A 141,526-nucleotide genomic window follows, 5' to 3' on the forward strand; every position below is an offset into this window, starting at 1 on the left:
AGAATGATGATTCATTCCTACTTAGGCTTAGGAAGACAGTGAAGACTTCAGAGGCCGTTTGAGCCTTGCTAGAAAAAGGGACCCAGGTATGGCTCACAATAAATAACAAAGGGCTTCTCTAGTTCAGTCCTGGTGTAATAGAATCCGTTTGCGTTTCTGAATCACGCGAGGGTTTATGTAATGATGTAAGCAGAAGAAAATCCTAGTACTAACTGAGCAGACATCCAAACAGCCAGCAAACCTTTACCAAACACCCATATCTGCCCATAGTAGGCCAGGTACTGGTCATGGAGAGATGGACCCAATATAATTTCTCATTCTCAAGTAACTTACATGTAAACAAAGAATTTTAGTAAAATAGTCCAGTAACTACAGATTTGGAGCAGAGCATGTCACAGAGAAAAGCTGGACTAGGGGCTATGGAGTTCAGTAGCTTTTTGAAAGAAGCTCACTATACATGAGCTCGTTATATACAGGTGCTCCCCAGACAGACACAGGGGAAAGAGCCTTCCAGGCCAAGGAGAAGGAGTAGCAGGAGCTAAAACAAGGAGCCTTTAAGGAGCTAGCTGAGTTCAGGCCTGTCCCAGACCTACACACATCCTTGAATATGCTGTGTCCCTGAATGAATGCATGGATAGATGAATCAGTGAAGTACTTAATGGAAAAGAGCATGGGCTTTGGAGTCAAACTGTATTATATGAGGTATCTAGAGTAGTCAAATTCATACAGAAAGTGCAATGGCAATTTCCAGAGGCTATGGGGGAGCGGGCCATGGGAAGTTGTTTAATGAGTATCAAAAAATTCTGGAAATTGGTTTCACACAATGTGAATATACTTAACACCACTGAATTATATCCTTAAAAACGATTCTAATGGTAAATTTTACGTTATGTATTTTACCACAGTTGAATTTTTTAAATAAATAAACTATAAAGTCCCCAAGTCCTTTACATCAGGAAAGTGCTCTTCTTGGGACACCTGAGTGGCTCTGTAGGTTAAGCAGCAGCCTTCAGCTCAGGTCATGATCCCAGGGTCCTGGAATCGAGTTCCACCTGGGGGTCCTAGCTCCCGAGGAGCCTGCTTCTCCCTCTGCCTGTCGTTCCCCAGTGTGTACTCACACTCACTCTCTCTCTCTCTCTCCCTGACTAATAAATAAATAAAATCTTTAAAACACCCCCTCCCAAAAGTAAAGGGTTCTTCTGTCTATATTATCCCACGGATGATAAGGGCCAGAATAACTTGTCAAATTTGAAACCTCCTCTGTTTTGTGAAACAGACATTGAGAGTTTCCTTTCTAGTCATCTGCTTTAAAAAGGGAGAGGTTTCTGACTCCTTCCCAAATCTTTTTTAGGAAATGACTGTCCAAGGTGAGGTCCAATCAAGTCCATTACCTCCTGGGTCTGCTGCTGGACCTGTGTTCTCTCCTGGCCGTATGTGGGGTTGGTCCTAGGAACCAGACTGGATCTTGAGAGGCTGGGCAAGGTGAGTTGTCAGTCAGGCTTTGGGCTTAGGAAGCAAGCGGGCTCAGAAATAAGGTTCTGGAAGGTGCGGGCGGGGTAGGGGGGATGGGCGGCCCCCGGGAGGGTGTTTTGGGGGGTGGTTGTCAAAGGGAGGCTGTAATCCCGGACGCTGTTGCCCGGAGACAGTGTGGGACGCGGTTACCTGGAGACGGCGCTCCGCCCTGCTCCCAGGCCAGCGTCCGAAGCGCAGGGAGAAAGGGGTAAGAGCGCACCCAGCACCGCCAAAGCCATGGCCGGACGCCAAAAAGAGAAAGTGCTCCTAGATGAGGTCCATCAGAACCAGATCCTGCGGGAATTATACCTCAAAGAGCTTCGAACCCAGAAACTCTACACACAGTACCACGTGAATCCCCTCCGCAAAGGTGAGGGGTGCCCCGGGGCGGAGGTAGAGGACTGGGTGAGCTTTCCTAGGAAGGAGGGGCCGTGGGGGTGCGGGGCGGGGGTGTGGGGTGGGGATGCGGGGCTGAGCACAGTAGAAGACGCCTTCTCTGACCTCGCCCCCCTCCCTAGATTTCAGGAGGGGGGAGAATAGGGGAGGGTTTCGCTCCACATCCCACCAAATACTTTAATGTATTAAAATGCACACACATCGGGGCGCCTGGGTGGCTCAGTGGCTTAAAGCCTCTGCCTTCCGCTCAGGTCATAATCCCAGAGTCCTGGGATCGAGCCCCGCATCGGGCTCTCTGCGTGGCAGGGAGCCTTCTTCCTCCTCTCTCTCTGCCTGCCTTCTCTGCCTACTTGTGATCTCTGTCTGTCAAATAAATAAATAATCTTAAAGAAAAAATGCATACACACCATGATTAAATAGTATTTTCGTGGTCAAAAGTTTGAAAGACTTTTTGAAATTTTGCTTTCTAAATAATTGCATCCTGTAGGGTTTTACGGTCTGTTTTGTTGTTGTGTTTTGGTTTGTCGTTAATAAGCTAGTTGTGTTTGTGTTGTAAATAAGCTAGTTTGTTTTTCCAGGCTTTTCATATTGTCTTAAATGTTGGGAAACTTCCGGGAGGAGGGTGGTGGTGCTGGGCTCAGGGCCCACAGTGCCCCTTGATAAACCAGCCCTGCCCCCACTCCTCACCTGGCACATTCCTTGAGCAGTGCCCCTGAATGCCCCTGGGTCTCAGATGGAAACCCAGACCCACGCCCCCAACTACCACCCAGCTCTTCCCCTGGACAGGCCGTGGGTCCCTTAAACTCACCAGTTGTAAAACTGGGGGCATCCTGCCCATGTCCCCCACCTGCTGCTACTCCAGAGTATCTTGTTTGAGGAGAAGGTACTGCAATCGTTTTCTGTCCCAGGCTGAAGCCTGGAAGTCATCCTCAGTCTCTCCCTCACTGCACACATCGAAGTGGTCGCAGTCCTGGCTATTCCTTAACATTTCTCTCACCTGACTGACCCTTCCAGTGTTCTGACCTCAGTGAAAGACTGTGGTGTTCGTGGAGACCTCTCCACCTCCCCTCACTTGCTTCCCCCCCTAATTAGGGCCTGAGTCCACCCCTCTCTCCAGCCTCCCCGCCAAGCCTCAGCGGGACCCTTCTCACTTCTGTCTGCAGTGGTGGGATGGGCTCTTAACTACCCTCTTCCTCCAAACTCACTGTCCCCCACACCACTTCCGGCTGGAGCTATGCTAAAAATGAGTTCGATCCCATCGGTCCCTCTTTAAGACCCACAGGGGCCCCCAGCTTCTGAACCAAGGTTTAAACCGGTCAGTGCGTAAGACCCCTGTGGATCCGGCTCTGCTGCCCACCCAGCCTCCTCAGGACTCCTCTCCCCAGCCACATGCTGCTCCTTTAATAAATATTTTAGTGCCATTCTGCACCAAGCACATGCTCCCTTCTCTCCCACCACGTCTCAATAAATGGATTTCCTAAATACATCACACCTTTCCCCATCTTGTTACCTTCGTAATCATTGTTTCTTCTTCCAGAACTTCTCTCCCAAATTCTGGGCCCAATTAACTGTAGTCCACTGCAGTTCAGCTATGCAGAGAAAATGTAAGGTCATTTTCTAGATAAAACTTGTATATATTTAAGTTCTAGAACATGATGTTTTGATATACATATACAGTGAAATGATTACACAGTCAAGCTAAGTAGCATACCCGTCTCACAGAGTTACCCTGTGTGTTGGGCTTGGGGGGAGAGCACAGAAAATGTAATGTCTTCATTTTGCACAGAACTCACCTGGTTTTCCCCTGGAGCTCCCAGCCAATTTCAGGAAAACAAATCAGCAGTCCAATTCTGTTTAAACTTGGTGCATTTCCACAATTTAAATTACCTCTTCGGGTAACGTTCAGTCTTTCTAGGTCTCCGAGCTCATGTCCCTTGGGTACACGATTAGTGCGATCCATTGGAATAAAGTGAGGAAATACTAGAATTAATACTCATATGTCTGCTAGAATTTGTATTTATGTTTACTTTTAGATATAAAGAAAGAAATTATACTGCTCATAGTACATAGAGACATATAAATACACATGTATTAGGTGTGCGCTCAGAATTTTTTTACTGGTAGGAGTCTGGGGTAAAAAATAATTTTGGAGACCACTGGTTCCTTCTGGCTTCTGCTCATTTCCTACTACCCTCAACTTAGCTCATGCCACAGAATTACTCTGGTCTTCTTGATGTTTCTCAAACTCACCAAGCTCACTCTTGGATTCCCTCACTTTATCCGGAGCTCTGCTCACATGGCACATTTCCTTAGAGACCTGTCACCACCACCTGACCATCCACACTCTACCCATGTAATGGGCTTTACTGTTCTACAGCTCACTTATTTTGCCCAGGTATTTATTTGTTTATTGTCTGTCACAGCAAATAAGAAGCTCAGGAAGTACAGAAACCGCCTCCATTCACAGCCCTGTCTCCTGGGCATCGGTAATTATGAGTTGAATGGATGTCTGTGGATTCTGCACCTCTGCTGTCACACAGCCTCCAGGAGATATATCACCATGGGTCTAACCTTGTTTGGCTACCTGGTGTGTCTGCATCCCTGTAGACCAGCACTGTTTGAGAGAATATTCAGCAACGATGAAACGTTTCATAGCTGTGCTGCCCCGAATGGGAGCCATTAGCCCCATGTGGCAACGGAGCCCTTGAAATGTAGCTAGTGTGCCTGCGGAATGGATTTCTAAGTGTATTTAATTTTAACCATTGAAATGCAAGCAGCCACATGTGACTGGTGGCCACTGTCCTGGACAGTGCCACTCTGGACTGTGAAGTCCCTGAGAGCCTCATTCCCTAGCGCCCAGCACAATACCTGACATGTGGCAGACACTCGGAAAAATGCTCAGCAGGTGTCTGGCTCGGGTGAGTCGTCAAGAGGGCGGGATGTTCATGTTGTAACGTGAACCTGTGATGCTGTTTTTCTCTAGTTCACACAATCACCAGAAAGCCCATGTCTCGGCATGATAACCTGGAGGAACCTGCAGATGGTAAGTCCTGGGCTTTGTGAACACCACCGATAGAGCCCAGATAGGCAGCTGGCTGGAGAGAACTTTCAGGGTAGTGTTAACTTGGGGCAACATTTTGATCATCTGAACACTGGACTCCCACTCATGAAGCTCACAGGAGACCAATATATTCAACCATATGGCCAGTTCATTGACTGTCAGGCCAAGAAAAATGCTCCTAATCGTCTTAGCAATGCATTTATATATTCATTCATCAAACATTTCATTGTGACAAGCAGAGGTTCTGAAGTCATTTTAATGGAGTTCAAATCCTGGTTCAGCCACTCATTAACTGTGTGGCTTTGGGCAAGTTTTTTGCCCTCCCTGAGCCTATCTCTCACGTTGTTGTGAGGATTCAGCAGAATAAGCCAAGTACTGAGAGCATAGAACAGTATAGTACATGGTGATCAAGAAATGCTATTACTTTCATTATTACCATGTGACAGTCACTCTGATGGGGCAGGGGGTGGGGAGGTGGAGACCTCACACCACAGTGAAGGAGACGGATGAGTAAATAGAGAATAAAATTGGGATGGCAACAACGGAGAAAACAGGTGCCCTAGACAGGTCGTGGAGTTCTGAGAAGTCGTCTTGGAGGAGGTGGTAACAGGCTGAGGTGGAGTAGGTCAGGTAGAGAAGACCAGAAGGACGCTCTGAGTTATATGGAAAGGCGCAGAAATGAGAGAGAGCAGCACAGCCCGAGGAGGCGGGTAGCTGGGCATGGCTGTGGTCTCCAAGTGGGCGGGACCACGCTCAGGAATGATAGGAGAGGTATTTGATGGAAAGCCCAATCTTTCCTGGCAAGCTCGCCTCCCTCCCCATTTAGAGTAGAATTTGATGGAGCGAAGAGGTAAAGTTTCTCTAGGAGGACAGGGTAAGACGGTGGGGTGGGCAGGAGGAGGGAGGATCTCAGAGCATAGCGGAGATAGCCAAGCGGATAGACTCCTAGAGCTTGTCAGAGGAAGTGGGACGTTATCTGTGGTGAAGAGACCAGCCCAGCTAGAGGAAAGGAGAGGAGCTGGGGCTGGGCAGTGGCAGAGAGAGTAACAGGCAGCGAGGGACCTGAAAGTGAGCCAGGAGTGTACTGCGAACTATTTATATCACAGATAAGCTCAGCCCGGGGCCAGGTCTTCATGCTCAGTCGTCTTGCTAAGGTAGATATTGGCCTCCCCATTTTCCAGATGAGCAGAGTGAGGACCAGAGAAGTTAAACCACCCGTCAGGTTGGTAGCGGAAGGGCCAGGACTGTCTGACTACAAAGCACAGGTTCTTCCCATGTCAAACTGCCTCTCAAATTGAGACTTGATAGGGTGGAAATTGGAAATGAAATCTTTGTAAGCCCGCAAACTGTGGAGTTAGAGATCAGCGTGGGGTTGGCAGTCATTCCTATAGCCGTACGGAGGATTTGGCCGGTTTACAGCCCTCCTCCTCACTCTGCCATAGCCACATTGGCCCAGCTTTCTTGTGCCTCAGGGCCTTTGTTCTTGCTGCCTGTACTGTGCTTTTCCTCTGCCTCTGTCTCAGGGCTGGCTCCTGCTTGGCATCCAGACCCTGGTCTCCACCTCTGCATGCCCCTTAGCTTCCTCCTGCCTCACAGCTGGCATCACCCTCAGATTTGTTTGTCCCCTTGGGCATTGTGTACCCTGTCGCCCCACCAAGACCACACACTTCAGGAGAGCAGGGACCATGTTCATCACACTCTGCTCTGCCTCTGGGGTCCAGAAGAGTGCCTGGTACAAGTTTGTGCTCAAGAAATATTTGTAGAAAGATGAGCCTTGCAAGGCCTTGGCAGGGCCCCCAAGTCTGGGCACTGTGTCTCTAGGGAAGCCTGTGGCTTGAGTAAAGGGCACAGGAACTCTCGGCCCCAAAGCCTGCCTCCTCCATAACTCATGCCTACTTTCCCAGCCAGGTTTCTAAATCTCATCCACCACGCTGCCCTTGGGCCAAGGAAGAAATACACAGAGACACAGACCGAAAGCCAAGAAATCGGATGGGACTCAGAGCCCTTGGTAAGTGTGGCTCCTTTACCTAGGAAGCAAGAGGCAAGAGAGGCCATTGGTTAAGAGAATAATAGATGAGGCCAGACTGCCTGGGTCTGAACTCTGGCTGCCACTTACTAGCTGTGTGACCTTGGGTAAGTCACAAAGCTCTTCCATGACTCCATGTCCTCAGTGTAATATGGAGATAGCAGAGATATTACAGAATGCGCTAGTTAATTTGTAAGGTGCTTAGAGCAGTGCCCGACACATAGCAGACACCATCTAGGTGTGGACCAGACAAAGCTTTCTGGTGACTGCCTGGGTCTGCTCTGCCAGTGACTAGCAGGGTGGTCGGGCACATCCCATGACCTCACAGAGTTCCATCCCTTTATCTGTAAAATGGGAACGCTGGTAACATGCCCCTTGTTGGATCGGAAAGGCCTGGGAGCTGCCAAGAGCCTGGGAAATGTGATCATCAGCGTGTTGTCTTCCTGCAATGAGATAGGGCTTCGGTAGGAGGACAGTTTGAACTTCCTGCCACATTTGTCTTTTAACTTGCCCACGTCTTTGATCACATAGACTGTCTTAATTTTTAAGTTAAATGCACCAGCCTTTTCCGTCACTGTTTCTGGGATTTGTGCCTTGTTTAGGAAAGCCTTCAATATTCAGAGTAGCCGGGTGACTAGCTTTCCTTTCAGATTTTTCCCCAAGTTGTTGTGTTCTTTTTAACACTTGGCTTTTAGTCCATCTCTGTATTTGGTGCCTGATGTGAAGCTGGAGACGCTCTTCCTCAGCTTCGGCAGAACGTCCTGCGGTCCCTCAAAGGCACCAGGATCTCGTACACCCCGTCTCCTTAGCGGATGCCTCCCGCAGCCTGCCTCCTGACCCCAAACCTATACTCCTCCCGGAGGTCCTCCTCGTCCTTCAGGACTGCTAAGGAGTCACCTCTTTATAAAGCCCCAGTAAGGGATGTGCACCCGGCGCTCCCCACCAGGCAGATTTGGGCACCTTCCCCTCCTGCTCCTGGGGCACCACGTGCCTCCAGCTTCCGCACCAGTCAGCTCAATTCTGTGTATCAGTGTAACATGGTGGCTCTAGAGCCAGACAGCGGAGTTCAAATCCCAGCTCCACTTTCTAGCTGTGGGACCTGAACCTCTCAACTCCCAGTTACCTACCTTAAAATGGGAATAATAATACTGGTCCTTGAAGGTGTATTGTGGGGATTAACAGAGACACTGTGTCTAAACTGCTTAGGGCAATGCCTGGTTGTCCTCCTCTACTGAGCGTGCACCCTTCCCAAGACCGCCACATCCTGTGGTTCTTACCTTTCTACTCTGGGGCCTCGCCTTCTCTCCCATTTATACAGCTCCAGTCTGGGGTGTGTGGGTCTGCCACAGGGCTGCTGCAGGGAAATTGGAATAAATAGCTCGGGAAGAAGGAGGGAAGGGAGGAAGGAAGGATGGAAGGAAAGAAGGAAGGAAGGAGGGAAAGAAGGTGAGAGAGGGAGGAAGGAGGGAAGGAAGGGGAGAAAAGGAGGAAGGAAGGGAGGGAGGAAGGGAGGGAAAGATTGATTGAGTAAAAAGCTTCTCCTTTACAACAGCTCCTCTTCAGATGTGGGACTCACCCTGAAGAGAGGACACTGGGAGACAGGAATTGGGTCCAGCAGGAGCACCCCACCTTCCCAGGGGGACTGTCCCAAAAGAGCAGTGCTCAAACAGACAGAGGAGGAGGATGGGTGGGGGACTGACTTAAGAGTGAATTGGGGGGGTGCTGGAGGATTGTGAAGGGAAAGAGAAATTATCTGAGTTAGATATTAAACCAACTTTAAAAATTACTACAAAACACAAATAATTTAATTCGCTGTTCTTCATTTTCTTAAAGAGGAAAGGCTGGCCCCCTTTCAGAGGGGGTACAGAGTGGGCATGTGGGAATGCATCTTTGACCCGCATGTCTCAGGGCAGGGCAGTGGGGGTGCCCTGGCCAGCCCTGCCCCGCTCCAGCCCTCCCAGGCCTGGCCAGTAAGTGACTGTGTGTGCCAGCCACCAGCCATCGCTGTGAGTTGTGTTGCGTCTACAAACACGCCACGCCTGTTCATCACAAACATAGGGACTGTGCTGTTGGATGGCGCTGGTGTCAGAGTAAGAAAGTACAGGCCCCAAAAGTTAGATACAGGTGTTGCGCAACCATAAAAAGGAATTAAGCCAGAGATTCAGAGTGATATGACTGGGGGCCGAAGAGGCTTGATCAGCCCGAATTTAACTTAGGGCTCCCTGCCCCCTAGCAGAACCTCACCCTGGACAAACAGACAACCCCAGTCCCAATACTGGGACACTGGAAAAGCCACACTCAAACACCTCTCAGCTTCTGCTCTCTTAGTGACATTTGATGGAAATGTATCCTTTAATTGCCTGAGTTCATCTTAGAGCTTCTATCAGATTTATGTGTCTGAGTGCTCACTCTTAGTCCTCTGTGTAACCACATCAACAACATCCATTCTTTCAGTGACAAATGTATCCTGAACCTCTAGTGTGTGCTGGACACTGTTCTAGGTGTTGGGGATAAGCAGTGACTGAAACAGGTACAGCAGCCACCCTCCTGGGGCTCACGTTCCAGAGGACCAAGAGTCCAGAGGTGTGGCCTCCAACGAAGGTGTGGGAAGGGTAGTGCAGCAACTCGGCCTAGGTTATAACAGTTTTGATGTAAATACTGTCATTTCCATTCCCAAACAAGGTTGCGCCAGGAGACCTGGAGGCCACACACTGGAGCCCAGGTCCTCGCAACGACAAACCCCAGTGGTCCCTTCCCCACAGAGGCTTCCTTTTGATGCCTGCGTTCTCTTATCTAGGTCAACCCGGAACGTGATGACCGCAGGCTGAACCACTTCAGGGTCTACAACGATATCACGCTGTACAAAGCTAAAATGTGGAGCTTGGGAGAAGATGATCGCCACAAGTAGTCTTCCAGTGGTGACGGCGGCCCTGTCTTCCATACCGAACGTGTGTGCAGCTCGGATGAATAAAGATTACTTTCAAGCCTCGGTCTGGCTTTTCCCGAGTCTCACATTTCTCCTTTCTGCCCACGTCCACTGCTTCAAATCCTTGATCTTATAAACCAGTGGCAGAATTCCAGGTTAAGATGCACACAATATTCCCTCTGCCTCCTCAGACCCCAGTAAAGGACAATGAAGAGACAAAAATGTATGAATGCGAGACAGGGAGAGGAACATTAGCATCCAAGAAGACTGAAGACATATTTCAGAGATGGAAAGCTGACGGAAGAAGGTGAGGAAACCACACATAGGACACACTGAATGGAACACCTCGGAGCACAGAGCCCTGGAGAGAGGTGCAGGACTTGGAGAGAAGGAGGTGTGAAGCACGGAACCAAAAATGGACATTGGAAGAGCATCTCCCCACACACCAGCCAGGCATGGAGCATCTCCCACACTGGAGGCCTACTCTTGGAGAAATGGGGAAAGCCCAGGGCTCAGGGACAGTGCATGAAACACAGGGTAGGAGTGAGGTGTGAGGCTACAAACAATGAAAATCTGTGAAAGGAAGCTTGACCCCGGTAGGCCACACATATATTGCATTTTTACCTTGGGATTGAAGCTGAAAGGTTCTTCTCTGGAGAAACGAAATGACTCTAAAGAAATCCACCCCCCCCCCTTGTACTACCATTTGAAGGTCCTGAGGAGAAAGAGGCAGAGAACTCCAGGCTGCTGAGCTCACGGAGATGAGGGGAGGGGCACCCCAGAGCGCACACAAGCCCCATGCCCGCCCCCACTTTGTAGCTCCATGTAGCTCTCGCCTTTGGCTGTTCTGAGTTATGCCTGAAAGGGTGAAGCTATAGATCGCTGAGATCACACCTGACAACATCGAATGGAAGTCTGCAAATCTGAGTGGACTTGCCTTGGGAGACCTTTTGATAAAATATGGTGAGGACTAATCATTAATGACTACTTGGGCATCTAGAAATGTGCCCTTTTGCTATGAGGGACCTGTGCTATCATAGATCTATGATAGACCTGTCCCTGTTTCCTGACACAAAGCTCTAAATCCCATGTCATTTCCTGAGAGGAGATAGATAACCTTTTATTCTAATGAGGCAACCCTTAGCAGCCTCTACATAGCTTCAGAATGGGGGCCCACTCACCAGAAAGACCAAACCTTGGTTAGAAACTTGGAATTTTAGCCCCACTCCATCTCTAGGGAGGGAAAAGGGACAGAAGATGGACCATCACCAATGGCTGGTGACTTAATCAATCATGCCTACATAGTGAAACTGCCATGAAAAGCCCTAAACTCAGGGTTGGAGAGCTTCAAGGCTGGTGAACACATCAAGGGCTGGGTGGGAAGGTGTCCTGCCCAAAAAGGGCATGGAAATGCTGAGCACCCTCCCTACCTCCATACCTTTAGAACATTTTGTTAAAATTTATTAAGATCCCCTTGTCTGATTTTGGCAAGCAGCTCATTTTTCTGGTCCTGCACTACTGTGCAAAGCGAGGACAGCCTGTGTATACAGTAATAGCTTCCTCTCTCTCTCTTTTCTTATGTTGAGGAAGTGAATGTGCTGTATTTCAACGAACAGACCTGCAGGAGCAGGGACGGCTTTCAGAGCCAACAACTCAGTGATGAGAAAGAACCAGGGATCTGATCTACTTTATAATTTACACAGGATCAGAGTTAGACTCACATCTCTGCCTATCAACTGTCTGCCTTTTATACTCTCCTCAAAATACAATCTCCAAGATGAAGAAGGGATTTTTAAAAGTTCATCAAAGTACTAAAAACTCCACAAAACAGATAATCATGTCAAAAAATGGGCAGAAGACATGAACAGACACTTCTCCAATGAAGACATACAAATGGCTAACAGACAAATGAAAAAATGTTCATCATCACTAGCCATCAGGGAGATTCAAATCAAAACCACATTGAGATACCACCCTACACAAGTTAGAATGGCCAAAATTAACAAGACAGTAAATAATGTGTGTTGGAGAGGATGTGGAGAAAGAGGAACCCTCTTACACTGTTGGTGGGAATGCAAGTTGGTACAGCCACTTTGGAAAACAGTGTGGAGATTCCTAAGAAATTAAAAATAGAGCTTCCCTATGACCCTTGCACTACTGGGTATTTACCCCAAAGGTACAGATGTAGTGAAAAGGAGGGCCACCTGTATCCCAATGTTCATAGCAGCAATGGCCACAGTCGCCAAACTGTGGAAAGAACCAAGATGCCCTTCAACGGATGAATAGATGAGGAAGATGTGGTCCACATATACTATGGAGTATTATGCCTCCATCAGAAAGGATGAATACCCAACTTTTCTATCAACATGGACGGGACTGGAAAAGATTCTGTTGAGTGAAACAAGTCAAGCAGAGAGAATCAACTATCATATGGTTTTCCTTATTTGTGGAGCATAAGGAATAACACGGAGGACATGGGGAGATGGAGAGGAGGAGTTGGGGGAAATCAGAGGGGAAGATGAACCATGAGAGACTGTGGACTCTGAAAAACAATCCCAGGGTTTTGGAGGGGCAGGGGATGGGAGGTTGGGTGAGCCTGGTGGAGGGTATTATGGAGGGCACAGATTACATGGAGCACTGGGTGTGGTGCCTAACAATGAATTCTGGAACACTGAAAAGAAATTAAAAAAAAAAAACAAACAAAAAACTCCTGTTACATGCAAAGAAAACAGTAAAACTAGTTACTTGGTGGACTAGAATTTAGAACATTAAACACATTGAGAATCAAGTGTTTTGTTTATAAAAAACAAAACAAAACAAAACAAGTGTTTGCCTGTTTTAACATGTACAGAACACGGAGCAAGCTTCCTCTCCATGCTTTGGTAAACGGTCTTCCTCCTAAGTTTGGAGTTGGTTCCACCACGTCATCAGCCTCAATGCCTGGGACTGTAATGGAACACAATGGGAGGCTGATACGGCCTGCACCCCAGTGATACTTTGCAGGCTGACATGGTAGAGGTGACATGATGACTTCTATGAAGTATATCTCTGAAGTTAAGGACAGTGATTCTATTTGTTATCCAAGAAAAAAAAAAGGAAGAAAGGTAGGTACACAGTTTTCAATTCTTTCTTTAAAAGTACCAGCAGTAATGACTTACTTTTGGCCTTACCAGTATTAACTGTTAACATGTGTTCTCCTTTCTTAAAACTCTCAGTATGTTCCACACATAATCCAAAGTCTTGAACCAATTCTGAATTCTTTTTCAATTATTTGATTTATAATTCAATTACTTGAATTACTATGCACTACCCCAGCCACTAATAGTGTAGATTATCAAAAACAGGTCAGGATAAAACATTTTGGTCTTCTGAAAACATGACCTGTTTGCTCAGAATGTTGTTAACTGAAATGTGTTTATGAACACTAAGTTCATTCTTTTTGTACCAGAAAGAATCATATGGAACCAGAAATGTCCTTTTTTATATACCAAAGATGCTACAAAAAAGGAAACAATGTGAAAATACATTATTTTTTCTGCTTAAAAATATATAGTTCTCAGGTATTTCCCGCTGCCTTAATGTATGCTTTCTAAACTGGAATGGAGAAAGGGAAGACAGGTAAACAAACTTTCTACTCTCTCAACACAGAGTAAAACCCAACATGCAATGTGGCTTTCCTACCCATGTCCGACCTATGTCTCACCTCCAGCCAGCATCTGAGTACCTCTCAAGTATGTACCACGAAGGCTCAGACATTATGGAAAGCCCCCCAGCAAAATAATTCCAAGCAGGTATAAACTCTTACCATACGGCAGACAATGTTCTAAGCATTTTACATATACTAACTCACTTAAAGTTGACAGAAACTATATTTGGTAGATATTCTTTTCATGTCTATACAGAAATGACATAGCACAGAGAAATTAACATGCCCAGGGTCAAACAGCAGGTAAGCAGTAGAAACAGGTGTTAAACCCAGCAGTCCATGCTCTTGACTTCCATACAGCTCGACATGAAAAGGGGGGATCATAATGAACAGGGAGGGGCTGGGGGAAACCCAAGGAAACAGAATGAAAGGAACAGAGGAAAACTCTTAAAAAACCAAAATCAAAATTCACATTCTGAGGTAAGAAAATAAAGAACTGGGGGACAAAATGGAAAATGAAAGCTAAAATAAATATTCACTAAATGATTAGAAAAAAAAAAAAACCAAAGAAATCTTTTCTCTAAAGTGGAACTAAAATACAAACTTAGAAGATCATCAGAAGGGGTTCAAAATATGACCAATAGAAACTCCAGAATTGGGATGCCTGGGTGGCTCAGTCAGTTAAGCGGCTGCCTTCGGCTCAGGTCATGATCCCAGCATCCTGGGATTGAGTCCCACATCGGGCTCCTTGCTCCGTAGGGAACCTGCTTCTCCCTCTGCCTCTGCCTGCCACTCTGCCTGCCTGTACTCTATCTCTCTGACAAACAAATAAATAAAATCTTAAAAAAAAAAAAAAGGAAAGAAAAGAAACTCCAGAATTAGAACAAAGAAAATGGGGAGAGGCTATCAAATAAAATTTGCCAGAACTGAAGATCTAGCATCCTTCCAAATATCCTCACCAAAGAATAAAAACAGGTCCATGCCAAGACATGTCCTCATGGAATTTCAGATCACAGGAGAAGAAAAGATTCCAGAGAGAAGAGAAGAAATGGCAGCAACTTCTCAGTGGGGAGAGGAGGCAGTATGCAACAATCTCAGGGCAACTCCCACCAACCAAACTTAAGGCAACTGCAGAAAGGTAGGAGTCCCCAAGTTCTCTTTCCTAGGAAGATACTAAAAGACGGTACATAGAAAAAGAAGGCATAAGCTAAGATGGGGATGGGATCCAGGAAACAGACCAATCTAAATGGCCTAGAAGAGACAGGGTGAGAGCTATATGACAGACCTAGGTTGGAGCAGGAAATTATAAAGTGGATAAAATGACATGTGTCTAGGGAAAAATAAGGATCTACAAGGAAAATTAGGCACACAGAAAAAATACAAAGTAATAATTAACTCAAGGAAAACCCAAAAGCTGTACCACAAAAGAAATTTTATCCTAGTACATCTGGCTGACAATGAAGGTATTTAAACAGTCACAATGATATAACCACTGACTCCTGATTTATCTAAAATCATGATACAGTTAATTAGAAGGATGAGGAAGGTGTAAGTTAAATCTTCATCTATCATAAAGGAAAGGCAATTTGGACTCAAAGCCTAAATTATCAATAAATAGCAATCTTAATATATAAAAGTAACTTTTTCACCTTTTATTCCTGAGTTTTTAACCAAGATTCTATGTTTCTTTGAAAATCTTTTAGTTTATTGAAAGAACTTTTTACAAAAAGATCCCAACAGAAGAAATCCAACTGTCTGGTGAAATCCCAAGTCTGCAACCCCTTTCTTCTAGTTCTTCGAGTACGAAGATGCTGTTTAGTGTGTTCTGCTCTTCATTTTCTCTCTTGTCCGTTTTCCAGGCCTCTTCTACGGAAAAAGAAATACCACAGGTGATCACACAGCAACTTGGCCTTCTGCCCTAAGAAAGGGAAGGGCGCAGGTAGGTGTGGGATGGGACCCATGGCTCACTTACATTTGATCCTTTCTTCCCAGGTCTCTTGAGGCCCTTGCCATGAGCCGTCTTGGCACGGAAGCTGGATACATCATCATAGCTCTCGCGCGTGTTCCACTTGGAACCTTTCTTCTTTCCACCAAAACCAAACTTCTGGTTTTTATACCGCCGCTTAGCGTTGGGCCTGGAAAAAAAGCAGGCTTACCGGTCACCCATGGCACTATAAATCCTGATGATTCCCATGGCCACCAATACCCTTAGTTTCCAGTCTATAAGCAAAAGCTCTTAGATGTTACTGTTACCCAGAATCTCATCCCTGGCCCTACATCCTTAACTCTAAAACCTCCCGAGGCAAGCCCATCTACTTATGGTTTTTAACTACTAGAGCACGAAAACAAAACAAGAACCAAGAAAGGATCCATATGTATCTTGTGGCTCAACATTTATTTCTGGAAAGCTTCTATTTTAACTAACTCTTGCTAGATCATTCTCAGATGTTTCTACTCCTTTCAAGGATAGTATATACAGTTAACATTCAAATGTAATATATTTTAAAACCGGTCATCCCGTAGGAAGCTCAAATTCAGCATATCCAAGATCACATGCCATCTCCCTTCCTAGACTGGTTTCACCTCCTGTATATGAACACTGACTCAAGGTTGGTGGTCCTCCCACTATTCCAGCCTCCCAGGCTAGAAACCTGGGCGCCAGCCTTGATTCTTCCCTCTTTCACTCTCTACGCCCAACACAATTACGGAGTGCTGCTAATTTAACTTCTTGAATATTTCAACCCGTTTTCTCTTCTCTGCCTGTTACCACCTTCAGCTCATTATCATTGCTCTCTGGACTCTGTAGTAGCCCCCTAGTCAGTTTCCCTGCCTCCCTCAAGTCCATCCTTTACACAAGTACCACTACAGTTTTTCAAACACATGACTATGACCCGTTCATTATTTTGAGTAAAGCCATCAATGTCTCCCTCACTGCCTACTGGATAAAACCCAAGCTTCGGAACAAGGCAAACATTGCGTCTGTGACTCAGCCCAGGTGCCCCTCCAGCTACATCTCACCTCTCCGAGACTGCCCCACACTGCACTCCCCGCAGTACCAAATGCTTGCAATTCCTTATACACAAACCTGCTGCTCTCATCTCTATGCTTCTGCTCATTTGCTTTCTTCATTCTTGAAGCTGAAACCTGTGTCTCTCCTATTCTGGTTAATTCTTCTTGCTTATCTTTCAGACTAGGCTCAGGTGGGACCCTCCTCCAGAGAGCCATCCTCACACCCTGATCTCCAGACCAGGTCAGCTATTTCTAAAATGTGCTTCTGCACTATGTCTTAAATGCCTTTATCATGGTATTAATATATTCTACAGAAATTATCATTTCCCCCAGGCCTGGTGTCCAGGGATGCATAAAGGTAAACTAAGAAGAAAATAATAATATCCGCCATTAGCCCTTTTAAATCTGCATAGTGCTATGAGGGCATACTATTTTCTCATTTTCACAGATGAGGCAACTAATATTTAGGAAGGTCAAGTAACTTGCTCAAAGCTACCCAAAATGGCAAACTCTAGACCCGAACCCTAGGTCTACACTCCAAACCATCGTACCGTGAGATGTGGAATCAACTTTTACTGAGTATTCACTTAAAATGTGCCAAGTCCTTAGATCACCCTATGTCAGGGTTTTGTTGTTGTTGTTGTGTAGTTAGTTATTTTTTAAAGTAAGCTCTATGTCCACCGTGGGACTTAAACTCATGACCCCAAGATCAAGAGTCAAATGCTCTACTGACTGAGCCACCCAAGCGCCCCCTAAGTCACCCTACTTTAACCTTCCAAGACTGATAGGGCTAAAAGGACCCATCCCAAAGGCCTATGAGCCTTGGCCATAGACAGCACTGTGGTCTCTCAGCTCTGAGGCCACTCCTGGGGAGTTCCCCACTGTGCTCACACACTGCGTGCCCAGTACCCACCACAAAGCCAAAGCAAAACCCCTCATACCCCTTCTTCATCTGCTGGCCTTTTGCTCCTTCCTTCGTTCTCCGTGCAACAGGCTTCTGATCCCCCTCAAGGAAATCCAGTTTATCAGAAAAGCCTAGGGGTGAACAGGTACTTTGATCAGCACCAACACATTTTATTTTTTTGAAGATTTTATTTATTTAAATAAATAAGAGAGAGAGAACAAGCATACCACGGGGAGTGGCAAAGGGAGAGAGAGAAGCAGACTCCCCGCTGAGCAGGGAGCCCAATGCAGGGCTCGATCCAAGGACCCCGGGATCATGACCTAAGCACAGACACTAAGCCGACTGAACCACCCAGGCACCCCAGCACCAAAACATTTTAAGAAAAGCTGAAGCTTCCAAAGAAGGTTGTTACTTGCTAAATCAATTTTAAGAGGCACATTCTGCTCCCCATGCCGTCCCAAACTTTAGGTCCAACGGTTCGAAATCAATCAAGGCTTTACAGCAACAGGTGTTAAAATTAGCAGCTGTCCCCACTCTCCTATATCCTTAGACGGGAGGTATACTGACCTTTCTGATATTTCTTAATGGCATTCATCATATGTGTTTTCTCTCGCTGCCTCTTCTGAAGAACCTCTGTTTGCACCTGGGACATGAACACAGGGATGTCACACCCACTCCAGACCATCATCCCCATGAGTGTCTCCATCGTCTGGGTAACAATGCTGTGCTACCATCACCACTGAAATTTTACTGTGTGCCAGAACTATGTTAAGGCTCTAAGTATATTCTTAGTTTATCTCCTCAACTACCCTGTGAAGTAGAAATTCCTATCACCCCCCCGAAAATGAAGCACAGAGAGTCACTTGTGTGAGTCACACAGTGAGAAAGTGCACAGCTGAATTCACACCCCAGAGTCTGCACTCTTAGCCCATTTCACAATCCTACCGGCAGAACTAGGTCTAGTTTTACATCTAGATCTAGGCCTACATCCAATTCTCAGATTAAGTATCTAGCCCCTTAGTTAGTTAGTAAGCAAGAAAGTATCAACAGAAACAATCTCGCAAAAAAAAAACAAAAAGAAAACTAGCCGTAAGGACAAAAGCAGATGATTCCACTTGAAAGCAGGGTTTCTCAATATCAATTCTACTGACCGCTTGGACAGGATCACTCTTTATTGGGTGGTGGATGGCCTGTCCTGGGCACTGTAGGACACCTAGCAGCTTCCCTGCCGTCTACCCACTAGATGCAAGCAGCACCCTCCCCATCGAGACATGACACCAAAGATGTCTCCAGGCATTGCTGAATGTTCCCTGGTAAGGCAAAATTATCCCCAGTTGAGAACCACTGCCATGACATTTCTTCGAATTACAAATGATGAGTTAATAGGCCCAAGTAAAAGTTGTCTTTGCCTTTGATCAGTTGGGTTCTGTTACTGCCAACTACCCAGGTCTTTGAGTTGACCTCAGCCGTCAACCACCAGATCGATCCAATACATGCACAGCTGCTCTTCTTCTGCAGAGAATAGGATGCTGATCTACTCTTACTCCGTGGAGGACCCGTCAATGAAGTGACTCCAATATGGACAACAGCTCAGCACCCCAGACCATGAACGTTTATGTCCAAAATGTTGACAAAGTCTGAACACTCGCGCTGATCCTCCCCACACTCACTTCTTCCTACAACCCTGACTTTAACTCCTGTCATCTTCTTTCCTAAATGGCCATGAAATAAAGGCAAAAAACCAAGAAGGGTTTCCCTAGATTTTACAGTAGAACTCAGACATCCATTGGTCAAGCACACAAGAGCCATTTTTCCCCTCAGTTGGATGACAATCAATAATATGGTTCTTTGAAAGGCTTTTCAGTCATCCAGACCAGTGATTCTCCAAAGCTGGATGCATTTCAGAATCACATGAGAAGTTTTGGGGGGAAGGGAAGACAATACACACAGATTCCCAGACATTCTGAAGCCTAGAAATCTGTTTTGAAAGATTTCCCCTGGTGATTGTGCTGTGAGGTCAGGTTTGGACCCCACTGGTCTGGACCCACCCCTTCACTGCACAGACGTGCCAATGAAGCCCAGCAAAATGAATTATTTCCCAGCAGTGACCATGCCCCGCCACCACCACCCCCCCAACCACCCCTCCCTTGAGACCCTGGTGTCAAGGAAAGATGGTGTTTATATCCAAGCACAGATGGCCTCTTTGAGGAGAGATAATCAACACAAGACGGAACACACACACGGCACGGAACCAGATCTGACCCCGGCACCCCAGCCTGATGGATACTCGGCCTCATTCTAAGCCCGCATACTCTCCTTCTCACCTTCTTCCCGTATTTCCTAAGCGCCCGCAGTTGCTTCGCCTTTTCAGACTTCTCCATGGCCGCCTGTTTAGCCTGCAGCTTCTGTCGAATCTAAAACACAAAATGTTGTCAGCTTACGTTATTTGAGTCTGGCCTGACCACCATTTAGGGTGCACTGGAGCGGGACCAGATCTTCCCAGTTCTGCAAACTAGGGCTCAAAGGAAACTTGGACAAGAGGCCCAAAGGCTGAGCACTTTGTCCAAGATACCGAAAGCATCAGTGGTAGGACCTGCAAGGGACCGTCCCAATCTCAGTGTGCTGTTTGTTCTGTTACGCAAAGCTGCCGGCTTGCACTCTTGCCAGGAGAAACAAACTTCTCCCCAACCCTACTGTCTGCAGACTCGTGAAACCAGCATGCAGCCTCAGTTCCCTTCTCCAATATACGAGATACACGTTAAAAACTCAAACCAGTATCCCGTACCCAGCCTCTTCCATCAGATCAGCCATTTTAGTCAAAGGGTAAGCACTTGTCAGGATAAGTGTACAGAGATGTGTCTGAGCTCATCTCTAGATGAGCTTCCCCAAGTACCACTGAGACAAGAGTTCCCTAAAATCCAGAGACCCAACTATTGGAAGAGATCTTGGATTAAATTCTGGCAATTCTCTTCCTCCCAAAGTTAAATGAGGCCCAAGTTCTATCTAACTGGAAATTATATTACATCTGATATTAATTAATCCCTCATCTTAGAGAACACTGAGGCCCAGAGAAAAAGGAACTGTTTACAAGTTATAGTCCCAGCCCTTGACAATGGCAGAACAAGAAGTGTGTTCATTCTACACACCATGCCATGACCATACCAGCTAGGAAATGCAAAAGGCCATCTTTATCTCTGATACCACAGTTCTTATAGTACTTCTCCTCCCCTTAAATGTTTAAATTAGGGGAAAAAATCATCCTTATATTTTTCTAATTGGTGGTGACTGGCATGAGCCTGAAGTAGACAGTTACAGTAATTGTCCTCTGACAACCACTTCCCTATTATTGGGCTTAGTCTTTTTAAATGTAGTAGGAGGGGCACCTGGGTGGCTCAGTTGGTTGAACGTCTGCCTTCAGCTCAGGTCATGATGCCAGGGTTCTGGGATTGAGCCCTGCACCTGGCTCCCTGCTCCACAGGGAGTCTGCTTCTCCCCTCTGCCTTTCCACCTGGCTTGTGCTCTCTCTCCCTCGCTCACTCTGTCTTCCAAATAAATAAATAAATAAAATCTTAAAAAATTAAAAAATAAATAAATAAATGTTGTAGGAGATGAGGTGCCTGGGTGGCTCAGTCAATTAACCGTCAGCCTCCAGCTCAAGTCATGATCCCTGAGTCCTGGGATTGAGCCCCACTGAACACCCTGCTCAGTGGGGAGCCTGCTTCTCCCTCTCCTTCTGCCTGCCGCTCCCCCTGCTTGTGCTCACTCTCTCTCCCTCCCTGTCAAATAAATAAATAAAATCTTGAAAAAAAAAAAAAGTTACAAGAGATAAGTCAGCTAACCACACTTAAGTATAAAGTCTTCGCTTTCCAGAGGAAACCTTTGTTTCTTACCTTCTGCATCTGTTGATCAGACTTGGCCATCTCTGCAAAATAGTCAGTGGGCCTCTTCGTAGGGACTTTGAGCTGATGGAGGCGGGGTAATACCGCCAACACTGCAGCCTGGGCCTGCCGGTAGCTGAGGATGGAGGACAGTGTGATATGGGACAAACTGGGCAATAAGCTAAGAGAGAGAGACCTTCTATTCCTTCTCACTTGCCTATCTGACAAGGATAACCTCAGAGTTATCCATGATCAGAAAAATTCTCAACATCTGACTTCCACCAGCAAGAACACACACAAAATGCAATAAAACCTCTTTTACTTGGTATCTAGGAGAAATTTAGCCATGCACTTTTTAAAGAGGAAGGGGAATTCTGCTAAAAAAAAAAATTCATTTAAAAGAGTGACCGCACTTGGGGCACCTGGGTGGCTCAGTGGGTTAAAGCCTCTGCCTTCAGCTCAGGTCATGACCTCAGGGTCCTGGGACTGAGCCCTGCATCGGGCACTTTGCTCAGCGGGGAGCTTGCTTCTCCCTCTCTCTCTGCCTGCCTCTCTGCCTACTTGTGATTTCTTCTCTGTCAAATAAATAAATAGAATTAAAAAAAAAAGAGAGAGAGAGAGAGAGTGACCGCACTAAAAGTACCCATTAAGGGGTGCCTGGGTGGCTCAGTGGGTTAAGCCTTTGCCTTCAGCTCAGGTCATGGTCTCAGGGTCCTAGGATGGAGCCCCGCATCCGGCTCTCTGCTCCACAGGGAGCCTGCTTTCCCCCCCTCTCTGCCTACTTGTGATCTCTCTCTCTCTCTGTCAAATAAATAAATAAATAAAAATTAAAAAAAAAAGAAACAATGTGGTTTAAAAAAAATAAAAGTACCCATCAACTTACAAACTAATATCAATTATGAATTCTTATGTAGTCACTGGAAAAAGTTCACATAAGAACCTTACAGAAGCAAGTTTTTGTTAAAATAACTGAAAGTAGTAACTCTAAAGTAACTCTAAAACTAAATACATTGAAATAAATTTAAAAATAAACTGGACTTTGGAGTATAACTGATGGACCAAGCAGGCTCTTGTCTCAACCACGCACAATCTCCTTAGCTCTTTTGAATATAAAGAAGCCCTCTTTCTTACTCTCAGGCTTATGACAACTTCCGAGGAGTACAGGTACACTACTTTCCCCCCCACCCCCCTCCCTCTAGCACAGGGACCCATAACTCCCACACCTGAAAACAAACATACAAGCTCATCTCCCGCTGGAAGTCATCTTCTGGATCAACAGCTTTCTGATCCTTATTCTGAGGTGTTGGCTGAGGTCCACTGACTTCCGGCACGGGACCCAGGGTCACATCAAGCCTTTCAACCCACTCCAGATCCCGCTTGAATTCAGCCAAACACTGCTTCAGGCCACTCTAGGAAATCCAGACACAGAGCCAGCATCAAGGATACAGGCCAACGGACAAAGCCCTAACCCCCAACAACCGGGTCGGGAATTGACCCTCCTGGCACTGCGCAGGCTGAGTCTTCTCTGGGACAAGAACTCCGCCTGAGAAGCACAACAGTGTCTTGTGAGCATCCAGTGTCCCAGGAACCCGGCCAGGCGCCCGAGCTCACCACGTCGTTCACAGCCTTCTTCGGCCCCTCTAGCACGACATTGAGGCCTGGCTTCAGGAGTCCCCGGGAAAACGCATCCTGCAACTGCAGAACACGGTGGGCAGTCAGCACCGGGGGAGTGAGGACCTTCTCCCGCGCCCAGCCCCGCGAGCCCGGCTGACACCTACCTCTCGGTCTGTGACCAGAGAATCATCAGAATCCGAGTCCGAACCTGACAGCGGGGGAGTGTCCATGTCCCAGCGAGTGCGCGCGTCCACGCTACTCTAACTCGCCGGACGGCCCGAGGCCCGCTCGGCCGGCAAGTGGCGCCTCTAGCCGCGACTGCCTGCGCCCAGCCCGTGCTCTCACACCGCGGCCCACGTGGACCAGAGCGCACCGGCAACCACTGTTCTCCGCAGCGGCTGATCTTTTCGACAGGGACTTCCGCTTCCGGCTGCAGAATCACACTTCCGGCTTGCCGTTGCTATAGGAACCACCCCAGCGTCTGAGAGAGACAGGATTGCTTGGGACCCGTAGGAGTTCTACCGCTGGATACACGAGTAGTCTGGTGATCCGGAGCGAAAGAGGGAAAGGTGGGACCGCGTAGCTGGGGGTCGTGTGGAGAAGCAGGCGGCCAGGAGGAGCGAAGGAGAGGGAGAAAAAGAAGCCCCGGGCAAAAGGGCGTGAGGAGTGCGCTGGAGGGGCTGGGGGAGCGGAGGAGGGCTCCGGGGCGGGGTTGGGGGCGGGGTTGGGGCGGGGCCTTGGCGGGGCGGGGCCAGGGGCCGGACGGAGGGGCGGGGCGGGTCTCCGCCCTTACCAGCGCGCGGGATGTTCTGCAGAACTTTGTGGGGTACCATGTCGACCGTGGTGGCTCAGTCGCTGCATGTTTTTGGTCTTCGATCCCACGTGGCCAACAATATCTTCTTCTTCGATGAGCAGATCATTATATTTCCTTCAGGAAATCACTGTGTGAAATACAATGTGGACCAGAAGTGGCAAAAATTCATTCCAGGTAAAAACCCTTTCCATCCTGACACACACATTAACCGTAGGTGCCAGATATGACCCCATAAACCCAACGAGAGTACTGAAAGGAAGGGTTTTCGGCCAACTTAAATATACGTGTTCCATCATATGAATCGAATGTCTCAAATATGTTTATCCATTCTAGTGTGGATGGACACTTGGGAAGCAATAGTTTTTTGCTATTACAAAGCGTGCCACTGTAAAGTTTCTTCTTTTGTGCATGCTCCTCCGTTTGTGCAGATTATGCAGGGCAAGCAGCCAGGACTAAAATTACTGGGTAATGCGCTAGTACCAATTCACACTTCCACCAGGGGGCATGAGAGTTGCCATTCCTTCCTGGCCTCCAACCTTTGGTATTGTCCAACTTCCTAATTCTTTGCTAAGCTAGTGGTTGAGAAAGAGTATCTTGTTGTAGTTTTAGTGTGCATTTCTCTGCTACTAATGAGGATGAATCTCTTGTCACATGTTTATGGGCCATTCCTTTTAGTCTTGTGTGAATGTCCTGTTCAACTCTTTTACCCATCTCTCTCTCTCTCTCTCTCTCTCTCTCTCTCTTTTTGGTAATTTTCTTATTAATTTATGGGCACATTTTATATACTCTATAGAATTTCTCCCACTTTGGGGCTTGTGTTTTCTCCTTTTGTATGGTATCTTGATGAACAGAAATCCTTAGTTTTTTTCTTTTTTTTTAATTTTTAAATTTTTTAAATAATTTCCTTTTTTTAAGATTTTATTTGTTTATTTGACAGAGATCACAAGTAGGCAGAGAGGCAGGCAGAGAGAGAGAGAGAGAGGGAAGCAGGCTCCCTGCTGAGCAGAGAACCGGATGTGGGACTCTATCCCAGGACCCTGAGGTCATGACCTGAGCCGAAGGCAGAGGCTTAACCCACTGAGCCACCAGGCACCCCAAAATTTTTAAATTTTTTGATTAACATATAATGTATTATTTGCCCCAGGGTTACAGGTCTGTGAATCACCAGGTTTACACTTCACAGCACTCACCATAGCGTATACCTTCCCCAATGTCCATCACCCAGCCACCCTCTCCCTAACCCCTCCCCCGCGGCAACCCTCAGTTTGTTTTGTGAGATTAAGAGTCTCTTATGGTTTGTCTCCCTCCCAATCCCATCTTGTTTCATTTATTCCTTTCCTACTTCCCAAACCCCCCACGTTGCCTCTCAGCTTCCTCATATCAGGGAGATCATATGATAATTGTCTTTCTCTGATTGACTTAAGACATCCTTAGTTTTAATGAAGTAAAATTTATCAGCCTTTTTCTTGTGACTTGTTCAAGAATTCTTCCCTACCTCAAGATTATTAATATATCCTCCTATATCGTCTCTCTTATACTTTATACTTTTTCCTTTCACCTTTTAGGCTCTGAGTTAGGAGGGTGCTTAGTGTGTTAGGGGAATAGCAAGGAGGCCAGTGTGGCTGGAATGGAGTCAATGGAGGAGTAGGGAGGGGGAGGCCAGTTGGAGAAGTACTAGGGCTTTGTAGGTTAAAGGCTCTTACTCTGATAAAGTAGGAAGCCATGGGGGCCTTCTGAGCAGAGTAACAGGATCTAACTTATGTCTCAATAGACTCTGTGGCTACTGTATAGAGAACAGATTTAAGGAAGGGCAAGGAAGGAAGCAGGAGACCAGGTAAGAGGAGACACTGGCTTGGAGTGGGGTGGTGGCAGGCAGTTGGGACAGTGATAGAAAAGACTGAAGAAAGATCAGGTTTTGTGGAGAATAGGGGGAGGTTATTTCTTGACATGGTAAGATTGAGATGCCCACTAGTGAGGCAATGCAGATATTAAGTGAGAAGTTTGATTTGGGGTCTGGATACAAGGAAGAGAGGTTCAGGCTGGTGATAGAAATTTGAAGGTCATCCACACAGAGATGAAATATAAAATCATTCAAATGTCAGAGATCCTCTTAAGGGTGAAGGTATTTATAAAACAGTAGAGTACCCTCTGGGACACTCCTACATTTGGTGCTGGGGAACCGAGGAAGAGCCAGCTGAAGAGTCTTTGAAGGAGTAAGCAAATAGATTGGAGGAGATCCATGCAAGAGGTGAAAATATTTCAAGGAGGAGTCTGTCGTCGACTGGGTTAAAACAGCGCAAAAGCATTTTACAAGCTCTGCAATCAGCCAACATGTATCAAGAACCCATTTGGTGTCAGGCACTGGTGATTGGATGGGTGGGTGGAGGGGTGGGTGGATGGATGGGTGGGTGGATGGATGAGCAAGAAAGCCACGGCCCCTACCCTCTAGGGGCTCTCACTGTTGTTGTGCAGACAGGTATGTGTTCCAAGGAGCAGGACTTGGAAATGAGCAGGACAAATGCTATGCCAGGGATGGCCCTGGCGTGAGAGCACAAAAGGAAGGAGGGAGAAATTTTCCTTTGCCTCCTCCAGGCAGTCTCATATATGCTTTTACAGTTTCAGCTTCTCACATGACTCTTACCCCAAATCTGCATTTTCAGCCCCAGCCCGTCCCTGAGCTGTAGAATCGTACACAGCTCTTGGCTAGACCTCCTTCCCTAAATGTCCTGCCATGTGTAGCTCCCACGCAGTATATCCAGAACTGAATTTATCCTTTCTTTTTTGCTCCCTCTCTTCCCTTAAGACCCTCCTTTGCCAGATTGTCAAATACATGATAAAGCTATGATTACAAAAATAATGTAGTGCTGGTATAAATATCCCAGAAACCCAGTGTATATATTTATATATGTAAATGAATTTGATTTATCATTAAGGTGGCATTAGGAATCTATGCTGCGGGTGCCTGAGTGACTCAGTCAGTTAAGCATCTGGCTTCGGCTCAGGTCATGATCCCGGCATCCTGGGTTGGAGCCCTGCCTTGGGCTCCCTGCTCAGTGGGGAGCCTGCTTCTTCTTCTCCCTCTGCCAGCCGCTCTGCCCACTTATGCTCTCTCTTTCTCTTTCTCTTCCTCTCTCTCTCTCTCCCCCTCTCTGTCAAATTTATAACATCTTTTAAAAAACTATTTTAAAAAAAGAATCTTTGCTGGGACAACTAGTGAGGTATTTGGAAAATGGGAATCAACTTAAATCCCTCACTTCATGCCTTTAACCATCCTGAACCCAAGATGAATTAAAGACTTTAGGGTTAAAAAAAAAAAGAAATCAGAAAAAAACTAGAACCAAATAAACATGAATAAAAACAAAATTCTTGGGGCGCCTGGGTGGCTCAGTCGGTTAAGCGTCTGCCTTTGGCTCAGGTCATGATCCCAGGGTCCTGGGATGGAGTCCTGCATCGGGCTTCCTGCTCAGCGAGAAGCCTGCTTCTCCCTCTCCCTCTGCCTGCCACTCTGCCTACTTGTGCTCTCTCTCTCTCTCTCTCTCTCTGTCAAATAAATAAATAAATAAAATCTTAAACACACACACACACACACACACACACACACAATCCTTGGACGGGATGTTTTCAGCAAAAAACAGTAGATGTCATCTTCACCATGACCCCTAACTGCCCCCTACCTGTGTTCCTTCCCAGCTGTCTCCCCTACTTCCCGTCACCAGATGTCAGTCATTGCTCGTTTCTCACCTTCCCGGGCCTCACCCAGGCAACGACTGGGTCTGACTTAGCATTTCTCTCATCACCTGTCCCAACCTTCATATCGCTTGTCACTACCATTCCCTTTTTTAAATAATCTGCCCCCTTCCCCGGCTCCCCTTCCTCCAAGACTGTCTCTCACACAGTTGCCAGAGGGATCTTTCTATGACACACATCTGACCCTTCCAAAAATTCCTCTGTGGCATTTCATTTGCCTCCGTGGTGAAGTTCAAACTCTCATACAAGGCTGCCAGTGACCTAAAACCTGGCTTCTTTGCTGAGGCTCAGTGACTCTCTGCAGCCCTTCCAGAGAGGTCCTACTAATGGACTTGCCGCAGCTCGTTGTAAAGCACAACAGAGGGGGCCCAGGGCATCAGGGTTAGCGCCTGTCCCCTGCCTCACTCACCCTCCCTGCCCTGGGCTTGAATCCCCGCCAGCTTCTCCACACAGCGCGGGAGGCACAGAGGCTTGGGCTGCTAATACTTTTAGACACTCAAGAAAATGAATATAATAATAATAAATCCAATCTGCATTACATTCTTCTTTATACCAATGTGATCATAAAATGCAATTTTAACCATTTTATTTTTTAAACCATTTTACTAATTGTTACCATTAATGGAAGAAGGGATCCATGAACATCATAACACAGGCCATTTCATCTCCCAGATAAAGTATTTGGCACTTCACCTTTGCCTCAGCCTCTGCTTTCTAGACCACAACTTCTATTCTTGTGCCTGGTACCTCCTGGTTGCAAGGTGACTGCTCTATCTCCAGATGGCACCGACATGTTCCAGGAAAATTAGGGGTAGAATGCATCCATCTCTGGTTTTTGAGAATGCACAAGCTTTGCTATAAAGCCTGTCCAGCAGATTTCTGTGACTGTCTCATGGTCAGAACATCACATAGATGACCTAACTGCGAGAGAGCCTGGGGACCCCAGTATTTGGCCTCTCTGCCTCAAAAGTAGAGGAATATTGAGTGCTGGTGGCTCTGAGCATCAAGGCCCACCCTATTCCACCCCTCCAGACCCACCTTTGGTTTCCCCTGGCTCACGTGTGACTCTCCAACCACACCCCACTGTTCTTAGTTCTCTACCATCTGTACCCTTTCTCACATCCACACCTTAGCTTTTCCTGCCACCTGCCCCACCTGGTCCTCCTGGCATCCTTCCATAACTTCTTCTACCTCAGCCTCAGTCAGGTACCCATCCTCGTCATTTTCCTAATACCCCATAGTGGTACCAAGGAGCTACAGGGATTGACAGGTACTCTTTCTGTGCCTTTCTCCCATGTTGCAAACCTGCCACCACTGTGCTTGGTTCATATCAAGTCATGGTGAAAGCACCATGTGCCCTCATTATCCGCCTTTACCTCTGTTCACAGGCTCAGACAAGAGTCAGGGCATGCTGGCCTTGTCCATCAGTCCCAATCGGCGATATCTTGCTATCTCCGAGACTGTGCAAGAAAAACCCATCATCACCATTTATGAACTGTCATCCATCCCTTGTCGGAAGCGCAAAATCCTTAACAATTTTGACTTCCCCGTTCAGAGGTTTATTAGCATGGCTTTTTCTCCAGACTCCAAATACCTGTTGACTCAGACATCACCTCCAGAGTCAAACCTTGTCTATTGGCTGTGGGAAAAACAGAAAGTAATGGCTATGATTAGAACTGACTCTCAGAACAATGCTGCCTACCAGGTACTTTCCCGCATAACAAGTAACATGCAAGTTATGAAAAATAGTGTAAGCTTGATGGAATGCTTTCTGTGTGCCGGCAACAGTGCTGATTTCATTTGCATTTCTAAATTTAGTCTCTCAAAAACCACACGTGGTCTGTATGATTATTATCGTCCTCTTATACATGAGAGGACTGAGGCTCCTAGAGGTTAAGCCTCTCACCTAAGATCACACAGGTAGTAGGGTGGTGGGGGCTGGAGTCCCTGTCCGCAGTGCCTGTCTTCTTTCCTGTGGCCCAGAACTGCTTTCCCAGATTGGGCCCCGAGATGGATTGAGAACTCACTTTGTCTTGCTGGTCCTGGCCTCTTCCGGCAGTGGGAAGATTTTAAGAATGTAATGCGAAGTGGTACACCTTGAGGAACCTGTCCATGAAATTGCAATTATGTGGGGAGTGGAACTTGCCATTATGGTTTGAGGGTAAAGCAAAGAGGATCCTTGCAAAGGCTGATTGATTGCTTAAGCAAGGGGTCCCAAGGAGGTTTTATCTTGGTGCTGTCACCCCAGGCTAGGATCTGGTACTCAGCTTTACAATTCAAGAACTCAGATCTGCTCCTGTTCAGAGATAGGAGCCAGTCAGTGTCTCAGGAATGGACTGCATTATTCTCATGAGAGGCTGATGGCAACCCCAGCATGTGACAACGAGGATGCTCCCATCATTTACCTGGTGCAGTTCCTCCCTAGCAACAGAGAACTCAGGAGGTGAAATGAGTAATCAGAGGTTACTTGGTGACCACAGAATCAGACCAAAGGCAAGAGAGCTGGAAGATTATTTCGTCTAGGTCTTGGTGAGGTCGGGCCCAGCCTCTCTAAACAGAGTAGAGTACATCCTCTAGAATGTAGATTCTAGATCCGCTAGATTCAGTGAACATTTATGGGACGCCCGCTATGAACCCAGCACTGGGAATACAGGGTTGAATAAATTACAGCCCATCAGTTGTAGTAGGGATGCAGGTTGACTGCTATTACAATACATCCCATTTGGTGGGAGACTGCGTAGCTATCACTGACATGGTCCCTTTCCCCCTGGGCAGGGCACGTAAACCCACCAGAGCCCCCCTTTTCCAGCTGAGGCTTTGTTCCATTTTGTCAAGACCTGCTTATCTCCTTTTTGGCCTTGGTAAATGATCTCTGTAGGTTTCCTAGTTTAAGATGCTGGGCTCTACAAATATGATGAAACTGTGCTCTTGTCAAATACGGTATCAAAACTTACCATGATTTCGTGATGTTTAAAGGCTACTCTGGGCTACCGGGAATAAATATTCGTGAAATGAGAGGTAATTCCATCAAAGTAAGTTTGATCCTTTCCCATTTTACAGGTAAGCTTCAATCCCCAGGATAACACTCAGGTTTGTGTCACTGGAAATGGGATGTTTAAGCTCCTCCGTTTTGCTGAGGGAACCCTGAAGCAAACCAATTTTCAGAGGGGAGAGTCCCAAAACTATCTAGCCCACGCCTGGGTGTCTGAGGACAAGATCATCGTTGGCACCGATACAGGCAAGCTCTTCCTCTTTGAATCTGGAGATCAACGCTGGGAGACAAGTATAATGGTCAAGGAGCTCTCCAGTGAAACCAAGAACCTGGGGAAGATCCAGGAATCCGAGAGGTAATGGTGCCCCTCTGGGCTGGTGCTCCTGTGAAAATATGCTCGTCGTCCTAATAGCCTTACACCAAAAATAGCTTTCTTTTAAAGTTACTCAGAACCCCCTCCCACCTTAAAATCAACTCTTTTCATCTTCCCTCTGCCTTTCTCGTGTTCATCTGTATTCACGCACAAATTTAACAGTTACGACCACAGCCTAGATACAATTCTTTTTATTTTTATACCTACTCTCATTTTATAACCATTTCAGCATGATTAGTCTTCAAAACCACAGATTTTCAAACGGACATTTTCTAGTGGCTACCTAATTTTCTGATTCAACTCAGTGACTGGCCACTGAGCCCCTGTAGTATGCAATACATTGCTCTGTGCTAGGGACACGGGTGCTCAAGGACCTCACAATTTGAAATGAGCCAGCAGACCCACAAAGAATTACAGGGAAGTTGTTGGTAAATCTGACAAAAGCATATGGGGTAAAGTGGGGCTCAGGTCAAGTTTACCTTTACTACAGCCAATAATAGTCATATCTCAAACATATTAGGATGTGCCATTGCATGTACTAGACACTGTGTTAAGCACTTTGTGACTTTGTGTATTCTCATTTGAGTCTTACCCTACGTGGTGCATACTATTATCATGCCCATTTTACAAAGGACAATGAGGCTCAAACAGAGCCTCAGAGATAATACATAAACCCCAAGATCATAATACTGTCTGCCCGGCTCTGGAGACTGAGCCCTCCAGCACATGACATATGATAAAGTCTTCTCCTTGTGTAATTTTCAGTCCACCATCCCCTCACATAGGACCTCTCCTTTTTCTGTCGTGATTTTATTAAGAGCTTCCTAATAAGTCCCCCTGCCCTCCAGTTTGCCGTGTTCCTAATCCTGCTGTGGTCTGGTGCTCTAAGAATAAAGCCCAGACTCCTGAACCTGGTCCACGTGTCTCCCTGCTGCTCTGACCCATCTTTACACCTAGAGCATGCACTCCTGCCTCTATCTACCACGCATGTCTCATGCACTCTTGCTTCTGGCCTTGGTCATGTGTAGTTACCCCTACCCCCGTCCCCCAGACACATTCACACAGTGACATACTCCTGTCCATTCCTCAGATCAGCTGGGAGTTCTCAGTCTCTGCTCATCTCAGGTTTCGTGTATCTCTTCTGTAAATGACCTCAGAAAATCCTTGCTACTTGCCGACTGGCTGCTCCCATCCCACGCAGCTGTTCCCTAATGGTCCTTGGGCGTTGTCCCCTAGACTCTACGCTTCTGAGGGCAGGAACTATGCCATCTTACTTACCATTGTTTCACAGAGTTGTTAACACAGTATAATTCCAATAAATATTTGTTATGTGGAAGGAAGGAGGGAGAGAAGAACGGGAGGGAGAGAAGGAGGAAGGAAATAGGGAGGGAGGGAGAAAATGGATCCCTGGATTCAATTCTCAGCCCTCCCACTTATTAGTTGTGTATCCTAGAAAACTCCCTGAGCCACTTTTTCCTAAAAAGGAGGACAATAATGGATGGAACAACTGTAGTAATAATAGTGACCACACAGGCTGGGTAAGACTAGCAAATAAATGGGTGACCTTCCAGTCTTTGGAGTTTGTGTAGCAGTCCAAGGCCAAAGGGTAGCATTTAGGTTATGGGACTCACAATGGGTGATTTCTCCCACACCCAAAGACAGCCCTTCCTTCTCATCCCGAGCTGAACTCGCCTTGTTGGAATCGTCTCTGTAAACCTTATATGCTATTTTCTTTTTCTAGCCTGATTGAATTTCCAACCATCAGCTCACCGGTCCCTTCCTACGAACAGGTCACGTTGGCCAGGAGCCTCAACCAGCTGACCATGCCCCAGGTGTTCGCCATTGCAGCCTATTCAAAGGGATTTGCTTGTTCTGCTGGTCCAGGCAGAGTTTTACTGTTTGAGAAGATGGAGGAGAAGGATTTTTACCGGGAGAGTAGGGAAATCCGGGTAAGGAGGGGAGGAAGAGCAGAACTGGGGTTCTCTTGGCACCTATTCTCCTTGAGTAGAGCGTTGACAGGGATTTTGCCGGGAGGAAAGGGCTATAGTGCTGAGTGGAAATGGGGACTTGAGCCATTAGTCCCTGTTGGTAATTTTAGGATGGGGGGCACAGAGTGGGGTTTAAAATTGGGAGGATCTGGATTTGAATTCTGGAAGAGAACTTTGGCAAGTTATGTTTTCTCTTTGAAGCTTAGTGTTCCAATAAAAATCGTATTATGATAGATACTGATATTTAACGTCTGGCACACAGGAAGCGTTCAGTAAATGTTTGTGGAATAAGTGATACAAACCGCTATCGAGAGAGATCGTCTGTGCTTGGGGAAGATCCAGGAAGGCTCTGGGTGTCTGGTGGGAATCTCTGGGGAGGGGTCCTCGAGGAAGGATAACAAGTGACGGGAGGGAACAGGTTAGGAATTGCAGGTGGAAGGAACAGGTGAGTCAGAGGCATCATGGACAGCGAGCAGGTGGCATATCTGGGAGATGCTCTGCTTCCCATGGAGAGGAACTGAAATCACTCGAAAGGAAAAGATGGGAGCTGAGGCTGGTGAAAGATCTCAAATGCCAGCCGAAGGAGTGTGTATGATTCAGCAGAAGCATTACACTTAAGAAAACCAATCCGTCCGTGGTGTGTAGTGAGGGGCGGGGGCACTTGGAGGCACTGGATGTGCTGTGGCTACAGACACAATGAAGGAGCCAGCCTTGACTCTGACCTTATTGGCGGAGTGACTTGAGACGAGCTGTTGACTCCAGCAAAACCTCTGTTTCTTCCCTGAGAAAGTAGCCCATCCCTGGTGGTTACCAAAAGGAGGAAGCAACACCTGTGTAAATGATGTGACCAGTGCTTGGTGCTCCTTAGATGATACCCATTACCACTGTCATGCCTCAGAATCCTTGAAGAGGCTGTGTTAGTCCAGCCAAGCAGTAGTGAGGTCTAGTCACAGCAGTGAATAGAAGAGTGGGAGGGAGAAGAGCCTTTGTGCAGGTTAAGTGTGTAGAACTTTCCCTGAGTGGATGTGGACAGCCAGAGATAAGGAGCTCCCACAGATGAAGCCTCGGCTTGGAGACTAGATGCCTAGGAAAAGTTGCCAGTGGTAGGAAAATGGGGGATATGAGTTAGATGAGTGGGAACCAAGGGGAATTCCTAGGAGTCTGAGTTACCTACTTTCAAAGCAATTCATGCTTTTGTTTGCTTGTTCTATTCACGAATGTATATTGAGGGTTACCACGAGCCAGGCTCTGTGCTCAGGGCTGGGGGCAGGAAGGAAGCAAGCACTCTAAGAGCCTGTCCAGAGAGCACAGTCACCAGGCAAACAGATATGAACTGATTGTCACATGGGGATCAACACCGTGAAGCAAATAAAGCCAGGAAAGGATTTATTATACTCCCCAAGAGTAGCTTGGGGAGGCCTTGCTGAGGAAGTTAACATTTTACCGGACCCCAGAATAAAGTAACTCATTGGTTGGCAATGTGGGTAGGACTTTGGGAATGAGATCAGTATGTACACACAGATGCACACGCGCACGCATGCACACACACACAACACATGGAGTGCTTAGGTTGTGTCTGGCACAGAGCTGATGCTTTATGTGCACTATTTTAAGAATTTATCATCGTGATTAATTTCACTACTGTTGCTTTCATTAAAACCCTCATATTGGGTAAAATCACTGACAGATAAAATATAGAGATGGAGAAAAAGAGGACTGAGGACAAAACTTAGTATTTCCTAATTTGGAGTCTGAGACCGAAGAAGAACCCAGCAGAGGACCCTGAGAAGTGGTGGCCATTCACTCACTCATCTAACAGATGGCTGCTGCGTACCTGCTATGGCCCAGGCTCCAGGCTTGATGCCCGAGCTGGATGTGTCAGTCATGGCTGCTTCCCCCAAGGACCTCACTGTCTCTGGAGGAGAACAGCAAGGCAGCACACACTCTTTCCCTGAGCACTGCTGTGCACTAGGTACTATGCCAGGCACTGGGACACAGACAAAGTCCTCAGTCTGTGGGTTCCCATTCGGCTTTACACAGTGTCATAAATGTGACAGCAGAGGACGGCTCCCTGGTGAGCACACTGAGGGGATGTTAGGGCCCACCCAGCCCAGGACAGGACAGGCTGTTTCTCCCTCCCAGAGCCCTCAGTGTCCTGGCAGAACAGGGGGCATTGACTATGGGAAGAAGGAATAGAGGGGATACAAGAACTCCAGACAGAGGGAGGGAAGCAGGAGAACCTGGTGTCCTGGCCCCTGGGGAGGCAGGTGCTGCCATCACTGCAGCAGGATCTAGAAAAGTCAAGAAGATGAGGACTGAGCAGGAGCCTCTGGCTCTGGTGAGAAGGAAATTTCTACGGTTGATGAGGACACTCAATAAATGATACAGTAGAAGGAAGGGAGAACTGAGTGGGAGGTAAGGATGTGGAGACAGTATGTGCAAGCCAACCTTTCAAGAAGTTTGTTAGCAGACAAAAAGCAATGGCAGGGGAAAAGGAAATCTAATGTTACAATGTCAACTTGGCAACTCCCGGCCCTCTCAGGGACTGCTGGCTGGGCTGCTGTGTGACCCCTTGTCCTTTCTCTGCCCTGTCACCTGCCCCACATGGAAGAAGGGCCGTCACCTTCCCCTCTGCTGCCCTGAGATGCACAAAGTGTGCTTGATGAGGTGACATCCACACTGGGCTTCCGACAGATGGGCAAGGGTGGGATTTAAACAAACACTTGTTTTCAGAGGCGATCTCAAACTGAGATGTAGAGAGATCATTTTCATACGTGCTGCTGTCCCGTAGTCAGCCAGTCATCACATAAGGGTGAATACAAACCCCACAGAAACCAAAGTGACTGAAGCCCTCCCTTTCCACATCTGAGGAGGGTCCTGGGAAGCATCCTGGTCTGGGAGTCTGGGAGCTAAAAGTCTCTGAGAGAACACTGGAAGTCCAGGGGCACACTGATTGATGATATGGGAACATTCCTAACAGTTGTCTTGCATCTTGGGCAGATTCCTGTAGACCCACAGAGCAATGAGCCAAGTCAGTCTGACAAGCAGGACATCCTCTGCCTGTGCTTCAGTCCCTCAGAGGAAACCCTGGTTGCCAGCACCAGCAAGAACCAACTCTATAGCATCACCATGTCCCTGACAGAGATCAGCAAGGTGAGTCTTCCCCAGCAACGCTTCCCTCCAGCCCAAGGACTGGTGACCATGTGGGCAGCTTTTAATCCAGATTTGCTGAGCCTGGCTCATTCAGCCTCTTCATAAGAGCAAAAGAAACTCTAATCTTAAGATTTCGTTGTAGACATACTCCACTCTCAGTGGGATTGTGATTGCTTGCAGCCTTCTTGGAGGACACATTGGAGTTGTCTGTCAGGTTTAAATTGTACATTTCCTTTAACCCTGTGGATGCACTTAGGAGAATTCAATGTACTCCTATAGCTGCTCATGGACACAAAGATGTACATATATAAAGAAGTTTATTTTTCCTTTTTTGGCTTTAAATAACAAAGAAAGCTAGCATAAAGACACTGCAGACACTGCAGAACAAAAAAATACTGTTAAAGAGAATCACTCTGAACTACCAAAAGGTTCACTTCACTGAGAAGATAATTTTAAAACTGTATGCACCTGATAGCATGCACTCAAAATACATAAAGCAAAATTTGACAGAACAACAAGGAAAATAGACCATCTACAATCAGAGTAGGAGATTTTAACCTATCTTTCTCAGCAGTGGTGTTTTTTCTTAAATAATAGTTTTATTGAGTATTTATTGGTATTTATTCACATAGTATACAAGTCACATATTTAAAGTGTACAATTCAGTGGTCTTGAGTGTATTTACAGTCATGCAGCCATTACCAGAGTCAATTTTAGAGCATTGTCATTGCTTCTGGTTCTTTTTTGCTTGTCCCTGTGGATTTGAAGTACCATCTGAAGTCACTTCCTTAGCCCAGTGCAGATTTGCTCCCGCCTACCTTCTTTTTGTTGTTATTGGCAAATATATTTCCATGCACCCAACAAAGCATAATATATGTATTTTTTTATATAGTGGCTTTTCCACTGAAGTTAAAGAAGAGTGGAGAGGAAATATGTGTTTATATTATCTTTTATAATGACATGCTACCTTTACTGGTGTTGTATTTTTTGATGGATTCAAACTACTCTCTGGAGTCACTTGTTTTCAACGTGAAGAATCTCCTTTAGTGTTTCCTATAAGGCAAGTCTACAAGCAGTAAACTCTTTTCGTGCTTGTTGGGGATGTTTTTATTTCCCTTTCATTTTTAAGACAGAGCTTTGCCCGATATAGAATTCTTGATAGACAATTTTTCCTTTGAGTACTTTGAATGTGTTATTCTACTCCCTTTTGGCTTCTATTATTTTTGCTGGGAAATCTGCTGTTATCTTGTTGGAATTCCCTTGTAACTGAGCAATCATTTTGATCTTGGTTTTTTCAAGGTTTGTTGTTTTTTTTTTTTTTTTTTTTGTCTTCAGTTTTTGATATTTTTACTATCACATGTCTGTGGATCTCTTCGTGTTTATCTTTCTTGGAATTCATTCAGCTTCCTGGATGTGTACATTAATATTTTTCAATAAGCTTGGGAAGTTTTCAGCCATTATTTATTCAAATATTTTTCTGCTCCTTTCTCTTTCTCCTCCTCTCTGGTATTCCCATTGTACGTATGTTGGTGTGTTTAATGGTGTTCCACATTGACCTGCAGTTCAGTTCATTATTCTTCATTCTTTTTTCTGTTTTTCAGATTGTGTAATCTTTATTGATCTGTCTTTAACTTCACTAGTTCTTTCTTCTGCTAGTTCAGATCTCTTTTGAGTCCCTCTAGTAGATTTTTTACTCCGGTTAATTTTATTTTTCACCCCCAGAATTTTTTTCTTTCTTTTCTTTCTTTTTTTTTTTTTTTTTTTTTTTTTTTTTTTGAGAGAGAGAGAGAGCATATACACAAGCAGGGGTGGGGTGTGGGCAAAGGGAGAGGGAGAGAATCTCAAGGAGGCTCCATGCCCAATGTGGAACCTGATGTAGGGCTCAATCTCACAACCCTGAGATCATAACCTAAACTGAAATCGAGAGTCAAAAGCTTAACTGACCTGAGCCACCAAGGCACCCCCATGAATTTCTATTTTTTTATTAGTTTTATTTTATTTTATTTTTTAATTAACATATAATGTATTATTTGCCCCAGGGGTACAGGTCTGTGAATTGTCAGGCTTACACACTTCACAGCACTCACCATAGCACATACCCTCCCCAATGTCCATAACCCAACCACCCTCTCCATACCCCTCCTCCCCCCAGAAACCCTCAGTTTGTTTTGTGAGATTAGGAGTCTTTTATGGTTTGTTTTCCTCCTGATCCCATCTTGTTTCATTTTTTCCTTCCCTACCCCCCAAACCCCCCACTTTGCTTCTTAAATTCCTCATATCAGGGAGATCATGTGACAATTGTCTTTCTCTGATTGACTTATTTCGCTCAGCATAATACCCTCTAGTTCCATCCACATTGTTGCAAATGGCAAGATTTCATTTCTTTTGATGGCTGCATAGTATTCCATTGTGTATATATACCACATCTTCTTTATCCATTCATCTGTTGATGGACATCTAGGTTCTTTCCATAGTTTGGCTATTGTGGACATTGCTGCTATAAACAATGAATTTCTATTTTTTAAATAATTTTTATCCCTTTTTGATATTCCCTATTTGATGTGACATTGTTATCAAAAGTTTCTTTACTTCTTTAATTATGGTTTTCTTTAGTTCTCTGAACAGATCTATAATGGCCACTGTGAAATCTTCGTACTTTGAATCCAATACCTGGTCACTCTCACAAGCAATTTCTGGTGCCTATGTGTACAAAAATGCAAATTAAAACAAGTCTGAGATCTTTCTTTCTTTTTTTTTCAATGACACTTTTCCTTGCTTTAATATTTTTTTATCTTTTTCTGCTTTTGAAATGAACTTTCAATTACAAAATATCAAACTACACTCAAAAATGCCAGCTATTGGCGTAGTAAGGAGAGGCTCACAGCTAAGGACAGATAGCAGTGGCAGGTGGCAGGAGGTGGGAAGTGATTGAAGCAGTGGTTACAAATGTTCACAGGAAGCTAAAACTATCCTGTACCCTAAAGTTAGCACAAGCTTGAGTCTCCACTGCCTTGGTGGGTAGCCTCAGAGTGTTTGGGTTCAGATTCTACATGGCAATACAGTTCCTTCCAGTTAAGAGTCCTTGGCTTGCACCAGTCACAGGGTGGCCAGATGGCACTAGACCAATCTAGTCTATTGATTTTTCAGAATGTTGTCATTGATGTACCAAGAGACTTCAGGAGCTCTACGCTTCAGTGACAGCAAGTAACTTGGGTTTCCTGGCTAGATACATAGCTCAAGCAAAATCCAAATGCCATCAATGAGCTTCAGGGATTAGTACAGCATGTTCTGCCCTTCCACAATCCTCTTGGCAGTAGTATAAACGTTGTTGTTTTGAATTTGCTGAAAAGTGTTGACATTTAAATAACATTCCTTAATCTAAAACTGAGCTTTGTTTTCATTGGGAACATCCTTCCTTGTTGCAAAGAAGACCTGGCACTTCATTTGCCATCTTCTACAGAAAGCACATTGAGTGGGATGAGGCAGCTGAAGTAGCGTCATGGTGATGTACTACCCCTCTGATTCCCCAGACAGCAAAGTGACAAGTGGAAGGGCCAACTTTTTCAGTAGCATATTCTAGTCATCAGAGTCCTTGGGTAATAACTCTAGAAACTTTATTAGCTGAAAGCACCAATACTGAGTTGGCAGGAGATAGCCAGGGAGTTATGTGCTCACAGATGCTCTAAACTCCTGTCATCGTTAGGGCTGTTATTAGATAGTCCAAGATGAAAATCTGGCCCTATTCACTGCACTCATTTGGGGATGTCAGCAGCTTATTGACGTTCTGTGGATTCAGATCGAGCAGGTTGCTGTTTTCAGATAATGCTACCACCACTGGATTTGAATCTGCTATGAGATCCCACAGAGAATCCAGAAATACCTGATCTTCCACCATCTGAGCATTGATATCATGGACTTTTGCCACACAAAATTGCTGCTGCTATTTTCCAACATAGGGATCATCCTTCAAGCACATACAAAGGGGCTCACAGAGATCTTGTGTAATCTTGTCCACCCAGATGCACCCTATGATCCTGACTGCCAAGGTCATAATTAGAGGATAGGGATCTTCACAGTCCTACACAAAGCTGTTGACAGCCATGATGGCCATGTCTGGCTGACTCTTGGAGTAGTTCATCAAATAGAGATACACAAGCTTCTTTAATTCCAGACTGGTTTGCATACAGTTCACTACATATGGAAAGAGAGAGCTGACATCCTCCCCCACAGTCATGGCAACAATCACTTTCTTCACAGCCTCCCTCTCTTTTCTTTTTTTTCCTTATTGAGTTCAGCCTGCAATTCAAAGATTTCTCCTTTTTCATTGATTGTGAAATGCTTGGAGTCAGTTATGGTTTGGGATTTTTTTTAATTTAAATTTTTAAATTTAAGTTCAGTTAACATAGAGTGTATTATTAGTTCAGAGGTAAAGGTCAGTGATTCTTCAGTCTTAGATAATATCCAGTGCTCATTACATCACATGCCCTCCTTAATGCCCATCACCTCAACTCCCTCCCCTCCAGCAACCCTCAGTTTGTTTCCTGTGATTAAGTCTCTTGTGGTTTGTCTCCCTCTCTGATTTCATCTTGTTTTATTTTTCCTCCCCTTCCCCTATGATCCTCTGTTTTTTTTTCTTAAATTCTGCATATGAGTGAGATCGTATGGTAATCGTCTTTCTCTGATTGACTTATTTCACCTAGCATGGTTTAGGATCTTTAATGCGAGCCAGAGGCAAGGGCAGGGGTGGCCACAGCAGCCAGAGAGCATGGCCCGAGTGGTGGGGTAATGGTTTCCTGCACGTCACAACTGAGAGGTTTCTTTATAAGAATTATTTTTAATATATTACCAAAAATTAGAAAGTCAGATCTCACCAGAGACTTCTGAGAACAAGGGAGAAGGGGGATCCTAATGTGATGGTGATGGGGATGTAAACTGGCACAGGTATTCCAGAGAGCAATCTGGTAGTTCTTGGTCAAATAGAGAATGCATACATCTTGTTACCCAGTGGTCTGGCCCTAGATGCATACCGGGAGCTACATCATGCTGGTCTGCTAAAGAACATGCCCAAAGACCTTCACCTTGATGTTCGTAGGAATGGAGAGTTGAAGACAACCCAGATGTCCATTCCTAGGAGTGATAGAAAAGTGAAGTAGCTGGATTCATTCTACAGAATACCAAACCTAAGTTAGAAGTGATGATTATACACATGACAACACAGATGGTTGAGAGAAAAAGGTAAAACTACAGAATGCAATCTGAAGCACATGCCATTTATAGAAATATCCAAGGACAGAAATGAAACACATCGATTGGTGCCTTTGAGAGGGAGGAATAAGAGCAAAAATTAAAGAACAGAGAAATGAAATAAACATAAAATAAAGAATGACCATACATGAATTGATTATGATGGTCTACAGCTCTGCCCCTGGGATATAAAATAAAGAGAATCAAGATACCAAATCAAGGAAATAGGAAGCCAGGTCATCAGATGAGCTTTGGGAATGGGGGAAGAGGAAGAGCATTTGAAGGGCCTAGAAAGAGAATAAATACCATGAAATTGGTATCTCTTATAGATTCAGGAAGTGAACTTACTGAGAAACCTGGCAGAGTTACTGGGTCCGTTGGAGGGTTGCGGTCTTGAATTCTAAGTGAAACCAGTAAGCCTGCTTGCCTGATTCTCCATCATTGTACAGCTTCTCGGGCAAAGGTGGAGAAAAAAAAAACCCACACAAAAGAAAGAACTACTGCTGTTCTTAAGATAAGAGAGACTTAAGTGTGTTTAAAAGCTGGTAGGAATGTACCAGTAGAGACAGGGAGGTTGAAGATATTGGAGAAAACAGGGGTAAGACATGGAAAAGAATGATAATAATTATGCCAGCTCGTTGACCCCAGCACAGCACCTTTTCCTCCAAGGTGGTAGGGAAGGCCGAGTGGAGAGAGGTAAGCTGATAAGTGGGAAAGGGCCAGGATTTGACGGAACCCCCATCCCAGCCTTTGTCTTGCTTTCGAATGGCCTAAAATAGGTGCACCTGATTGAACTCCCCAGCCATCACTCCTCCTTCAGGTGTCCCAGTGATAAAGCTCCCGGTTACAGAACACGTGGGGCCTACACAGCCGGTGTAATAGAATACATTTTCATGTCAAATATTCACCCAGCTCCCACTGCTGCCCGTGGCAGAACAGCACCATTTCTCTGGAGAGGAATTTGGCGGTACCTATCAAGGTCTTTAGAATTTCGAATGACATTTTCCCCCCAATATTCTATTTCTAGAAAAGTATCCGTTGTGTCAGTCCCACCTGCTGATAGTGATGCTATTGGCTAGGAATGCCTGAGGCACTTGATCAGGCCCATAGTACTCCTAGCAAACTCCCAGATGTTTCTTCCACCAGGGACAGAGATGTGGCTGGACCAGACCTTTTGTTTCTCACTAAGATTGCAGGAGGCACTTCAGCAAAAACCCTCAGGGAACTTTGGGGAACATGATTTATTACTCACAGGCTCTGGAGGGTACAGAGCACACATGAGGGCCACACGGTGAGGTCATGGAGAGAGAGAAAAAGAGAGAGACGGAACTTTGCCTATATGAGGCAGTAAGGGTGGGATGTCTAGGATTATAAGTGTTCACTCTTTATGGGCTAATTTAAGGCTTAAGGGCAGGATTGAGAGCACAGGAAGGGAGAAGTGGGATCAATCGAGCAGTCAGTGTCTAAGTTATCCAGGGCATTCTGAAAAAGGGACCTCCGTGGGTAGGGGCGCTCTACTTCCTTACCTGGTGGTTTTGCCAGCAACTGGCAATAAGTCTATTCAAGGTGGAGGTATTTGGAAATGGAAGCCTACATATTCAAAAACTTAGTCTTGGACACTCACACTGCAGGATCTAAGGAGGTAATCACAGAGGTACACAGACATACATGCAAGCATGTTTAGTCTAGTTACTCCTAAATAACAACAACAAAAAAAAATGGAATCCACTGAAGTGTTCCGACAGTAGAGGAATGGTATATCTATATTAAATTCTGGCATAGCTATAGAATAAAATATTGTATCGCCATTAAGATAATGTTTTAAAATAAGATGCATGATACCAAAGTGGTCTTCCTACAGCCTGATTCCTGGGCAGCCAGGCTAACTGATGTTCCTGGTAGTACTGAGAGGTGACCTGTACAGCCAGCCTCTCGCTCACTCTGCCAGATCTCACTCTGTGATTTCTCCAGGGGGAGCCCGCTCACTTTGAGTATCTGATGTACCCCTTGCACTCGGCATCCATCACTGGTCTAGCCACGTGCATCCGCAAACCCCTCATTGCCACCTGTTCTCTGGATCGATCCGTTCGCATCTGGAATTACGAATCAAAGTAAGGATGAAAGGCATTGCTATTGTAGTGTGCAAGATTTCAGTTGTTAAATTTGTTCATGTGAATTGTTTTAATTAGAAAATTTTAAAATGTAATTACTTAGAAGCTTTCAGTTGGAAAAGAATTTTTTTAAAGATTTTATTCATTTATTTGAGTGAGAGAGCACATGCAGGGAGGAGGGGCAGAGGAGGAGGGAGAAGCAGGCTCCACACCGAGCAGGGAGGCTGACACAGGGCTTGATCCCCGGACCCTGGGATCATGATCTGAGCCGAAAGCAGCTGCTTGACTGAACCACATGGGCACCCTGGAAAAGATTTTTTTTTTTTTTAGCAAGTCAGGCAACGTACCTGCTTCCCTTCTGTTTTTGTTTGTGCTTGACCTAGAAGATTGCTTTGTGTTCATTAAGTACTTACCACATACCAGACACCATGCTGGACACTAGGGACATAAAGATAGCACACCAGTATCTCACCTTCTTGTATAACTTCCTATGTTCTTCCAGTTTTCCTATCCCCTCACTCCCATTTGATGTACTTTTCGCCACATAGAGCTCTCAGGATCACTCATTCCATCTCTTTCTCCTTATCTCCCCGTCACCCTTAACTCCCTAGTAAATTTACCCTCCTGACATAGAATCTCCAACTTAGTTTGGCCCCACACTGGAATATCTTGGGTCTTTGTGTATAGCCACTGGGCTGCTGGGAAGAAACTGTGTGATCCCTCTGATCTGAGGACTCTAAATGGAGCTGTGCCCTCAGCATCACTAGACAGCTCATTGATCACGTCCCCTAATTTCCATACTCATTGCTGGGGACACTCCCCAAAGAACCAAAATCTAGAAAAAAGAGGAACCAATCATTTTAAGCAACAAAGTATCTCAAATGTTATGATAAAAGTATTTGGCAGATACAGTGGAGGGCTCAAGGTCATTAGCGGGCTGGACTTCTAATTCAGTAGTTGGTCTTTCTCACAGCACACTGGAGCTATTTAAGGAATACCAAGAAGAGGCATATACAATCAGCCTTCACCCATCTGGACACTTCATTGTAGTAGGGTTTGCTGACAAACTACGCCTTATGAATCTACTCATTGATGATATACGTTCCTTCAAAGAATATTCTGTCAGAGGATGCAGAGAGGTAAGATGCTGGAGATAATGGTCCAGTTTTGTAGAAAACTGGGGTTGAAATATCAAGAACTCTTGTTCTTCAAGTATCAACAGATACGTGAAGTGAGCGGATTCCCCCTGGAGAAACACGCTCTTGTGAGGTGAGACCAAAGCCTGTCTTAAAGAACTTCAGTGACTTTAAAAGAAGAAAAAGGAAGAAATCTAGTTCTTCTCTCACCACACTTCTTGAACGTATGGGTTCCATCTCATTTTTCTCATGCTCATCAAGATATTTCATGGAACCCCAAACCTCGTGAGATCCCAGGTGTGATTAATCCTCTCTGTGATTGCAGAGGAACAAAAAACATCAAAAAGCAAAGTTATACCAGACTCAGAGTCCCAACTGGAAAGGTGAGGTTGGAGACTGAGCGGGGCCAGGGAATATGCACGTTAACAGGGAGAGGCAGGAAGCAGCCCATCGCACTTCCCCCTGAGATGACTGCAGAAACCAGATAGTGACTGAGGGAATTGCTTCCCCACTCTGAAACTTCTAGAGACGGATTGGGTGCTGTGCGCTATGATCCAAGCAGCTTCACGGTCAGTGCACAGGGCAGTGGCCGCAATCTTGGCCAGTATGGCTATGGCAATAGCGAAGATGTCAGCCCGTCCTCAGTCCTAGCTGTGCCTTCCACCAATTCCCACTTCCACAAATGTTTTAGCCAGAGCTCTTCAGGAAAAGGAGCTCTTAGCTGTAACCTCCGGACTGCTCATTTCTTTCTTTCATTCTTGATGTCTTGCTTTATCTCTTCGCAGTGTTCCTTTAGCAATGGGGGTCACCTGTTCGCTGCAGTCAATGGAAATGTGATTCACATTTTTACCACCACAAGCCTGGAGAATGTCTCAAACCTGAAAGGACACACAGGGAAGGTAAGTGAGTGAGCAGAGTCCAGGGAAATGAGGGGCACAGAGTCAAGCATTACACTCACTGAGTGAACAAAAGAGAAATGAGCCCTTTCTTCTTGGATTTCACTGTTTACATGGGGCAAGGAGACAATAAAACAAAAGCACAGGCTAATTACTAATTACAATAAATGCAGTGAAAGAAAAACATGGAGTGTTATGAGAGTAAATAATCAAAGAGTTGGCATAATTTAGATGGGGGTGTTTACAAAGGCTGGGTCCTAAGCAAGTAGGAAGGAATTAACCAGGCACAGCTGGTGATCATCATTACAGAGAGGAATCCAAAGACCCTGGGATGAGAGATTGCATGGCTGTCAGAGGAACTGAAAAGTCTGTGGGGCTGGAACGTACACATCAGGATGAAACTCAGGAATGAGCCGAGATTGGTGAGGTTAGCAGGGCCCCAAGTACATGGAACCTTCCAGGCCTTTTAAGGATAAAAATGATAAAAAGGGTTTGTCCTCCTTGTTCCTTTAAACCATTGTAGACATTCAGGGCAGAGAATAATATGACCAGATTTGCATTTTAGATTACTTTGGCTGCAGAGAGAAGAATATATTGAAAAGGACAGGGTGGAAATGGTAAAGAGAATATTGTAGATATCTACACTATTTTGGACCACGATGGAGGTGGGACAGATAGGGAGAAGTAGGTGGTTTCAAAAGATATTTAGGAAGCAAAACCAACAGTTTTTAGATAGAGTGGAGGTGGGGTATGAAGAGAAGGGAGGGCCCAAAAGTTGAAAGGCTAAGAAGAAAGGTGAAAGAATTTGGAAAGGAAAAGCACTTAAGAAAGGCATTATATGCAGAAGGACCTGTTAAAGACGATGGAATGGGAGTATAAAATAGGATAGTGGTTTGGGATATACATGGCTGGAACACTGAGCACATTCCAGAAGTGGTAGAAGGAGCTGGAAACGTTGGCTGCATCATAGTGTGTGTACTATGCCAAGAAATTGGACTGTAGGCGATGAGAAGCTACTAAAAGGATTTAAGAAAGGAAGTAGTGGGATTAGAAAGGTACTTCTCCAGGGGCACCTGGGCGGCTCAGTTGCCTTCAGCTCAGGTCGTGATGCCTGGGTCCTGGAATGCAGCCCCACATCAGGCTCCCTGCTCAGCGGGGAGCCTGCTTCTCCTTCTCCCTCTGCCACTTTCTCTCTCACTATCTCAAATAAGTAAGTAAAATCTTAGAAAGAAAGAAAGAAGCTAAGGAACAAACAAAGAAATGAACTCCTCCAAACAGTATTGAGGATGGATTAGAGGAGAGGGAAGTTGGAGGGATGGAGACCAGCTAAGAAGTGAGGGTAAAAGATGAGTCAGGAAGTAAACCGTGGCTTTTGTAGTAGGGACAGAGAGAAACATGATATTAGTTCTATTTTGTACTTGTTATGTTGATGTGTCCAAGAAGTATGACACATGAGAGTGGAGATCAGGAAAGAAGGCTGGAAATGAAGATTCAGGGAATTAGGTGGTAGTGAAAGTCAAAGGCATGAATTATATCACCGAGGGCCTGTGTGGAATCTGAGAAGAATCTTGGGTAGGAGACAGTTGACCAACATTTAAGGAACTGGTTAAGTAGAGAAAGCCTGTGAAGGAAGGCACAGAAGAACTGGGAATAAAGGAATTGTATCACAGAAGCTAAGGAACTCATTCCCAAAAGGATATAGAAGTTGGGGGCATTTAAGGTCAGAGAGGGGCCCTGGGGGGCTCAGTTGGTTAAACATCTGACTCTTGGTTTTGGCTCAGGTCATGATCTCATGGGTTGTGAGATCAAGCCCCATGTTGGGCTCCATGCTCAGAGGGGAGTTTGCTTGAGATTCTCTCTCTCTGCCACGTTCTCCACTTGCACACATGCACACATGTGCTCTTTCTCTCTCTCTCTCTCTCTCTCAAAAAAAAAAAAAAAACTTTAAAAAAAATTAAAAATAAAGGTCAGAGAGAAATCCTGTAAACTGACCATTAAGTTTAGCAAGTCACAGGTGCATTGGTGCAGGTGCTATGAAAACACAAGTGTTATTGAGTTACTGACCTTCTTCAGTTTCAACGGTGTGATTGGTCTTCAAGCGACTATGGAGATGCAGATGAAATCACACCAGGTAATTCTGATGCTCTTTCTAGAACTATGCGCTCCTCCATGGGAGGCCCTCCCTCACCAGTCCAGGAAAGCAGCCATTAGTTTCACAACTTTGCAAATATTTATAACACCAGTGTCTAACCAGGGATATATGTTGGACTTACATCTGCAATATAAAAAAAAAAAAAAAATACAAATGGAGGATGCAATAAAGCCATACTTAAAGGAAAATTTATAACCTTGAATGTATATATTAGAAATATAAAAAAAGATAAAAAGTCAGTGATATAATCATCCACCTCAAGAAATTAGGAAATGAACAGCAAGTAAATTCAAAGAAGATAAAAGGAAAGAAATAATAAGGCTAAGAGCAAAAGTTAACGAAATAAAAAACAAACACAATAAAAGACCATCAAAGCCAAAACCTGCTTTGGATTTTTTTTTTTTTAAGTAATCTTTACCCTCAACATGGGGCTTGAACTCACAATCCTGAGATCAAGAGTTGCATGCTGTACCAACTGAGCCAGCCACGTGCAACCAAAACTTAGTTTTTTGAAAATGTAAAATGGACAAGCCCTTGACATGACTGATTAAGGGAGAAATAAAAGAGGAAAGGTAAATAACCAGTATGAGAAATGTAAAGGGGATATCATTACAAATCCTATATATAATAAAAAAGATCAAAAGAGGATATTTTGAACAACTTTATATAAATTGAATATATAGATGAAACCAACAAATTCCAAGAAAAATTGAGTCTGTAGAGAATTTATAAGGAAAACTAGGCCCAGAGCATATCATTAGAGAATTATATCAACTTGTTAGGAAAAGAATGACACTAATCTTTTTTTCTTAACTTTATTTTATTTTTTCAGTGTTCTAAGATTCATTGTTTATGCATCACACCCAGTGCTCCATGCAATATGTGCCCTCCTTAATACCCACCAGATTCATCCTAACCCCCAACCACCCTCCCCTCCAAGATCCTCAGTTTGTTTCTCAGAGTCCACAGTCTCTCATGGTTTGTCTCCCACTCCGATTTCCCCCAACTCCCTTTCCTCTCCTTCTCCCAATGTCCTCCATGTTATTCTCATGCTCCACAAATAAGTGAAACCATATGATAATTGACTGTCTCTGTTTGACTTATTTCACTCAGCATAATCTCCTCTGGTCCCATCCATGTTGATACAAAAGTTGGGTATTCATCCTTTCTGATGGCTGAGTAATATTCCATTGTATATATGGACCATATCTTTTTTATCCATTCGTCTGTTAAAGGGCATCTTGGCTCTTTCCACAGTTGGCGACTGTGGCCATTGCTGCTATGAACACTGGGGTACAGACGGTCCTTCTTTTCACTACATTTGTATCTTTGGGGTAATACCCAGTAGTGCAATTGCAGGGTCATAGGGTGGCTCTGTTTTTAATTTCTTAAGGAATCTCCACACTGTTTTCCAAAGTGGCTGCACCAACTTGCATTCCCACCAACAGTGGGAACAACACTTGTTATTTACTGTCTTGTTAATTTTGGCCATTCTAACTAGTATCTCAATATGGTTTTGATTTGAATCTCCTTGATGGCTAATGATATATGAACATTTTTTCATGTGTCTGTTAGCCATTTGTATGTCTTCTTTAGTGAAGTGTCTGTTCATGAAGAATGATGCTAGTATTGAAGAAACTCTTATCAAGAACAGAAAAAAGAGCAAATACTTCCCAATATTGTTTTATGAGGCCTGCATAATCACGATACCAAAACCTGCCAAAGACATCACAAGAAAGGAGAATAATCAGTCAGTCTTTTTCATGAACATAAAAACATCCTAAACAAAATATTATCAAACCAATCCATCAACATATAAAAAGGATAATATAGAATGACCAAGTTGGATTTATTCCAGGAATACAAGGTTGTTTTACAATTTGAAATCAATTAATATACTATACCACATTGACATAAACATGATTTTTCATCCTTATCTCCATAAGTCCAGATACAATAAAAATTGATAACATTTAATATTCATTTATGATTTTAAAAAACGACACTTAAAAAATAAAAAATAATGGAACGTCTCATTTTACTTATTAAAAATCTTATACAAGGGGCACCTGGGTGGCTCAGTCAGTTATACATCTGCCTTTGGTTCAGGTCGTGATTCCAGGGTCCTGGGATCGAGCCCTTCATCGAGCTCCCTGCTCAGCAGGAACCCTGCTTTTCCCTCTCCCTCTGCTGTTCCCCCTGCTTGTGCACGCTCTCTCTCTCTCTCTCTCTCTCTGTCAAATAAATAAATAAAATCTTTTTTTAAATCCTTAAAAATTTTATGCAAGATATTTAAGAAAACCTACAACAAACAGCCCACTTGATCATAAAATTATGAAAGCATTCCTTCTGAGATAGAGAACAAAACATGATGCCTTCAGTTAGCCTTGTACTGAGTCCTAACCAATGCAATAAGGCAAGAAAAGGAAATATGTGTTAGTCCATGAGGCTGCTATAACAAAATAGCACAGACTGGTATCTCATAAACAACAGAAAATTTCTCTCACTGTTTGGAGGGTGGGAAGTCCAAAATCCAGGTGCCAGCATGGGTAGGTGAGGGCTCGCTTCCTGGCTGTAGATTTCTCTTGTCCTCACAGGGTGGAAGGGGTGACCTAGCCCTTTGGGGCCTCTTTCATAAGTGCATTAATCAACATATGAACCATGGGAGAGGTGGGATGGGAGGTAAGAGACACAAATATCCAGACCATAGCAAAATAAAAGGCGTAAAAATTGGAAATAAATAAATAAATCATCATAGATGACATGATTGAGTATGTAGGAAGCTCAAAGAATTTTCAGATAAACTATTAAAATTAGTGAATCTAGGAATACTGTTGGAAATCATGTCACTATATTTTTTCAAGTGTACTTTTACATAATAGTAACAAACAGAATGCAATTTCAAAGGTGGAGAGGGAGCTGAAGAAGTGGTCAAGGATGTGCCTGACAGGGTAGGAGTCCTGGAAATACCAAAAGAAGCGGCCAGTGGGTCATGATGTAGGTTACTTAGGAGGAGATTGAGAAAATAAGCAAACATACTGAAGATAATGGGAGGCACGTCTCTCACTACTGGAGAAGGGAGTTACAAATATGACAACAGGGAAAGCCTAGAAAGATGTGTCTTTGTTTAGTGACCTGGCTGAACTAATTCTGAAAAGTCTTTCTTTCCCCTGCAGTGTGCAGCCTTGATGTCTCTGCTCAGATTTTTTCCTTCTTTTATTATTCCTTCTGGCTACCTAGGGACTGCTCCTGGGTTGACCTGAGCCACTTACGAGTCGCAGACTGGGCTTAGCCCCCTGAGCCAGTTAGCTTTTTACCCTTTACTGTTGGATTTTTGTGACCAGGAGGCTGCTGTCACAGTGCACAGAGTTCACATTTTTTGTTCCTTGTTCAGCCAGAGACTGACTAGTTGTTTGGAAGTTCTCTCTGTGATTGCACCCAAGAGAGTGCAGCCTTAGTCATGCATACAGTCTTCCAGGCTGCCAGGAATAAGTGTGATTTTTATCTCTAAGCCTGGCTTCCTGGGAGATGCCTGTGGACCAGAGGAGATTATTATTCAGTTAGCGTTAGGTCAGATGTTATGTTTAAACCCCTTGTGCCAGTGAGGCTTCTGCCCTGTGTTAACGAGTCCCCATGCAGCTTAGAAGACGCTTTCTGGTTTTCCCCACATCCTGCCCTGACAATTCTTGAGCTGGTGTGGCTTAGCCCATGCACACAGCCCTCCTGACCCCCAGAGTTGTCTCTGTGATTGCAGAAGCGCTCTTCCTCTCCGTCTCTTTCCCTTGTTCTATAAAATAATTCTTACGCTCTGCTATTTTGCTTATATAGTGGACTGACCAGCCTTCTCTTAATTGCTCTCCACCAATATCTCCATGATTTTAGACAACACCCAGAGGGTGGACTTCTTTCTGCTGTGTTCCGAATAAAGTCAGTTTTGTGCTTGCTGAAGGGCACGCACCAGGAAAGGACACGCTGCCTCAGTCTAGTGGAGCACGTGAGGCATGCATCCTCCTTTCCCAAAGGAGGGGTGTGTGTGTGTCTGTGTATGTGCTCGCGTGCGTGTGCGCGTGCATGCAGATTTTTAACTGGGTTTGTCTTCATCCCTGTAGGTTCGTTCAATTGTGTGGAATGCGGATGACAGCAAACTGATTTCCTGCGGCACAGATGGCGCCGTATATGAATGGAATCTGTCCTCTGGAAAGAGAGAGACAGAATGTGTGCTGAAGTCCTGCAGCTACAACTGTGTTACTGTCTCCCCTGATTCCAAAATTATCTTTGCGGTTGGATCAGACCAGACCCTCAAGGAGATTGCAGACTCTTCGGTGAGTCGGCCTGGGCCTCCCTCCGGGCTGCTGGCTTGGTCTGCAGAAGGTAGCCTCTGTGTGGGCTGCAGGAAGAGTGATGGGAAGAGGGCTCATGAGAACAGGGCCCCTTCTCCTTATAATGCCCAGCCCCTCATGCCTTTTGGGTCAGCTCAGTCACTGTTACTCCTGGCATTTCCTGTCCAGCGCCCTACCTGACTGGGTGAAACTGTGGGGCCTCTTTCCACTTCTGTTTTGCTGGCTGGCCATTAAGGTATCTTCCACCATCCAAGCCTGCAGGTCAGCAGCATCTCTAAACTACATGCTTACCCTGGGGTAGAAACAGAACTATAGTTCCTGCTGTCGCCTCAGCTTGCCACCCTATTTGTTTGAAACCCTCAAACTCTGAATTTTAGGAACTACCTCATTTGGCTCCAAAGAGTTGAGGGAGGAGAGAGGAGCTCAACAAGGACACTTCTGCGTACAAGTGTGGCTGTGTACTTCTCTGGGCGTCCAGCGACAGCTGACCTTTGTTGGCTTCTCCAGCTTCTCTCCAATGCTTGTCCCCATCCCGGTGCTGGTGTCTGGGCGAGTGCACAGATACCATGGCAGCAAACTGACCTGAAATGGGTTCCCCCATGACTAGAACACAGCTGAGAGGAGGGGTTCTCTCCATTGTGCCCCTGAGTAGCTTAGTCCTAATTGTGTGGTGGCTTTTCCAATGCTGAACCAGAGCAAAGCCCCTGCAGGGCAGGCCCACTGTTCCCGCCTCTTGGGATCCCCGCTAGCTGTTTGATCCATGCAAACATTCAACAAGTGTTTGGTGGGAGGGGGGATGGGCAGTTGGGTGGCTAGATGGGGAGGTGAGTGAATGAGCAAGTGAAGAATTGAATGAGTTCCTTGCTGGTAGGGTTTCCTTTATGTAAGGGACACTGGTAATTGCTGAATAACTGTAGGACCCACACCCCATTCTGAATTTGAGATGCAAGGTGGCCCAGCAGTCCAGAGCAGAGACGCTGGGGCCGGACTGTCCCTGGGCCTGACTACCACAGGCTCGGTGGGTGAGTTGAGGCAAATTACTCGCGGGCCCTGGGGCTCAGGCTATAGTAACTACCTCAAAGGGTTTTGGGGAGGATTGAATGAGTTACAAAATGTGAAAGCTATCAAATGGTGCTAGTGAGGAGGTGAGGAGGGAGGGACACCCTGAGGGTATGGCTCAGCCCCTCACCCTGAGCAGAGCCGTGTGTGTCCCCGCAGGTCCTTCGAGAGATTTCAGCAATTGACGTCATCTACACGGCCATTGTCATCTCTCACTCCGGGCGGATGATGTTTGTGGGCACCTCGGTGGGGACCATTCGCGCGATGAAGTACCCACTGCCTCTGCAGAAAGAATTCAACGAGTACCAGGCCCACGCAGGTCCCATCACCAAGGTAAGAAGGGTTCCTCTGCTCAGGGGCCCATGCCCAGAACTAGCCCTTGCTGGATCCATCTGATCCTGCCCTCCACATACCTTCTTCATCCCTTCCACCTCCCCGGTGGCTTTTCTCCCCTTATTCCTCTCTCCCTCTTTATTCATCCAACCACCCATTCCGTGAACATTGATTGGCTACTAATATTCTTTATTTAAACTACTCCCAGGAATATATTCTAGGAAATAATCAGAAAGAGACCTAAAGAATCTTGTACAACATTGCTCCTCATAATATTATGCCTGATAATGGGCCATTTAAGAGATGCTGTAGGCATGCCACCCAGATCTCCCATCTGCTGAGTGCTGGTCATGGCACACAGCTTTCCTCCTCCAAGGAAGTGCCTTGGACTTAAAAAGAGCCAAAGCCCAGGAGATGAGCCCCTGCCACTGCCTGAAGGTACAAAAGACCTTTCCTGGGGCAATACTATGAGCACATATTTGTAAATTGTCGCTCCAACAACTCCAACACCTAAGGCTTTGAAGTTTGTCCCAAACTCTATACTGGCTTGCCTGCAGATAATGTCCTTATTAAGAAAGGATTTTTAAAATTTAACATATAATGTATTATTTGCTTCAGGGGTACAGGTCTATGATTCATCAGTCTTACACAATTCACAGCACTCACCACAGCACATACCCTCCCCAGTGTCCATCACCCAGCCACTCCATCCCTCCCATCCCCCTCCACTCCAGCAGCCCTCAGTTTGTTTCCTGAGATTAAGAGTCTCTTGGTTTGTCTCCCTCTCCAGTTTCGTCCTGTTTCATTTTTCCCTCCCTTCCCCTATGATCCTCTGTCCTGTTTCTCAAATTCCTCATATCAATGAGATCATATGATAATCATCTTTCTCTGATTGACTTAAAGAAAGGATTTTTCATTATCAACTGGAACATTCTTGTACTGAGCTTGAGTCTTGCACTCAAAGTAAATTTAAAAATCCCCCTCTTCTCTTCATAAGTATGAAGTTTTGTGGGTAAGGTATTTATTTTGCTGTTATAAAAATAATGCATGTTTATTTTAGAAATAAAATTCCTCCTATGGGGCCTGCATGGCTCAGGTGGTTGGACATCTGACTCTGGATGTCAGCTCAGATCATGATGTCAGGCCCCCGAGGGGCTCCATGCTGGGTGTGGAGCCTGCTTGAGATTCTTTCTCTCCCTCTGCCAGTCCCTCACCCTCTCTCACATGTTCATGCTCTTTTTCTCTCTAAAAAAAGAAAAATCCTCTTAATAATATCATCATTAATATTTTGATGCATTTTCTCTTACTCTTTTGTTACATTTTGTGTGCATTTTACATACATTGAGGCTATACTGTTTATACTCTTTTGTAGCCTGCTTTTTTTTTTTTACTTAATGCTATTATAAGCATTTTTTCATATAATTAAATGTTCCTGAAAGACATGATGTTAGTAACATATATCCTGTCAAATGATGGATATAACTTACTTAATTCTTTTCTTACAACTGGGCATTTGATGATCTTATGAACTCTTCCCACTATGCTGCTCCACAGGGTCCTGTGGGTGTCTCTGATCATCCCAAAGGCTGAGCTGGTAGACAGAGGTGATGAGTAGAAGAGCATTGCCATTTGTAAGGTTCTCAACACATTCGCTGATTGTTGAGAAGGCCTTTTTCGTCGTTGATTCTTTGGCCTTCACTTTTTATTTGGGGATAATTATGGAGTCACAGGAAATTTAAAGAGAGCATAGAGGTCCTGGGCGCCCCTCCCAGTTTCCCCCAAGTAAGTGCATCTGTCATACCTATTGGTGCGATATTGTGGAAGTGTATCACACGACAGAAGAAGAATGGTATCATACCACTGACATTGGTACAATATACGTGTGTGTTTCCATGTCATTTTATCACATGCCTAGATTTCTGTCTCCAGCACTGCAGTCAGGATACACAAGTACTTTCCGTGGCCACAGAGAGCCCCCTCGTGCTGCCCTTGCAAGTGATCCCAGCCCCCCTCAGCTGCGCCCCCCAGTCCTTCGCAAACACTCATTGGTTCTCCATTTCCATCATTTGTCATTTTGAGAATTTTATATAAATGGGATCATACAGTATGTGACCTTTTGACAGCGGCTTTTCTCGCCCAGCGCAATACCCCGAGCTCCATTGAGTTATTTCATGTATCACTATTTCATTTCTCCTTACTCCTGAGTAGCATTCCATGGCCCGGATGCACCATAATTTGTTTAACCATCTACCTGTTGTAGGATAGTTCATTTTTTCCTAGTTTTGGGCTATTACAAATAAAGCTGCTATGACCCATCATAAACAAGCTTTTGGATGAACTGTCATTTCTCGGAGATAAATGCCTGGGGGAACGATTGCTGGATCATAGGATATGTTTATGTTTCATTTTTTAAGAAACTGCCAAGTTTCTTCCACTCCCACCAGCAATGCATGCAAGATCCAGTTTCTCCTCATCAATGCCAGCATTTAGCGTTGTCACTATTTTTTATTTCAGCTGTTCTAACAGGCGTGTAGTCATATCTCCCCCTAGTTTTAATATGCATTTCTCTAGTGGCTAATAATGTTGAACATCTTTTCATGTGCTTCTTTGCCGTCTGTATACCCTCTTTGGTAAAATGTCCCCATATTTTTGGCCCACCTTCTAGTTGGATTGTTTGGGTTTTTTACTGTTTTGAGGGTTCTTTTTATAATCCAGGTAATAGTTAACTCTTAAGATTCCAAATCCACAGAGGACGTAAACACAGTCTTGCTTCCTCTCTTTGTTAACAGAAGCTTGTGAGAGCTCCGTGTCTTCTTCTTACCCAGGATCCAGTCTTCCTGCCCGTGAGGCTGTGCCCACTCAGGGTTGCCTGAACAGTTACCATGCAAATAACCAGGTCAGTTCTGGTCATCCATGGCCTCTGAAAGCTTCTTCTCTAAGTTCTTTTTCTCCTCAGATGTCACTCACGTTTGATGACCAATTCCTGCTGACTGTTGCCGAGGATGGCTGCCTGTTTACCTGGAAGGTCTTTGATAAGGATGGTCGGGGAATCAAGCGCGAGAGGGAAGTAGGCTTTGCCGAAGAGGTGCTTGTTACTAAAACAGACATGGAAGAGAAGGTAAGAACCAGATTGAATGAAGAGGGATGTGGAAGTTCCTTAGCAGTCTGTGTCCAAACCCCTGGGATCGACATTCAAGGCCCCGCACACTTAGCTGCACCCAGTGCCCCGTGCTGAGTCCCACGCTCCCTGCTCCCTGCGTATTTCCAGCCCACACCGAGAGCCATGCCTCTCTCCTCCCTGTGGCTGGATCTCTTTCCACCCTCACCCCTGCGTGCCATCCTGCCCCCTGGTCATCCTGACTCCTACTTTGCTCTACTTTAAGCCTGTGAACTAGCTTTCCTCCTCCCACTCTTGGAGAGCGGGAACCATGACAAGCCGTTCTCTTGTGTGACCATTAGTTTCTAGCCCTTGCTAGACACGTGGAAGAGGGTCGTAAATATTTGCAGAATTGAACTGACATGCTAAATGTGCCAGTTGTATCTGTGAAACTTAATAACTGCTTAGGGGAGCCTTCTTTATTTAAAAAAAATGAAGTATTTATAAAACAGACCTGAAACCCAGGCTTCTTAATAATAAAACAATAAAAGTAATGATAACCAGCATTTTTTTTTTTTTAGATTTTCCATGAACCAGGCACTGTACTAATTACAAGTGTTTTCTTGTTTAAATGTTACATCATCTCTGTGAGAAAGATCCTATTCTCCCCATGTTTCAAGAGGTGACTTTGGAGAAATTAAGTGACATATAGAAGGATTAGAGTTCTGCTCCATATTTAATCTCAAGCCTACTCTCTTAATCCCTACCCCAAAGTCCCTTCCCTCCTGGGAATGCATTAAACACTCTGGGAAGACGTGTTTTGAGAGTCTTGAGTGGACAGCTAGCTCTGCACCATGCTCCCTAAGGGAGACACCAAAGGGATGGGAAACTCACAAGGCTTACAGAGAATGCAGAGCTATGCATTCATTGCTGTTCATCCAGAATCTCAAGGACATTTATTGAATACCTGCTGTTTGCTAGGTACTGGGGATGCATGTGTAAAAAGACAGGCCTGGGCCCTGTGATCAGGAAACTCAGTCAAGTAGAGATGAGTAAAACCATCAGAACAACCATGCAGAAATGGCCCCAAAACAGGAGATGATAAGACCCAGACATTTCCAGAGATCCCTGCTAGAGCTCCCTGGAACTTTCTGCAGGAAAGGCAAAGTGGGAGGAAAGGACAAGGGAGAGCCTATGAGAGTCAGGGTCTGACCTACGGCAGGCAGGCAAGTGTGTCTCCTCCTCTTCCTTCTTCTCTGTTTTCTCCCCCATTCCTCCCAGAGAGTAGAGGAAAAGAGCAACTGGGAGACTCTAGGCTGAGCCAAAGGCCTGAGGTGTCTGGGCTGACTCCGGACCCAACCCCAGCTGGGCCTGGCCAAGCTGCTGCCAAGCCGGAAGTGACTAGTGTATGTTCTGCTCACTTCCTGGAGCCCCTTTTCTCTCTGTATCTGCGAGACTGCACTCTTATTCCCTGTGAGCCTCTCTGTCCTTCCTAGCTCCCTCCCAACTCCCTCTCACATTTCTGGGGGTGCCTGCATGGTTTGGTCAGTTAAGCATCCAACTCTTGATTTGGGCTCAGGTCATGATCTCAGTGTTGTGAGATCGAGCCCCATGCCGGACACACTCAGTGGGAGTCTGCTTAGATGTTCTCTCCCCCTGCCCCTCCCCCACACTTGCGTATGCTTACTCTTTCTCTCTCTCAAATAAATAACTCTTGTTTAAGAAGTAAAAATTAGGGACACCTGGGTGGCTCAGTCGTTAAGCATCTGCCTTCAGCTCAGGTCATGACCCCAGGGTCTCTGTTCCATGGGGAGCCTGCCTCTCCCTCTCCCACTCCCCCTGCTTGTGTTCCCTCTCTCGCTGTGTCTCTCTCTGTCAAATAAATAAATAAAATCTTTTTTAAAAAATAAGATAAAATAAAATAAAAATTAAAATTAAAAATAAAAGTCACATTTTCCAGAATTCCCAGCTCTCTTTTTCTCTTTATATTCTATGATTTTCTATGTAACTGTCTCTCAGGACATGATTTACCTACTCATTCTGTCATTCATTCATTCATCCAACCATCCAACTAGTACTCACAGAGGGGTCTGTTACATAGCAGACACTGTACTAAGGTCTGGGGTGCCAGAAGTGAAAGATACGCAGGGGCCTTTAGCTTGTAGCCTGGGAAGAGGTACAGGTAAAATGAAAAAGGAAAATTAAGTGTGTTACAGGTGTTATGAAGGAACGATGCTCTGGGGTTACAGGGGAAGGGACCCTGACGCAGGCCAGGTGGTGCCAGAGGAAGTGAGCCTTGGATGGAGCCTTCAGGAACAGATGGAAAAGGGTCCTCCACACCAAGGGATGAGTGTGCAGGAGGATGAGAGAGGTGCTCTGGGGAAGACGCTCCTGGCTAGGTGGGGCCAGAGAAGAGAGGGTGTGTGGAACTGGAGCTGGAAGAGGATAGTGGGGGCCTTTTACACCATGGTTTAGACTTTGGACATTGTTCCTAAGGACCCACTGAGAGATCTAAGTTAGGGAATGACTTGATGAGATTTGCATCAAAGAAAGCCACCTCTGCAGCCAGGGGGAGAACAGACTGAGGAAGGGCGATGAGCGTGAGCCCAAAGCCAGCACTCCCATCAACAAATGTATCCCACCAGTCCAAGGCAGACCCCAGGGAGACCGCCTCATCTGATAAACATTCATTTAGCGGTATGTTGCTGGTCCTGGGCTAGGCACCCAGGATAAAGCCATGAAGCAAGAGAGTCCAAGTGCAACCTGCAGGGGGCGCTCTTCCAAGGAGTTGGTCTTCATCCACAGCCCTGTCCCCTCCACCCCACACCCAGTCAGACACCACATTCCCTAAAATCTTGCTCTTTTTTTAAAAATATTTTATTTCTTTATCTGAGAGAGAGAGATAATAAGAGAGAGAGAGAGAGAGAGAGAGAGAGAGAACAAGTGGCAGCGGGGGGGAAGGGGTGTTGGAGAGGGAGAAGCAGGCTCCCCAAAGAGCAGGGAGCCCAATGTGGGACTCAATCCCAGGACCCTGGGATCATGACCTGAGCCAAAGGCAGCCACTTAGCCAACTGAGCCACCCAGGGGCCGCTAAAATCTTGCTCTTGAATCTCTTTATTCCACTAGACTGTGAAATACCCCCCCGCACATACACACACACCTAATCCCTCTGACTTCATGTTTGAATCTAGCCCGAGCTACACACTGCCACCAGAGAGACATTTCTGAGACCTAATCAACTTAATCAGGTTGGACAGGACCTTCAGAGGCCCTATAGGAGAAAATCCTAAATGCTTATCATGGCTGGCAAGGACCATGATGGTCTGACCCGGTCTAGGCCTCCTGTCCCTCTGCCTCCCACCCATCCCACATCACATGCAGTGCCCTGACCAGACATCCACACTCTCATCCCCAACTTTGCCCAAGCAATTTGTTTCCACCCCTCATCTCAATCAGTCTCTCCTGTGTGCCAGGTCCACACTTGTCCACTGGCAGGGATTGCGTAAATGTGCATAACACATTCCTTCTTCTCTAGTGGTCTGCGGTGGGGGGGGTGGGGGGGAGATGAACCAAAATAGATGAGATAGAGACGCACGGCTGGGAGTGGGGGGTGATCATGGATGAGCGAGAGGAAAACACCTGTGTTCTCACTCTCTCTGTCATTAGCGTTACCTTTTTCAGGAAATGAAGGGTGTCTGTCTCAGTATTTTTAGAAAACTTTGGCATCAGTGAATACAACAGATTGAAAGAAGAAGTCACTAGACATAGGAACCAGCAAGGCAGGAAGAGTTAGGACCTCAGCTAAAGTAAGGATAGTGAGGCCAGAAGAGGCATGATAGACGTTGAGAGGGGCACACTGACAGTCCTGGGGAACCACCCGGCTCTGGGCACCTATCGGAATTTGTAATGATGTTATTTGGCTTCCTCAGTAGTAAGTTCCATGGGGCAGTCATCCTAGTTCAACACATGTTCTTTAGGTCCCTACTGTGTGTTAGGCATACTTGTGTATATCAGTATGCCAAGCCAGCAAGGAGCTGAGCCTTCCTCAAGCTTAAATTCTAATGGGGGAAGAAGACAAAAGACAATAGACAAAATCAAACCTAAATTGCATTGGAAAGTGCCTAGATCTAAGAAAATAGTAACGTAGAGCAGAGGGTCATGAGTGCCAGGAATGGGAAGGGAGGGGCCACAAGATTACCCAGTGTGGTCCCAGTAGACCTCACCGAGCAGGTGGCATTTACGCATATCTGAAGATGAGAGAGTGGTTAGTGTCATGACTGGCGCCCAGTGGGGCTCACCGTATGGATGTTGTGAAGGCAGAGGAAGAAACTCCTATGTCTTCTAGTTTTTAGCCCGGGTGTCTTGCGGGGAAAAGATGACAAGGTGCAGTAGAGACTCATGAGTTTGAGGTTGGGCGGAGCTGCAGATCTCAAGGGAGCTCAAGGCCACCAGGTTAACTCTTCTGATTCGCCCCCCACTGTGAATGTGTTTGATTCTGGTGTCCTTCCCCCAAAGGCTCAGATTATGTTGGAGCTGAAGACTCGTGTGGAAGAATTAAAAATGGAGAACGAGTATCAGCTTCGACTGAAAGACATGAACTACTCTGAGAAGATTAAGGAGCTAACGGATAAGTTCCTCCAGGAAATGGAGTCCTTGAAAACGAAAAACCAGGTGTGTTTGAGAGACTCAGCCAACAACCACAAATAACAAGACGTTTTCAATTTACTCAAGATGGAACTGGCGTAGGCTATCCAAGCTACGCTCAGAAGTTGAACCATCTGATAATGTGTGGTTTTTCAGCAGAGCCGCTAACATCAGAAATGCTTCCAGCAAAGTGCCAGGTGGAATAAAGCAGAATTTATAACTCCCTATAGCGAACCGGTATTAATCAAGTAAAATAAATACACATAGATCAGTTAGTAAGAAAACAGCTAGCAACGGGATTTCCTCTGGAAATTGGGATTGTGGATCATTTAAATTTTGTTCTCTATGCTTTTTTGTATTTTTGCAAATTCCCTACAATGAGACTATAGCATCTTTATGATCAAGAGAAACTTACTTAAAAACAGAATGATAAGGTCATAAGAAAAACAGAGGATAGGAAGAGAAGAGCTACCAGAACACTGATTTCAGGATTGTTGGTAGATTGAACAAAATTAGTCTAAATGGTCCTCCTGTAATAAGATTTGATCCAGGACTCTCCAGAATAATTCCCTTATTCTCCATAAATTGGTCTTGCCCTTTATCCAAAACCCCCAAATTTTGGCTCAGAGGATATTTGTGCTTTTATGTTATTTCCACGGGTCAGAGAATTTGACCAACCAGGAAAAAAATGAATAAATAAAAGCCCCTGGCCGTTAGTTTTATTATTTTGTTCCTTTAGTCGACAGACATTGCTGTGGGGCCCTCCATAAGCTAAGCACAAAGGTATTCCTGGGGGCGGCCCCTCTGCCTGCAAGGAGCTTTCCTGCCCTATTAAAGAAAACACTTCTTAGAAACTGACACATTAGCACATCCAAGAATTTAGTTGACAGCGACGTGCAGACAACAGAGAATGCAAATGAATCTTTACTTTCTTCCACCCCAAAATCCATCTGCTACATGTCCAAAACTGAACTCATCATTGACAAGACCCATTTAGTAGACAGGATATAAATAGAGAAAGTCTAGAACTTTCAGAGCAGAATATAATATAAATAAAAAGTGATAGCTTGCTTGTTGCTCATGGAACAATACTTGGTGCAAAATAAGGGCTTGAGGAATGTTTGTGAGCGAACGCTTATAAAATGTGTTCTTGCCTTAGGGCTGCTTTCAGCAGATGTGTGGGAATGAGAACAGTGGACTCTGTGTTTTAGGTTTTAAGAACAGAAAAAGAAAAGCAGGATGTGTCCCATCGGGAACGCATTGAGGACCTGCTAGACAAACAAAGCCGAGAGTTGCAGGACCTGGGTGAGTCCCCAGGTAGAGGCCATGGGCTCTGGTGGGGACAAAAGTCTGAGAGTCCCCCGGAACCCCAGAGAAGTCCCAGGTAATCTGGCTTTATCTGTCCACAGGCTGCATTTATGCCCTAGACCTCACTGTGGTTTTTACTCCCGTGTATTTGCTCATTCGTTAAACATGTATTAAGCACTTACTGCATGCCTGCGGGAGATACAGAAGAGTGCAGGTCTGGAGCCTGATAGGCTGCCATGGGTCCCAGACTCACCAAACACATTGGGTGCTCTGGGGAGTCACCTAACCTCACTGAGCCTCAGTTTACTCTTCTGTATAACAGGGGTGCTGATAACTCTTTTGCATATTCAAGACATTCTTCTTGGCCCTGAGTCCCCAAACAGCCCTCTGCCCCTTCCTGGAAACCTTCTGCCTAGCCGACACGGCAGCGGAGTTTGGTTGCCCGACGAGCTGATGGGGTGTGGGCAGGTGAGGCAGCTGGGCAGGCACTGGCATCACGGCTTTGGTGGTACCTGCCCTTAGCTGCTAATGCCAGCAGGTGGGAGATCTCAGAGGCTCCCAGGGGACCCTGAGGTCGTGCTCCTGTCCCACGTGAAATAACCATCCTTGCTTCCCTCCAGAATGTTGCAACAACCAAAAGTTGCTTCTAGAATATGAGAAGTACCAGGAATTGCAGCTCAAGTCCCAGAGGATGCAGGAAGAGTATGAAAAACAGCTTCGGGATAACGATGAGACCAAGAGCCAGGCCCTAGAGGAGCTGACTGAGTTTTATGAGGCCAAACTGCAGGAAAAGACCACCCTTCTAGAAGAGGTACTCACCGGAAGCTGACCTGCGTCTCCCTTTCACAGTGCATCCTGCAGGCCTGGCCTGTGACCAGCCCAGATAGCCGTGGGAGGGCTGGCCTCACCCCCTTTCCCTTCTGTCCCCCACTTTCAGCACACGTGCATTTGACGTTGGGTTCTGCTCTTTTACCATTTCTTGCCCTCTAGACCAGGGGACCTAAGGACCTGGGACGTGCCCAGCTTTAGCGACTGAAATTCTGTGGACAGACTAAGTTCATATCTGCTGTTCTATCCTAATTGTACCTTCAAGCCTTAAGGACCAGCAAGACCTTTTTAGGAGACGCCGGTAGGAGAAAGAGAGGAACAAGGGCTCTGAACAATGGGACAGGCGGTTGCCTGAATCCCCTTAGCCGCTTCTTGTGTCTTTCGAGATGAAATCATTCCTTCACTGATTTAACAAACCCAGATGGTATCTTACTGGTTTACCAGCTTGAGTGCTGGGTGACCAAGAGAAATAAAGACCCGGGCCAGTTTTTCAGACATGTGAAAGAGTCAGTCCCACAGAAGGATCCTTGGAGAGGTGTGCCCAGGAGAGAGCAGGGGGACGCAGACCTTCTGGAGGGATCAGAGGAGACTTGCAGGAGCTAAGGTGGCCCCTGGGGGAATGGAAGCTAGAATGAACAGGAGACAGGGAAATGCAGGAGGCAAAGGCACGCAGGCAGAGCCAAGTCAGAGAATGTTCAAGCAGTTTGGTTTGCCAAAATATCTAGTTTCCCAAGATGGAGAGAAAACGGAGAAGAGCCAGATGGCCGCCTTTTCCGCGTGAAATTGCAGCAGATGGCACCGTGTAAGTGAGGGGGCAGGGGAGTCAGGAAGGTGTGAAAGGAGTTTTGAAGGGAAGGAGGGAGGGAGGGACGGAGAAGAGGACTGACATGTGTGTAGCTGAGCACGCAGCTGAGGTGTTTACCTGAATTCCGGCTGAATTCGGGTGGCATTCACCCACAGCAGGGCTCAGAGAGCAGGAATGGGAGTGAGGAAGACAGGGAGCCACGCTGCTGCCCCCCTGGGGGTTTAAGACAACTCAGGTCCTCTGGTGAGCAGCCAGCAGGTCCGGGCCAGAGAGCCTGGAAGACAGTGGAGGAATCCGGACAGGGTTGTTGGTGGAGGGAGGGACGTGGTGAGCTGGAGAGCTGTGCCAGGTACCCGGGGTCCCCCAGGGAGATCACCAGTGCCGAGAGCAGGGCCTGTGTTTTCAGGCTGCAGGCATGACCCCATTCCGGCGGTGGACCTGAGCGTGGGTGGCTGAGGCCGAGGTGAGACGAAGGTCAAAGCACCCTGGGACATGACAGGGCCCTCTGTCACCACCCCCAGTTCCAGCACAAGAACTGAGTGGGCACCCAAAAGTCTTCAGTGAGCGGGGAAGGGAGCAGGCAGTGGGGGATAAAGGAGGTGAGAGGTGGAGGGTAGAGGTCTCTTCACAGAGCAGGCTGAGCTCTGACAGCTGCACTGGGAATGTTCCCTGCGGGGTCCTCACTGCCGCTGTCCAGCTCCCTCCCACCCAACCACTTGGAGTAGCCAAGATCCCCACACAGCCTCTGAGCCTCTGCTCTGGATGATCCCTCTTGCCCCGGCCACTGGTCCATCACACAGACTCGGGAGGAGAACCAGCTCCTACAGGGTTCTTCGCTACCCCCATCTCCCCTCCCACAGGGCCAAGCAGTCTTCCTCTACATCCTCAGGGCCCCCAGACCCCTTGCTCTTACTGGCCTATCCAGTAGCATCCTGCCTTTACTTCTCTTTCCCCCTGTGGCGGGGGGAGTGCTTCTCAAGGGCAGGGACTGTGTCTCACCCATCAGTGATTTTCAAAACCTTCAAGGAATGGGGGGAGGAGGGTATCCTAGAAGCCCCAGAAACGTTAGTCCACCTCCAGTAAACTGGTCTGAGCTTTGCCTTTGGGGGCTCCGGGGTTGGGCCAGGGATGAATCTGCCCTGAGGGGAGAGAGGCTGGCCCTCCTGCCAGGACCCCCACAGGGATGACAACCCATTTCTTCTTTTGAGTCCAAGATTTCCACTCAGAACTTCCCTAGGGAACTCCCACCTGGCAGGCCTCGACAACCTGGCTGGCTTACTTTCCTTCTTAACAACACCTACCAGAGCTGGAGCGGTGGCTGGCGGGCTACTCTGGGCTGCAGATGGAGTGCTCGGGGCCAGGCTTCTGTCTAGCAAGAGTCTGGTGACATGTGATGGGGAAAGAGAGCAGCCTTCCTCTGGAGCCCAGTCTTAAAACCATCTTGTCTCTCTGAGCCCCCAAAGCACTCACTGCAGGGATCGTACTGCTCGGAGCATGCCAGGGGCCGTGGGAAGGGAAACAGGTGGCCTTTGACTTCTAGAACTCGCAGCTCCTGGGGGCAGTAAGCAAAGAGGAGGCACGCCCCAGTCACCTCTCAGACTCCACCAGGTGGGCGGAGTTAACTTTTCCAGCGTCCAGGCTCCACGATTTCACTCTCTGTGTACCAGGAGCAGGGCTGGGGGTCCCCTGTGGGGAGCAAAGGGATGTGACCCCACCAGCCAGCGAGGAGCTTCCTTGCTAGGGGAAGATCCTGACAAACAGACAATGACGATGTAATGTAAAGTGCTGGGGGCTGGTCGGGACTGGATTAAGGAGCTGGAGGGCAGAGTTCAAGATGTACTCCTTCAGGTGGTGATTAAGGACCTACTGTGTGCCCGTGGGGGCTGTACTCTGGGAATGCAGTGGTGGGCACGATAGACCGGGTTTCTGCCCTCGAGGAGCTCCCATCTAATGGGAAAGGCAGTTAAATTGTTTCACAAATATAGTTCCAACTGTCACAAATTCATTGAGGAAAAGATAGAGGAAACGTGGGTGTCAGAGTGAAGACCAGCATTGGGGCAGGCATGAGGATGTCGGGAAGGTGGTTGTTGAAGTGATGGAAGTGGCGGCCTCATCTGGTAGGTAGAGAAGAGAAGACGGGACAGACAGGAGGACAGTGGAAGGTCCGGGGACCCAAGGCCTTTGTTCCCATGTCTGTAATAACACCCACCTTCCCGTTCCCCATGAGAGGCCCCATATGCTCCTCTCATCCCGGGCACTGTCAGGGCAAAAGGGTCGTGTGTCCCTTCTCCCTGAGAGTACACTCTCCCTTCTCTGACCCAGGCACAGGAGGATGTCAGGCAACAGCTGCGGGAGTTCGAAGAGACCAAGAAACAGATTGAAGAAGATGAGGACCGAGAAATCCAAGATATCAAAACCAAGTACGAGAAAAAGCTTCGGGATGAGAAGGAATCAAACCTGCGGCTCAAAGGAGAAACGGGCATCATGAGGAAAAAGGTATGATGCTGTTCTAGACAGACCTGGGCTGCATTGCCCAGAATACTTCCAACCCACCAGGCAGGCACATTCTTCCCACCCCTCCTTGGGGCTCTCTCTTCTCCGTCCTTTTCACAGGGTTAGTGACTTAGTGATGTTTGCCTTGACACTGATGGTCATCCCCTGCTTTCATTTATGGTCCAGTAGGATTTAGTCAGTTTTCAGAGTTAAACCTCTGGTAGAAATGGAGATGAGACCTTCTGGAGGTGAGGTCAAGTCCTGGAGGTGTCCTTAGGTACTCGGTGTGGGGAGCTCTGGGCGGGAGAAGGACTGATGCTTAGTCTACAAGGCAGGGCAAGGAGTTCAGAGATCCTTGTAGAATGTTTAGCCTTAGAGAAATCAACTTCAAAGCAAACTCATGTTCCTTCCCGTTAGAAATCCCATGGCATGTCAATCCAGGGACGATGTCGCCTTCCCTTCTTAGACATGGCCAAGGTGGCTCATCCATTACAATATCTATGACCTTGATGGGGCACAGTTCCCCACCTACCAAGGTTAGTGTGGTCATGGAAAACTCTGGGTCCACCTGGAGAGCTGGTCTCCGAGCTTCTTGCCCCAACAGTCCATCCTTGCAGAGGGGACTGGGACTAGATCTTCCCAGACAGAATGCTACATCACTTATGGGGCCCAAGACATCCCTGACCTGTCCAAAATCTCCAAAAATTCACTCCTAAAGGCCCAGGAATGTTGAGCGTTAGATGTGATTTTCAGCTCACAAAGGTGGGGAGTTCGGGTCACAGGTTGGTGAGGGGGAGCTTTGTGTGCGGGCAGGCATTGGGAAGGCAGAGAGGGGAGTGCAAAGACTTTGGTGGTCTCTGTTGTTGCCACTTGTACCTGCAGTTCAGCAGCCTGCAGAAGGAGATCGAGGAGCGAACCAATGACATTGAGGTCCTGAAGGGGGAGCAAGTGAAGCTACAGGGGGTCATCAAGTCCCTGGAGAAGGACATCCTGGGCCTCAAGCGGGAAATCCAGGAAAGAGACGAGACAATTCAAGACAAGGTGAAGGCTCCTCTCTGTCCTCCCTTAACCACCAGCTGGATGGGCCCAGGGGATGAGGACAGAGCTCAGGAGAGAGGGCCCCTGGATGCTTTAAACACATTTGTGGAACCTGATGGGGGATGAATGGTCTGCAAAGTACCTGTAGTGCCCTTGGCACTGGACTGATTGCTGTAAACACACCACACTCTATTCTCCCAGCGACCCCAAGGGCCGCGAGGGACCCAACTGTAGAGCTCAGGAAACTGAGTTCCGGGCAGTTGGTATCTTGCCCAAGGTCATATAGTCTATAGGCGACAGACTTGGGCTAAGAACCTAAGTCAGCCGACAGCAGGACCCCTGCTCTCCACTGCTCCAGGCATCCTCGGGTGACCGTGCCCATGGATGGGGGGCAGCTCCCACCCCAATGCCCTCTCCCTGTGGTTGGCCTACAACCACTGGGTGCCCCAAAAAGCCAGTATCCCTTTTTAGGATGCCTTTCTTACAAAACACTTAGAAGACAGACACATCACATTTTGTGAGGCTTACCAAAGTTTTGGCTCCTCCTCCCCAGCAAATCCAGGCTGTGGGCCCTCTTGCCCGCCCCCTCACCATTCCTGCCTCAGGCAGGCAGAATTCTCTGGTGGTTGAGACCCTGGGCTTCAGCCCTGGTTAATTGGGTTCCAGCACAGGTTTTGTCATTTACTGGCCACAGGACCTTGTGCAGTGTCTCTGAGCCTCACCTGTGAAGTGGAGTCCCTCAGGGGGTCTGTTAAGGGGAATGGGATGGTGCCTGCATGAAATTTCTGCACGTGAGTGTTTGTGTATGTGTCTGGGCCTTGGGGTAGGGAAGGTCCAAAGCTCTCTTCAGATTCTCAAAGGGGAATAAAGAGGGTAAGGCCTCCTGACCTGGAATTGCAACAGTCTCCTATCCGGCTCAACAGCCTTCCTTCCCACCTCCTACCCCGGCTCCTGCCACCATCCTCTGTAACTATGTCACTCTGCCACCTAAAATTCTGCCGTAGCTCCTCACTGCAGCTTGGGCAGCAGGATTTTTCTTTAAAGGGCTAGGTAGTAAATATTTCGTCTTTGCATACAGTGTCCCCTCTGTCACACTACTCAATTCTGCCGCTGTATTGTAAAATCAGCCACAGACCACACATAAATGAGTGGGCTTGGCCGCGTTCCAATAAAACTTTATTGGAAACAGGTCAGATTTGACCCAAGGGCCATAGTTGGCCAACTCTAGCCTCCTGGACACCTTCTGAACCCCCTTTAACCCAGCAGGCCGGACCCCAGTCCCCTCGCCTCCTCCCCTCTGGTCCCATGAAGCACTGCTTTATATGCCCCCTGGTTATTCTCGATGGCCTCTGTATATACTGCGCCTTCTGAGCTGTCCTCTTTTACACCCATGACAGGGCCGGGCTGCTCTTGTTGACACATCTGCTTTCCCAGCCAGTGCCTTCTCCCGTAAGGACAGGGACGGTGTCCCATTTCTGGCATCTCAGCACAAGGTCCTCATTCAGTAACTGTTTGATGGATGGACAGATCTGCTTTGCAGTTACTATTGCTGTGAAACAAATTATCCCAACACCTGGTGGTGCCAAACAGCCACTGCTTGATTATGCTCTCCGGTTCTGTGGGTCTGGCATTTGGACAGGCTACAACACAATGGCCTGTCTTTGTCCCCAGTGGCAGGGACCTTCCTGAGCCTCAACCAGGGGTGACTCAAACAGCTGGGGGCTGGAAGACCAGTATTCAACGTGGCTTCTTCATGCACCTGTCCAGCCCCTTGGCCGGGGGGCACTAGGAGGCTGGGCTCAGCTGGAACTGGCCACCAGAGTACCATCATGCTCCTCAGTCTGATGGGCTTGGTGTAGTGGGACTTTTTCCAGAGCAGATGACCTCCCTCAGAGCACAAGTCCCCAGAGAACCAGGTGGGAGTTGCTTGGCCTTTTCTGAGCCAGCGTGGGAAGCCACACAGCATCATTCGAGCTGTGTTCTTTGGGTTGCAAGCAAACCATAGGTCGAGCCAGATGCAAGACAACAGAATTAGATCTTAGCTCCTGACAGAAAAGCGTACAGTCCCATTGGAGATAGAAGAGCATGTGGGACGAGAGATTCTGGAAAATACAGTCCTCTCCAAGCTGTATTTGAATGAGTGAATGAATGAACAAATGAATGCAGTCCTAGCACAGAAGCCACAGAGTCAGGGCTGCAGCCTAGCAGAGAAGCCAGCCTTCGTATCCCCGGCTGGGAGAGCGGTCTGTGGCCTCCTCAGTCAGGGAACAGGACTGATGGCCTTTGCCTGAAGGAGGGGCCATCTCTCTCTCTCTCTCTCTCTCTCTCCTACTCTTTCTCTCACTTCTCTCTCATCCCACCACAGGAGAAGCGCATCTATGATCTGAAAAAGAAAAACCAAGAACTAGAGAAATTCAAGTTTGTACTTGACTACAAAATCAAGGAGCTAAAGAAGCAAATAGAACCGCGAGAGAATGAGATCAAGGTGATGAAGGAACAGATTCAGGAGGTGAGAGCCATCTGCGACACTCTGGCCGCTTGGGCGGTGGGCCCCTCTCTCCTCCCCTACTCTTCCTGACACTGGCCAGGGGCAAGACAAAGCTCTCGTCACAAGCCCTGCCCACTCCCCAAGGGTGTGTGTCCCCACACTGCAGGGGAAGCTCCAGAAAAGGTCCCGCTGGGAGGTCAGTGGTGCAGAAGTGAAAGGCTTTCCGATTTGGCTTGTGGCCGGAGGCTAGGGTGGGCCTGGGCCCTGCCGGAGCCGCAGTGCGCTCGCTCTGTGGGGTCTTCAGCCACCAGGGGGCGGTGCGTACTCAGCCACCAGCCTGTCGCCAGGGAAAGCGCACCCCTCCCCTTCGACATCTTTTCGATCTGGAAATGTTGGTGGGGGTGGGAGCGCTGCTGTGTTTGGACTTCGTCTGAGGAGAAACGGGAAGTCATGAAGGCTCTTGAGAGGAGAGTGGCAGCTTCAAGTGTGTGTTCTGGGAAGCAGACAGGATGAAGGTAGAGAGGAGAGATTAAAAGCAAGATCAACAGGACAAGGGCTCCTGAGAGTCCAGTGAGGGACCAGTGTCCCCTTTCCGCCCCTCCGCCCCAGACATAGCATCTCCTTAAACAGATTGCAGCTGACAGCAGGGTCCACGGTTGATCTCAAATCGAATTCCTGTGGCGCCTGGGTGGCCCAGTTGGTTAAGCATCCACCTCTTGATTTCTGATTTTGGCTGAGGTCATGATCTCAGGGTCATGATCTCAGGGTCAGGCTCTGTGCTCAGCAGGGAATCTACTGGGGGGGAGGGATTTTCTCTTTTCTCTCTCTTTCTGTCTCTCTCTCCGTCCCCCTTGCCCCTCCCCCACTCATGTGTGTGCTTTCTTTCACCCCCTTCTCTCTCAAATAAATAAATAAATCTTTCTTTTCTTAAAGATTTTATTTATTTGACAGAGACAGACAGAGATTACAAGTAGGCAGGCAGAGAGAGAAAGGAGGAAGCAGGCTCCCTGCTGAACAGGGAGCCTGCAGGGCTTGGTCCCAGGACCTGAGCTGAAGGCAGAGACTTAACCTACTGAGCCACCCAGGCGCCCCTAAATAAATAAATCTTTAAAAAAAAAAAAACGACCCTGAGGGGTACCTGGGTGGTTCAGTTGTTAGGTATCTGCCTTTGGCTCGGTTTGTGATCTCAGGGTCCTGGGATCCAGCCCCACATCAGGCTCCCTGCTCAGTGGGAAGCCTGCTTCTCCCTTTCCCACTCCCCCTGCTTGTGCTCCCTCTCTCCCTGTGTCTGTCTCTCTCAACTAAATAAATAAAATCTTAAAAAAAATTTTTTTTAAAAAGCCTGAATTCCTGACTCCGCCTTCCTCCTGTTTCCTCTTAGTAAATGGTACCACAATCCCCCCAGGTGCTTAAGGTATAAGCATAGAGTCTTCTCGATTCTTCCCTTGCCCTAACTGCTGTATCCAAACAGTCACCAGAGACAGCTCCAACCCACGCCTCCTTCCTCTCTGCTGCCTCACGTGGGTCCAGGCCTCTGTCATCTCTCATCTGGACTTGACTCCAGCCTCCAGTCTGGTCTCCACACAGAGGCCACAGCAAACCCCCAGTGGTGTCCCCTTCCACCTAGAATAGAACCCATACTCTCCAGTGGGGCCCTGCGCGATCCAGGTGCCACCCCTCTCCATTGCCAGCCCAAAGTCTCTGACAGTTCTGCTCCCCACCCATTTTCGAGGATTGTGTTGAGCAAGGATGCGAGTGTGTCAGAGAGTGTCCATAGTCTCAGTGGAACTGGATCCAAGAGCTATGGTGGGTCTGCAGGAGACCCAGGAAAGAAGTCGGGTGGTGGAATCAGTCCAGGGCTAGAGTGTTCGGAGAGGGTATGTCCTCATGGCAGGGACTTTCTCCCTGGCCTCTGGGAAAGGGGAGGATGTCCCCAGCTGACCACAGAGCTGCCTCATCTGGGCCTCCTGCCATTCTTGAGTGACTTCCAGGTGCAGAAATGGCGGTCTGAAAAAGAGCAGATGCCCCACTTGCCTGGAAAGTGACTGTACTGCAGCCCCCCGAAATCACTGCCCCGTTTCCCCTTCTCATTCTCGGGGTGACTTACAGCGGGGTCACTTACTTTCCACCCCAGCACACTGGAAGGATTATTCCCTTTGCCTTTGGTAACTGGGCTACCCACGCATTGATTCCCAGCACGGTATCTCTGCACCCTGAGGGTGATCCCAGCAGGGCCCCTCCTATCCCCACCCCCAGTGCCAGCTGCCACTAGGACTGATGTTTGGGCCCGATTCCGCCACCTGGAGGCGGGGGGGTGGGGGTGGGGTGGGGACTCTGATTTGGGGGCCTCCCTCTGGGGCCCATCTTGGGCCCATCCACTTGGGCCCATCCACTGTGCATCTCCCGTGAAGTTCCTTTTCCTACAAGAAGGACGCTGTAAGCAACTCAGGCTTGTTTGTGGAGCTGAGACTTCTGTGAATGAAAATCTCATACTTCCTTGATGGGGGTCTCTCCTGGCACAGAGACTTCTCCAGCTTCTCTTTGACGATCCTAGGGAGAGAGTGTCCAGACCCTTGTGGTTGTACTTCACACTCTTGTTCACCCATCGAGTGCGACTGTGGGGGTTTCTAAACCTCAGCATTTTCATGTTTTAGGGTGGCTAATCTTTTGTTATGGGGAGCTGCCCCACACTAAGGCACTTAGCAACATCCCTGGGGCCTACCTACTAGATGCCAGTGGCCACCCTCCCCTACCCCCAGATGAGACAACCAAAAATGTCTCCAGATGTTGCCAGATGTCCCCCAAGGGGTAAAATGCCTCTTTCCTGCCCCTTCCCCCCAACTGAGAGTCACTGAATGTGAGGAGTAACACATGGAAAAGTAGATGGGATTTCCTCCCCAGGAAGAGGGTGCTTGTTCCCACATACTGGCTAGTATCCTAGCTGTCCAGCCAGCGATTCAAATTCAGCATATTTCACAATTTCTCTATGAAATAGGTTATTTCTGTTCTCAGCAGGTTTTGATGCTTTGCCTGTATTACTTCCTTTCTAACCTAATCTGTCATTATTGGCTTCAAGACTACAGAGAAAGAGGCACAGCCTGCTGTAGGCACACTGACATGACCTTGGGGAAGCCCCGTTCTCTCTTCCAGCCACCGTTCCCTTGGTCTGGGCACCCTCGTGTTGCCTCCTGACTGGTCCACCTGGCTCCAGTCTTGCTCTCTCCAGTAGGACTTCTGCATCGGGCCCATGTGACTCAGCTCAGCTGACCTCTCCGGCCCCCATAGCCCTTCCTCACCTGCACCCCTCCTGCGGCCCCCTCACCTCCACACCACACCCCAACACCTGTAGCCTGCAGAGATGCACGCCTCCGGTCCTCCCTTTCTGCCTGGAGTTCTCCTTCTCCACTCTGACCTCCCATACCTATTTGTCTCACAAACCCTGATTGAGCCTCCCTGTTCATGCAGAGGCGCTTTCTCCCTGGACCTGCCCTTCTAGCCCTCTAGACCTGCAGCCTCTTGAAAACTCCCTCTTCATCGGTTCTGTCTCCCCAGGCCTGGCATGACTGGCCACCGCTCTCCGGTGGACACATCCTTTCTTGAGCTGCGCACAGCCCCACACCTGCTGTGTCCTCCACAGATGGGCAGACAGAGCCCTGCCAACACCGCACGTTTATCTTTCCACTCCTCTCCTGGAAGGCAGGTTGCTTCAAGCACCCCTCTCCTCCCTCACGGGGGGTCCCCTTTGCCTTGGACATTTGCCATGCACTCATTCATTCAGATGCGTGTCTACTGAGTGCTGCCTTCCTGCCAGACACAGGGTCAGAGGGCTCTTCTGTCTATACAGACTGCTTCCAGTCCTGACGAGAACGTTCTACAAGCTGCCCCTTCGTGTCCAGAAAACAGATGTGGCTCACTCGGGCTTCCTGGCACCCCAGAATATGGTCAGGAGCTTTCAAATCTGACCAAAGGGCCTGGGATAGACTAGAAGAGCTACTCCATCCAGCCATAAAAAAAAAAGACCCAGTGAACTAGCCCATCTCCCCAAAATAGCGAACCTCTCTATTAATAGGAATACTGGTGTCCACCAGATTTGGGGCATCAATCAAACATCACCCCTTTGCTTTTGGCAGAGATTAGATCAGCTGAGAGCTTGCATACACCTGGTCTCATCCTAAACAAGTTCCAATTGTCATTCTCATGTCCCTGGTTAATACAAACGCAATAATGAGTAAAAAAAAATCTTACAGAAGCTCATTAGTACTTTCCTCCTTTTCTTTCAAAGACGAGACATTCTCCTCAGTTGTACTTTTTAACAGAATGACAGGTGGAGGTTCCTTCAACTGGGGAATACCTACCTGCTGGTCCCTTACAACTTTCTGCTTTGGGATCGACTCTGATGTCTTGGGGCCACAAAGGGTAGGGATCCACTCACACAATTTCACAAAGTAGGCAAGGAGAGTGCTTCTCTGCAGAACCCTGCCTCAGGTTCCAGGTTCCAGCACTTGAAAGCCACCAAGTAATAGAGAATTCAAGAAAAGAAGGTTAATTAGCATGGCTGAAGGAACGGGGAAATGAAGACAGAAAAATTCAGAGCCTGGTTATAAAAACACATGGTCTGCCTCAACATATCCGCCAAGGGGCGGGGGCTTTGGGGATGGCAAGGAGTTAAGAAGAAAGGTTTTGGGGGTGCCTGGGTGGTTCAGTTAGTTAAGCATCTGACTCTAGATTTCAACGCAGGTCTTGATCTCAAGGTCTTGGGATCCAGTCCCTCATCAGGCTCTGCACCAGGCATGGAACCCCCTTGAGATTCTCTCTCTCTCTCTCCCTCTTCCCCACCCACCAACACTGTCCTGTGTGTGCCTGCTCTGTCTCTCTATCTTAAAAAAAAAAAAAAAAAAAAAAGTCGGGGGGCGGGCAGTGGAGAAGAAAGGTTTCATTGCAGAGGACAAAGGTGGGAGCTAGAAAAGAGATGCCCTGGTAGCCTTTCTTATTTCTTGACTTTCCCCCCTTGTTCTCTGTAGATGGAAGCAGAACTGGAGCGTTTCCATAAGCAGAACACGCAGCTGGAGCTGAACATCGCAGAACTGTGGCAGAAACTAAGAGCCACCGATCAGGAGATGCACAGAGAGAGACAGAAGGTGTGAGGATTTCGGAGTCTGGCAGGTCTGGGCTTTGGAATCTGGCACCTGTCTGCAGCGGGCAGCTGGCTTCCAAGAGACAGTGCCAGCCCATTGCTAAGATACATTCCCATTTTAACTCGCTCTCCCCTTGCTCACAGCCCTGCCTGGTTTCATGCCCATGCAAATGCACGTGACTGCATCCATCTGAGACTAGGAGGACTTTGGGTAAAGTGCTCAAGGGGATGGGAAGCCAAGCATCATAAGGGCACTTGCGGCATTGGCTTGTTTGGCCTGGGAAGGAATATGCTCAGAGAGGTCATCTGTAGGCAGTGGGAAAAGGTTTTGACTATCAAAAACAAAACGAAAACATACTGAAGCAAAGAGAGCCTCAGAAATTGTTTATTCCGGTCTCTTTAGGTAATTACGTAAGGCCAGAGGGATTAGAAGGTTAAGGCACCCATAACCAGGCAGTGTACCCAGAGCCAGCACTGGGGACCGCGTCTTCTGCTCCTGGGCCAGGACTTGGCTGCACCCCCACCCCCTAGCACAGGGCCCCCCATGTCTGGTTCATTGGACTGACTTTTTCCATTCCCCACATTAAGCACTGACTCTGTACTGGGTCAGAAGAGAAGCTGCGAGCCACCACCGTGAAAGGACGCAGATCCCGCCAGGTGGCTAGGTGATCTGTGATGTGTGCAGAGCAATCCTGATGCAAGGTGAAAGGTTCTGATAGATGAACAAAGGGCTACAGGAGCAGGAGGCAGGAGAGACCCTCCAGGTCAGGGGAACGGGAGGCTGGGTATCAGAGAAGGCAGGATGGAAGAGCAAGCCTCTGGCTCAAGTGTGCGGACGCAACCAATCTGCCCAGTTTGGTCATGTTTTTGCTACCCTCTCACAACAGTGCTCCTGTCAGAAGGATGCTCCCTGGGCGAGCTCCGAGGGGGGGACAGGGAAGCAATGGTCCAGAGACCTGCAAGGGAGAAGCGATACTATCCATCTTGGCTCAGAAAGGAGTAGTGGGACCACTCAGGCTTCCTTTCATCTTTTAAGGTGTGTGGTCCTGAAGGGAGTCTAGAGCCAATGAAGGCATCTTCTGGGTGGACTTTTAAAGCTGAAGCTCTTCGGGCAGGTGCCCCTGAGTGTTAGTACCTCTCTCTGCCTCTGGGCTGTGAGCCCTGCTAGGTCTCTGTGTCCTGGCAGCCAACCATGAGCCCCAGAGGCGGTGTGTCTCGTTCTCCGGCTGCCATCTGCCTTTCCCCTGGAGAGCCCCTGGGGGTGCCAGAAGTACACGCCTATGGTTGCAGGAGCGGGACTTGGAGGCGCTGGTCAGAAGGTTTAAGACAGACCTTCACAACTGCGTGGCATACATCCAGGAACCCCGGCTCCTGAAGGAGAAGGTCCGAGCTCTCTTTGAGAAGTACGTGCAGCGGGCGGACATGGTGAGCCCTGCTCCCCTTTCCCATGCTCACCTGCTCTCCCGGCTCCCCGCTGCCTCCCTGAGAAGCCCTTCTGCCCCCCACCCCAACAGGTGGAGATCGCGGGGCTGAACACAGACCTGCAGCAGGAGTATGCCCGTCAGCGGGAGCACCTGGAGAGAAACCTGGCCACTCTCAAGAAGAAGGTGGTCAAGGAGAGCGAGCTGCACCGCACAGATTACGTCCGCATCATGCAGGTACGGCCGCTTCTCAAATGGCCGGGGGCCACCAGCTCTCTCTACCGCTTTCTCTTTGACTCCTCTCCTCTACCTTCCCCAAGCTTGACCTGGCTGAGGCCGAGGCCCAGAGCCCCTCCAGGTTTTTGTAGGTGTTCCCTTGACCACTCTGGCGCCGTCTGCGCCCATTCCTTTCTACCCCCAGCCCTACTCCACAGGCATCCTTCCCTGTTTCTGCCCTTCTTTATCCAAGGCCCTCCAGGGTCCCACCTCCCCATCTCCTCGCCCCGCCTCTGGCCCTGCAGCCACAGGATTTTAGCTCTCCCACGACACGCTCTCCTCTTTTCTCTGGTTTCCCACTCTTATTTCACCTTAATTCGTTTTGCTGCTTTTCATTCTGCTACCTGAATCACGTGATCCCCAGTAGCCGGTTCCCTCTGAGCACACCCCTTCTCCACCCGCTTCATCTGCCTTTTCTGGTGCCTCAGGTCCCTTCCCTTATCTCTCGGGTCCAGAGCCAACCACACCCACGATAGTGCTGGCCCTACTCTGATTTAATGAGCTGTCCACACCCACCTCCCGATCCCTCACCCGGCTGTGCAGAAAGTGCTGACCCCATTCCCGACGCCTCCACTTACCCACATTATCAGGACTGCTAGGCACGATTCTGCTGCCAGATTTCTGCCTGAGTATCAGTATCGTCTGAGGCAATTAACATGATTTAATATCAAAAGAGAACATCATATTTATAAGGTGCATACCTTTTTATATTTATATTTCTTTAACGCCATAATTGAAATACTAGGATGGGGAGGGGCTGCAGCTGGGTTGAAACAAACCAGTTCCCAGCTCAGCCAGTCTCTGCCTGGGTGAGCAGAGCGCATCCCGATTCAGGCCGGACCCAGGCGTGGCGGGTCTCTCGCACCATCCTACAGCGGGGCCCCTGCCTCAAAGCACCCCACCCTGTCAAACCACTGCCTTTCTCCTGGGCCACCAAAGCAGTCGAAGCCCAGAGAGAGGAGTGCATTCCATTGATGGGACTGTTTAGGTATCAGCAGCAGAGACACAGAGCCCCGCTAAGATCTCAAGGCCCCCAGGCACCGAGCCCCCACTGGGTTCTGGAATGCAGTGGGCTGGGCGGTGGGACCAGGACCACTATAGGAGCAGTTGGCGGCTGGGGATGTTGCTGAGCCTTCACCTGTGTCCTGCCACCAGTGCACAGGCCTGAAGGATCCTCCAGGGTTGGGGTGCCCCTCTCCATGCCAAATGGATTTGGCGAAAGCAAATGTCAGTCCTAGGAGAAGAAGGAAAGGGAACAGAAAGACCACAGGTTAGCCCGACGGTACAAGCATCAGCATGAGGCCACTCAGGACAGGCACAGGTCTTCTTTTGCTCCCTGGGACCCCAGAGGGCTCCTGGCCACATCTGCTGGGCAGGGTGAGAGGGTGGAGGGAGCAAGGAGACACAAGCAGGGCTCCTGCCCAGCCCTGCCCTGCCCCTGCCTGACGGCTGGCAGAGGGAGCTGTCATCCAGGGGAAATCCCTGGAACAGTGCTTTCTCGAGCAGCTTTGTAAATCTGTGTGCTGGGGCACCCAGTGGATCCGTAGATGTTTCCTCAGAGTGGAGCCGAGAGGCAGGGTTCTGGGGCCCTACCCCTTCACCTGGGAAATGCCTTGCTTACAGTAGGCTCAGGTATCAGATTTCGTTTGGAAGAAAGGAAAGGAGGGAGGGAGAGGGAAAGAAGAGAAAAGAAAGGAAGTGAGAGAAAAAGGAAGAAAAACTTTTAAAGCCACTGTTTTCAGTTATAAAAGTGGTTTCCTTCTTTGCTATTCAGCTGAAGGAGAGGGAACAGGCTAGGACCTGGCAAGGTGTCAGGGCAGCAGAAATGAGAGTCTGTCTAAACCTGGGTTATCCTGCCCCAGCCACGTTTCCTGGGAGAACTGGGGGAAATTCCTTCTCTTCTCCAGGGGACTTCTTCTCTTTCTGTAAGATGGGGAAGAAAGTATCTACCTCAGCGAGTTACCATGGGAACTGAATGAGATTAAGCACCATAAAGCACGAGGCCATGGCTGGAACGGGACAGGTGCTCCCAAATGCCGTCTCCCTTCTGGTCCTCTCACCAAAAGACCTACTCAGCAACCAAGGCAAAAGTCAATGGGAGAGTTTGGAAGGCCATCCCAGCAAGGACTAGGGCTGCCTGTGGACTGTGGACGTGATTGAGGTGGCGGGGGGGGGGGGGGGGGGGGGGTGACCAGACATGTCCCAGACTCCCCAGCAGGTGGCCAGACCTTCTCCCTCCTCCTACCACCACCACCCCGCCCCGTCCCCGCCCCGCCCCGCCGGCCACCTTGCTCTGCGTCCTTGGGTGCCAAGGCCCAGGCACTTCAGTCCAAAAAAGCAAGGAAGGTCAGGGCAGAACCCCAGAAAATGAGGTCACTGTCTCATTTATATGTTGAGACAGGAGCTCAGGGCCTCTGCACTGGCTCTCTGACATGCTTGCAGAGAGGAAGGTAAGAGCCGCTTTGAATACAAACAACTAGGACACCCATTTTATTCATTCAGGACACAATTCTGAGGGCTTCTTGCAAGCCAAGCTCCTTGCCAGGCCGTGGAAGATTCCGAGATGAATGTGATAGTATGCCTACCCTCCACAGTTCCTGGTAGGAAACTTAAACCAGATACAGACAATCCCTGCTCAGGACAGTGTATCCAGTGCCGTGGGCCTGTCGGAGGGGTGGCCTTCAGGGCCCGGAAGAGGCCCTCGAGCTGGGCCTCTAGAAAGGAAGTAGAGGTGGTCAGGGAGCAAGTGGAGGAAGAGACTTTCAGGCAGAGAGAACACCTGAGAACGGGCCCGCAGAGAAGAGCGAGGTGTCTGTGGTATTTGGGGGCCCAGGAGTCCACAGACCTTCATCACAGAACCCCAGGGACAAGGAGAACAAAGCCCGCTGGAAAGCAAGTAGCTTAGGGTCCCTTGCCAGAGCTTTCCTGGCCACACCAAGAAGCATAATGTTCCTCTTAGAAGCAGGTGCCACCCAAGGTTGAAGCAGGGAGGGGTGTCTTCTGTTGAAACGATCACCTCAGTTGGCAGGGGGGGAAAGGCGGGTGGCGGAAACCCCCATGAGAAGATGGCTGCCTATTAAGGGGAGAGGAGAAGGCCTTGGAAGGGGCTAAGTTGTGACATCAAAATACAATTCAGCATAGAAATGATGAAACGTCAGGTCGGATGTGAGAGAAGGGTTAAGAGAGGAGCTGAGAGATGCCTCGTCCATGCAGTTAGGCGATGGCGATCCCACCAGCGGTGGTGGGTTCTGGAGAGACGCCAAGGACGGAGGGCTCCCAGCATGCTGCCTGCACTTCCCACACTGCCAGGCGCGGCCATATTCTTTAAGGTGTCAACATAGGGAAGACCGGTAGGGGGTGCTATAGGCCTTCCCTTCCTTCTCGCTTCTGGGCTGAAGGCTCTGTATGGGTCAGTCCCCGCCCCTCCACCAAAGGCAGTCCTGGACAGCTGAGTGTAGCCCCTTTGTTTAGAAGGTTTTCTATAGAAATGGACTTTAGCATTCTCCCAGCCGGTCATACATACCCCAAGACCTGACACTTGATGGACCCCAGGCCACATTTTTTCCTGCAGCAGAGGAGCTGGGGGGTCGGGGGGGGGTGGGGGGTACTGGAGGACTGGAGGGGCTTTTGAAGGTGGTGCTGACTGAGGAGGGACCAGGAAGGGAAGATCAGCAAACCTGTCGCGTCCACATGTTAAGCTCACACAGCTACCCAAAAGCATATACAGCTGACCTCAGTGTGACCTCTGGACTCCTGAGAACACAGACCACGCCAGAAAGCACTGTTTAAGGAACCAAACTTGTACATTTAGAGGACTTCCATGGCTGATCACATACTATGTGAGGTGTTAGAATGGGGTGACGTCAATGAGAGATGGAAAGTAGACTCTGGGAGGCAATGGTCCTAGAGGCCAATGCAGCTAGATTCAAATCCCAGCTCTACCACTGTGTGCTGCCATGGCCTCAGTTTGCTCAAATGGAAATGAGTCTAATAATAACTTCTTATGTCATAAGGTGGTTGTGGGGTTTAAATGAGTTACTGTATACAAAATGTTTGATGTGCTGCAGGGATCCAAGCAGCGCCTGAAGTTATGATTACTCTTATTGTCGCCTGAAGTTATGATTACTCTTATTGTCGTCATCGTCATCATCATTTCGTGCCTCAAATCCTGCAGGCCTGAAACACTCTTCCCTTTCCCCCACCTCCCCAGGGAGCCTTTCTCACACTGGGTGAGTGTCGCTCTTCAGACTCCCATGGCATCTCTAAGCACTGGATCCGAGCTGGACCTCCCGTGATTGCCACAATGACCAGTGCATAGTAGGCTTCCAGGAACTGGTTCTTAGGTGATTTTTATGCATGAGTAAGTGAATGAATGAAGGAACAAATGAATGAACAGAACCGGGAACTGGGTCGCATCAAGTCATGGGTCTTGATCACACTCTAATAGGGACTGGGTCACATCTGGAGGCCCATTTAGGTGGCAGGTGACATGGAGGTATCTGAAGCAGGCAGTGGGGTTAGAAACAGGCAATCGCATCAAAAAGTACCAGGAGCCAGAAGCCCCAACCATGGTAGCAGGGTTTTCAAGGGCGGAGGGATGGGGAGACACCAGGGCAAGTACTCCACCTGGGGTCATCGCGGTAGTAAAGCGGAGAGAGGCTGAGAGCTGGTTGCGAATCACAGCAGGAAGGTGAACACGAGATCCAGGGGAGGCACAAAATTGATAGGACTTAGTGACAGAATGGATGGAGATGAGCAAGGATTACCTTAAGATACAGCTGGAGAAGGCAGGCCAAATGGTACCTTCAGCAGTCTCTAATCTTCATTCTGGTTATTGTTACTTTATTGAAGGAGGCAAGCGAAGGGATGCTAAGTGACGCCCATGAAGAGGGGAGTGGAACGAGCCCCTGAGCCAGAGCAGGTTTGCCCCAGTTCCCTGAATCTCCCCTAAATCTCTCTTCTGTCTGGTCTCCCCGGTCCAACCTTTACCCCCTAGTTTGTAATTTCCTTGTTAGGAAGAATCTCGACTTCACCTTGATATCTGCTGCATTCGTTATTCATTTGCTACCCATCCCACAAATATTTATTGAGCGCCTCTTACACGCAAGGCAGAGTCCAAGGTCTTAGAACCAAACACATACATATTTAATTGAGCACATCACAATAGAAAGTCAGCAGTGGAGAGAGGTTCCAGGGGAGGAAACTGGTAGCGAGTTTTGTTGGAGAGCATCTGGAAAGGAAATGTGGGAGATTCATCACTAAGGCCTGGGTTGCTTACAAGAGTAAAAGATCAGCCGGAGAAATCTGCTGACTTTGTAGGGAGAAAAGCACAAAGCCCAGCCTGAAAACAAGGGATCAGCAATAATTGGGCATGGCGTCCGAGAGAATTTTTTTAATGAATGCTGAAATTAGGTGATATACTAAAAACCTGAAAGTATGTCTGACAGGCTCAGATGAAGAGGCTCCGGAGGGAAAGAATATGTCAGGATGTCTCCAGGCACTTGGGCTCTGCGTGCATATCCCCCCAACAGAGAAGTGGTTGTCATGCCTCATGGACTATAGTGCTTGGGGTCACCCTGTTCTCTGTTCCACTATGGGAAGTGTCCCAAGTGGTGGCAGTCCCTAGCACAGATCTGTTTTATGGAGATTCGGCCTGCATTTGCCCTTCCTTTGGTACTCTGACCCTCAAGGACTTTGCTCCCCACGGAAGGTCTGGCCCTCATGCTGGCGGCAGCATCTCTGAGGAGCCAGTTCAAAATGCAGAATCCCAGGACCAGCCCCAGGCTGACTGAGTCAGAAGCCACATTGAACAGGATCCTTAGGTGATTCCTTTGCACTGTCACATGAGAAGCAGTCTCATGTGCTTGGGGACAAGCCAAGCACAAAATACACTAACCAGTCCCTCTCTGGACCCATGGTGACAGGGACACCTCCACGGAGGCACCCTCAGTGCCCTCAGGCTGAGTGTGAGAAGGAAGGCAGAGATTTGAGGTGTGGGAAGGGAAGACAGAAGTGACTGCTTGGTTCCAGGTGCAGAGCCCCCACCATGGGCCCCCCGCACTTTGTGTCCGATGATATAGAATGGCTGCAAGTCCTGCCCAAGCCAGCCATGTCTTATTTCTGTGTCTTTCTCTTGCTGTTCCAGTTGTGTGTGACCCCCCACACACACCCCTTTCCCCTTTCCTTCGTAACTCCTGCAGCCTCAGCCCAGGGATCAGTTCCTAGGAATCCACCCTGGTCATTCAGGCAGGGCTAAGTGCCTTTCCTCTGTACCCCACTCCTCCATGACAGCAAGGTGACCACCACACTCAGTTACACCCAGATCCCCCACTAAACCCTCACCTATTCAAGGGCAGAGGCCAGGTCTTACTTTCTATATTCCTCAGGATTAGCACAGTGCCTGGTCCATAGTAAGTACTCAAGTAAGTATTGGATGGATGGATGGATAGATGGATGGATGGATGGACGGATGGATGGATGGAAGGGTGAATGGATGGATGGATATTTGTCAAACAAAAATAAGAGAAGTGAACTGTCAATGGGTATAGCAAATGTTCATTATTCATTTATTTTCTGTGCTCCTCACTAAACAACATGCTGCTGAGGGCAGAAACCATTTCTCATTTCTGTCTGTATCCCAGGGCCATACCAGATACCATATAAAGGTAGATTCAACAAATAAATGGGGAAAAGTGAATTAAATATAGCACAGTATTTAAGAGCTCAGAGCTCTGGAGCCAGACTGTCACAGTCATTCTGCCACTTGCTGTTTATGTAATCTGGACAAGTGACATAACCCCTCTATGCCTCAGTTTCCTCTACTATAAAATTGTGATTAAAATAGAATTTCCTCATAGGATTATTGTAGTACATAACACATTCAATTCATATGGAATGCTTAGAAAAGCATTGTTGTTGATGCTGGAAATGGTCTGGATGCTTGGGACTGGTACACTCTATCTGTAGCTTATGTTGCCAGAGTCCACCTGAAGGCAAATCAGCTGGTGCCTCAAGAGGCTGATGCATGAGCTAGGATAAGGACTCATACCCAGTAGAGGAATCTGGGTCCAGGCCCAATCCTGTCTGTTTCACACGCCCTCAGCCCTAGGCCAGGGCAGGCCCTGTGCCCACTGATCACTCATCCATCCATACTCATTCTCTCTTCTTTTCTTCAGGAAAATGTCTCCCTGATCAAGGAAATTAATGAGCTCCGCAGGGAGCTCAAGTTTACCCGCTCCCAAGTCTATGACCTTGAAGCAGCTCTGAAACTGACCAAGAAACTTCGACCACAAGATGTTCCAGAGACAGGTAATATCACCAGTGGCCAAAGGGGATGAGCACTGGGATCAAGGAACCAATGGCAGCCACAAGGAGGTCTCCCTTTGTCTTCTAAGGCTGCCTTTCCTGATTCTTCCTGCATCAGGTCACATCTACCCCATGGTCTTCTGGGAACCTCTCCATGCTGTACACCTGCTATCCAAAGGATCTATGAGGCACTTGCCACATGCAAACATGTGCGGGACCAAAATCCTTGGCATTAGCTATAGTTTTAGAATTCAGAATCTTTCTGATTTTAGAAAGAGTGTACTATATACTGCATATTACATAACATCCCTAGAGGAGTCTGAGGCAGGGTCCTGAAATCAAACACATTTGTATTTCTGTAGTGAGACATGAATATTCACACTGAACTTCATAAATTTTAAAATACTTTACATTTTTAGAGCTTTTGGCACTTTAGGATTGAGGATAAGGGATTGTAGACCCGTGCAATTAAAATAAAGACAAAAAGAAAGATTAGAAATATTCAAATGGAAAGGGGAAAGAATGACATTGAAATAGTAAATGAGTTAGTTACTGCAATTATATCCTACAGTTCTTCTGAATTTCTGACAGCCAAGGCAAAAAGAGAAACAGAGAAACACGATAGTTTACATAGTCCTCATTTATGGCAAAAAGAAGGTTTGGAGGCTTTTTTCCTAGGGAAACAATCCTTTCCCTGGTTCTAAATTTTGTAAGAAACTTAACACGTGGATCCTTATGAAAGGGCTGTTAAATAACACAGTAGATAGCCTTTAACTGTATGTCTTCAGACTATTAAAAAACACTCTTCAGGTGTCCATTTCTTATCTGAATAGTCAATAAAGATGGAGAGTATAAGGCATTTCCATGGAAAATTAAGTCAGTGTGGTTTGAGTATATTGTTTTCTGGTGGTTTATGTTCAGGAATAGAGCTTAGAAGCCTCGATGAATGGAAACCTGCCATTGGCCGTGGATTGAGTCTTTCCAGTATCAGTCGTCTCATGTGCTATGGTCACTTAACAGGTTATCATTGGGAGAAGGTGACTGAAGTATACACAGGATGTCTCTGTAATTTGTTGGGACTCTTAAGCTATTACAAAATTATACATATAATTGTGACAACACAATACAATTATATGTATAATTGTACCCTTTTCATTAGAGTCAAGGAGTTGATGCAAGAGGGAACTCTAAGTAGTGACAATATTAGGTCTAAAGAACTGACACAAGAGCACAGTATGTGGGATGCCTGGGTGGCTCAGTGGGTTAAGCCCCTGCCTTTGGCTCAGGTCATGGTCTCAGAGTCCTGGGATCGAGCCCCATGTCGGGCTCTCTGCTCAGCAGGGAGCCTGCTTCCCCCTCTCTCTCTCTGCCTACTTGTGATCTGTCTGTCAAATAAATAAATAAAATCTTAAAAAAAAATAAAAATAAAAAATTTTTAAAAAGAGCACGGTGAGTGTTAGAAAGATTGAGATACCTGACTTCTTGGAGATGCAGGGGAAGTGTAGATGTGCCTGTGAACAACTGCAAAGCCTCCCTTTCAAAAATGTTTCAAATATGCCCAAGTGTCCTCGCAAGTAATCAGCTGAGACCTCCTCAGGATACTGTATGATACAGTCAAGTTCTTCTTATTACTATTGTTCAAACTGTCAGGCATATTTAAAAAATGGAAGAAAAGTCTAATGAATTCCCATGAATCTATTCCCTGACTTCAACGAGTATCAGTTCCTGTCACTCTTGCTTCATCAGTATCCATAGCCCCAGTTATTTCCTCTCCCATCAATATGGATTATTAAAAACAATATACATATAATATACATATAAACAATATACATATAAAAACCCAACATCGGGTCATTTGTGTGCTATAGTTTTACTCAAGGAAGATTTCATTTGTAACAGTTGATAGATACTCCAACTGTCTGCTTTGATCATGAAGAACCTAAGTCTGACTTCTAATTTTGAACATGGGGCCACCAAGACAAGTTAGCTCAAAATATATATCCTCAAGTTGTATAAGATTGACCAATTCAGTTGGTTTTTAAAAAGTTTTTATCTGGGGGTGCCTGGGTAGCACAGTCAGTTAAGCATCCAACTCTTGATTCAGCTCAGATCATGATCTCAGAGTCATGAGATAGAGCCCTGTGTTGGTCTCCAGGCTCAGCCTGAGATTTTCTCCCTCTGCCCCCCACTGCCCTGTAAAATAAACAAATAAATCTTAAAAAAAAAATTCTTCATCTGAACAGGACAGGTTGCCATCCCCAAACCACTATTTTATATTTAGCAGCATTTATATTAAGTTTTCATTCACAAAACAATTAACTAACAGGTCTAATAGACACACCTGCATGTTTTTCAATTATTAAAACCATATAATTAGAACTTCCAAATAAAGATGGCTAATTAGAAACCTACTAAAATGACATAAATAAACCATCAGATCAAAGAAAACAAAGAAAGAGACACAAAATATTGAAAGCTGGAAAACGGAAAGATAAGTGGTAACTGACTTCAGAGACTCCTAGGCCAGAAGTGGGGAATCTAGAAGAAACCTAATGTACATCACAGAACGCCCTCAAGGTTCAGGAATTAGCGGAAGCACTTATATCAGGAGGTAGGGGTGAAGGTGGGGCTAAAAACAAGGGAAAGTCTTTAAGAAGCTGTTCAATCTACGTTGTAGCCAATACAATGGCTAAAATTAGATGGATCATGAATGAAATTCCCAAAGACCAGAGAACAAAGGAAAAATCCTACAAACTTCTAAAGAGCATGGGGGAGGTTTCATGCAAAAGATCAAAAATCCCAATTGCAGGATACAAAATCAACAGAAAATCAGTTGCATTTTTATACACTAACAATGAGCAAAAATGGAATTAAGAAAATAATTGCATTTATAATAAATCAAAAAGAACAAATACTCAGGAATAAACTTAACTATGCTGGCAAAAAAACGTATACATTGAAAACTATAAAACGTTGAAAAAAATTAAGACATCAATAAATGGGAAAATATGTTTGTACTAACAGTACAATCCCTGTCAAAAATCTCAATTCAATTATTTTTTTTACAGAAATAGAAAATCTATTCCAAAATTCACATGGAATCTCAAGATATCCCAAATAGCCAAAACAATCTTGGAAAAGAAGAACAAGATTAGAGGTGTCACATTCTAATTTCACACACTTACTGATTTCAAAACTTACTGCAAAGCTATAGTAATCAAAACAGTGTGGTACTGGCATAAAGACAGACATATAGACCGATGGAATTGGGTAGAGAGCCCAGAAATAAACCTTAACATATATAGTCAAATGATTTTCAACATAGATGCCAATATCATTCAATGGGGAAAGGACAATATTTTCAGCAAATGGTGCTGGAAAAACTATACCCACATATAAAAGAATGAAGTTGGACCCTTACCTTACATCATATACAAAAATTAACTTAAAATAGACCAAGGACCTAAATGTCAGAGCTAAAACTATAAAACTCATAGAAGAAATATAGGAAAAAAGCTTTTATGACTTTGGATATGGTAATGATTTCTTAGATATGACATCAAAAGCACAGGCAACAAAAGGAAAATAAACTGGACTACATCAAAATTTAAAACTTTCATGTGTCAAAGAACACTTTCAGTAAGAGTGAAAAAACAATCCATACAATGGGAGAAAAATATTTGCAAGTCATATATCTGATAAGCAACTGAGATCCGGAATAAATAAAAAACTCCTACAACACGCCAACAACCAAAAAGAAATTTTTGATGAACAGAAGACTTGCACAGACACTTATCCAAAGAAAATACACAAATGTCTAATAAGCATATGAAAAGGCACTCAGTAGAAATATGCAGTTTTTGTTTGTTTTGAGAAAGAATGCACATGCGTGTGCACACATGTGCACAAGCAGAAGAGGGGGAGCAGAGGGAGAGAGAGAATCTTAAGCAGGCTCTATGCCCAGCACGGAGTCCAGAACAGGGCTCGATCTCATGACCCTGCGATCATGACCTGGAGCCGAAATCAAGTCAGATGCTTAACCAACTGAGCCACCCAGGCACCACAGAAATATGCAGATTGAAACCACAGTGAGGTACTACTTCATGCCCATTATGATCACTATTATCAAATAACAACAACAACATCAACAAACCCTATAAGTGTTGGTGAATATGTAGATAGGAAAAAGAAGGAAGGGAAGGAATGATGAAGGAAGAAATGGAGTCAGATCAACACAGAATGAATTGGAAAACTATATGCTAACTAGAGGAGGAAACCTACCTTACAGAGGGAGATAGGTGAGATAAGTATCTGTCATTCTTGGCTCTGGATGAAGGAAAGAAAAAACAAGAGAAAAGATCTCTCCCTGAGAACGTCTAACCAAAAGTCCATACTCTGGCATGTTTAAGTCCAGAATTTACAGTTAATTTGTGGCTCAAAGCAACCTTGGCTGAAGATTTCATTTCACTGGCAGTGTGTCCAGGTCCCAAGCAGAAGCAAATGCAGATTTGCTAAGGAAGAATACATTTTAAACCCGGTTGTCAAAGAATTCCTATAGATAACTTTTTAAGGAACATGAACTCACAATCAAAAAATCACTAAATACAGGAGGAAATAAATCACCACGAGTGAAAAATGACAAAAACATCAATCTACAGAATAAAATCAACAAAGACCGTGGATAGTAGGATTATTAAAATAAGAATATTTAATATATTTAAAGAAATAGAAACTTGGAAATAAGACAAAATAAGAGTTTTCCAAAATTGACTAGGTAGATTTGGAAAAAGAGCCAAAAACACTCCTAGAAATGAAAACTATAGGTTGCAAATTAGACTCAATGGACAGACTGAACAATGGGTTAGAGGTCTCTGAAAGGAGACTTTGTGAACTGAAGGAATGAAGAAATTACCCAGACTGTAGCCCAAAGGGACCAAGGTGTAATAAGAAACAAAGAAGATGGGATGGGATAACCCAGCTTATGTCTAACTGAAGTTTGAGAAAGAGAGAATGAGGAGAGGAGACATTATGATAAAGAATAGCTGAAAGTTTTTCTGAATTGATGAAAGATGCCAATCACAAGGTCCAGGAAGCCCGGGGGAGCTCAAGCTGGATAAATAAAAAGAAATCTATACCTAGTCTGCAGAAAACCAAAGACAGAGATGTTAAAAGCAGCCAGAGAACAGAGAGACTGCCTTTAAAGGAGTAACAATTCAACAGATATCTGACTTCCCAAGAGCAGCAGTGTAAACCACGTAGAAATTCTGAAATAGAGTCTTCAAAGTGCTAAGAGGTAATAACTGTCCCCTGGAGTTATGTAACTGGTGAAACACAAGAAAAAAAAATTTTTACAAACAAAACCAGAGTTTGTCACCAACAAAACCTCATTAAAGGAACTGTCACAGAATGTATGTCAGGAAGAAAAATTATTCCAGAGGGAAGTCTGACAACTGTATAAAACAATACTAATAATGTCTAAATTGTGGATCACAATACCAAGACAGAACTAAAATACTGAGCATTTAACCAGGGGGATCAAAGCTAAAGCATTCTAAGTCTTGTATTGTTTTGCAAGAAGGTAAAGGTATTGATTTGTTTTGGACTCTAAGTTAAATGTGCTTCTTAAACTTTTGAGGATAACTATTAAAAAAGAAAGAGTATGTATACCTTATAAACCAGTAAAGGGGAAAACCCCCTAAATTTTGAAAAAGCCAAGAAAGAAAAGGAAAAAAGTGACAGCAACATAAATGCAAATAAAACAGTAGAAATAAATGCAAATGTATTGTAGTCACGTTCTTATTTCCCATCATTTAAAATCAGAACTTAATCTCCCAAAAGAAGCTTGCAGGCAGGGTGCAGAGAGGAGACTGCCCAGGTCTTGGTAGATGGCAGGATCAGAGCAGAGCATGGACTAAGAGGACATGGGGGATATGAGGAGCAAGGTGGGGAACGGGGCCAGGAGGAGAGCACTGACTTGGCCCAGTCATGGAGGAAAAGGACAGGAGGGTTTACACACCCACGGCACATGAAGAAGGACCATCAAAGGGGGACTCTGTAAGACTGAACCAAACTCTGATGAGCAGGCAGGTCACTATCAAAGAATAAGAAAGAACTGGGGAGTGAAGAGAAGAAACAGGATAAGCCCAGCCCATGCCCTCAAGAAGTTCACAGACCAAGGAAGGAGACAGAGGGGGAACCATTGGGCCCACATGAACTGCTCTCAGGAGGCAGGGCTGCACCCCTGGGAACATTAATGGACAATGTCACCCAGGCCAGGGATATTTCAGGAGAAAACTGCTTCTGGAGGCCAGCTACCAGCCAGCAGCTGTGTCAACCCTGAGCTGTCTTATAACGCTGCAGTGTCTGATTTCCCCCCATGCCAATTAGGATACTCCTTATCCATTACCTCTCACTGCCAAACCTCTGAGGTTCACTGACATCACCCAGTGATTGCAGAACCTAGAAGAGCTTAAAGCTACAATCTGCATCAAGATCCTTACAGCACCTGGTGAAGCACTGAGACAAAGAGAGGATGGTATGGCCAGTGGCAGGGCAGAGTCGGGAAAATTCCAAGTGCTGGAATATTTCCAGGCTCAGTCTGGTACGTATCTCCAGGACTGTGGCTTCACAAACGCAGGTTGGATCTCTCTGGGCAACGAGACAATAACTAAATATGAAAGCCAGTGGGGAGGGCACAAAGTTTAGTCCAACGACTATGCTGGTAACCAGGAAAGAGGAAGTAGCTAAGGGAGCAGGTGGAGAGACAAACCAAAACTAGGCAGAGGCAAGTGACACAGGTGCTTGGGCTTGTCGGTTTGGGTATTCTGTACCTCCCCAAGGGTGCTGCTCTCCCCAGGGCCAGGCCACAGCTTGACCAAAAGGATGGTTATCAGGGGCAACCTGTAGCAGCAGGAGGAGGAAGCATCAAGAGCTAGAAAAAGAAGAAATACTAAAAGATCAAGAGCCTAGATATTGCCAAAAAAGAAGAAGAGTTGAGGAGTAAAGGCAAGAAGAGAATGGTCTAGATTTCTCTAAGGAAGAATGGGATTAATCAAGCACTCTTAATGCTGGCTCCATCTTCAGACCAGTTAGAAGCGTAAGGCAAGGCTGGCCTCTGGGCATTGCTGACAACTTGCTCCTTGCAATACTGTCTTCCAACATGGATTCTTTTCTAGAGTTAACTTCTGAGGTACAGGGAAGAGTTGGCAGTGGGTAGGAAAGAGACCACTCTTCTGCTGAGAGGAGCTTGACTGGGAGTTGGAGACACAGATTGTCAGCGAAGTAGATGTCAATGTCATCTGTGAAGAGTTGGGGAGAAGATGGATTTGGCAATAATTTCTTGGATGTGACACCAAAAACACAAGCCACAAAAGAAAAAATAACTACATAAAAATTTAAACTCACATGTATCAATGGACACAATCAACAGAGTCAAAGGGCACCCTTGGGATGGGAGAAAATATTTGCAAATCACATATGTGGTAAGGGGTTATGGCCAGAATATGTAACAAACTCCTGCAACTCAACAGCAATAACAAAACAACCAGGTTGAAACATGGGCAAAGGACTTGAATAGACATTTCTCCACAGAAGATGCACAAATAGCCAAGAAGCACATGAAAAGATGCTCAACATCACTCATTATCAGGGAAATGAAATCAAAACCATGATGAGCGCCTGGGTGGCTCAGGTGGTTAAGCAGCTGCCTTCGGCTCAGGTCATGAACCCAGAGTCCTGGGATGGAATCCCACATTGGGCTCCTTGCTCAGTGGGAGCCTGCTTCTCCCTCTCCTTCTACTGCTCCTCCTGCTTGTGCTCTCTCCCTCTCTCTGTCAAATAAATGGTAAAATCTTTGAAAAAAAAGAAAAGAAGAGAAAACCTGAACTTTCAAAAAAAAAAAAAAAACCATGATGAGATGCCACCTCACATGTTTTAGGATAGCTGCTCTCAAAACAAACCAATGGAGAAGCATTGGCGAGGATCTGGAGAAACAGAAACCTTAGCGCACTGTTGGTGGGCACGTAAAATGGCGCAGCCACACAACATGGCAGTTTCTCAAAATGTTGAAAACAGAATTACCATATGACCTAGAAACCACTTCTGGGTATATACCCAAAAGAACTGACAGCAGGTTATTTGTAACCCCATGGTGATAGCAACATTATTCGCAGTGGCCAAAAGGCAGAAGCAACCCAATGTCTATCATTGGATGAAGGGATAAACAAAATGTAATATATACATGCAATAAAATATTCTTCAGCCTGAAAGAGAAATGATTTTGACACATGTTGCAACACAGATGAACCCTGAGGACATCAGGCTACGTGAAATAAGCCAGACACACAAAAAAAACATACACTGTGTGATTCTACTTGTCTGAAGTTCCTAGAGCATTGTGTTCTTAGAGACAGAAAGCAGAACAGTGGCATGAGAGTGCTTGCGAGAGTTCTGGAGAATGATTATACAACAATGTAAATGAACTCAATTCTACTAAACTCTATACTTAAAAGTGGTGAGATGGTAAATTTTATGTTATATTTGACCATAATTTTCTTTAAAGAGTTAGGGTGAGGAGTTAGAGGACAGGTCAAAGTTCAGAAGCACAGCCAGAGTGGGGCAATGAGAATTTGCTGGCTATAGGCAGGAAGTTCGTCTGGGGCTGGAAACTGAGAATTTGAATCTCATAGGTAGCACACAACAGGCCAGATGTGAATGGGTGGTTGGATGATCTCAGGTTCAGGCTGTGCGGAGCACACGGGGCAGGGGGACAAGGCATCTAGAATCTCAAGGGTGCTGTCAAGAAAATGGCAGAAGAGACCCACAGTGGGCCTAACTGGACAGAAAAGGTAGTGAATCTAAAAGGAACCCATTTGGTGGGTAAAAAATGAAACTGTCCAGAAAGATCTATGCTCAGTCAAAGAACAGAAATCTTGAAGGCAGTGAGAGAGGTGGGAATGGGAGGATGGGTTACTACGGTAGAGATTTAAAGGTGTGGGGTCTTAGGCCTGCTGAGGGAGGGGAACCCACAGAACGGGTGCCAACATGGCATGGAGGCCAAGAACATAAATGGTGAGAGTTCAGCCTGTGGGGTCTAGGGAATGGGATGAGCCATGGATCGTCGTGGACACTGGCATTGCGTGGGATGATGGCAGCTCCTGAGAAAAGAGAATGGAGTCTGGGGAAGGTCCTCAAGGCATGAGTGAGTTGCCAGTCCAGGAGGGTTAAAGAGGGGTCTGCTTCCTGGAGCAGGGGTCTTATGTGAGGAGGAGGACTGGGGGCTTCGGAAGCCGACCTAGGTCAGCAGGAGAACACCACCCTGCTTGGGGAGTGGGGCACGGGGGAATGAGCAGAGTCCGCTGGAGGGGCCTGGGGCAGGCAGACTGGGGGGGCTCAGGACACAAGCTTTCTCACTCTAGAGAACGTGTCTCTTCATTCTTCCATCTCTGCCAGACAGTGAGAGGGCCTGTCTCTACCCCTAGCATCTGGGATTACTAGGAGCTCAATAAATCAGGGGACAGTAGGGAGGAAGAGGGATAAGCTGGTTTCAAAGACTTCACAGCAGTCCAGTAACAGGCCCACAGCAGTCCTGCTCTGTGCCTTCCAGTGTCCAGCGAGGACATGCCTGGAATCACACCCACCATGAGACTGAATGAGCAAGAAGAAACTGGGAGAATCATCGAAATGCAACGCCTAGAAATCCAGCGCCTCAGAGACCAGATCCAAGAGCAAGAGCAGGTGCCAGGCTTCCATCCCCTTGCTGGAATTCGGCTTCCTTCCCTTGTCCAGTCAGAAGTGGACATTGAGGTACAAACTAACTGATCCCCTCTGGTGAGCCATCTGCTGGTGCCCCTGTGCCCCTGCCCTCAGGCCAACCCTGTGCTGTCCCTCCAGTCCCTGTGGCATTGGCCACACCAACCTCTTTGTCCTGCCCTGGGGAACCTCAAACATGGGCAGAATAAAGATATTTGCCAGCAACCATGTCCAACTCTCTGTTTACCCAGGGAGCCAGGGAGGGGCGAGGGAAAGATGGGATCCTGAGGACTTGCAGGGGCGGCTCCAGCTTGTCCAAAGCCATCGCTACTTATCCCTGTCCAGGGTGTGGCTGCCTATACCCTGTCACAGGTGCCAGCTCATTCCCCTCAGACTAGTGTGTACCCAGTATGTCCTCTGCCCTCTAGGTGATTGGGCTCAGGAAGGAAGAGAAAATTCCGGCACCCTCTGACTGATTTAACCACAGAGACAACAAACCGTGACATCATCGTGCCCGGCAGGTGGGCCAGAACAGACGTCACTCCGAACTAGTCTCTTGGCTTTACTTTTGCAGAAATAACTGGCTTGAAATGGGGGTCAGGGAGGTCAGCAGAGCCCGATGCTGCAGGGTCTTGAAGGCCAGAGATGACACTGTCCAGAGGCCAGCACAAAGCCCCTGAGCCATCCCTGCCCTCCATTCCCAGGCTCTTGCCACATTGGCTTCCTCTCAGTTCCTATAAAAGGTCAAGTTCTTCCCGCCTCCGGGTCATTCCACATCCTGTTGTCTCTGCCTGAAATGCTCTGTCCTCACGCCTCACTCAGTGAACGTCCTCCTTCAGATGGTAGTTGAAATGCTGCTTTCTCAGAAAGACAGTCCCCAATCCCTTCCTCCCCCATCTGGATTACATGCGCCATATTGTTTTCCTTCATAACCCCCACTAGAACACATCCATCTGATGGTGTGATGCTGCCTCTCCCACTAGGCTCTCAGTGCCGTGGGTGCAAGGGCTGGGTCTGTTTTTAAAGTTCCCTTGCGTGTCCGGGTGGAGCATTGACCCAACAGGGGAGGCTAGGGACTGTGGGGAGGATGCTGTGGCCAACCATGACTAAGAAGACAGCTTCCACGACCCGGATGGTAGCAGTGGAGATGCAGAGACGTGAATTCCTCTGACTTCAGGATGGAGGGAGTTAGCCCAATACAGGGAGAGGGAGAAGGATTTGGGAAGAAGGGACATGCAGAACAAACCTGTGGTTCTTCTGCCGGCCAGAAGGAAATTCACTGGAACTAGGATGCAGCGACATTCAAGCAACAGGGCTTTTGACCTAAAAATGCCTGAGAATCAAGACCTCACATTTCACCTACAAGATGGGCCACAGTTTCCAGGTAAGGAAATCCAGACTGAGAAGGGTGAAATCTTTGGCCCAGGCTCATCCTGGCAAGGCCAGGATTGTGGACCCGGGCTGCCAGCAGCCTCCATGTTCCAGCCCTTTAAGCCTGCCCTGGAGGAGTGCCACATACAACCTGGGCCACGTGGCAGAGGTGACAAGAGTGTGGCGCCAGGAAAGTCTAGACGAGAAGTAGAGGGAGATGATGACTCCCAAGCTCAGCTCACCTAAGCCGCTGGCTGGCTGCAGTGCAGCTGCTGGGAGGGAAGTGGAGGCAGATGCTCAGGCAGAGGGAGAGCCCTGTCCCAGCCGTGCCTGGCACTTGGGCCAGCAAGGGACAGGGTGTTTGCTCAGCTGCCGAGGGGGGCGGGGGACCTCTTCTTGCAGGCAAATCTGGAGCCCACAGTACAGTCTTGTTGTTCCGTGCCAACCTCCACCTCTCCATAACCAATGTCATGGCCAGATTGGCTCTTGTGGATCTGATTATGATTCCAGACTCCCTTCAGCAACCACCATCAGGAAAGAAAGGCTTATCGTTTAGGGGATGTGGAAATAACACCTGGGCTACACAGCAAGGTCAGGGTCGGGGGGAGAGAGAGGGAGGGAGGAGAGACAGCCATCCCACAGGCCTGGGGTTCTGCCCTATTGGGGTCAAGCGTGGGGGCCTATGGTTTCTGGGATCATTATTTAAAATATAAGAATGGGAATTTGAAGGGTAGGAAGCGGGAGGAGAGGGTATCAGCTGGTCATTTGCTGAAATCCACCAAGATCTCGGAAACAGAGAAGTCTTGGTGGCTGGCCATGTGTTTTCTGAGATAGTCCTCTTTGAAACAGAGGTAAGGCACTTGCGTGACAAAAAAAAAGTCACTGTCAGGGCTTAGCAACACAGTTCACCTCTCCGTTTTCCTCTGTTGTTCCTACTTCCAGCTGCTGGGTGCCACTGACTGGGCTTCCCACAGAGGAGACCTCCCTCCATTTTGCCTATCCTGACTCCATGGGGAGCTTCTCAACCCACTGGCCAACCTCCGCCTTCACAACCTCCCTCCTAGTGGCCTTCAGCCAGTTGAAACACCCATTAACAGAATGGGCGGGCCTGGCAGTCCCCTCCTCCTGCAGGACCCCACTGGTCCCCCAAGTGGCCAGGCATTTGGCATACAGACCCCACTCTCATTCCTCTGGTCGCCATCCATTATTAAGTTCTGGGGACTCATTCATTTATGGTGTGACAGCTGGAGCCCTGGGAATATGCGCGTGTCCAGGTAGGACTCCCTTGCAATTATCGCTCTGGATGTGGAGTGAGAGGTCGCAGAGAAGGGTGTCAGGCCCTGCCGTGGGCTTCATTCTTCCTGAGCTCTGCTAGGGTAAGCTCCCGTAGACCACTGGAGGTTCAAGGGCCTACTTAGGCTTTGAGATGAACTGGATGAAAGAGCAAACTCACAAGGACATAACCCCGCGGGGTGCCAGGCAGCAGGAAGAACTAACACTCGCCATCACTTACGATGACCAATCCTGTACAAGAATTGGCATTTACTGCTCATCTAGGGTGTGTCACGTACTGGGATTTGGCAGGGGTGTCACGTGTAGACTGGGACTCACGACTGGGACTCACCTAGCACCACCTCTGTGTTCTGGAGGAGTAAGTATATTCAAGTTGGGACTATGAGAGTCTAGCTCCGAGCAGAAGAACTATGGAAGCCCTTCTTTAGGTCCAAGTAACAAAACCCAGCTCCAGCCAGTTTAAGGCAAAAGGGGAAGTTTATCACTGGGCTGGGCAAGGGGGTGAGAGTGGGGATGGTCTCAGGAATCTCCAGGCAAAGATACAACCAGGCCTCAAGACAAACGTGAACCAGAGCCTAGCTGAAACCACCCCTCCCTCTCTTGTCCTCACCTGTCTCTGCAGACCAGTTTCCACCCCCAGCTCAGCTGGCAAATGGTGCCTCGGCGTCTCATTAGTACCTGCTCCAAAGCTGAAACAGAATCTCTAGTTTGACTTCAAGATGCCAAAAGAGAACTACTTGGGGCCTTGCTTGAGTCTGGGGCTCACCCCCGGCTACAGCCAGGGGGATGGGTCACAAAATGTGATTCTCGTTGCTGGGGTTCATCCCTGGGGGGGAGGCAGTCATTGTGCACAGGGCAGACACTCCCAAAGATGTCTCTCTGAGGGGACTGTCACCCCAGCTGCAAACCGCTTTATGCCCCTTGCCCTCCAGGCCGCCCTTCAGGAGGGCGGGAACAGCACGTCTTTTGCTCAGCACAGTGTCTCTGGCACCTGGAACAGCACACAGAGAAAGGAAATGGTAAATGTTTGCTGGAATTAATCAAGAATATAATTATATTATTTAATCACACACACACACACACAATTTAGATTAAGTACTTATTGTCCCCATTTTACAAATGGAGAGCCTGAAACACATACAGTTTAAGCAGTTTTTCTCTGGTTCCCCAGCTGGAGCTGGGGCTTGACACTTCAAGGTCAATCTAGCTCCCAAACCCACAGGCTTTCCACCATTCATTCAAAGCACATTCACTGTGCACCTGTTATACGCCAAGCCTATTTTAGGAACTGGGGAGACATCATGAATCAGATTCAAATCCCTTCCGTCATGAAGCTTCCGTTTTAGGGGAGTAAAGAGACAATATTCCAGACAGATAAGAAAAATATATAGCCTGCTGGGCGGTGATAATTGCTACAGAGAAACATAAGAGAATAAAGGAAATAAAATAGGGCAGGGGTAGGAAGTGGGGAAGGTTGTGATTATAGGGTGTCGGGGAAGGGCTTCTTGCTGAGAAGGTGATATTTGAACACATACCTGACAGAAGGTGCAGGAGGGAGTCACGTGGGAGAAAAGCATTCCAGGCAGAGGGAACAGCCCATGCAAAGCCTCCAAGCAAGAGCAAGTGAGGGAGGGATAGCTGTGATGAAATCAGAGAGGGCCTTGGAGATCCGGGAGGACTTTGGCTGTTTGAAGAAGGTGGGCCACTGGAGGCATGTGCATAGTAAGGACAGGACCAGCTCCGCATGAGGACAGGGTCAGCCCGGCTTCCCGGGTGACAGTAGGTTGAGGGGGAAATGCAGCAGAAGCAGGGAGACTGGGCCACGGGGCCTCTCTTTTGAGAGGTGGACCTCTCAGAATTCCCATTGTCCAATGGCCATCTAATCGACCAGTTAGAATCCACATTTTGGGGGCGCCTGGATGGCTCAGTCATTAAGCATCTGCCTTTGGCTCAGGTCATGATTCTAGGGTCCATGAGTCGAGCCCCGCATCGGGCTCCCTGCTCAGCAGGAAGCCTGCTTCTCCCTCTCCCACTCCCCCTGCTTGTGTTCCCTTTCTTGCCATCTCTCTCTCTCCATCATTTAAATAAATAAAATCTTAAAAAAAAAAAAAAAAGAATCCATATTTTGTGTTCTGTGCCCACTGCCACCTCCTACTCCTGGTTTTCACTGACGCCCATCTGAGCTACCCCCGCAGCTTCTATTTTGGGAACACAGTTCAAAAGCCCTGCAAGGAGCCTGCCTGTCCACTTGGACTGCAGACTTATTTGATAATATCCAGACACCAAGGACTCGTGCAATCAGTGTAAGCTAAGGAACCTTTTAGGCTGCATTACCACCGCCCAACAAGGTCTTTTCTCAAACTGCTCGGGGGAAAGGGAGAAAAAAATCTCATGAGTTCCCCTGCCCCAGCTCCATTCAGGACAGCTAGACCATGGGCCTGGCTGGGGCTGACTTTTTAAAACCAGGAAGGTAAATAATTGTTAGAAATCAGCCTCTCAGCCTGAGGAACACACATCCTGGAACCCTGACCCTCCCTGCCCCCTCACCCCCCCTCACCCCCTCGCCCCAGGGCAGGGGGTACCTTTGTAAAGTTTCGCAAAGTGGCACACCCACGTGGGCCTCCCTGAGATCCAGCCCGCCCCACAGCAAGTCAGCTTGCCTGCACTTTTCCTCGAGGGGAAGAATCATCTAGATCTGCACCAGTCAGGGAACCATGGACCACATGTGGCAACTGAGCCTTTGCAACGTAGCTAGTCTGAACTGAGATTTCCAGAATAAAGGACTGAAGTATCTTATCACTCATTTGTAATCATACACTACATGGAAATCATAATCATTCACGATCATGAAAATATTTGGGGGTTAAATAAAAATTATCATATGTTATTTTCACCTTTTTTTGAACCTTTTTAACGTGGCTACTAGAAGATTTTTTTTTTTAAGTTATTTATTTATTTGACCCAGGTAGAGAGAGAGAGAGAGAGCGCACAAGCAGGGGTTGCCGCAGAGGGAGAGGGAGAAGCAGGCTTCTCAAGATAGATGTGAGTCTGGATCCCAGGGAATCCCTAGACCCTGGGATCATGACCTGAGCCGAAGGCAGACGCTTAACAGACTGACCACCCAGGCGCCCCTACTAGAAAATTTTAAATCATATCTGTGGCTCGCATTGTAATTCTATTTGCTAGCACTGCTCTCAAGTTATGACTGGCTCCCCCATCACCCGCACTGAACAAAGCTAAGAGAGGCACAGACGCTCAAGCGTGGTTATTTTGTGAGCTGATAATGGGAAGAAAACCCGGACTTCGTTTTCCTTTTCTATTTCACACGTATCAGAAGGAGAGAAAGCAAGAGACATTGCAAGAGGCCCAACCCAGGAAATGGGTGACAGTCTGCAACCACCTCCAAGCAGACCCCCTTCACCTACCCAAAGTGCGTGTGGTGGGTGCTGCCAGATTCCCCTATTATTAGAAGCAGGGAGGCCCCTGGGTGGCTCAACCGTTAAGCATCTGCCTTGGGCTCATGTCATGATCCCAGGGTCCTGGGATCAAGCCGCACATCGGGCTCCCTGCTCAGCAAGAAGCCTGCTTCTCCCTCTCCCACTCCCCCTGCTTGTGTTCCCTCTCTCATTGTGTCTCTCTGTCAAATAAATAAATATTTGAAAAAGAAGAAGAAGAAGAAGAAGAAGCAGGGCCCCGGCCACATCTATGGGACACTTCAGAATCCCCCAGGGCACCTCAGAGGAGTCCAAACGCCTCACCTGAGTGAGTCCCGGTGCAACCTGTCAAACTTGTCCTTCCAGCCTTATCTCGAACACTGCCTGCCCCTATCACTTCACACATTCATTCATTCGACAAATATTTATCATTACTTCCCACATGCCAGGCAAAATGCTGCCTACTATGGTCAGGTGGTTAGCAGAAACAGACACTAAGACCCCCGTGTCATGGGGGATGACAAATAGGTAAAGAGGCAATGACAGCACAGGCTCAGGTAAGAGCAGCTGCAGAGCAAGCACAGGGGCCGTGGGTATACCAGAGGCACCTAAACCCACCTGGATCCCGGAGGAGGTGACGTCCCAGTTGAAGAATTTGAGTTGGCCAGACTGAGGCTGGATGGTGGCAAATACCCTATGCAGGGGAACTCTGACTTCAAAAACCCACTGGAAGGGCAAAGCAGTGGACAGAGCACACAGAACTGCGGGGCATGCCATCTGGCTGGAGGGCAGGGGCCAGTGGCAAATGACTGGCCTGGCGTAGACGGCAGGGGCTACTCAAGCCCAGCAAAGGAGTGTGGTGGATACCCTGAAGGGTTTATTCTGCAAGAGTTTTAAGCAAGGGAGGTCGTTTTTCACACCTGAAAAGCCTTTCCCCTTTGGTTGGGTTCAAGTCCCACCTCCCCCAGCAGGAGCCATGTCCAGGAGGCCAACCTAGGCACTTGGGGCTTTAAAGGAAACAGAGCAACGGGCTTGTACGGGCTCCAATCCAGGGATGAGGGTACTGGGCCTGGGTTTGGGGATCAGCTGGTGTTGGGATTTGGGGCTGAGGCAGGATTCAAGTCTGGGGCTGGGATTTGGGGCTGAATTCAGGAACAAGAGTCAAGGTTGTAGTCTAGGATCTAATTCCAGAATACGGAGCCTGTGGCCGGGGTGAGGAGTTGGAGCTGAGGTTTCAAGCCAGATTTGGGGTTGGGATTTGAACCTGGGGCTGGAATTGGATTTGGAAATGGGGCTGGGGGTTGGGGCTGAGATGTGGGCTAGGGGTTGCGGTCGGAGCTAGGAAATCTAATTAGGGTTTGAAAGTGCACCTGGGGTTGGGATTAGGTTTAGGATAGAACTAAAACTGAGCTGGGCTTGGAGCTGGAGCGATGGGTTAGGGTCCGGACTCTGGGGCAGATAGACAACATTCCTCCTACTGCCCAGATCTGAGAATTGTGTTAGAGCCCTAACAGCAGCAGACAGAAGCCCCTCCCTTCCCTGGAATGCCTCAGCCCGGCAGATGGAGCTGTGCCACGTCAGCCAATCGGCTCAAGCCCTGCCTAGGAAACACCTGTTGATCCCCCTCCCCCCGCCCCCCCACACCCAGGCCTTACCTGGACGCAGGTTAGGCAGGTGAAGCACCTCCCCGGAAACGGAGCTGGAATGCCCCCACCTGCCTGGCCCAGCCTGCTCTGATCGGATCCAGCATTTCCAGACTTCTTGTGAGTCCCCCATGATCCCCTGATCCCCATCGCCCCCACCTTCTCCCCCCTGGCTCTGCCTGAGAACCTCCACCCCACCCCCAGCCTGGCCCCACTGTCCCAGCACACCTGTGCTAGCACCTTCAGACCAGTGAAGTCACAGCCCTGAGGAATGCTGGGATTCAGTTCTGGTCCACTCCTAAGGCCCCTCCCCCACCTCCCTTGGGGGCATCTGCACCTGCTCCTACCCTGTGTGTGTGGCTGCCCTTGCAGAGGGGTGGGGAAGGACCACTCATCGGGGTGTTAACCCGTGGAGGGCCACGTTCATCATATTCCTGGAACGACCCACGACCCGCATCCTATATATAAAGCAGAAGTCCTCTCCTGAATTGGAGGAGAGAACATGTATTCTTTTATTTTAAAGAGGTCTTTGGACATCTATGCATTTGAAGCGGAGATGTCAAATGACTCGCCCCCATGCTTCAAGATAAATATTATCGTCCTAATTTTCCAATAGGAAGACTGAGGCTCTAAGAGGGGCTTCTCTGACCCTCCCCTGAACCCCTCTTCTGACTCCCCCACTCGGGGCTTTTATCACATATAAGCACCTGCTGTAAGCTGGCTTTCCTTGAAGGCAGGGACCATGGCTGCTTTATTTTGCCCAGTTTGAATCATGTTGGCTGGCCTCTAGAGGAAGGTTAAATGTTAAATGAGTAACCACTGTCAGGTCCTTCATCAGAGTCCCATGGCTGGTAAGGACAGCAGCTGGGGTTCAAGGACAGAGCCCTCCTCCGTTTGCTCCACTTTAGAATAATGGTGGAGGAGGAGGATGGCATGGGGGCATTGGTGAGAGGGAGAATGAAGAAAGGAGGCAGGAAGAGGGGCTTGGGTGGGGATGATGTGGCAGGATGCACGGGGATGGAAGCAGGGACAGTGTGGAGAGAGGTTTACAGGTAGCCTCCCTGGGACGTGCACTTCACAAGGAAGTAAGGAGCAGGAGAGGAGGTCTAGGCTAAGATGACGGAGCTTGGGCGGGGAAGTGTTGCATCAGAGACGACTAGGGAACATGAAGGTGACGATTGGCTTATGGGTCTGGAGCTTAGGAGGGAGATCCGGGTTTGGGGGAGAGAGGGATGGGGCACCAGCAGTTGTGGGTAGGAAATCAGATGAGATATGGGGGAAGGGAAGAGTTAGGGATTACATCCTGACCCACAGAGAAGTAGCTGTGTCCCAAGAAAGAAGGTTCAGGGTCAGGCTGCTGGTTCCAGAAGGGTTAAGTCATAAGCCCCCTCCCCCCCCCACTACCCTCCCCCCAGGAGCCAGCCGTGACAGCTGAGGCCATGTGAGGCAGATCCTGAATGAGGCTTTATCTCTGCTCTTGGTCCTATCATCCACTGTGACACCAGCTCCTTCGGCCAGCCGGGATGGGACAGGCAACTGAGAGAGCCAGAGAGGTCAGGGGCTGGGCCAGGGGCTTCCCTGGAGGGGGTGGGGGATGTGTTATGTGGGGGAACTCTCCTGGGATCATTGGAGAAGCATTCCTGAGTGGCAGTGCTGGGGAGGGGGCTGTCAGGGGACACTGGGGAGGAGTCCCAGGGATCATCCCCAAGGCTCCCAGGAGAGACCATAAAGGGTGAGTTGTTTGGGGAGGTAACAGGTGTGATCCCCCCTGCAGGTGATGGTGACCACACCCCGGACGGGGAGAGGAACGGGACTCTGGGCCTCTAGCTGCCAAGCAGGTGGTGGGGGCTCTAGGCCATGACCCACACCCTCTAACCCCTGACACTGCCCTCTGCCCTCTCCCCCGCCCCCTGGCCATGTCTGAAGGAGAGGCTCCAGCCCCGCCGGGCCCGGGGGGGCTGCCCCCAGACATGCTGGGAGAGCAGGTAGAGCTATGGTGGTCCCAGCAGCCGCGGCGCTCCGCACTCTGCTTCGCCGTGGCCGTGGTCCTGGTGGCGGGCTGTGGGGCGGGTGGCGTGGCACTGCTGTCCTCCACCAGCAGCCGCTCCGGTGAGTGGCGGCTGGCGACGGGCACAGTGCTCTGCCTGCTGGCCCTGCTGGTGCTGGTCAAGCAGCTGATGAGCTCGGCGGTGCAGGACATGAACTGTCTTCGCCAGCCCCACCATGTGGCCCTGCTGCGGAGCGGTGGAGGGGCCGATGCGCTCGTGGTGCTGCTCAGCGGCCTGGTGGTGCTGGTCACCGGCCTAACGCTGGCCGGGCTGGCCGCCGCCCCTGCCCCGGCCCGGCCGCTGGCTGCCATGCTGTCAGTGGGCATCGGCCTGGCTGCCACAGGCTCACTTCTGCTGCTGGGCTTGCTGCTGTACCAGGTGGGTCTGAGCGGACACTGTCCTCCCCTCCACACAGCCGCCCCCACCACCCCCGGTGACCACGGCGGCCACGGCAGCACCTTCAGCATCTCGGGCCAGCTGTCTGCTGGCCAGCGTCACGAGACCACGTCCAGCATCGCCAGCCTCATCTGACCAAGCCCCAATTCCCCTTTCCGCCCCCCCCGCCCCAGCAGCCACAGGGCTGCGCCAGGCTGTCGGTGCGCGTGGGTGGGCGTGTGCTTGCACAGACACATGCCAGGGAGTGTGCGAGTCTATCCATCTCCCCAGGACTGTCCGACCCTCTGTGAGGCTGCATGACCTGTGCTGAAGAGCCCACATGTCCCCTTGCCACAGGAAGGCATGGGGGTGTCTCCTCAGAAGTGGGGGGGGGTGACCCTGACTCTCTCTGGGATCCCTGAAGACTCTTGGCCCTTATTCCCGACACCCCTCAGATGCAACCCTGCCTTGTAACACCTGTCAGGGAGTTTCCGGGAGGGACTGTTACCTGCCTAGCCCGGAGACCAACCCGGCACCTGTTCACTGAGGAGAGTAACAGGTGACAAAGTGAAAGGACACAGGCTCCAGAAAGTTCCGGACTGGACTGGAATCCCCCCATTTGCCACTCACCAGCTGGGGGCCTGGGGCAAGTGACTGAACCTCTCTGAGCCCTGGGTTCTGGAGAGTCACAGTCATGTGCTGTGAACTGGATCGTGAGGACCACATGCCATCGTGTGTGGAGGGATCAGGCACGTGGCAGGTGTGCAATAAAAGTGGTGGCCACTGTCATGGTGATTGTCTGTCCCTGGCCATCTCACCTAGAGACCTTCCGTCCCCCTCCCCAATAACCCCCCAGCAACTGCCCTTCTACAGGTAATAAATACTCTGTGTCTCCCTCTAGCTGACAAAGGTGCCATGTCCCCAGTCAGGCGTGTGGTTTCTCCTCATTGGTACCGTGCGGGCAAGCTGGGGGGAGGAGGGGCTTCCCTTTGGGAAGGTGGTGGGTTTCTGGTCTGGGGCAGGGGGAGTGTACCCCGAATCCTTCACATTTGCTCCTGCACTGTTTCGAGGTAAATCCTGAAGCACTGGGGTTTCATCAGCTGGTTCCCCCTGGAGGCCACAGTTCCCTATCTCACCTCTGGGACTGGGATATCTTGGCCTGTGTACTTGCTGCACTGGCTGGCCTCCCTCTGCACCCCACCCCCACCTGCCCCCCCCAACCCCAGGCACGGAAGGGTTGTTGGAAACCCCCCTGGGCTGTAAGAGTCACTGTCTGCTTGGGGTCAGCCCTGGAAGGGATCGCCCTTCTACGGCACAGAACTTCCTGGGTGGCAACGATCACCTCTAACATCCAAGGTCAGGGGCCCCGTAGCCCTGCCAGGGAGCCAAGAGAGGCAGGGACACCGGACAGGCCTCCAAGGGGCGCTAAGCGTAGAGCTACCTGGGTTCTGACGGGGAGAAAATTGCTTTCAGGGGCCAAGATCTAGGGGCTTTCCTGGAGAAAACGCTGAGCTGATGGATGATGGAAGGGTGTTGCCTGCCAAGGAGGGAGCCAGGTGAGCGGAAACAAGAAGCCATGTCCGGGACCACCGGAGCAGCAGAACCTCTGCCCGGGGACTATGGAATCTCCGACCCCACATATTCAACATCCCATCCCCTTCGTCCTCATCCTGAACCAGCTCCTCGTCTCACCTGGGAGCTGTGGCCTTCACCCAGCACCCAGGCTAGAAAGCGCAGCATGGTCCCCGACGGCACCCTCGTTTCTTCCTTATCCAGGGTCTAGCGACCACATCACCACCTGCGGCCTCCCCAGACACATGTGCGTGGGGCGCCCAGCTCTCTGGGCTCACTCCTAGCACCCTCCCCATCCATGCCTGACTTCTGCAGCCTCCTCCTGGGGCTCCCTGCTTTTGTTCTTTTCTTCTTCAGTTCATCTCCCTCCCAACCCCAACACACACCCTTGAGCCAGTGACTTTAGGGGAGGTGATGGGGTTAGGGGAATGTGACCGCCAGCTGACCCATGAGCTGGACCCAGGCAATGGGAAGTTCCCCACCCCTTCTCCTGTCCTTCAGATGTGTGTCCCGCTTGACTTTCCAGCTCCTGGAAGCTGCCCCAGGAATACAGCCTTGAGACAGTTGTGTTGTGTGGAGACTATCGGAATGGCACATGAGACTGAACCCACTGAAGGCCTCTGTATAAACTTTCAAGACCTGACGGGCAGGTCCAGAGATCTCCTTGTCTTGTAGCCACCCAAGAAAACCTCATAAGTCAGTTCCCTTACCCATTACACCTGCGAGCCACAGATCTAGAGTGGCCTGTCTCTGTGTCTCATCTCTTCCTGCGCTCCATGTACGAGGGCCAGTTTCAGACTATACCTGGGAAGCTCCAGGTGGCACCTCAGGGCTGTCCTAAAACGTTCAAGTCCTTGCCCGATCCCCCATGGCATGCACACTAACGCACAGGCTCCCCGACATGATCTGGCCGCTCTCGCACCTCAAAGCAGCCCAGGAGCCAGCCGCACGGAACTGTCGTGACCGTCCCATGTCCTCTCACTTCTCCCAGGCTTCGTGTCTCTCTTCTCCTTGCCTTCATACCCTTCAAGACCCAGTTCTCTAGGCATCTTCCCCAGCCCTGTCCCCTGAAACTAATGAGTTGCCCATTTTCTATGCCTGGACCCACAACTGCAGGCACCAGTCTAGAATTCTTTCCCTGTGTGCCTGTCTCCTGAATCGGGATTGTGGTGTTACTCATCCGTATGTCCCTCGCTCCCAAGGTGGGCCTGACACATAGTAGTTTTGCTGCATGGATGAAGGACTCAGCTTGGATGGATGGCAATGTGTATGCAAGGATCAGGAAGAGACCTACCCAGAACAGGGACGGGTTGGGAACTTAGGCCACTGTCCACTATTGGCCTGGAATCTTCCTGCCCCCAAATTTTCCCTCTTCTGGGGCTCCCATTCTCATCACCTCCAGGGCCATCGAAGGACCACAGACTGCCCCTCCATCCTGTAACATGGGGAGAAGTCCTGCTCTTTTGCAGCTGAGTAAAGGTTAGACTCTTTTACAATGTTTCTTTTAAAAAACTAAAGGAAGGGTACATGGCTGGCTCAGTTGGTGGACCCTGCAACTCTTGATTTTGGGGTCATGAGTTTGAGCCCCATGTTGAGCCTAGAGATTACTTTTAAAAAAACCCAAACAAGAGGCAGACGGTTTCTTTGAGAAAAACAAACAAACAAATAGCATGCTACAACAAAAACAAAAAACTAAAGGAAAACAGAAACACAGTCCTAGAGAAAGGGGAGGGGAGGGGTTATACAGCACACATGTCCGAGTAAGCAGCCACCATGGGCAAGGCCTTTGTTGAGCTCTCCTGGGAAGGATGCCAGATGAAGAATCTGGACTTTGCCCCTGAGAGCTGTTCCAAAGGGCTGGGGAAGTAACACCACCACACGCAGCTATAACGTAGCTTATAATGTGGGTCTGGGCAGGAGGTGGGTTGAGGCACAGGCAGAGCAGAAATGCTACTATTTCTGCAATCACTAGGGCTGACTTCCCACAATCTCCCACCTCCGGCTTGTTTGCTTGCTCAGAGCATCTCACTGATTTCCCATCTCAGTCCACACTGCCAGCAGCCATCCACTGGCCCCTCCTGTCTTCGTCTCCCTTCTAGTTAAGATTCCATGACCCATCATTTCACCCACTCCTTGACAGAGTCCTCAACTCCTTAGTCCCCCATCCTTTGGTCCCACTTTCCAGCAAATCCCCGCCCTTGGATAAATCCACCTGTCTGCCTCATGGTGAAATGTTATTAGAGAAATCCACACAGCCAGGCAACCTGGTGTCACCACCACCCATCTCAACCGGTCCCCAGTTGTACTCATCAGTTACACAATCTTCCCTGGTCAGCTCCTCCTTCCACAGCGGCCCCCAAGTTCTCTCCATCACTTTCACACCCCAGCAAACAACCCCCCACCCCCAGGCTTGGCCTCCGTGTCACGAGAAAATGAGTGGGGAAGGAGAAGGGAAAGGAGAAGGAAAGCCTTCACCTTGCTCCTACCAAATAGTTTCACCACCTTTCCTCTGGTCTGTGGAATGGCTGTGTCAGCCCAGCTGAGGAATTTGGACTTTGTCCTCGGGACAATGAGAAGCATGGAAAGCTTTTAATGAGGGAAGTACTCTGCCCAGAATAGGATCTGGGCCCGGCTGGCTGCAATGTAGAGCTGGGAGTTGGCTTTAGGAGAGAACGAATGAAAAGAAATGTCCAGTCAGTCCCAGAAGGGCCATTTCTGCTGGCCCCTGAGGGACGAGAAGCAGCAGGCCAAGCTAGAGAGATGGAGAAGAAAGGGTATCCCACAAAGAAGGAAGAGCAGGAGGAGGGTCCAGAGACGAGAGAACTTGGCTTCCTCAAGGAAACAGAGAGTTTGTGGGGCCCGAACCCAAGCGTTCATGGCCGAGAGGCAAGGGTGCACCCAGGGAGGGGCCCTGGGCCAGTCCCAGGCTTCAGCAGCTCCATAGTGGGTGACACCATTGCTTACGGTGAGGAGGACGCCAGTGAAGGATTTTAAGCCGAGGAATGGCCTGGTCGGAATTGTGGTTTAGGACAGTCATTCTACCCGCATCGTAGGGAATTAACTGGGAGGGGCAAAAACAGGGACAGGGGACCTCTTTGGGGGGTGAAAGGCATCCCCAGATGGGAGATGATGGGGGCCCAGACAAAGGGGTGGCTGTCGGGACGGAGTGAAACACAACACATCTGATGGACATTCGGAGGGTGGGACCAACCCGTCTTTGCGACTGAGCAGCTTTTTAAGATGGGAGAGATGCGATGGGTTGATAGAATGTGGACAGAACCAGAAGTTTAAGACAGAAGGCAGAGAAGAGGCTGTTCTTAACATCCCTGAGTGGAGAGGCAGGGAGGGTGGCTCCAGGGCCCGCGATGGAGGCCTTGGGCTTCCAATGCCACTTTGATAGGGGAGAAGAAAGAATGCAGACCAGGTAAGTTTGGAGCAGGAAGAGGAGGGAGGCCCTGGCTGACAATTGTTCTCTCTGTGATGCTGATGCCATGTCAAGGGGCTGCTCAGGAGGAGAGGGGAATCTAGCCAAGGAAACAGCAAGATGGCCGGAAGCCTGGAGCCCGCAGGAGGCCGGATTCCAGGCAGGTACAGAGGCACGGGCAGGGTCGACCCTGGGCTCTTTTTTTAACAGCACACGGGGCCTGAGATGCAGGCCTCAGGCGGAGCCCCACCTAGAATGGGCAATGGGGAGACAACGGGGCAGGTGAGGTGAGGATGTTAGTGGAAGGTCAACCTAGTGGACCCTGAAATCCGAGCTGGTACTGGGTAAAGAGCAAAGCCAAGAGGGGGCTGATGGGGAGACAGTGGAGTGGTCTGGGCCTAGACAGAGGTCCCCATTGGGCAACAGGGGAGGGAGACAGAGGCACTTGCCACAGCTTCCTCCTGGGCTCAGGAGTCACATTCTAGGTTCTCTGCTGTGTCACCTGGACACCCTGATACTGGAAGAACATGTTCCAGAAACTTTTGATCCGTTCCAATCCGGGTGGTTCTTACATCATATCCAGTTACATCCCACATGCAACCGCAGGCTTCTGGGGACACTCAGGTGTCTAGAGCAGCTTCCTCCAGGCCTCAGGGGACCAACACATGTCCCCTCATGCTCAGCTTTCTGCACACAGATGGGGGCTACCTTCTCGACTGTTCCCCAGGATATGTGAGGCTCCACGGGGCATAGGCATGGAAGTCAACCCCGGGGACTGGCTTGGGCATTGCACTTCTACCCTCACGGCCTGCCCTCCCAAACTGGGCGCTTGTGCCCTGAAACTTCTCAGGGGCGGGGGTTGCCAGTCCGGGCACAGTGGGAGCAAGTCCAAGAACCAAGAGGCTCCCTCTCTAGATCTGTTCATCGGCACTCTGGGGTGAGATCACGGCGTTGCTGCGAGTGAAGCAGGCAAGCTGCAGTTAACTTGTTTGTGCCTCAGCTTCTCAGTCTGTAAAATGGAGGTTCCTGCCCAGCAGGGCGGTTGTTCCTACTGTTACTATGTTCTACAGTATCAAAGATTCTAACTCAAGTCCTTTACTGTCCTGTCCTCACTGGGTTTTCTTCTTTTTTTTCTTTTTTTTTCTTAATATTTTATTTATGGGGCACCTGGGTGGCTCAACCGGTTAAGCATCTGCCTTCGGCTCAGGTCATGATCCCAGGATCCTGGGATCGAGCCCTCATCGGGCTCCCTGCTCAGCGATAAATCTGTTTCTCCCTCTCCCTCTGCCTGCAGCTCCCCCTGCTTGTGCTCACTCTCTCTCTCTTCCTCTCAAATGAATAAATAAAATCTTATATATATATTTTATTTATTTATTTGAGAGAAAGAGAGAGAGAGAGAGAGTGTGTGTGTGTGTGTGTGTGTGTGTGTGCATGCCCACGTACATGGGGAGGTAAGGGGGAGGAGTGCAGGGTGGGGGGGGGAAGAATGCTAAGCAGGCTTCACACTGAGCACAGAGCCTGACGTAGGACCCAGTCTCACAACCGGAGATCACGACCTGAGCCAAAATCCAGAGTCAGACACCCAACCAACTGAGTCACCCAGGTGCCTCAGATCTTCTGACCTGAGTCCAGGGAAACAGACACATTCAAATCTCCAGCCCAGAGTGAATGAGGAGGAAGGAGGCTTGGCAAGCTTCCCCTTCAGGATGAAAACTGGCCCCCTGCTGCAGGGAGCCAGCCCTGAGGGTACCCAGAAAGGTACAGCTAACACCTGCTGTATTCTATAGGACAGGGTACAGAGGGCTGGGGACAGAGGCAGGCTGGGACAAGGGCCTGATGCCAGAGGAGGCAGGACAGAGAGGTCTGGCTGAGTCTCAGGCCTCCCACGATTCTAGCATCCCTGGGCCTTTGAACCCGTGGACCCAAATCACGCTCTCTCTTTGTGTATACGGGGACCCAGCATGTAGAGCACAGGGGAAACCATGCCTCAGAGGAATCCAGGAAAGCCTCTCAGGACAGGGTCCAAGGTTCCTACAACCCCAGGGGCCTGCTCAGCCAGGCGTGATACCCACAGCAGGTTCTGGGAGGAAGCTCTCCCTGCCAACCCTTGCTGGGTGCTGGGCTCAGGAAAAACAAGCCCTTACCTTCCCTGGATCACTCGGACATTCTGACTCAGGTCCTGAAGGGTATGTGACCATGGGGACAGCTGAGCTACTCTCTAGCCCAGAACTCAGACAGGACAACCCCTCCATGTAGGCACTGAGGGGGCATAAGCAGAGGGAACAGGCCTAACTGCATTTCCAGCAGCTATTTCCTCGCTCAGGACATGCCCTGAGGCCCCTAGTTCTGCTATTCAAGGTCTTTCTCAAGGTCTCTGTCTATGCCGTCTATGCTGCTGTCCCAGACACGGGGACTTTCCAGGCCTGCAAGGGTCAGACTGTCTCTGGACTCAGGAACAACAGCTAGGGCTGGGGACACATGCACTGGGCTCCCCTGCCACATCCTTCTCTGCTGACAAGCCCTTGAATGTCAGTTTCCCTGGTTGGTCCTCCACCCAGGCCCCGATCTCATTCACTCCTGGGTCTCAGTGACCCCATTGCAGAGTAGTTCCAAACCCACACCAGCAGGCCGGACTTCTCCCAGGTGAATCCAGCTGTCCCTGGGCATCTCCCCCTGGAAATCGCCCATCAAGCATTGAATCCTTGTTCCCTCAAAGCCGGCCCCTCCCCAAGGTGCCCAGCCACCCGACCAGAAATCAGGGTGACTTTGTTGCCTCCTTCCTACTCCCCACATCCAGGAGCAGCAAGCCCACCAACCCTGCCTCCCTGTGTGTCTGGAATCTCTGTTCCCCACCATACCTTAGGCAGGTCTTACCTCCCTCGGGGTCTCTGCCTCCTGACCCATTGGCCCGGCATCCAGAATGACTTTTCTATCATGATTACATCACTCCCTGACTGTCCACAGCGGAGCCTCAGTTGCTCTCATGTTAAAATGCAAGCTCTCTTGGTGCCAAAGCCCTAGATGATTTGGCCCACCCTTCAGCTTCATCACTGCCCAGGGCCCCCCTCAACTCTGCCCTGCAGCCCTCCTTTACCAACCTTTTTCTCAAGCCCCTCCCTATATCAGTCCTGCCCTCACCTTCCTTCTGTGCTGGCTCCTTCCTCAAAGGCCAGCGCTGCCTCCAATGGGTGTATGGGGTGACCATCTGATTCATGATGACCTCCCCTTGTCTGGGAATGACCTGGAACAAATAGGCAGGCTCCCAAAATCACATCTGCACTAAAGGAGCCTGCCACTGTTCAGAGCTGGTTGGACCAGTGGTGGATACTTGACCCACACTGGGCTGATGAGACTATCACCTGAGTACTTGAAACTTGGAGTCAAGAACTTGGGGGTCCCAGGCATGGAGTCTCGTTAATGTCCACAAATAAGAGTATGTTCCTATCCTCAGGCTCCTGGAGTCACTTGCTCCTTGCCCTCCTGAGTCAGCTGTCCCTTTCATTCTCTTCCCATTGCCTGCAACCAAAAGAAGCTTAACTTGCTCCCTTCTTCGATCCTTGCTTGGATTATTTGGTTTTCTGGTGTTGAGTTGTATAAGTGCTTTATACATTTTGGATACGGACCCTTTATCGGATATGTCACTTGCAAGTCTCCCACTCAGCAAGTTGTCTTTTAGTTTTACAGAAGACATGAGCGGACGTTTCTCCGAAGAAGACATGCAGATGGCCAACAGACACATGACAAGATGCTCAACGTCACTCGGCATCAGGGAAATGCAAATCAAAGCCACAATAAGCTATCCCCCCACACCGGTCAGAATGGCTAAAATAAGAGGATATGGAGGATGGGAGAAAGGGAAACCCTCGTGCACCGTTGGTGGGAATGCAAATTGGTGCAGCCATTCTGGAAAACTATGGAGGTTCCTGAAAAATCTTAAAAAAGAACTAGCCTACGACCCAGGATTCACACTACTAGGTATTTATTTACCCAAAGAATTCAAAAGGATACATGCACCCCTATGTTTATTGCAGCGTTATTTACAATAGCCAAATTATGGAAGCAGTCCCAGTGTCCATCAACAGATGAATGGATAAGGAAGAAGTGGTACATATGCACGCACACACGCACACACACACACACACACACACACACACACACGAATACTATTCAGCTCTGGAAAAGAATGAAATCTTGCCATTTGCAATGACATGGATAGATCTAGAGAGTATAATGCTAAGCAAAATAAGTCAGAGAAAGACAAACAGCATAGGATTTCACTCATACATGGAATTTAAGAAACAAATGAACAAACGGGAAAAAAAGAGAAATCAAGAAACAACTCTTAACTACAGAGAGCAAACTGATGGTTACGGCGGCGGGGGGGGGGGGGGGAAGGGGGGGGGGGGAAACGAGGGGGGGGGGATTAAGAGTACACTTGTCACGATGAGCACCAAGTAACGTATGGAATTGTTGAATCTCACATACACACACACACACACACACACACACACACACACACAACTGCCTCCTTTGCCCCAATCTCCTCACCAGCAAGGATGTACCTGCCTTCCTCCTCTTGATCAACTATTGATAAAGTCTCCCACATCTGACTCCCTCCCTCACCTTTCATCTCCTCACTCCTCAGCCTGCAGTCATGAAACAAACTTGACAAATATTTATTTAGCTTTGGCCATGGGCAAGAATGAGGACACAGCATGAGGCACGGCCTGCGGCTTCAGAGAGTTCACAGTCTAGCCATGGGGACAGGCACGGTAAGATGGACGTACAAACTCTAATACAGATTACAATCTACTGTGGTCACAGAAGGGCAGAGTGACTCACAGGATGCAGTGAGAGGGAGGGCTCACAAGAGGCCTCCTGGAGGAGGGGATATGCGGGCAGTGCCTTCCAGCTACGAGTGACAAGGAACATTTTTTTTTTTTTTTAAGATTTCATCTATTTGAGAGAGAGAAAGCAAGAGAAACAGAGGAAGAGGGAGAAGCAGACTCACTGTTGACTGAGCAGAGAGCCCAATGCGGGGTCCCTGAGATCATGACCTGAACCGAAAGCAGACGCTTAACCGACTGAGCCACCCAGGTGCCCCGACAAGGAACACCTTACCCACAAGTCCCAATTCAGGAAAATAAAAATCAGTGACTCCTTTTCACTTTTATTTAAAATGAAAATCAATTTATTACTACCTGTGAAAAATGTAACCATGTAGATTACTCACTTCATTGAAAAAAATTCAGTAGGAAACTTGGCACACTGGTTTTCACCCGCTCAATTGTTATCATCCCAGCACACCAGAAATGCTGGCAGGTAGACGGGCCAGAGGGGCTCTGTTGGCCAGGGATTTTTATCACTGTCAAAGAGGATCTCTTTTTAATAGTTATTTATTTACTTATTTATTTATTTGAGGGAGAGGGAGAGAGAGCACAGGCGCACTGTGAAAGCCGGGGAGGCGGGGAGTGGGGTGGGGACAGACAGAGAAATCCTCAGCAGGGAGCCCCGTGCAGGGCTCAATCCCAGGACCCTGAGATCATGACCTGAACCGAAATCAAGAGCCAGCCACTCCACCAAGTGAGTCCCCCTCCGGGTGCCCTCTGTCACAGAGGATTTGGGAGAACAGAAGGGCAGTGTAGGCCCAGGAGAGCATGTGAGGAAAAAGCACATGGAAAAACACCATGTGGGAGAACAGTAATAACAAATAATTTGTTTAGTAGGGAGTGAAGTGGGAAAGGCAAGAAAGGAAATCAAGAGGTCGAAAGAGGCCTTATTTCCCAGGCCAGGCCCTTGTGGTTGTCCTGAGAACAGCAGGGAGCCATTGAGGGTTACAGAGCAAGAGAAGGTTTGTCACTTTCGTAGTCAGTGTCAGGGTAAGAAGGGATGCTCTACCCCTGGTTCGCCCTGAAGCCCTAGATACCTCTGTCCCTGAGCCTCACGGTCCCCGTGTAGTCTCCATTATCTTTCCATTGTCAGGTACGGGCACGGGGTTGGGGTGGGGTGTCCGGAGATCGGGACTCAGAAGGAAAAGTTGTCCCTGCTACCCTCGGTCCCCAGTCCGCTAGCCCCGGGCTGAATGTAATTGTCCTCGATGAAGCCATCATCATCCTCTTCAGCCACCTCCGGGCAGATCCCCTTCCCTGTCCTGGGCAGCGGGCGGTGCTGGTAGCTGGCACGGTACTTGCGACAGACGTGGCATCTGGCAGCAAGTGCGATGAGGAGAGAGAGGACCACAGCCCCCAGCACAACCCCTACCAGCACGGGCCATGCCCGGGCCCCAGCACCCACTCCGGGGGACATGGACGATGCTGTTGGGAGCTCTGAGGGCTCCACAGTGGCTGCAGAGAAAGGGACAGCATTATGGATGGGGACCCCAGATGGGTTCCCTGGAGAAACCAAAAGGTGTGGGGCAGGGTCCTTCCCCCAACCTCTCCCCACTTCCCTGGCCTCCTTCCCATTCACTCACTTTGGTTTGTCTCACGCATGGAGGGGCCTGAAGACACCGGTGAGCCTCGGCTTCTGCCAGAAAAGCTTGAGCTCCAAGGAAACCCCCAGATGCCTGGCAGCGCCGGAGGCCAGAGTCCTAGAACATACACACACAAGTGGGTGTCCGGGGAGCACAGGTGCCGCTCTCAGGCAGACGCACGGCCACGTGAGGGCACTGCACAATCTCTGGACACTGGACAGTTGGCCACAACCAGCTGTGCACAAAAGAGACAGAGCTGCACACCTGGAAATTGGCTATCTGTAAGGGAAAGCTGCAGGGTCCGGCTCTGCAAGCCTCAGAAAAAATCAATGCGGGAACTTACTCAACGTTACATCTGATTCAAGCTCTGGACAACGTGCTCACAGACCCCTGTAAATGTGGGTATAAAAAGGATCCCCTCTCTGTAGATGAGGAGTCTGAGGCCCAGTAAGGTGAACTAACTCAGCCAACGTCCCAGGACTTGAACCCAGGTCTCTGGAACCAGGGTCCAGAGTCCAGTCTGCTATACGGCTTGGTTGGCGGGATGGGAAGCGGGGGCAGAGGCGGTTCTGGCTCCCAGGGGTTGGACAGCAGCAATTGCTTAGAGCTGATGAACCAAAGTAGAGACCACATGTGGAGGAGAGTGCCAGTCCCTGCCCAGGCAGGCAGGGGACCCCACTCCTCCTCAGTCAGGAGCTCCTGCTACCCAACCTTGACCCTCAGCTCTTCAGACACATCCCTCGTCCATTGACCTCCATCTGCCCCCAAGGGAGTAGCCAAATGCAGATCACCTGGATGAGGAAATGATCTGGATAAGAACCACTAGGGCTAGGGAGGAGCGAGAGGAGGAGCACCTGAATTAAGGGAGGATCTGGAGGAAGATCACCTAGGCCTGGGAACACCAGCAGGAGGAGCACCTGAGTCAGAGGAATGTCTGGGGGAGCAACACCTGAATCTGAGGAGTATCTAGAGGAAGAGCACCTAGGTTGGGGAAGTACTTGTCAGAGGAACAGCTAAGGCTACAGATTATCAGAGGAGTACCTGGGGAGGAGTATCCAGGCTAGGAAAGCACCTAGGAGAGTAGCGTCTAGTTTAGGGGAGTACCTCCCATGTTTTTTAATAATCTTCCTGAAACCCTCCCTCCTCTCCTCCAACCTGTCACCAAGCCTCATGAGTTCTTCCTGGAACTAAACATCTCTGGAACAGCTCTGCCCCTCCCTTGCACCCCACTGCCACTGCCCCAGTCCAAGCCACCTTCATCTACAGGACCTCCTAATCCACCTTGCCCCGCCTCCAGTCCATTCCCCAGAGGCATGGGCCTTAAAGCCCAAATCTGACCCCATCACTCCCCAACTCTTAAACATCCTTCTACCGTTCCCCAAGCCCTCAGGGCTGCAAGTAGATTCTCAGCTTGTTCTTCCAGGCCCCAGAATCCAGCACATGGCCCTCGGACCAAACCAGCCCTCTTGTCCACAGTTCCCTCCCCCATGCTACATACACACACACACACACACACACACACACACACACACAGCTCACCTCCCTCTTGTTGCCCAGCCATCCCATCCCTCCAGGCCAAATCAGACCACACCCTCCTGTGAGACTGTCCCAGGACCCCCTTGGAGGACCCCTTCCCTGCCCTATGCAGTCAACTACCCAGCAGAAGTGGCCAGTTACTAGATGTGCAGCTGCCTGGGGCCAAGGACCAGTCTGGTTCATAGGTGGCCTGGTGCTAGCAGAGAGCTGATGCTCAGCTGCTCAGGGCGTGTAGGAGAGGAGGAAGGGGGAGCTGGAGAGTGAAGCGGGGCGTCAGAAAGGAGGGCTCAATCACTCATTCACTCACTGGGTGCCTACTCTGGGCCCCACGATAGGCACTGGATCCTCAGGAAATCAGATTTTAAATGGAAATGAATTGTATTCAAATGGATGTCTCTAAAATTTCACTCCTACTCTTTTCCTGCCTGCCCTGCCCCTGTGACTCCTTCTCAAGGACACACACACCCCCACAGGCTGGCACCCTACCCCCACATGTCACATCTCTTCCTTCCACAAACACACAGTCTCTGATCTCACAGACATACACACTCCACCCTGATTTGGGGCTCCTTTTAAAACTCCCAGGAGCCCTCAGAGATCTGTGGGATCCCCCTCCCAGGCCCCCCAAAGTCTTCCCCTCTGCTCCCCACCTGTAGGAACTGTGCAGAGTCCAAGGAGGAAGCTTCCGGCTGGGGCGGGCAGAACGCAGACAGGTGGGTGGGCCCGAGCTGCCACTAGACACACCTGGGGACGCGGCCGGCAGGCGGGGCCTAATCCTCAGGTGAGGGCGGAGGGCCAAGCTGCGGGCGGAGCCTCCAATCCGGAGGTTTAATTACTCTTCTGGCTCGGCTTTTGCAGGGAACCTTCTGGCGCAGGCCCCACCCCCACCCCCAGCGCCCGGTGAGAAGTAGGGGGAGGGGGCGGCGTGTTCCCGGGATCCAGAGAGGGCGTCCAACAGGCTCTAGAAGGAGCAGGCAGGCATGCATCTAAGCAGAGCGACTGCTCAGGTCGACGGCCCCATAAGCTAGTGTGTTTCCCATGACCCGTACAAAGTCTAGAGTTGAAGGGGGAGTTTTGCAGGCCCGGGAAGGCGGTGGGACGGAACTGGAGGAGAGAGGGAGGGAGTTCCTCCCTGCAAACCCACAGACACCAAGGACACTCAGAATGGCCTGCAAAAATGTTTGTGAGCCGACGCTGGGGGACTGGGGGAAGGGGGTGGGGAATGCTGAGGTCAATGGGAAATGTACCTGTGCCCTTGGGGTTTACTTGTGTGCCTAGGTGTCCACCAGGATAGAGGCTTCTAGCCCTATCATCTGATGTGGATCTCGAGGATCCCGGGAGCCCACAGAGCCAGCTCTGAACCTTTCCCTCTTGCCTTCCTCCTTATCCCCAGACCTAGCGCCTTCTTGTCCTTTAAGACCTAGCTCAGAGTCACCTTCCCGAGCATTAGGTCCTTGCAGACTAGTCCTGCCTTCTCCCTGCAAGCCCCACTTTCTTAACCAGGGCACCCTCAGTGCTGCCTCCCACCCTCCCAGGAGCTTTCCTGGTGCTCCCCCCACACACACACACCCCACCCACCTCCCCCCACCCCCGTCCTGATCCTGACTGCAGGGTTCCTGGCCCCTGACACTGGGCAGATTCTCAATAAATATTGAAAGGAGGAAGAGTACAAACGAAGAAGTCACAGGGAACCACAGGGCACAGCTAGAGCAAGGGCTGCCCCTAGGGCGTGTCAGTGGGACCCCAGGACAACCAAGTGGAGGTCAGTTCCTGCAGGACTTTGAATATCTTAGCTTGGAGTTGAACTCCTGCTGCCAGTGGCCCCTTCTAGAACTCTCCTGCCTGGTCCGTCACCTACCTGGGCACACTGTGCCAGCCACACCAGACTGTTCTCTATTCCTCCGACCCATATGGTCTTCCCTCCCAGGCTTTGCTTGGGCTCTTTCTGGGAGCCCAACCCTGCCCTCCAGCCACTACCCCAATGCGTCATCTCCCCCCTGGCTGATTATTCTTTTTTTTTTTTTAAAGATTTTATTTATTTATTTGACAGAGAGAGATCCCAAGTAGGCAGAGAGGCAGGCAGAGAGAGAAAGGGGGAAGCAGGCTCCACGCTGAGCAGAGGGCTCGATGCGGGACTCAATGCCAGGACCCTGAGATCATGACCTGAGCCACCCAGGCGCCCCCCCCGGCTGATTATTCTTGCCAAACCAACTCATGGCTCAGGCCCCAGCTCCAGTACCTCTCTATCTAAAGGAGCCTTCCCTGACATGCCCTTGTCTGGGTCCCTATCCCCCTCCTCTGTGCCCCACAGACACTGGCCCTTCTCCCAGCTAGCCCTGACTGCACAGTATTGTGATTTTCTCTTCATCTGGCACAGTCCTCTATGAGCCAGTAAACTCTGGGAGAAGGGTCTGTGTCTGTCTTATTCCTCTCCACATCCCCAACATCTAAAATGGCTGTAATAGATGCTTCTGAAATAAATGAATGAGAGGAAAGTGAATAGTATCCCAGATGGGGCAGCAAGGAACCAAGGAAGGTCTGGGATCTTGCCCTTGAACAAGGGCATCATCATAGGATTCAAAAGGGATTGAATCATAGGATTCAAAAGCTAGTCACTGAACACCTACCAGTCCCCACGTGGAACCTACCGTTCCCAGGCGCTGTGCTGGTTCTTTTTTTAATTGAGGTATTCATATAGCATAACTCATGAGTCATGTAAGAAATTCACCATTTTAGCCATTTTTCAGGGCACAGTTCAGTGGCATTTAGTACATTCAGAACGTTGTACAAGCATCCCTCTATCTAGTCTAAAACATTTGCATCACACCAGAAGAGTACCCCAACCCATTAAGTAGTCACTCCCCATTTCCTCATCCCTCCAGCCTCCAGCAACCACTAATCTGCTTTTTGTCTCTGTGGATTTGCCTATTCTGGGTATTTCATACAAATCTAATCATATTTGTGCCAGATTTTTTATGAACGATTTCATTTAAACTTCATAACTATACTATGAAATAGATGTTAGTTATCCCTTTAACAGATGATGAAAATAAGGCCCTGAGAAGGTATTTTGTATGAAGTTCCACAGAAGAAAACAAGTAAAGGTCTGCACATCCATCAATAATTTATTCAATGAATATTTATTTTTTATTGTTATTTTTTAAGATTTTATTTATTTATTTGACAGAGGGAGAAAACACAAGCAGGGGGAGTGGCAGGCAGAGGGAGAGGGAGAAGCAGGCTCCCTGCAGAGCAGGGGAAGCCTGATATGGGACTCGATCCCAGGATTCTGGAATCATGACCTGAGCTGAAGGCTCACTTAACCAACTGAGCCACCCAGGCACCTTCAATGAATATTTATTGAATGCCCATCACAGAGCCACTACCAGCCCATACAACACAAATTACAGAACAGCAGAAGACAACCTGCTGGATGGCCCCAGTGCATGGAAAGCAGAGAACAGGCTGGATGTCAGCACCTGCTCCTCAGCCAGGAACTCTGATGCAGTGAACAACCCTTACAACCCTCCATGGCAACCATGGAATGCCCTGGCAACCGTGTGACAAGCTCAGTGCTAGCACTGGGGACAGAGTTCCCACCACCATACAGCTTTCCTTCTGGTTAGGAAGGCAGACAATACACAAGTCAAACAATAGATAAGATTAGTTCAGATACTGAGTGCTATGAAAAGGAAAAGAGCTTCATGTGATAGAGACTTGTAGAGGTGGCTGTTACTCTACATCAGATAGTCCAAAAAAAGACGGGACTCACAGAAGAAGGAATGTTTGAGTTGAGATCTGACTAGCAATCATGCCAGTAGGATAGCAATCATGCCAGTATCTGGGGGAAGAACATTCCAGAAAGAGGGAACAGCCAGAACAAAGACCAACAGGTGGGAACATGTTGGCTCATCCAAGCAACAGAAAAGAGGCTAGCTGGAGGGAGCACAGTGGGGAGGATGGAAGGGACTGTGTGGGGCCAACTCACGTGGGGCCTTATCCTTCCCTCCATCAGTGAGAGGGGCTGACCTTCTTTCCCTCCGTATGAAGGATGGACTAGAGGAGGCCAGGGCAGAAGCCGGGAAACCAGTTGGGAGGCTGTGGCTATCATCCACCAGAGAAGGAATGTGGCATCAGAGTAGTCAGGTGGAAAAGGGCTGAGAAGGGCTCAGACTCTAGATATGTTCTGAAGGTAAAGCCAATGTGATTTTCTGACGGGGTGTGGGGTTTGAGAAAACAAAAAAAAGGAACCAAGAATCACTCCAGAGTTTTGAGTGAGCAGCTAGTGGCTTGGAGTCATCATTTACTGAAATGCAAAGACTCTGAAAGGGGAAGATCTGGCAGGGCAGTCAGGACCTCAGTTGTGGACACGCTGGCCGTGAGATACCCATGAGATATCCAGGTAACATCCTAAGTGCGCAGTACCAGGAACTAGCCTGAATGCAGCGGGAAGGGAAGAGTTAGACATGTAAGTTTGAGAACGAGCACAATGTGGACGATTTTTAAAGCCAGCCATCTAGATGAGATGCCCCAAAGGAAACGTGGAAAGAGAGGAGGGCCGAGCCTTCGAGCTTGCCAGGAGCAGAGGCTGGGGAGGGGAGGAGAAGCAGGAAAGGAGCCTAAGACTGGCCAGCGTAGTAGGAGGCCGACACCCCAGAGAGGTGTCCGGAAGGCCAGAGAAGCAAGCGTTTCAAGGGCGAGGGCTCAGTTAGCTATGGCCGATGCTGACAGTAGGTCAGCCCAGCTATGGACTGAGAATTGACTTTGAAATTGGCCATGTGGAGGTCACTGGCAGCCTTGACAAGAGCAGTTTCACAGTGTGGTGGGGACAAATGCCCAACAGGGCATGGCGTATGATGCATGAGCCATGCACGAGCTGGGAGCAGAGGAAGTAAAGGCAACTCTGCCAAAGGATTTTACTGTAAAAGGAGTAAAAGGAGCAGAGAAGTGGGGCAGACTCTAGAAAAAGGTGTGGGACCCAGGGAGGATTTTTATTTTTTTTTTTTTTTTTAAGGTTAGGAGCCTTTAGACTGTCTGTGTCTGCTGTTAGGAATAATCCAGGAGAGACAGGAAACTGATGACACAAAGAGAGAAGAGACAATGGGAGTGTGAGTCCTTAGGCATCAAGGGGTGTGGAGTCAAGGTGGAGGGTTGGCACTGGCCGGGAGCAGGGAGACTCCCTCTGACGAAAGTGGAGTGTACAGGTGAAATGATAGGGAGCCTTAGGGAGTTTTCTTCTGGTGGCTTCTGTTTTTCCAGAGAAACAGGAAGCAATGTCATCAGCTCATGGTGAAGAGTGGGGGAGGGGGGGTGTTGGTACTGGGATTCTAGAAGATGTGAATTCCTCATCCTGGGGTTTGGGAGAGAGAATCGTCGGGTCAGGATTGCGGATTTGTCCAGCAAATCTGATACAGCCAGAGAGGGGCAAGGGAACTGAGCTGTGGGCAACAGAGTCGTTGCCCTGCTGGCCCATGCAATCTGGGCCAGGAGGAAGTGAGGGCCAGGTGCAGGAGGTGTGAGGGGTCCCAAAAAAAAGTGGTAGGATGGACAGGTTTTAGAGCCATTGCTGGTTGTGCCAGAGAGTAGGTTGAAAAAATAGGAGGTGGTCAGCAGATGGCGGCAAATGGAAATAGAGCTTATCCAGAGGATGCGGTTCTTCATCCAGACATGCCCTCCGATGTGAACCATGGGGTGGTCCTGAGATGGGGGTCTACAGACCGATGATGGTCTTACTATGCCCTGAAGTACGTTAATTCCACCTGCTAATCAGAGGACTGAAGAAACCCAGCCAATAACTCTATGAGTAAATGGAAGAGATGGGATTCGAACCCGGGTCTTCTGACTCTAAGTCCAGCACCTGTCCAGTTATATCCCAACTAGATCCCTCTTCTGTGAGTAAAACTTACCATCAAAGGAGTTCCGTTCCTTACAATCATTTGCAGTGACAGACAACAGTCCCTTCAAAGATTGGATTGTATCTCCCAAAGGAAATGGAGAGTGCTGCTAATAGAAGAACAGGGAATGGATGTTGAGGAAGCAAAGAACAAGGTATCCTGCTCCCCGTCTTACACCCACTCCCTTACCCATCGCACCCAGCCCCTCCCTGGGCTCGTCCCGGGGGTCTTAGCCTCGGGGTGGTTGCGGTCCCCTTTGGAGAAGCTGATGCGAGCAGGAAGATGCTAGTGAGCACAGTCACAAACACGCTCACAGGTCTGCGTGGAGTAGGTAGGTGCTCACTAAACACTCATCATGTGGATGAATCCTTGGAAGTTCGGGGGCTCGCCTGCTCTTCCCAGGAGAAGAACTGGTGTTAACCCTTCACACTCTGTATGCGGGAAGCTCTCTTTTGTTGTAAACAGGTGGGCCCTTGAAATAGGTAGAGGACCCTTCTTCTTGCAAGCCACTGGAGGGTGGCCTGTCCCTGGAGGCTGGCCTGTCCCCACTCCTGGTCTGCCAGCACTGACCTCCTGGACATGCCCTAGCATTCGGAGCGTCCCTGAAGTGGCCCCAGTGGGCAATGGTCTCGAAGCTCAGTGAAACAAATCCTCTGACCTCATCATCACCAAAAGTCACACTTCACTGAGGTAAGTTCAAAGGATATATCCCAGTGGAGCTTCCTAGACCCAGACCTGAGACTAGGGAAACATTGGAGATGGAAGCTTCCAGTCCTTCCTCAAGGAGGACAAACCTGTCCAGGGCCACAGAATTCCACAAAGCCCTGAAGGAAGCACTTACCAAGCTTCTTCTGGCCCCAACCACACCACCCTGAAACTCCAGTATGATTACCTCATACTGTTGAGGTTGCCACATCAGTACAACATCCGGGTTCCTGGGACAACTTCTTCCCAAGCTGCCAGCTCCATCTTGCCACATTGGATATGAGATAGCGGTCTGTAGCCCCCCATGATCAGTTATCTCTGGAGTAACTGGACCAGGAGGACAGAGCTCAGCAGACCTGGCAGGGGATGACCCCACCCTCTCCTAAGGGATGACATGCCCAGGCAAGTGGCCAAGGGGCAGACCAGCTAGAGAGAGTGACCCCATCATGCTGCCCCACCCAGCCCTGCCTCCCCAGGTCCCATGCAAGGGGAGCAGTCGTCTCTCCCACATTCTTGCTTTCTCACAGGGCTCTGGTAAGAAAGGGGAAAGGGGGAAAGCTGGTGCCCACCTGTGAGTCTCTGGGTGTGTTGGGGCCATTCCCGTGTGGAAATCCTCTGGTGGCAGGTGCCACTTACGGCTGAAAGGAGGCTTGTCCCCCATGGGGGCAGGGAACCTGGTGTCGTTGTACTAGCATCCGTTCCTCAGGGCGGTGGCAAGATGGTGCTGGCAAAGCACCGGGTGCCTCCAGGAGAAAAGTGTCCCAAGAAGAGTGGGAGTTGGGGCCCTGCCTTCAGACATTTCCGTGTCATCGCTGTGTCACCAGCAATGGGTCACGGGAGCTCATGGACTTGGGCTGTCATTACCGGTTCTCCTCAAACAATCTTTGAAGTGAGATTGAACAAGTGGGAAGCACCCCCTTCGCCACCCCCCCCACCCGGGGTTGTGGATTCTGCCCTAATGTGTGGCTGTGGCCTCTGGTGGCCGCTTTCTCTCATCAAATGTGCTTTGTATTCTAAGGAGGCCTGCTATTGTTTGAGGCAGAAGGACAATGAGTTATTTGTGTTGCGTGCTGTTGGTTCTAGGATTTCAGGGTGGCAGGGGTGAAGCAAGGTCCCCATGGGCCTCCAAGGCCAGACACCCTGAAAAGTCGTGCCTGCCCATCTTTATTGGGCCCCCATGCGACCGTAACCCAGCTGCCTGTAAGAAGCTTGCATGTCCTCACCTGTAAAATGCAGAAAATAATAACGAAACGTACCTCAAAGGCAGAGAGCCCATGAGAAGGCATCAGCACCCTTTCCCCATACCCGTAACGGTTCGGCAACTGTTAGTCACGGTGATGGACGTTCGTTCTACGCCAGGCTCTCCTGCTTGTGTTACTGGGTCATTTTCATTCCGACCAGGGTCAATAAACACCTGTTATGTTTGAAGAAAGTCCTGAGCTTGGAACTGTCTGAGCCCTCCATGGGGTGTTCATTCCAGCTTCTGGCCTCATAGGGTTTCTCGGGGCCAAATGGCCTTTGTCGAGCAGTTTGCATGAAAGGGACTTCATTCAAAGCCTTGTCGGATGAACTAGGGCTTCCTTTAAATAAGGGCTTGTTTTCAGAGCTTTCTTTCTCCAACAAGGAGAAAGAATACAATGGATTCCAAGTAATCTGCAGTCCTCATCACAGCTTGTCACAAACACCTGGCACATCTTTTCAGCCCAGGGTGAAAACACACACACTCTCCCGCTAACTCCGGGGGCACAGCCTCAGCCTGATGTTCCAGAAGCATCTGCTGACAGACTTCCTTTCAAATATAGTTATTTCCTAGAAGAGGAGCAAAAACGGGTTTTGACTCAACGGTATGACTTTAGTTGCTGTTGGGTGTTAAGTGAAGGCACTCTTGTTAACCAACAGCTGACCTAAAAAAATCTTAGAAGAATCACTTTTTTTTTTTTTTTTTAACCTTCTTGGCGTATCAACATGAAGAGTGATTTGCTGGTAAAATTAAAGTCGATTTCAGACAAAGACAGGACAAGGGGCACTTAGGAATTGGGTGAATGTGTCGTTTATTTCAGCCAAAAGAAAACTTCATCCATTCCGTAGGCAACATTTTACTTGGTTTTTCAAAAAGCAATTGTGACCAAGAGGAGAGAGAGATAAAACACTTCTGGAATATATAAAGACACCAGCATTGGGGGTTGGCCAAAACAAAGAAATATCTTAAATACTTTTCAAAATATTCTAGGAGCCAATGCACAAGGGCATGCTTTAGGAGAAGACAGGAATGTAATGGGGAGGGGAATATTGGGACCACCCATCTCCTTAGCATCAGTGAGGAAAACAAAGCCCAGCATTCAGCTTCACATACTGACTTTACACAGCTTGTATATAACAGCTTACTGAAATCCAAGAAGCAAAGATGGAACTCTCACTCTGTTTATTTTGAAAAATAATGGCATGGACACCCAGGTAATCCGCCCGTGCCTGGCAGGTTTCCTTGGGAGGAGTCTCTGTGACTTAGCAGAGGACTGATCTGACCATTCCTACGGCCTTCATGTCAATTGTGAGGGGCAACTTGGAGAGATTTATGTTCTTCACCATCCACGGACCCAGCCCTAAATTTTACCAGTAACTTTTTGAGCATAATTCGCATAACCCAGAGCGGTCTCAATTCCACCATTTCTGCAAGAAGACCGGGAACTTGTATACATAAAACATTAAGTTGAATTTTCAAAGGAACCTGTGGCATGTTTCCACACATATTTACATGTACTCTAAAACCCTCAGAGCAGTTTAAGAAGCCACATGGAACACCCTGGAAGACCACTGAAGGGGCATAAATCAGCGTGTGGTCTCAGTGACCTGTTGGGGGATGGGAGGCTGGTGGGCCTTGGAGGGTTGGGCTTTTCTTTCCCCCTTGAACATGAGGGTCACTTGGACAACAGTGGGCCCAACCCATTGGGGGTGACCATAAGAAATGGGCCCTTACTCTCCTAAACTAAAAGTCAAGAAAATAAGGCTTTATTTATTTTATTGGTGAGCAGCTGAGCACTCCCTTCTAAGTGGTACTTAAGACCACAGCCAGACCTTCACACTCGCGAGTTGTCTCGTGTGTCACAGAATGCTTTTTGCCTTTTCTCAAATCAAGGAAATAAATTAAAGAACTGGGACTCCCTTTATGTCACAGGCATTGTTTTTTATTCTCAAATATGAGCCAGAGATCAGAAAAATAGAAAAGGTAGACAGTCACAGTTCTCACTCCCAGCCCCCTGGCTCCCAACTGTCTTATTCCTCTCACCCCAAGGACTGACTTTTATGAACTTCTGGTGCATCTTTCCAGTTCCTCTATGCAAATACGAGCACTATGAATATACATATATATTTTCTTCTTTCCTCCTCAAAAGCCAACATACTGCACACGCTGTTCTGCATCTTTTTTTTTTTTCACTAATTAGTGTGTCTTGGAAAACCTTATATAGACTTAAAGAGTTTCTTCAACCATTTTTACAGCCGCAGAATATTCCGTCATGTGGCTACCTCAAAATTTATTTGAGCAGTCTCATGTTGACTGACACTTGGGTCTTTCCCAATCTTTCGCCATTACATAGAGTGCTGCAAGGATGATTTCCCAAGAATGTGAGTGGGAGAGTCAACATGTTTGTAGTTTTGACAGATATTCCCAAATCACTCTCCGTGGGAGCTATACCAACATGTATTATATGTGAACATACCTCTTTCCCCACAGCCTCATTAAGACTGTGTTTCTGCCAAGTTGATGGATGAAAATGGTACTCAGGAAGAGTTTTACTTTGAATTATTCTTACTATAAATAAGACCAAGCACATTTTCGTATTTTAAAGGACTATTTGTATTTACTTTCCTATAAACTGTTTGTAATCATGGAATTGTGTGTTAACATAGTATCTTTTTTTATAGTCTTTACCCATGTATCTATTGGATTTTATGTGTTTTTATTGATTTCTAATCTGTAATATGAGTTACAATTTTTTTTTAAGATTTATTTGTTTCAGAGAGAGAATTAGCAAGGTGGGGGCAGGAGGGGAGGTACAGAGACAGAGGGAGACAAGCAGATTCCCCGCTGAACAGCGAGCCCAACCCGGTGCTCGATCCCAGGACCCTGAGATCATGACCTGAGCCGAAGGCAGAGGCTTTAACCCACTGAGCCACCCAGGCGCCCCTGATTAACCTTTTCTTTTCAAAGTTTGTGGATTTTGAGGCTTTGTTAGAAAGACTACCCAATCCAAAGTTAGAAGGGAATTCACCCACATTTTCTTCTAGTTCTTTTGTGAGCTTGATTTTTAATGTTTAAATCTTAGACTCATTTGGAGTTTATCTTTTTTTTTTTTTAAGATTTTATTTATGTATTTGAGAGAGAGAGAACACCAGTGGTGGGGAGGGGCAGAGAGAAAGGGAGAGGGAGAAGCAGGCTCTCCACTGAGCAGGGAGCTAGATGCAGGGTTCCATCCCAGGACCCTGGGATCATGACCTGAACCGAAGCCAGATAGTTAACCAACTGAGCCACCCAGGCACCCCTGGCATTTATCTGGATATATAATGTGTAGATCCAACTTCATTTTTTTATAGACAGCTGCCATTTGTTGCAACACCATTTATTAAAAAGACCAACTTTTCCTACTGATTTGAAATACCACTTTTTAAAAAAAAAGATTTTATTTATGTATTTGACAGAGATCACAAGTAGGCAAAGAGCAGGCACAGAGAGAGGGGGGGATGCAGGCTCCCCGCCGAGCAGAGAGCCCAATGCGGGGCTCGACCCCAGGACCCTGAGATCATGACCTGAGCCAAAGGCAGAGGCTTAACCCACTGAGCCACCCAGGTGCCCCTGAAATACCACTTTTTATCTATGCTAATTACCTGTATGTATTTGGGTCCTCTTCTGGATTTTCCCTTCCGTTGGTCTATGTGTGGGCCAGTTCCATGTTGTTTTAATTACTGAGACTTTACATGTAATATGTTTTATGTTCTGGCAAATATTGCTGTGAAGTAAACCAACCCAAAACTTAGTCATTTCAAATAAAATCCTTGTATTCCATCTCCCAGTCTCTGTTAGTCAGGAATTCAAGAAAGTCTTGGCTAGGTGGTTTTGGCTCATTGGGTTATCAGACAGTAAGTAAAATTGGGAAAGTGTTGGAGAGGAAGAGCTGGAGCAGCTGGGGGCTGGCCTGCCATCTTTTTGTCATCATGAAGCTTCAAGATTTCTCTATGTGCCCTCTCAACATGCACTAGCTTGGGCTTCCACACAGCATGGCAGCTTCAGAGAGGTGGGACTGTTGACATGGCGGCTCGGAGTGATGGTGTAGGCACTTCCAGGACCTAGAAGCTGCCTAACCTTTCTCACCCACGTAGCATCACATCCTCTGCGTTTGTTTGACTGCAAATGATTCAATCCCCTCCAAAGCCAAGAAGAGTAAACATGACCCCACCTCCTGGTGGGGCAAATGTCAAGGTCACATTGTAAAAAAAACATGTAGAACTGGAGATACTGTTGTGGCCAATTTGGGAAAGACAATCTGATAGGGCGGGAACACCCTTCATCCCTCTTCTACCTCAGTTTTCCTGACTATTCTTACCAGCAGGGGTCTTTCGAGTAACCTTTTTAGAAATCTGGTACTTGAGGTAAATTCACTGAAAATCATGTGTCAACCTTTTATCATTTTCATAAAGTATATTTAGTTCTAATTATGGTCAAGCTCTCCCTACCAGATGTGATCTGTTTCTGAAAAACTTGCTTTTAAAAAATCAAACAATTGGATGAATGTTGGGTTTCACAAGGGAGAGGGTGGTTCTAAGGTAAATAGCACTGTCCTTGGATTAAAGTTGGAGACATCCAGGGTGCCTGGGTGGCTCAGTGGGTTAAAGCCTCTGCCTTCAGCTCAGGTCATGATCTCCGGGTTCTGGGATCAAGCCCCACATCGGGCTCTCTGCTCAGCAAGGAGCCTGCTTCTTCCCTCTCTCTCTGCCTGCCTCTCTGCCTACTTGTGATTTCTGTCTGTCAAATAAATAAATAAAATCTTTTAAAAAAATAAAGTTTTTTTTATTAGGAGACAGCCTATGAATTCATGTTTAGCTTAATATAAATATAAATTGTTAAATATAGAAATACTCAGGCACCAGTCAACATAAACATATGTATGTCCTTACACTGTCTGCTGGGAGGGCCTAGGAGCGATACCCCAGCTGCCATGAACATACCTGGCACCCAGCTTCTTGTTTCTAATGCCAGTCTCAAATAAAAAAAGGCACAGTGCCTCAGAAATGGCTGATTCTAGGACTAGACCAGGGAATATACAAGATGAACCTGGAGCATCTTGTTTGTGCCAGGAAGTTAGGAAGTACTGAAGCACAAACACACAGACAGCAACAACGACAAAACCCTACATTGGTGGGGATATGTCAAAGGAATGGAGGAGCCAACTGAAAGCTCTCTCAATGACCAAAGATAGAACAAGCAATAAAATAAAGTAGAATTGGATTATAACCCAAAGCATGAAAGAAGTACCCACGAGTCCATCGTGATATAAGTAAATGCTTAACTAGATAAATAAGTGGAGGAGAAGAGGGACATATCTCCATTTCAGAAGAATTCTGAATAACTTATGGTAAGTTTCAAGGAGGGGGAGCGCAAGTCTGCCCTCCTTAAGTGAGGGCTATGCATAGAGACCTCAGAGGGGACAGTGCAGAAAGGCAGAAAAGAATAGTGACATTATAGTGGAAAAACCTGACCATTACCACCTCAGCTACATGGTCAGGGTCAATATCAACAGTGATAAACATGTTGATAGTCTGTAGCTGTGATATGATGGGATGAGAATAGCAGTCGACCTCTGTGGTCTTGTTCCCCAAAACCTGTAACCCCACCTTATCATGAGAAAAACATCTATAGACAAATTCCTATAATAGAACGTCCTACAGAATACTTGATCAGTACACCTCAAAATTGTCAAGATCATCAAAAACAGGAAGTCGGAGAAACTGTCATGCTAGAGAAACTGACAGGCCAAGGAAGGGGCTAAGGAGACATGGCAACTCAACGGAATGTGATGATGTGGATGGATGCTAGAACAGAAAAAAAGCCATAGGAAGAAACTGAGGAGACCCAAATAGACTATGGACTTAGTACTAATACTAATGTATTAATACTAATGTATTGACACTGGTTCATTACTTACGGTAAATATATCATACTAATGTAAGATGTTAATAGGGGAAAGCAGGTGTGGCATATATGGGAACTCAGTACTATCTTCTCCACTTTTCTATGATTTCTAAAATCAGTCTAAAAAATAAAATCCATTAAAAAAAAAAAAAAAAAAAACCACTGCTCCTCCAACTCAGGAAAACAAGAGTCATAGGAGCCCATGGGCTATGGCCATAGACTGTGCCAGCATTGCCCATCATTCTGATACTGAGGAAAGGTCAGGCACTGCCAACCCATCCCTGGTCAGGCACTGCCAACCCATCCCTGACTTCTTCACAGGGTCAAGGGGAAAGGTCAGGTAGTACCTTGATGTAAACCTAGGATGACGGAAAGGGATATTTTCCCCAGGACCACCACTATCTGAAGTACAATCTAAGTGGAACCCTGGCGAGCTCCCACCCAACCTCCTGCCCATGACCCAACATGGTCTGGGGGTCCCTATGCCAAACCCCCCTCCCTTTCCTTCCTTGCTCCCTAACCTCCATTCACAGAAGAGCATGGAAGATGGAGGATGGTCCATCTTGGAGAAGAGTAGTCTTTGGCCCCAAATAAGCCCAATAGCAGGTCTCTCATGATCTGGAGTCCTCTGAGCACCTTGGGGTCAAATAGGACACTCGTTGGTCATATTTGGCCAAACAGGCCAGCGCAGCCAACTAAACCCCCATCATTTTGGAGGAGTTCTGTCCTTCCCATCACACCCCAAGAGAACTTAGAACCACAGTAGAGGAAAGACAGAATTCCATCTTGAGATAATTTAAGAGTCTTGTGTTACAGTCAAGATGGTGATGGTAACAAATCAGAAAGGTCCGTGTTGGAAATGTCCAGTGCAGAGTCTCTATATGTCCGCTCTATGGAGAGATGTGGCGTATTCTGAACAGTAAGGGAAAAGGAACACACCCTGATAAATGACTCTGTTAGATTCTTGTTCCTGTGGCCCTCACTTCCTTGGCACTCACACAGCCACACCATAGACTCTATCACACCCCAGAAAGGGGTATAATAAAACAAACTCAGACTTCACCTTTAACCCCAGCCACCTATCCCCCCCAGCTCCATTACCCTACTAGACTAGTGTGACTCAAAAGGCAGCTGGTGACCCAGCACTTGTCAGAGCATTCTTACAAAGAGATTAGGGCAAGAAGTGAGAGTAAGCATTCAGAAACGTTTCAGTCAAGCTGCCGTCGCTGTTAACATTTTTCTCAGACTGAGTCATTATGAGCACATGCAGAAAAGAAAGTACCACACTGAGGCTTGTACATTGTTAAGGCCAAATCAGATCCTATGGTTCTGCATCTGTCATTCTGGTACCTAGACCTCTCTCCCTCCCCACAGAAGAAACATCATTCCAAAGGGACCTCAGTGTAGGTTGGACATCACTCCATGTGTCACTAAATCACACACTGAGCCTCTTAATAGGAACCCCAGTAGAACATGGGCCTTGACACAAAGGGTAAGTTGGTTCCCATTCTTTCAACAGATGCCTTGAAGCTTCAAGTCTTCAGGTTTCTGCCACGAAAGGATCTCTGCTGCCTTTTAGGCTAAACATTCCAAAGCATGATGTCTGTCCTTCTTATGGCTGCAGCCTCAGCATATGGCACAGGGTCTGGCCCACAGGAGGGGCGTGGAAAACATCACCATGCGGGCACAGGTTCCTGGAAAGCTCTAGGCCTGTCCCCATCTTGGTTTCATTAACCTGTTCCTAGAGAAGGACTATGCTGTCTATGATCTGAACATTTGTGTCCCCGCAGAAAGCATGCTGAAACCCTCATGCTCAGTGTGATGTTGGGAGGTAGGGCTTTAGAGGTGATTGGGTCACGGGGCAGAACCCTTCTGAATGGATTGATACTTTTATTAATAAAAGGTCTGAGGGGTGCCTGGGTGGCTCAGTCAGTTAAGCGTGCGCCTTCAGCTTAGGTCATGATCCCTGGGGTCCTGGGACGGAACTTAGCAGGGACCTGCTTTTCCTTCTCCCTCTGCCCCACCCACTCCTTTTGCTCCTCCTCCCGATCTCACTCTTGTGCTCACACTCTCAAATAAATAAAATTTTAAAAAGGTCCAAGAGAGGTCCCTTCCCGCTTCTGCCCAATGAGGGCCTGCGACCTGGAAGAGAGCCCTCCCCTTGAGGATGCTGGCACCTGCTCTCCCAACTTCTAGCCTCCTGAATGGTGAGAAATCAATGTTTGTTGTTTGTAAGTCACCCAGTCAGTGGTATTTTGTTTTGGCAGCCAGAAAAGACCAAGACAGACTACTTGTCCAAAGGAAGCAGCCCCATATCTAGACCAGTTGTGAAAAATACATAATGATATTCAGTGTCACTCAAAATGGATGACACCATGGAGAGAACACAGACCTGTTTAGCTCCACAGCCCACCGTGGAGCATGGGGCTGCCCCAGTGGGTCCTGATTGTTCCAAAAACACAAGTCCGTTTTTCAGTCACTACGGGCAAAAGATAGTTAACTACCCCTTCCTTTTTGGTCCGACTACGGCTTCTTACCAGTAGCACTCCAATTAGAGGTCCCCAAATTTGGCATTTGGAAACTAAAAGTGGCACGTAGATTAAAATCTCATCCTCAGCAGCACTAAAATCTCTGCTTCAGCATTCCACCAGGAAGCCTGGCGGCCCAGAAACCACTGGCAACTGGCTGGCACAGCACGCCCGGGTACGCCCACAGGCCCGCAGCTGAAATGCCCACTATTTGCAGGAGGGCGGCTTTCTCTGCTGTGAATTATCAGCCTTGTGTGGAGTTGGTCATGCTGCTACTCCCCTTTGGGGGTGGGGGGGTGATCTTTGGTTGAGCGCTTTCATTACGGACTTAGTTTTGGGGTTCAGGGATGGACCTTACAACGTGGGGCGCTGTCTACTTGCGTGAGCATCCTTTTGAGCCTCTGACTTTCCCAGCGACTGAGACTCTAAGATTCGCATCATGGTTTTAAGTGTTAGCAGACCCACGTGCAACTCACTCAGAATGTGTTTGTGCGGTGATGTTTCACTTGTGACATGCTGTTTCTAAACCCGTGCGACATATATTACTCGCGACAGTTGCTCCCTTGGGCAGCACATACACTGAATTACTTGCCCCGTAATCTCAAGGCACATAAAAATACACTTTCGTACTTACAGGAGGTTGTTGTATAATACGAGTCTCTGTGTACCAGCTCTGCGGGATTTGCTCTGTATTTATCTACAGATCATTACTGCTGGATGTGTTTCCCAGCTGAAAAAGCAGGGAGGGCAGATGGGCCTCGAGTCTTGGCACGTGCCACCGTGTCATAGGCTCAGACTTCTCTATTCAGAGAAGATGTTTGTGCTAGAATCTGTGTCATTTTCCAGAAGAGCAGATGCTGCCCAAGTGTTCTCCACACATTTGCAAAATGACATCGGGCCCGCCAGGTTTTCCCAGAACCGAGGGAGGTGTTCTGCCAAAGTGAGCAGGACCTTCAACCCTGCCAGACAGACTGCCCTGGCAGTCCCCAGTGCCTTTCTCACGCCAGATTCAAAGACCCTGGCACCAAGACGGGCTGAAGACTACTGCCATCAACAACCTATTCCCACAGAGACTCATCCAGAGAAAGCTCTTCCTAGCCTCACTCCTAGGAATGGGGTGTCTGTGGGTCTATGGGATGTGGGGAATCTTCCCTGATCTGTTTTCATGCTATGCCAGCAGTCCAAGTCTCTCCTGAGACTTTTCAGGGATTTTCAGAAGAGCCCCAGCAAAATCAGGCTGCAGGGGTCCAGCTCCCCCAGGACAGTGAATTGGAGCCTGGTGGAAAGTCCAGTCTTCGCCTGGGAATAGACTCTGGGAAGATGTCCCAGCCCCAAAGGGAGGGTTTGGACTCCCAAACAAGGTTCCCTAAGCTTGCACCAGGTCTTACCCCCACCCCAACCACTCCATTCAACGCCAGAGGGACCACAGATCTCACCAGGAGCCCCTGCCATCTGATGGTGCCAAGACTTCTCCCTCTGCCCCCTGGAAGGACAGACTCCTGGCAGCCGTTTCGAACCTGCAGGCCATGTTCTGTTCTGGGAACTGCCAGTGGTGGTCCCAGATGGAGCAGTGATGCCAGGGCAGTGAGAGACGGGGTAAGTAGGGGGGACGCACAGAAAGGGCAAGAGCCATGGGGTTTTGGAGGCTTTTTCAATGGGCTGGGGCTCCCCCTATGTTGTTGTCAGCCCCCTACAGGCAGTGCACCCCCAGTGCCAGGGATAGGCATGGGTTTGCCGCAAAAATAATGACATCAGGGCACTTGGATGGCACAGTCAGTTAAGCGTCCGTCTCTTGGTTTCAGCTCGGGTCATGATCTCAGGGTCATGAGATGGAGCCCCCCAACCCCCCAGCACTGCTCAGCGGGGAGTCTGCCTGAGATTCGCTCTCCCTCTGCCCCTCCCCCTGCTCACATGCTCTTCCTTGCTCTGTGACATCAGGCAGGCAATGAGGAGGTGTCTCTGGCTGCAGCTTAATCTAAAGACTGTAAATGCAGGAGGCTCACTCCCTGCACATTCCTTGGGTCTGCTTAACAGGTGCCCTTGAGGAGCCACGAAGTCAGAAGAAGTTCAAGTCCCAGCCTTGCCACAACCCCAAAGTGCCCTCAAACACTGCAGGCCTCACTTTTCCCAGTTGTAAAACCAGAAAGCTATATGAAGGGAAGCCAAATAGACCACCTTGATATATATCTCCTTGGCAATTGATTATTTTAAGCTAGTTATTTTGAAGAAACAGTAGACACAGGGGAAGTTCTGAAAACTGCGTAGAAGTTACCCTTTACACTTATAAGGAAAATTTCCATTTATAAGGGTGTCTCCCCCTTGTACCAGGTAGAGGGAATGACTCAATCTCTAGAAATGTTTATCTTATGACAGAGGGCAAAAACTCCAATCTGCACAATCTTAACCACATCTACTGTGCTTTTCCTAGTCCAGAACAGACTCCCCAGCCACCCCCCACCCATCCTCTTTTGTCTCTAGCTGAGGATGGTATTTAAAGTGATGGCTTTGGCCATTTCAGGGAGTTACTCAAGTTTTCCTGGGTCTCTCTTATAGGGGTGGGAAAATTTTCCCTTCTTCCTATTAAGGTTCTTTAGCTGGTCTAATCATTAAATTGACATAGCCAGATTAATAGGAGAAAAACAAATTTAATTACATATATATGGGAGCCCTTAAAATATGACACCCAAAGAACAGCCAGGTGGCTGAAGCTTATAACATCCTGAACTAAGGCAAGGGTGGGCTACAAAAGGGAGGTGGGTCATTGGCAGGAAGGCAGAAGAGATGTTAAAAAAAACAAGGGTTGTCCCTTTATGTGCACAGCGAAGGAAACCAAAAACAAAATGAAAAGGTAGCCAAGAAAATGGGAAATAATATTTGAAAATAATATATCTGATAAGTGGTTAACATCCGAAATATATAAAGAACTTACACAACTCAACACACACACACACACACACACACACACACACACACATCTGATTTTAAAATGGGCAGAGGTAAAAAAATTTAAAAAATAAATAAATAAAATAAAATGGGCAGAGGACCTGAATGGACATTTTTCCAAAGAAGACACACAGATGACCAACAGACACGTGAAAAGATGCTTAACATCACTCATCATCCGGGAAAAGCAAATCAAACCCACAATGAGACGTCACCTCACACCTGTCAGAATGACTTAAAAAAAAAAAAGGAAATAACAAGTGTTGGTGAAGATGTGGAGAAAAATGAACCTTCGTGCACTGTTGGTGGAGAGGCAGACTAGTGCAGCCTCCACGAAAAACAGAACAGAGAAAGCACAGCTGGACTACTGGGTATTTACTATCCCACCAAAAAAATGAAAACACTAATTTGAAAAGATATATACACCCCTATTTTTACTGCAGCATTATTTACAACGCCCAAGGCATGGGAGCAACCTAAGTGTTCATTAATACATGAATAGATAAGCAAAATGTGGATAAAATGGAATGTTACTCAGCCATAAAAAATGAGACCTTGCCATTTGCAACAACATGGGTGGACCCAGAGGGCATTATGCTAACTGAACTAAGTCGGACAAAAACATATACCAAATAATTTCACTAATATATGGAACCTAAAAAACAAAACAAACAAAAACCAGACTCAAATGCAGAGGACAAACTAGTGATTTGCCAGAGGGGATGGGTAAGATAGATAATGGGGATTAGGAGGTATAAACCTCCAGCTATAAAATTAAAAAGTCACAGAGATGAGATGAAAAGCACAGCATAAGGACTATAGTCAAGGATATAATAAGAATTGTTTGGTGGATAGTCTACACATCTCGTGGTGAGCACTGAATAATGTATAGAATTGTTGAATCGTTATGCTGTGCATCTGAAACTAACATAACACTGTGTGTTAATTATAACCCAATTAAAAAAAAAAAGTTGGCCTGTTATGCAGTTAAGTTTCTTAGGTAAAAAGGAATCTCTGCTAATAGCTCTCTTCCTGGTACAGGCACCCTTTCCAATATAAATTTAGGCAGTTGAAAGGGAGGTAAAAAGTTTTCCTGAATCTGCTGGGTTTTTCAATATTTTTAGCTCAAAATAATCTTCATGCCAAAGAGGCATATTGCGGGATGACTTGTTCTGAACCCCTTCACTCCTGTGTCTTCCAGAAGACACACATGCTATTTAACTTTTGTTTTTTCCTGTTAATCTGTCTCCTTTCAATTACTAGACCAGCCAAAGAACCTGGAAGGGAAAACCTGTCCACCCCTACATATGCGAGAGAGAATCAAAGTTCTTTTTTTTTTTCTTTTTGCCCCGAGTGTGAGTTCTTGTGTTCCTTTGTCCACTTGTTACATACGTGAACTGCTCTCTAGGACACCCGTGTAACTGTCCTGGGACACATACATAAGGAATTGTGTGTATGTGCTGGGGGGAGGGGAGTATGTGTGTATGTGCTGGGGGGAGGGGAGCCCCCAGAACAATATCCTCCCCCCCTCCCACCGCCCCAAAGCCCCGTCCCTCCTCAATAGGCGGAAGCCACTGGCTTCCTCCCTTTCCTGCCTCCTGCCTCCTGCCTGTTGGCAAGGCAGAGGACCAAAGGGAGGAGAGGAGAGGGGAAAACCTGTCCCATAGTGCCTAGGTCTGCCCTTACAACTCTCCCCCACCTCAAGTGACCCCATTCCAGGGCCTTCCAGGCCACACCCATCCTTGGCTTTGTGGGGGCCGGACTGGGGTGGGGGCTGTTCGGTGAGTAGAAGCAGGATAGGTCCACCCCACCCCTCCACGGCTACCCCTCCCACCCAAGCCACCTCATTTCCTCTTCCTTCCCAGCACCAACACGCACTAAACAGTACAGGCCCAGCATCTAGAACCAGACTAACTGACCGGAGGCCTAGCTTGTCCTGGCTGACCTGGTCAGCCTCCAGAGTATGGTCTGGCTGGGGCCTCCTTTGCTGCTCCCCGTCATCTTTCTGGCTTCTCATGTCGGTAAGTCTCCCCCAAGCCACTCCCATCCCCAGCCCCCAAAGCCCTGATTTTCCCCCTAGGAAGCCTTAGGATCACTGCCATCACTCTTACAGACACCCGATCAGCTAGAAAGTGGGATCAAGGCCTCCAAAACCCAGGCAGGCCCTAGACACCACTGGCAGCCTGGCACTGGGAGTAGAACAGTCATTGACTGTGTTGGATTTTAGGATCAGTAAAGCACAGTGGGCCTATGGGAGCCTATGGAGTTTTCAGAGGGTGCTCATGTAGTCAGCGTGCTGGATTCATTTAATTATTCATTTGACAAACATTTATCTAGCACCAGCAATATTCTAGGAGCTGTGCTATGGGTCACAGGTTGAAAACAGACAGCCTCCAGATCTATGTAATAGATTCTATGATGCTGATCTCCTATGGCTGTTATGGGGTTTAAAGGAAGTAATTTATGCAGAGCGCCCAGTGCCCAGTTGTTGTGTTATTGGTAGCTGATTCCTTCAGTGATGGCCAAGAGGATTAGAACACAAAGGCTAGCTCTGAGTGGTAGCTGGGGACACAGGACATGGGGTGAAGGATAAAAGGGAGACACAAGTAGCTCCAGAAGAGCACGGAGGAGGAAGGAGTCAGCTACTCTGCTTCGGGGTAGTAGATGACAAAGGCACCCAGAAAGACTTTGCTAAGAACAGTGGCCTTCATTCTGGGCAGTTAGAACAGTCGATGCAAGTCTCAGAGGTGAGGAAGGGCATGGGAGAGAAGGTTCCTGGAGGGAACTCAACAGGAGAGGCAGAGTATGAGCAAAGAAGGGCTCAAGAGCATGCTCTGTATCCCGAGGGCAATGGGGATTGCCCAATGGGAGGTTGTAGACCAGAGAATCACAAGGTCTTAGAAGGCCACTCTGGAGGATGAGCTGGGAAAGGAGGGTGTAGCTGTTGGGATGGTCCAGGTGAGTAAAGGTGGGGTTTAAACGGGGTGGGCTTAGAGATGGGGGTGCAGTCAAGAGGCTTTGAGGATGTGGAATCCGCAGAATTTTGTGACTGATGGCAGCAGCCAGCAACACCCTTAGAGGTATAGAGTTTAGAGTCAGACAACCTGGCTCTGCCAGTTACTGATTATATGCCTTTGGGCAAGTTACCTCTCTGAGATTTCATCCACCAGCTATAAAACTAGAGTAATAACACCCACCACCCAGGATTGTTGGGGCGATAAAATTAAAGTGCTTGCCATATAATTGACCCCCAATAAACATTAATTATCATGAAAGTAGGAACATGAGAGGACTCCAAAGTTTGTGTCTCAGGTGGTTAGTACCATCTGTTGAGTCAGGGAGCACCAGAGAGGAGCAGGGTTGGGGAAAACTGATAGAAGTGCAGACCCAAGCTGAGAGGCTGACTCAGAGATGATGATAAAAACCGGGGAATAGATGAGCTTGCTCTAGGAAGCCTGTAGAATAATTATTTTCGCCCTCCTCTGTAAATGGAGAGACAGCGACTTCGCTGGGGGGTGTGACCATCTACTGGAAAGCAGGTGCTCAGGCATATGGTGGGCGGTCAGCGAATGCCAACTTCAATGTACTCGTGGTAGGCTTTTGAAGAGTATTAATTGATGAGCTAAGTGGCACTAAAGCTAGCTAATTACTTGCCAGTTAAGGGGCAGGGGCAGAAAAGGAGGGGAGTCCCTCCTTTTCTGCCCCACAACCACCTGGTTGCAAAAGCCCACCTCCCCCGGAAATCCCAGGACGGCAAGCCCGTCTAGATTTCTGGAGCGGCAGGGAAGGCTTTCTCCAAGACGATTTTGGTCTCCTGGAGAGCGGCTCCCCTTTGCAGAGCAGTGTGAGACAGGTGGCGACTCAAGGGGACCGGCAGGGTATTAAACAGTGAGGAAACGGAGACAGGGAGCATACATCATTCTTTCTGAGGCTATAAAGGGAAGCCATCTGGCGGGAGAAGGGGGGCACCAGGGGACCAGAGAGAGGGCTTTGTTTTTGTTTTTAGGACGAAGAGACTTGGGGGGAAAGGGCCAGTGCAGTGTGGCGGGGAAAGAGACAGGAAGGGAGGGGAGGAAAACGCCTGAGAGCGCGGGGCGGGCTGGGGACCTCGTCGGAAGGAGGACTGGCGTCCCGGCTCCAGGCGCCGCGGTGGACCTGACGCTGCTGGCCGACCTGCGGCTCACCGAGCCCCAGCGCTTCTTCCTGACCTGCGTGTCCGGGGAGGCCGGGCCCGGCGCGGGCGCCGACGCCTGGGGACCCCCGCTGCTGCTGGAGAAGGACGACCGCATCGTGCGCTCGCCGCGGCCCGGGCAGCCCCCGCATCTGCTGCGCAACGGCTCGCACAGCGTCACGCTGCGCGGCTTCTCGCAGCCCTCCGACCTCGTGGGCGTCTTCTCGTGCGTGGGCGGCGCGGGGCGCACGCGCGTCCTGTATGTGCACAACAGCCCCGGAGGTGAGTCCAGCCTGCGCGGGGCGGGGAGCAGACGGGAGCCGTTGTCGCTGCTGCCGCCGTGCACCTCTGACCTCCTCTCTCCATCCCCCACCCACCCGCCCCTGCAGCGCACCTGCTCCCGGACAAGGTCACACACACGGTGAACAAAGGCGACACGGCCGTGCTTGTGGCACGTGTGCGCAAGGAGAAGCAGACAGATGTCATCTGGAAGAGCAACGGTGAGAGGGGCCTCGGTGCGAGGGGTCTCCGGACGGGTTGGGCAGGTCAACGGTCCTCCGCTTCAACAAACACCTCCCTGCCCTTGGCCTCCCCCAGCTTTGGCCGCCCACACGGCCTTCACTCTGATACACCTGTTGCCTCCCCGCTCCACCTGCCTGTGTGTCAGGTCCACAGGAAGCACTAGCACCCATGTCTTCTCTGGCCCTGCGCGGTCCTCCTACTATACCCAGAGGACTAGCAGCCTTGCGGTAGGCCGCCTTCTTCCCTGTTACTCTCAAATCAGCACTGTGCTGAACCCTCACCTTTAGCACTCCCCTGGGAGTTAGCAGGTGCTGTCACATAGCCCCTCTGGCAAGGAGCAGCAGTCCCCATGGGGAAGAAGAGAAAGGGTAACTCAGCCCAGGCCTGCCCCCACCCTGGCCCTATCAGACCCTCTGGCTACTCCATGGGAGGGAGCTCTTATTCTGTGTGGCCCCAGAGATTCCCGCCTCAGCCCTCAGACCCATAGCCCTTTGGTTGCCCTGTGTTCTTGAGGG

General features: G+C 48.3%; 6 protein-coding genes across 6 annotated transcripts in view; 4 read left to right on the forward strand and 2 right to left on the reverse strand.

The window, feature by feature from the left end:
• The first annotated feature begins 1,749 nt into the window (after positions 1-1,749).
• Positions 1,750-9,903, forward strand: LOC111143708 (family with sequence similarity 183 member A). The gene is made up of 4 exons (XM_022497534.1): positions 1,750-1,882; positions 4,892-4,951; positions 6,874-6,977; positions 9,793-9,903. The coding sequence occupies exons 1-4, from the start codon at positions 1,750-1,752 to the stop codon at positions 9,901-9,903; spliced, it is 408 nt and encodes a 135-aa protein (XP_022353242.1).
• A 4,819-nt stretch (positions 9,904-14,722) lies between these two features.
• LOC111143178 (EBNA1 binding protein 2) lies at positions 14,723-23,471 on the reverse strand. The gene is made up of 9 exons (XM_022496696.1): positions 23,137-23,471; positions 22,970-23,053; positions 22,598-22,767; positions 21,371-21,494; positions 19,805-19,894; positions 18,048-18,123; positions 17,518-17,611; positions 15,540-15,702; positions 14,723-15,433 (listed from the first exon to the last, which is right to left on the reverse strand). The coding sequence occupies exons 1-9, from the start codon at positions 23,200-23,202 to the stop codon at positions 15,383-15,385; spliced, it is 918 nt and encodes a 305-aa protein (XP_022352404.1). The 5' UTR covers positions 23,203-23,471; the 3' UTR covers positions 14,723-15,382.
• A 332-nt stretch (positions 23,472-23,803) lies between these two features.
• On the forward strand, positions 23,804-94,071 carry LOC111143460 (cilia and flagella associated protein 57). Its single transcript, XM_022497217.1, has 22 exons — positions 23,804-23,960; positions 28,922-29,238; positions 30,594-30,880; positions 32,640-32,847; positions 35,887-36,039; positions 43,255-43,394; positions 44,368-44,533; positions 45,316-45,429; positions 51,688-51,900; positions 53,137-53,310; positions 56,267-56,428; positions 60,923-61,078; positions 62,263-62,356; positions 62,980-63,170; positions 66,315-66,488; positions 67,368-67,526; positions 69,889-70,032; positions 75,033-75,149; positions 76,436-76,570; positions 76,660-76,803; positions 84,018-84,150; positions 93,752-94,071. The coding sequence occupies exons 1-22, from the start codon at positions 23,804-23,806 to the stop codon at positions 93,964-93,966; spliced, it is 3,753 nt and encodes a 1,250-aa protein (XP_022352925.1). The 3' UTR covers positions 93,967-94,071.
• Positions 94,072-103,041: 8,970 nt separating this feature from the next.
• LOC111142767 (transmembrane protein 125) lies at positions 103,042-104,217 on the forward strand. Its single transcript, XM_022496062.1, has 2 exons — positions 103,042-103,191; positions 103,413-104,217. Exon 2 carries the CDS (start codon positions 103,555-103,557, stop codon positions 104,215-104,217), a length of 663 nt encoding a protein of 220 aa, XP_022351770.1. The 5' UTR covers positions 103,042-103,191; positions 103,413-103,554.
• Positions 104,218-114,608: 10,391 nt separating this feature from the next.
• On the reverse strand, positions 114,609-115,642 carry LOC111142770 (chromosome unknown C1orf210 homolog). The gene is made up of 2 exons (XM_022496065.1): positions 115,530-115,642; positions 114,609-115,401 (listed from the first exon to the last, which is right to left on the reverse strand). Exons 1-2 carry the CDS (start codon positions 115,546-115,548, stop codon positions 115,082-115,084), a joined length of 339 nt encoding a protein of 112 aa, XP_022351773.1. The 5' UTR covers positions 115,549-115,642; the 3' UTR covers positions 114,609-115,081.
• Positions 115,643-138,253: 22,611 nt separating this feature from the next.
• The window catches only part of LOC111143478 (tyrosine kinase with immunoglobulin like and EGF like domains 1), a 19,655-nt gene continuing 16,382 nt past the window's right edge, over positions 138,254-141,526 (forward strand). Inside the window, exons 1-3 of the mRNA XM_022497257.1 lie at positions 138,254-138,339; positions 140,460-140,771; positions 140,879-140,989. Of these exons, the coding sequence (XP_022352965.1) occupies positions 138,282-138,339; positions 140,460-140,771; positions 140,879-140,989 (481 nt within the window). The 5' untranslated portion in view covers positions 138,254-138,281. The remainder of the gene's footprint in view (positions 138,340-140,459; positions 140,772-140,878; positions 140,990-141,526) is intronic.

Source organism: Enhydra lutris, unplaced genomic scaffold (assembly GCF_002288905.1).
Source record: "Enhydra lutris kenyoni isolate GAN:26980312 unplaced genomic scaffold, ASM228890v2 scaffoldscaffold9, whole genome shotgun sequence".
Taxonomy (NCBI): Eukaryota; Metazoa; Chordata; class Mammalia; order Carnivora; family Mustelidae; genus Enhydra; species Enhydra lutris.

Bases quoted from the DNA above. Each gene is read 5' to 3' on its own strand.
- LOC111142767 (XM_022496062.1), top strand. From the start codon at position 103,555: ATGTCTGAAGGAGAGGCTCCAGCCCCGCCGGGCCCGGGGGGGCTGCCC.
- LOC111143178 (XM_022496696.1), bottom strand. From the start codon at position 23,202: ATGGACACTCCCCCGCTGTCAGGTTCGGACTCGGATTCTGATGATTCT. The intron at 18,124-19,804 runs GTGAGAAGGAGA...TTCATGTCCCAG, and splicing joins TTAGGAAATACGGGAAGAAG to GTGCAAACAGAGGTTCTTCA. The intron at 17,612-18,047 runs GTCAGTATACCT...GTTCACCCCTAG, and splicing joins CATTAAGAAATATCAGAAAG to GCTTTTCTGATAAACTGGAT.
- LOC111143460 (XM_022497217.1), top strand. From the start codon at position 23,804: ATGTCGACCGTGGTGGCTCAGTCGCTGCATGTTTTTGGTCTTCGATCC. The intron at 76,804-84,017 runs GTACGGCCGCTT...TCTTTTCTTCAG, and splicing joins ATTACGTCCGCATCATGCAG to GAAAATGTCTCCCTGATCAA. The intron at 84,151-93,751 runs GTAATATCACCA...TGTGCCTTCCAG, and splicing joins ACAAGATGTTCCAGAGACAG to TGTCCAGCGAGGACATGCCT.
- LOC111143708 (XM_022497534.1), top strand. From the start codon at position 1,750: ATGGCCGGACGCCAAAAAGAGAAAGTGCTCCTAGATGAGGTCCATCAG. The intron at 4,952-6,873 runs GTAAGTCCTGGG...CTACTTTCCCAG, and splicing joins CCTGGAGGAACCTGCAGATG to CCAGGTTTCTAAATCTCATC. The intron at 6,978-9,792 runs GTAAGTGTGGCT...TCTCTTATCTAG, and splicing joins GATGGGACTCAGAGCCCTTG to GTCAACCCGGAACGTGATGA.